Source organism: Dryobates pubescens, chromosome 12 (assembly GCF_014839835.1).
Source record: "Dryobates pubescens isolate bDryPub1 chromosome 12, bDryPub1.pri, whole genome shotgun sequence".
NCBI lineage: Eukaryota > Metazoa > Chordata > Aves > Piciformes > Picidae > Dryobates > Dryobates pubescens.
In genome coordinates, this window is record NC_071623.1 from 24697123 (window position 1) to 24841301 (window position 144179).

The 144179-nt window shown below is 42.5% G+C and overlaps 1 protein-coding gene across 1 annotated transcript; it reads left to right on the top strand.

Annotated features, from left to right (window-relative positions):
- Positions 1 to 40209: 40209 nt before the first annotated feature.
- On the top strand, positions 40210 to 96755 carry CYYR1 (cysteine and tyrosine rich 1). Its single transcript, XM_054165939.1, has 4 exons — positions 40210 to 40338; positions 42522 to 42627; positions 93411 to 93568; positions 96461 to 96755. Exons 1-4 carry the CDS (start codon positions 40251 to 40253, stop codon positions 96592 to 96594), a joined length of 486 nt encoding a protein of 161 aa, XP_054021914.1. The 5' UTR covers positions 40210 to 40250; the 3' UTR covers positions 96595 to 96755.
- The last annotated feature ends 47424 nt before the right edge of the window (positions 96756 to 144179 follow it).

Consider the following 144179-nt stretch of genomic DNA (forward strand, 5'->3'; position numbering starts at 1 on the left):
AATTAAGAGATTCAAGCAAATAGCATGCTGCTCTTAAGGAAATGAACAAATGCATCCAAGCTAAGGTACCCTTGTGGGTATCTTGCTTTCCATTGGCTCTGCTGGAGCTGGCCACAGATGTTACTTAGTTAAATTACTCCATGTTTTTTTTACAGTGCATTATGTATAACCTTCATTGTTTTGCAGACACCAATATTTCTAGAACAACATAAGGGCCCTTCTCTTTCCTTTCTCATGTTCTTGTAGACTTCCCTGTTGTCTCCCCAACTGTAACTACAACAAAATTGTCATTGATTGCAATGTGAACCTTAGTAAAATCCTCCACCTGTGGCTTTTATTACTTAGGGTTTAATCTGCGCTCTTAGAAATAAATACGTTCGTTTGCCCTTCACGCAATTAGCCTTACAGATTGCAAGTCATTTTGAACTTACTATAAGTAGACACATTTAACAGTATGATTACCAAGCTGTTAAATCTGAAATACTAGAACCTGGAATTTTATAACATATGCATGATTAATACCTTTGTCTACACCAGAAGAAAGGTGTTATTTCATACCAATATGACACCCAAAGGTGCTGCAGGTTTCTGGTGTCACAACTCTATGAAAAGTGCATTATCTGGCTGCTCATTTTCAAAACCACAACAAATTAATGCTGCATTTGATCACTTGCTATTTTATTGCTTGCTTCATCAATGAAGACATGTTAGGGGTGGGGGGTTTTGGTTAGGCATAACCATGCACTTAGATTAAAAAAAGCAGGATATGATGAAAATGTATAGCAAGTATACCAATTTGGAAGTGTTTCTGGCATCCTGATACGATCAGACCTGAGCTGTGTTTTCCAGTCCCACTCAAGAGTCCCATGCCCTAGGGATGCACTCCTAGCCTGAAGGAAAACAAAACAGGCCAGTTGCTCAATATAGCCTTTTCTCTTCTGCCAGCTGCACTCCAGTCCCAGACTCTCACCTAACGTGAGGTGACTGATACAGGAAAAGGTCCTCAGGTCTGATTCTGATTCTGATTCTGCAGGAATGTTGCAGATAAAGCAAGCAAACTTTATGAAGAGAGTTCACTTTACCAAAATGATGATTCTGAATGTCATTGTAAATATATCTGTGATCCTAGGATGAAAAACATGAAGCAGGCTACATAAAATGGCTAGAGTGCCACTAATGCTTCTGGCCTGTGCTCTGCCTCTGTCCTATTTGTTTTGAAATACTGAAAATCTTGCACACACACTAACATCTTGTTCAACACACAGTAAGGAAAGGATTAGTTTAATTTCTATTCAGAATATTGACTCTAGCACTACATTTCATATTTCCATATTTCTCAGTACACTTCATAGAATCATAGAATGCTAGGAGTTGAAAGGGACCTGCAGAGATCAAGTCCAACCAACCTACAAAGCAGGACCATTTAGAGCACACCATGGGAACACAGGCAGGTTTTGAAGATCTCTAGAGAATGAGACTCCACAACCTCTCTGGGCAGCTTGTTCCAGTGCTTTGTCACCCACACAGTAAAAAAGTTTTTCCTCATGTTAAAATGGAATTCCCTATGTTTGAATTTGCAACTATTGCACTTTGTCCTATTGCTGGGTATCACTGAAAAGAGACTGGCTTCATCCTCCTGACAGCCACCCTTCAGCTATTTGTAGACATTGATAAGGTCTCCTCTCAGCCTTCTCTTCTTCAGACTAAACAGCTTCAGGTCTCTCAGTCTTTCCTCATAAGACAGATGCTCCAGTCCCTTAATCATCCTCAAAGCTCTCTGTTGAGTTCTCTCCAGTAGCTCCCTGTCCCCCTTGAACTTAGCAGCCAAGAACTGCACACAGTATTCCAGATGTTGTCTACCTAGAGCTGAGTAGAGGGGGAGGAGAACCTCCCTGGACCTGTTGGGCACACTATTCTCAATGCACCTAAGTATGCTATTGGCCTTCTTGGTCACCAGGGCACATCACTGTCCCACGGATAACTTATCAACCAGGAGTCCAAGGTCCTTCTCTGAGGAGCTACTCCCCAGCAGGTCAACCCCTAACCTGTACTGGTGCCTGGTGTTATTCTTCCCCAGGTGCAGGACTCTATACTTATTCTTGCTGAACTTCATTAGATTTGTCTTTGCCCAGCTGTCCAAGCCTCAGTGAATTGCAGCACAACCTTTCAGTGTGTCAGCCACTCCTCCCAGTTTTGTATCATCAGCAAATTTGCTGAGGGTAGACTCTGTCTCTTCATCTAGGTTGTTGATGAATATGTTGAACAACGCTGTAGGGACTTTGCAGAGTGTGAAATTATGTTTTAGAAAAGATCAATTATGATGATATTTAGGTTCACTAGGTGGCATATGCCTTTGAGGTGTAGGAAAAAGTTAAACTGAGGAACTGTCTGCAATGGAAGCAGTAGAACAATTCCCTTAGGGTTCATTGCAATAAAGAGATGTCTGAATGCTTTATTCCTTCCTGTCATTATTCAGCAAAGCTAGTTGCTGTAGCAATTTCTATGTAAAGCTTGTAGGCCTGGTACAGGTTTGCACTCATAAAATAGAAAAGATCATGAAGGGCACTCTTTCTGCCATGGCTATTACAAAGCCTTCCCAGTCTCAGTCAGAGTCTTAAATTATAACCTAAAGAAACAAAAAATTCAGCTAAACTGATGCTTACAAGTGATGCCTGATCAGAGTGTCAGCAAATGTGCTCAGAGATGGTATCCAGACCAAGATGTCCACTGTCTCACTTGGATCACCCTTAGTCAGAGGCATCCTCTTCTGAGTCAGCCTGAGATCTCCAGCATCTGCCTATAAGCACAGGGAGAAGGTGGAGGTGTAAAAGGAGCAAGTGGCCCCTCTTGGGCAAGCAGCAGTTCTCTCTGATTACAGCAGAGTGGAATTTCCTTGTCTTTTTAATGCCTAAAGAATTAATAGGGCATGATCATACTGAAAAATAAAAGTAATTCCCAAAAGCTTTGATAATAGCAGTGTTTAAAAACATAATGCAAATAGGCAGAACACAGAGAAGCAAAATGAATGGGGCAGACAACTTAATACTTTTATTTTTAACTAGTCAGTCCTAGATGGTTATGTTACAAACAAGCCCAGGTTTCATCCTAGGATGGGCAGACCTATGTATTCATCTCCCAGGGTGCTGGTTGCAGATCACTTCCATTTGAACGCACCCAGAGGCACATTTTGTAGGAGCAAACCAGCAGAGCTCTGGCACTCTTCTTCACTGGCTGGGTTCTACACTCTTTACTTATCCCAGCAGTCTCAGTGATAGATCAGGGCTTTAAACATTTTGCTTCAGCTAAAGGTTCATTGGGTACCTAAAAGACACATTAAATGACTAATGTATGCCCTTCTCTTCAAGTGCTAAGGGTAGCGGTGCATAATGTCATCAAGGCCTCTTTAAGTGTATCTTATTAGCATGGGTTTGTAACATTAAGTATAGTTTTAACTTTGATGGACTTGCACCATTAATATTTAGTAGAATTTTACAAGCACTTTATCACCTCATATATAGGAGGGTGACAGGGCCTTTTTACACCCAGGTCAACATTTGTAACTCACCGTGTCCCATGTTTTTGTGTCATTCACTGCCCTTGTGAACACAAGTAATGTACAGAGTCCTCAGCTGTGAACAACAAGTAATGTGTCAACAGTTTCAGCAGGAGAGTGACATATTTGTTGAACAGTTTATTTGTTTCACTCCATAAAATATAAACTACTCAGCTTGGCAGATTTGGATTTGCAGTCACAAACAAAAGAGAAGGGATTAAAAAAGCTCAGGCATGGTGGTAGGCAATGTGTTTGGATTAAAAAGCAGGTGGGGGTGGCAGGAAGCCTTAGCTTTCTTTTATTTTATGTATTTTTTTTATTCTTTACTGCAGGGTTCAAGGCAAGAAGGGGATATCAAAACATGATTTATTTAGGTTTTTTTCCTTCTTGTAAATTTTAACAATAAGAATCTGGAGAGTGCCACAGAGCAACGTGTTGCTTCAGAATATCCTGTATTGAAGGTGGCCTCTGAAAAGAGGACTCACCTGCCAGCTGGAGTTATGAAAACAGAAAGGGAGGATTAGACCATTTCTAAGATGAGGCACAAAAAAATTTCACCTTTTAACCTTCTTCCTCCTTCCTCTTCCTTCAACGAAGAATAGGGAAGAAGATAGAAGGAGGCAGAAAAAGGAGATTAATAACAATTTTATTGTTCTTGGAACCAGATAGAAGACAGCGAGCACTCAAAGCACATACTTTCTGTGCTTTGCTATATTTGTTCCCTGGTTTTCAAGCAGAATGCACTGCACACAGTTTCTTTCATAATTCATGTGACAGGAATAAATACAGCTGTGACAATCAATGAGAAGGCCTATGCTGTACTGACATTCCTTCTGGGGTGGGCTGATCCTGGCTGGATGCCAGATGCCCACCAGAGCTGCTCCATCACTCCCCTCCTCAGCTGGACAGGGAAGAGAAAATATAACAAAGACTCATGGATTGAGATAAGGACAGGGAGATCACCTAGCAATTACTGTCACGGGTAAAACATATGTGCCTTGGGGAAATAGGTTTGATTTATTACCTTTCCCTTCTTCCCCATTTTCTCTGCCTTCTCCCTCTCAGCGGCAGGGGGGCATGAGGAATGGCAGCTGTGGTCAGTTCATCACATGTTGTCTCTGCCTCTCCTTCCTCCCCAGGGGGAGGACTCCTCACACTCCTCACCTGCTCCAGCACAGGGTTCCTCAAATTCCTCCAATGTGAGTCCTTCCCACGGGTTGCATTTCTGCATGAATTGCTACAGCATGGGTCCTTTCCACAGGGTACTAGTCCTTTATGAATTGACTGCTCCAATGCAGGCTTCCCTCAGAGTTACAGCCTTCTTCAGGTGCAGTCACCTACTTTGGCAAGGGGTCCTCTATGGGCTACAAGTGAATATCTGTTCCACCATTAACTTCCATGGGCTTCAGGGGCCAGCACACCTCACTGTGGTCTTCATCACAGGGGTGCTACAACTATCACTGATGGGCTTGGTGCTGGCCAGTGGCAGGTACATCTTTGAGCTGGCTGGCATTGGCTCTGTTGGGCATAGTGGAAGCTCCTGGCAGCTTCTCACAGAAGTGATCCCTGCAGTCCCCTCACTACCAAAACCTTACCACACAAACCCAATACACCTTCCGAAGTCCATACTTACCATTAGCTAGTCATTGCTTTTCACCAAAGCTTTTCTGTTTCTTGGTTCACCTGACTATGCAAAATGTACAGATTTCATTTTTTCTTTTCATCTATGCTTATAACACTTTGAGCCTCAGTCTTATAACTAATCACAGATTTTAAGAGGTGAGAGGAAGATGCCGCTTTTCTTTACCAGAAGAAACCTGATACCATCTTGTGTGACGACAAACCCAAGCCAAGATCTGTGTTGGTCTTGGTGGTTTGGCAGAGAAAGGTGTGGAGAGGTTGTAGAGGCCTGTTTCTCACTCTTCCACTGAAGAAGCTAGTGTGACTGAATCAACAGGAAGTGGTTATAGCTTCCTCCTGCCATAGGCACAAAGTAAATTACCTTTACTTAAGCAAATCAGAAAGCAAGGAAAGAAGTTTAGGATTAGCTCCAGGAAGACATTCGCCACCTTTCCTACGCAATTGCCACTGAGGAAAAAGTGCTGGTCTGTAGGACTCCAGGGTTCAGGTACAATCAGGAAGCTAAGAAGAAAAAGACCCAGTAGGTTGGCACATATTCTGAGTGAACTATAATGTCCTATCTCTCAAAAGAGTAATTTTTGTATGCTGGGTTTTGATCTATTTTTGAAGTTCAAGGCATTATGAAAGAACATTAATTGAACCAAGAATACTCAGCCTCTGCAGGACAGTATGTGAGTCATGTTTATTTCCAGCTAAGAGAAGCTCAGTCTCACTACAACCAAAGATCAAGTGGTCTCAAATGTAGACCACTTGATCTTTGGTTGTAGTGAGACTGAGCTTATTCTAAGATTTTTTGGATAGTTTAGATAAAAATTGTAGTATCCTGCACACTCCCAAAGACCACGAGAAATAGTCTTGCCTTTTGGTTTCCTTTATTCTGATTTCAAAAGAGACTGAACTCTAAGCAAAATGGATCTATCAAGGTTTGTGTTGGACTACTCAAATACTTTAGCCCCACATTTATGCCTTGTATTGCAATAATCAATGACTCAGCTAGCATTTAGCAGAGCAATTCTTTCCTTTAGATTTATTGCAGTTTGACAATTACAGTCCATCAGCCACTGACTGCTCATGTGCACCAGGCTGAATGTCCTGCTGATGTTAAGTGACAGACAATATCTTCAAACAGTAAAACATGATGACATCAACATTACTGTGATACAGTTAACTGAGCTAAGCACTTGAGCATCACAGGCTAGAATCAAGGGCACAGATTTTTCACTGGAGCAAGGTCAATTATCACTAATAATTTTTCATAGAGGTTTAGGTGTAATAAACTGTTTCATATGGATCCTATGGTTTGGGTTATAAAGATACAGCATGCTGAGGTATTATTTGTTTAAGGTGAGAAGCTAAGCTCAGTGTTTTGAGTACATTCTCTGCTGTGCTGTGTATAGATGTCACTATAAAACCAACAGTAGTGATACTGGCTGGAGTATCGGACCTGTACACTGTCCTCCACCATCTCTGGCAGTAAATCTCTAAAGGAGTATAACACTGCCCGTGCTCTGGGAGTACAACAGAGGGAAAGTTCCTCATAGCTCTAATGATTTATCTCCTGCTTTATGAGCTCTCAGGAATAAGCTGAAGACTTTTGTCCTTCTCAAGAATCTCTCCTGCATTCAAGCAAATCATTTGAATTCTTGCCCAAGAAGGAAAGAAATAGTACTTAGTTATTTTCCTTTGTGTCTGCAACACTGACTGGGTATAAGGTTATATAGGTTATATTCTATTTGTTTGGAGTGTTTTAATGTACATAGTAAGTTCTTCTAAATTCCCCAATTCTGCTTTACTTTATAGGCTAGAATGGTTCATTTTTTTCCCCTGCTGTGTTATTGCAGACCATATCTGAATGGATTCCTTTGAATTTTGAACATCATCATACTCAAAGTGTATGATTATTTTTTTTAATCATTTATTAAACCATTTTGCATGGAAATACAGAATCTTGAAGGCAAGTTTTCAGTGGAAGGAAGATTACAATATCCTATATTCACAGCACTAATACAGCAATAATACAAGTAGTTTTCAGTAAGGCAGGTGGAGGTTCTGGAAGCAGGCAACCACAGTAGCACAGAGGTCCATGTGTTTCAGTTTGGTTGATTTGGGTTTAAAAATAGCTAGCGTGCCTCAACATTGTTCTGCAGCTTGTGCAGACACTTCCTTGGACAGATAGAGTAAGTCTCTGTTTCCTTATGGCTTTTAAAATTTAGTTCTAATCATAAAAAATAGAAATTAATTCTAATCAAGGTTGCCATTTCAATACAAGATACAGGATGTGCTAACAGAACAGTTAATAGGATGTTTTGTTATACAACTTGAAGCAGAGTTTTGGTTGTTTGGTGTGTTCTTTTCTTCTCAATTGAATTTTGGAAGTCACAGGGTGAGAAACTGTGGAGATATATATATATAAAATTATATTTTTTTAAACAGGATGGTTTTAAAACCATCACCTCGAGTACTGTGTCGAGTTCTGGGCCCCTCAGTTTAGGAAGGATGTTGACTTGCTGGAACGAGTCCAGAGAAGGGCAACAAAGTTGGTGAGGGGTTTGGAACATAAGCCCTGTGAGGAGAGACTGAGGGAGCTGGGGTTGCTTAGCCTGGAGAAGAGGAGACTCAGGGGTGACCTTATTGCTGTCTACAACTACCTGAAGGGAGGTTGTAGACAGATGGATGTTGGTCTCTTCTCCCAAGTAGCCAGTACCAGAACAAGAGGACACAGTCTCAGGCTGCACCAGGGGAGGTTTAGGTTGGATAGTAGGAAGAAGTCCTACACAGAGAGAGTGATTGCCCATTGGAATGGGCTGCCTGGGGAGGTGGTGGAGTCGCCATCATTGAAAGTGTTCAGGAGGAGACTTGATGGGATGCTTGGTGCCATGGTTTAGTTGTTTAGGTGGGTTGGATTGGTTGATGGGTTGGATGAGATGATCTTGAAGGTCTCTTCCAACCTGGTTTATTCTATGTATGTATTCTGTGTATGTAAAAGAAGAATTACAGGGGGAAAGAGTGTTAAAAATAATTAATCTAGAACTATACTTCTTACATGTAATTCCTGGAGTTTCAGAGCTGAAACCAAGTGCTGCAAGTCCAAACTGCTCAATTTAATATGATGAATTCAAAATATCATTATTTTCTCTCTGAATTGCAGCTCTGTATTTCAGCAGATTAATAGGAAATACATAATTGAAATTAATCTCTATTAAAATATGGTCATGAACTTTTAGACCCAGTAAATTGTTAGGTTTCACATTCTAATCGGACTTGCATTTTGGTGAAAACCTGGATTCTTTTGCCATGTGCAAGGGATTTGGGGCAATAAATATGCAAGTAATATTTTGGACTCTTCACTTCCCTTTTTATGAGAATTAATAAATTCATTATATTTTTGTTTATACTACATGAGGGAATTTGATCATCCAATCTGTTTTCAACCAGTGAAGGAGAATGAATCAAAACTATTCAGAACCTCATAGCCTGCAGCAGTGACAGGTGCTCTATTCATAACAAGCCAGTAGCTATCAGCATATTTCTCCATGACAGCACACCTATGGCTGTTTTCACAGGACTGAGGCTTGCATGGTTCTGATTCTATGAAATAGGGCATTCTAGGCAAGGAAAAAAATTGAAACAGACCCCGAGCTTTTAACCCAGCACACGCAAAAATAAGAAGACAGGAAAGAAATTAAGTTCGCTGCTTTCCTATTGAAATTTCTGTAGCCTGTGCTGTGGAGAGTGTTTTTGAGACACTGAGCACTCTTCCTACCTCATTTGGCAGGCTGCTCATGCAGAGTATAAAACTTTACATTACTTTATACTATTTTATGGGAAACACCACTATTTTCTACCCAAGGTCCATATGTGACTGTTTATGTTCTCAGATTCAGAGGCCTCCTGGCCTCCTAGGGAGGAGTTACTTGGTTTCAAAATACTGGGCTAGTGTTTGATTTCCTCCAGAGCAGTCCACCATACAGCTTTTCTCATGTGCCTTTCAATATTTTCTCCTCATCTACATTTACTGTGAAAAACTCTTTCAGGATTATTGTGTGCCTCCTACCTCACCACCTGTGATGCCTACACAAAGCCCCTCCCAGTGATAAGAGCTATATAAAAGGCAAGCTGACACAGTGACTTCTGATGCTTACTGCAATACCTGCAATTAAAGCTAGTTAACATAACTTATGGCTGAAAAATAAAAAACATCTTACAAGCATTAAAAAAAAAATAAAATCATAATTCAATACTGAAATTCAATATTATGGTGGTGCTTAGAATAAAACATGGTCTGCAATGTTGGTCATTGGTAATACATCAAGTGGCTCCTGGTGCCAGGCACTAGCTTGCCAGATGAAAATTCTTTCTGAATAAAGATCATAGTTATGTACAGAATAAATGAACAAATTTACACATTGCTCTCAAAGTTTCAGATGAGACTGTTGTAACGTCTCATTTGCTTTCCTCTTTTACTCTTCTGCGTTGCTCACGAGGCAGGCTGTCTGTCCTTATGCCAGCTGCCTCAATGTTAGCTTGTGTCTCCCCCTCTGCCTTCAAACAAAACAATTTCCCATTGTCAATTCAATGTCAGCTTCCCTTTCATACCTGAATAGCGCTGTATGCTTCTGCTTATTCTCTCTTTTCCTGCAGATCTTCTATCCTTGGCCAACCTTGTTGATGTTTTTGCAACAACCTTTTGCAGACATAACAAAATGTGATTCTTTATCATGACTATGGGAATTTAGTTTGCTTCTTTTCTTTCTTTCTTCTTTTTATTTTTAATCAGTGAGGAATCGGTCCCTTGTTCCTTGAAACACAGTATGCTGTGAAAAGAGTAAGAAACTTCACAATCTGGAATGGAAAAGTTGCTATCCGTTTTCTTGCTGGGGCCACCCAAAAAGGTGCAGGGCATGATGAAGACTGGCAATATACGGATGTTTCTTGTCTAACAGAAGGAATCCACAATGGAGAACAGGGCACCATGTTAAGCTCTCAAAATAATAGGACAGCATATGTTTTTGTAATGTGGAAGCACTCTTAGGCATTTACCTCTCTGAAGTAGCAGGTCCCATACCATGCACACAATGAGTAAACAAAGAAAGCATGAGTGTGTATGCAATGTTCCCACAAGTGAATTTCCCTATGTTTATAGGACCAGCTTGTATGGGGAAATGTAGTGCTATGTAGTAAATGTTCTCTTTCCATTTACATATTTAGACTTTGCCTAATGATATTCTTCATTATATCATTAGTGCTTGCTTTTCTTATTCAGATATCTATGCTTCACTGTGTTTTCACCCAGCTGAAGTTACACATCATTGACCACAAGCTTATTATTAGGTCTTTTACTACATGGATGCTTGTCACTTCATTAATAAACCCATTGCAGTATCAGCTTTCAGACAATACTCTGCCCACACAAAGTCTTCCCTTTAAACCATTATGTGCTTACTTGATTCAAAAGAAGATTAATACATAAATTAAGAAATTGCTGAGCTATTGAAATGTGCCCTATGAAAACCTTTCCCGTCTCTCCAAGGAACTATAAATCTGTGGGGAAGGTTTAGCTCTCATGAAGATTAATATTCTAATAAGAGTCTGTTGTCTATATAATCACAATTGTTCTGCAGGAGGTTTTCCTTTCTTTACATGTCTTTGCCTTACTGTGAAAGAATTTATTGAAGAATATTTCTTGTTATTGGTTTTGCTTGGGGAAATGGTACCCCTCCTGCATTGCTCTGCAGCAGTGATTTCAGCCTCTGCTCTCCTGTCCCCAAACGTGTGTGAAGCACACACGTTGATGAAGCACAAACTTCTGTTTATGGGTTTCATAGATGAGACATGAGATTTCTCCTAACACTTGCAATATTTGTATGCTCTATGCAAAATAAGCATGCTTATTAAGACACTGAAAAACAGCCTAGCTAGTCCCTAGACAGTTTGAAGCCTTAGAGACACTACTTCCCAATTTATAGTTCCAACGGTTCAGTGGCAATGAAAGATTTTTGCATATCTTTCTTAACTTTGGAACCTCTCTGACCAAAACTTGCATTTACTAAAGAGCTCTTATTCAGAAAGTTGACCCTGGGCATACATTGTCAGGGCTCTGCCTGGGTCACTGGCTCCTGGTGACCATGGTATTCAGAATGCCAGGGGTTCCCCTGGGATGCCAAGGCCTGTCCCACCACCCCAGTCAGGAGCAGAACAGTCAAGAGGCTTGGGGCAGCCCTAGCCCACTGCCATTGGACACCTCCCTGGGGATGGACCAAGAGTGGTCAAAGGCATGGGCTTGTGGGGGCCCACCTTGGAGGACCCATGGCTGGGTACAGCAGGTCTGCGGGGAAGCTCCGCTGCTCACATCACCAGGTTAACAGCCCAGTGGGGCTGAATTGTGAATGGGATGACTAATGGCTTCTACCTGCAGCAGGCAACATTTTGGATCGTTAGGTAAAGTAGTCCAAAAGGCTGCTGTAACCAGCCTATATTAAACGAATAGACACGATCACAGCAGTGCCGGGTGCTTCTCAACTGTCATCAGAAGGAGCGATCTCTTTCTAATCATTGCAGTATGACTCAGTTTTCTGCATTTCATGTCCTTTAGAATCATTTTGAAGAGATTTTACTCCCACTGCAAATAGAATTACGGGACTTTTTCATTGTTGTTATTCTCATGATTCTCCTTTGACACATGCTGACACTGTATTTGATATGACAACAGCTCTGTGATAAAAGAACTTAATATAAGCCCTAAAATTGTATTTCTTCAGCAGCCTATTGCACAGCTCGGGAGCCATGAGAGAGCCATAGCGGGCAGACCTCTCAGCAGGAAGAAATTTTCATAGCTCCTATGACTGACAATTAACCCAAACTGAAAATTCAATTTTCAATGTGTTTAAAAATGGCATAAAAAAGTTCCATCCATTCTCTTCCTCTGTAGAAGATGTCCTGTTCATCTCTGCTGGTATTGACTTTATTGTCTTTTACAAATATAACACCTGTCCATCTTATTCTTAAAGAAAGGTGCTGAAAGTCTTTCATGTATGTCTGGAGGCAGGTGTTACAAATAAGATACCTTTGATGAGTGTTCTTAATTTGGTTGTTGGTACTACAACAAGCTCTTTCTGCTTATTACTCTACTAACAAGAGAGAGCAAATATTTTTACCTCACTTGCACAGCTGCGTTAACCAAGGCAAAGGAAGATTAGTGAGGTCCTCAAAGCATCCAGAGCTGGGGAAAACCAGGTAGGAAATCTGTATCCAAGGCTAGGTTCAAACACGCACAGGCAAAAGAACAACACACTGTTCTTCCCAAAACTCCTTTTCATGATTATGGGAGAATCAAATGAAGAAAATGATTGTGATGGCTTCTGAATTATCCCAGGGTGCCAAGCAGCAAAAAAAAAGGAGAAACTTGATGGTCCGATAACCTAGTTTAGACAGATGCAATGATTTGTGTCTGGCTGCCCTATGTTGTCAGCATGAGGGAAAGTTTTCATATATCCTAATCTGTGACCCATGAAATACAAAATGATCATACATTAGAAAATGGTAACAGCATGCTCTCAGAATCAAACTGGCAGTTGAAAGTAATTTTGAAATAAGCATTGCAAAATCTTCGTGATTAATAGAAATAAGGGGAAAAGAGATACTTTAAAATTACTTCTCTGGGATCATTAGAAATTCAGCTCCAATCCTGGGATCTGTGGAGGACTTGGAACAGCGAAAAGTGTGTTTAGCTGTGTGTGTTTTCACTGCTTTTAAGCAAATCAAAACACACTTAAACTCCATTAGTGGCATTATTCGCTTATTGCTTGGCATTTATCACTGTTTTGCACTACCCAGTGACTTCTTGAAAAATTAAATTCTTCCTTGAGTCTTGGAATAAGGCCTTCCTGTGCTGCAGAGGCTTGACTCTGCAATTTGCCAGATCCAGCATTCTCCTTCACCCTCCGCATCAGAGACCATACAACTGGATCCAAGCAACAAGATCAATTACATATATTTCTAAAAGCAAACCTGTTCATCTCGGTAAGAGAATTTACCAGAGCAGGGAGCTGAAGAACAAGTCTTTCTTGGGGCAGACATCTTTTCCAATGCATTTCTTACTGTTCTACTAAAATGACAACTTACCTCCTGGAAAATAAAAAGATCTGACTGCCGAAGAAAGCAGAAGCTAATGGGGAAATTCATGGTAAGGAGAGCAAACATCAGGAGCAAACTCATTTCATTGTTCATTGTGAAAGGCCCTCCCTTTAAAACTATAAAATCCAGTGTGTAGCTCTGGGAAAACAAAAGATCTATTTGTGTCTGCCTGTCAGCACTGTTAGCTATTAGAAACTGATTTTATTGTTACATTATCTCATAAGAGTTGTTTCTGCCACAGTGAGTGCTTTACTCCTGCCTTTGAAGATATTTTGATGCTGTAAAAGAAATCAAGCAGCATTAGGAAATTCACACTCTCACTGATTTTAAAGCACATGGTGTATAAGATTCATCAGCTAATTTCTGAAGTGTTTCTCAGTTATTTAAATTCAGAGATAGGGACAGAAAAACCCCAAGGGAAGCTTGATGGTTTCTTAAGAACTAACCCACTCTCAAGGAAAAACGTTATACCTGTGATAATGCTTATTGCTTTTACTTTTTGTTGGGCAGGTAATGAGTTATTGCTGTCATGCCCTTTCAAAACAATAGTTCAAATACCATAAACATTCATACACTTCTCCTGTTTTGAACCAGATCCTGATACTTTTTCTTCCATGGAGTGTGCTCTTAATCTGTGATATCCCCATGAATTCAAGCAAAAGCTTGAGGAACAACATCTGAGTACGACTGAAGATAGCCAAATTTGGATTATACTTTCTGCAAACCAAACCCAAAACATCCCAGGGCTTTCAGATAACTTCTCCATGCCTGGGGGCTTATTAGAGGTATATAACACAAAGTGATACCAGACAAAACAGAAATACAAGTTCCTCAGTGGGAAGAGTGTCTTTAACCCATACCAGAAAAATGTGGTGCATCCTTTATGTCCCTTTGAAATTGTGACATAGGGCACCAGACTCCAGACATCCATGTCTTTAAAAATATCTTTTAAAGATTTATAATATCTTACATAAGATATTGTAATATCTTCTAAATCTTAAAGATTTATAATATCTTAGTCTTTATAATATCTTTTAAAAAATCTGTTAAAGATATTATAAATACTGTTGATAAACCAGACATATGGAGGCAATGCATTTAAGCTTGTGCAGTTTGGCTGAGTGGACACTGTTCTGTGCTTTGGTCAAGGCATTAGAATGACTCAAAATCAACTTGATATTCACTAATGAAACCTATAGTGGCTTAAGTAACGTTATCTCAACATATAATTGTGAGAAATGACAAGCCGTGGAGGTTGCCGGCTCTCTTGGAAGACCTCTCTATTGCTGGCCTTGGATTTGTGCTGTTTAACATTTGAAATATGACCTGTAAGGCCCTATAAAATCATTGCTAACAAAGTTTGCAGTGAACATAAGTACTAGGACAGCAGCAAACAGAGGAAAGGATGAAGTCACTGTTTCAGTTACTCCTGGGTAACAGGAAACAACCTAGCGAACCACCTCCCTCTTAATACAGCATAGTGCAGCCACTGGTGTAAGTAGCAGTGGGATGTCACACTCCAGCAGCAGGTGATGGTAGCAGATGGTCAGATAAACAGGCACTCATGTGACTGATGAGCCAATGCAATCTTTGACTGCTTCATTGGACATAGAGAGGAGTAGGAGGTACACCTGATTTGGAGGGTTTGCTTTAATGCTCCATTTGGGTGTCAATGATGTTCTTGAATCTGTGATGCTTCTTATTGATAAAAAATTAAAAAGCCATGTGGGAAACTGTGATGAATCTGTGGACCCTTTGGTGGGCCAAGAAGAGATTGACCTCAAAAATATTGCTGTGTATCCATGAGAAAATATTGTTATGTACCCGTGAATGGATACATTGTCATGTACCCTTGAATGCCTGGAAAGTCCCTGGGCTGAATGTTTGAGGCAGAGAAACTGCAAGATTGAGATAGAAGAATAGCAGGAGAAGAAACCTGGACTTAGCTCAGCAAATAACTGTAGCAATGTATCACTAAGAAATAAGAATCTCCAGAAAAGTTTGTTAACCAATCAGCCACACTGCCATAACACACACAAATATGTGCTGTTTGCAGAAATAGACTTTACTCTCTTTGTACTCTGCTTACCACAAGTGTTTGTGTTTGTTGCTTTTGCCCATCACCTAAACAGCGACAAAACCAGGCTTTACAGTCAGAGCCAAACCCCAAGGGGATTTTTTAGGTTTAAAGAAGAAAAAACAATTGGTAACTTAAATACCTTCAGTCAGTTCCTGCAGGGGGAAGAGCTGGGGATGCAGTACCATCAGGAGAGTGTGATTCCCTCCTCTAGCCAGATCCTGTCTCACAGATTCCATCAGGGAAAGCCCAGAGCAGATTAGACAGCAGTGTCCCCATGGGCAGAATTGTCAAACACTGGCAGCACACAAAGATGTGTATTTTCTACTGTGGGCCATTGGCAACGGGTAGCAACATTCCCCACTTTCTTTTTAAAGCATATGGTGTGGCACCATAGGGGATCCTCGCTCAGGATCGGACCTATAGTAAAGTGAATAGAATAGAATAGAATTAACCAGGTTGGAAGAGACCTTCGAGATCATCGTGTCCAACCTATCATCCAACACCACCCAATCAACTAAACCATACAACCAAGCATCCTGTCAAGCCTCGCCCTGAACACCCCCAGCGACGGCGACCCCACCACCTCCTCAGGCAGCCCATTCCAGTGGGCAATCACTCTCTCTGTGTAAAACTTCCTCCTAACCTCCAGCCTAAACCTCCCCTGACGCAGCCTGAGACTGTGTCCTCTTGTTCTGGTACTGGTTGCCTGGGAGAAGAGACCAACCTCCGCCTCACTACAACCCCCCTTCAGGTAGTTGTAGAGAGCAATAAGGTCACCCCTGAGTCTCCTCTTCTCCAGACTAAGCACAAAGTGAAGTTAGATGTCACATACATAAACCACATAAGGAACAAAACTGTGCTTCAGGGAAGCCATGGTCTTTCTGCAGTCCCATCTTACACTGACTTCTGACAGCAGCCTTTATGGAAGTTGTGATTTCTTGCTCCCTGCTCACTACATAAAACTTGGCTGATGACATAAGCTTCCTTTTGAAGAAGAATAGTGTTACCTGGACATTTGCAGTGTCATTGATAACAGACTACTTGGACACTGGGATACTAATATACCTTCCATGCAGCAATGGCAGGCACTAACTCTTGCTTCCCTCTTCTGTTCAGTTTCTGTGAGCCAGAAATAACACTGAATGAATTATACCAGATAATAACCTCTGTGCCCCAAATTGAGCTCACTGCCTGCAATGTTGGGACAACAAATGCTGTTAATAACCTTCTTGTCTAACATGTGACAAGAAAATCTGCTTCTATTGACAACATTTTTCTGTAAGTGAAAATGAAAATTTAAAACTCTTGTCAGTAAATTACCCTCAGATAGGGAAGTCTATCCTATCTCATATTCCATATGGATCATTGTAACTTTTCTCACTGGAGGTGGCAGGCACTCCATGTCTGGCTCTGGTTGCTTACCGGATCATTTTGTAATGCATTTTAAGAGAATTCTGCAAATTAAGACAGAAGGAGCCTTGGAAATGAAGCCAAAGGTGAAATGAGAATACAGGGCACACACCTTTTCTCTGAGAGCTGGTTTATGAGGTGGACAGGTTCCAGAAATTTGAATCTGATATTTTAAGTTTCTTAAAGGTTATACCAGAAAAGCATAAAAGCAGACACAGGCTGCACGCCTGGTGTCAAATAGTGCTCACCTTAACAACGCTCTGGGCACAGAGACACAGTAAAGGATACAGAGACATTCTCCCTCTTCTATTCTGTCTTGCTTACCACCAAATGGAGAATGAAGAATTCTTACATGGAGAATGTAGCTAATTAGTGTCCAATGCACCTAATATGGTCCTGTATGGAGATGTCTCACAGCTTACACCTCCCAGAAAGGTTTCTTTCCAGCCTTTCTGTGCTCTTCTCTTTCCATTGATACAACCAATGGTTTGTTCCACTCAGATGGCACAAGGAACCCCTTTGGGGCCATCTGGCTCACAAAACTGCAATGAAGACAAGGAGCAGTGTGCCAGCCATATCATCTGTGGGCATTTCTCAGCCACTAATTTACCTATTACACAAGAGCAGGTTTTCAGCTAAATAAGGTGTTCTACAAGGTACAGGATTACTCTTCAGTCCTAACAGACTGAATGAGCAAGAGGCTGAAAGGAGGATGATGAGAACAGACTTGCTAATGGACAATTGTGCTGGGTTACACCCATCCGGGGGGGAAGGCTGCAAGAGTCCTGCTTCCTGCGGGGCACAAAAGAAACCTGATCGAGGTGAACAGAGTGGAACTTGGTTTCCCCCTCCGAGGAGGTGGGGTCCCCAAGGACAAAGGTGGTCTATTCCACTCCCCCTTCCTGTCCAGCAAGTCTATAAAAAGGAGGACACTGATGCTTTTTGCCTTCTTTCCTCCGCTTTGCCTGCTTGAGAGGGCCAACAGCTACAGCCAGTCTCCTGATTCTTCCATGTGTTCAGGCCTGGCCTCTCCCTGCTGCATCCATGCTTCTCTAAAGGACTGAAAATCCATGTACATCCAGGGAAATATAAGGCCATCCAGGCTTGGGTTTATGTATTTTTTATATATCCTTATTCCTTACCCTTGTAAACCCTCCCTATTACTGATATATATATATATATATATATCTTGTTGAAAAATTTACTTGTCCTACTTCCAAACCAACTCCAGATAATTTTTGGTAGATTTACCTCCTTCTCTTTTCCCCTACCTTTTTCTTTTTCTTCTTTCTCTCCTTTTTCCTTATCAGGGAGAAGGGGGGGGGAGGGGGGGTGGTGGTGCAGGGGAGACATTCTTGGTTTGCTACCATCTGAGCTCTTAAACTCTAGTTAACGCTGAAACCACTACAAGAGAGAACTCAGCCCAGTGTCTTCAAGATCTTTGGGCACTTCTGTTCACTGGGTGTCAGGTCCTTGAAAGCTCTTCAAGTACATGGCCCCAAAAAAGCTTGTGAAATAATCAGAAATTGAGATCACATCCTCAAAAGGCTTCTGGGTAAGGACCAGTTGTTGCATGGAGCAGAAGTGCTATGTCCCATGACTCTGCTTTTACCAACAGCCCGCTGATTGTGCTCTGCCCACTGCAGGGCTGAGGTCCAGCCTCTCCTACCTATATGCCAGAAGCAATTGCTGCTCCTGAAGACTGTTTTAAGTCTCCTTGACAACTTCATTGTAGATTTAAAACTGGACTATGTGTTGAAGGGATAAGGTGAGGTTTGCTTACTTCAATTAAACACACACAAATAAATTTACAAGCACTGACGTGCACAGCTTTTATCAGCAGGTATTTCTCCTTTACTTCAAAAATAGCAGAGAGGATGGAAGTATACAGGTGAAAAGAAGATCTTGTGACTGCTAGAAGCTCTACTGCGTATCAGATGGAACATCAAAGAGTTTGAAAGATTATGTTTTGTATGTTTTTTTACAGTTGTCCTTAAAGCCTGCTCGATTTGTACCTTAGTAAACTATGTCTCCCTGAGGAAAAACAAAGACCATTAAGTAAATTCAGTACAAAAAATTATCTTTCAGCATTTGAGCTGAGTTAATTAACATGAATTCAGAACATATATTACTTTCTACTGACAGCATACCATGGAATATATAAACCCAGAAATAACGTGGGGGGTTTGTTGAGAGACAGTCTAATGGTTGTTTTATTCTTAAATTAAATGCTAAGAGTGCAGAACTTTTAATAGAAGCTTGCTGATGTATATAGAACATGATATGCTGAAATTAAATAGCTGTTAACAAAAGTAAAACAAACATTACTTTTAAAAAAAAGTATTGAAACTATTTTGTTGTAATAGCCTATTTTCTTGTCTCTCATGCAGTCATGGGTTTATGTTTTGCATTAGAATAGAATAGAATAGAATAGATTAGAATAGAATAGAACTAACCAGGTTGGAAGAGACCTTTGAGATCATCAAGTCCAACCTATCATCCAACACTATCTAATCAACTAAACCATGACACCAAGTGCCCCATCCAGTCTCTTCCTAAACACCTCCAGTGATGGTGACTCCACCACCACCCTGGGCAGCACATTCCAATGGCAAACCACTCCTTCCATGTAGATCTTCTTCCTAACATCTAGCCTAAACCTCCCCTGGCACAGCATGAGACTGTGTCCTCTTGTTCTGTCACAGGTTGCCTGGGAGAAGAGACCAACCCCACCTGGCTACAACATTCCTTCAGGTAGTTGTAGAGAGCAATAAGGTCTGCCCTGAGCCTCCTCTTCTCCAGGCTAAGCAACCCCAGCTCCCTCAGCCTCTCCTCACAGGGCTTGTGCTCCAAACCCCTCCCCAGCTTTGTTGCCCTTCTCTGGACACGCTCCAGCAACTCAACATCTTTCCTAAACTAAGGGGCCCAGAACTGGACACAGTACTCAAGGCGTGGCCTAACCAGTGCTGAGTACAGAGGCATTGAAAAGAATCATCAAGTTCAGGCAGGATCTGAATCCCTAATGACAGACAAGACAGAAGGGAAAAAACAAGTGGACTTAATAAATAAGGCAGACTAACTCTGGTCCAGCCTTGGAAAGCATCATGAATGCAAATAAACAATTACACAGAGTTGCAAGAGAATATTTCCTCTGACTTAAAGCCAATATCCCCTTCCTCATCCACAAGCTCTTCAACATGCAGCTTCATTTTTTTCCAAAGCATCACATTGTCAATGCAATGTGTTGCTTTTGGTGATAATCTCCAAACACCACCACATTTACTTCCACTCTGTCAGTTTACCTTTATGGAAATTTTTCAAATCAGATTGTTGTCTGTTGGGTGATTACTAAGATATCAATGAATTAATTAAAGAGACATTTCCATATTATATGTGACAAATTATTGCTTGCACTACAAGCAAGAGAAGTGTCAGAGGGGGGCTGCCATTTTGTGATTCATCATGTTTCCAGCTTTCCTGCTGCTTTGTATGCATCCTACTGCAAGTAGCTGCGATTGTGTTGCTACTGATGCATTTTCCACACAGGCTGTAATCTCAGTCATTGCTTACAGCAGTAAATATTGTATTTCTGTATTTTCTGCATTGTTTCAGAGGACAGGAGACTGCAGATCTACGTGGCTTGCTGTGTTACACTAAGCATGCATTTTCACTAGGAAAAAGAACCTAAAGTTGACAGAAAAGAAGAGGCAGTCTTGCAACTCTCAGGCAGATAAACAGACCCAAATTCTTCTACATTGATTACACCGATATTCAAGGATAAGAAGTCTCCATGGCAACCTTATTGTCATATGGCATGCACAAAGCTCCAACTATCCTATGAAACTACTATTTAACTTTTGAAACTACTGAAGGATGGGGGGAAAAGACATATTAAGGTGTGCTTCAGCAACCATCAATACCTAGCTGCATCCATAAATAACCAGAACAAATCTGAGGTATTTACTGGAGGGATGTTTTTAACCAGTCTTTGCACATGCAAAACATTTATTCATGACAGCGATGTTTAGGATCTTCATGAGGACTCCAAGGTCAGTCAAATTTGTTGATTCTTCTTTTTATACTCTCAAATGAAGACCTGAAGTCCTGTCTCAGTGTAGCACAAATTGACAGAACCAAGTGCCTAAATGCACACACAAATAGGACACTGGGGAAGATCAGATTAATTTTTTTGTAGAGACAGGTCGTGCCTCACAAAACCACAGGAGCCCTCTGAAGTGTATTGTCAGGACTGAGCACACGGACAAGCATCACAGACTCATGGTCTACTTCATCTTCAGAATGCTGTCAGCAAGATCTCCTACTCCTCCCCAAGCAGAAAGCTCTCAGCTGCTATAGGCTAGAGGGAGAAAGTCCTCTCATGGATTAATACTTTACTAAAAGGCAGGAAACAAGTGGTGAGAACAAATGACATTTCTGCAAAAGTGGAGAGGTTGCAGAAATTTGTGCTAAGGCTATGAAGCCTAACATCCCTAAATGATCCAGAAATGAGCCAGTGCAGTCTCAATGTGCAGATGCTGCTAAATTTTACAGGGCAATGGTCAGAAGAAAAGAAAAAAGTCAGCTGTGACAATCTGCAGCAGGCTCTTAGAAGAACGATGGGCGAATAAAATGGCATATGAATTTCACTGTTTGTGAGGCAATTCACAAGAGGAAAAACAACCCTCACTTTGCATATAGAATGATGGGCTCTCAACTAGCAATTATGATTCAGAAAAGAGATCTTGGGATTATAATAAATAGTTCTGTGGAAATGTCAGCTCAAAGCCTGGCAACGGTCAAAAAAGCAAATAGAACAGAGAACAAAAGAATAAACATCACTAGCTGCTGTATAGATCTAAATGGTAGCTGCATCCTCAGTAGGACACATAACCTTCATCACTCTGTCTCAAGAGAATGCAGTGCTAGTAGAAAAGGTGCAGCATAAGGTAACAACGAAGGAAATTCCAGCTGTAAGGTAAAAAGGTCACAATAATGGTGTTTTACAACACTGGCTCCGGTAGAACAATTAATTTTTAGAGCCTACATGCTCTGAAATATTCAAAACATGACTGACCAAAGACATGCCAACCTAATCTGACTTTGAAGTTAGTCCTGCTTGGAGCAGGGTGTTGAATAGAAGTATAGTACCTCATTATCCTGAGATGCAAAGGGGTGCTGGGCATTTCTCTATCATATCCAAACAGAACTGGGTGCACCTGTGCATGTGTCCTGAGCAGATTAGTGCAGATCTGCTCATGCAGCTGCTCAGAGCATCTGGAAGGACTATCTTCAAGGTCTCTCTTGATGTCTAGCAAGCCCCACAGAACATAAATACCTCTCAGGTGGCAGGCCCATGTATTCTTTATAGCACCATTTGTCCTGCAAGGAGTGAAATGAATATATAGATGTTGACATTTTAAAGATGTAAGAGGAGTTTTCTTCTCACCTGTGGATATTTATAGCTGGAATATGAACTGGGAAGAGAGTAGAAAAGTCTCTCTCTTTATCTTACCTTTATGATCCATTTACCTGTGAAATCTTTTTCGTGTATTTATTTTTTTGTAGTTATTCTACCAGGTAAAAACATTTTGCCCTCTTTCTGTTTGGGGGTTTCTTTTAATTGTTATTCTTTTATGTTTGGGTAGAAACCAACAATGCTTACCTTCCATTCAGGAGACTGGGAAGCCTCCATCTTGGGTAAAAGAACATTTATTCATACCTAACAGAGCAAAATGACACATACCAGAGCTATTTGTCTATCAGCTAAGTATGTAATTAAGCTTTTTTAAGGCATACTATGTACTCAGCAGACCATGATGACAACACAGAAGTTACTCTAGTCTATCTGGGACACAGGCAATTATACCTTTTATTCAAACTTTTATTTACCATCTAAGAGTCATTCACGTTCATTCACTTTTCTACAGACAGTACTCACTTGTCTTTGTATGCAACATTTCTGTTATTCAGCTGAATTGGACACATATTTTGAGTTATTAGTAGGGTGTGCGGGAAGAAATATGTTATCCAGCCTGACATGAAAATCTTAGTCATATGAAAAAGATGCATCTAGGGTGCATCACTTACTTTCTGCCTGTTGCTACCTCTCTTGGGTCTTCTCCAAGTTTCTTAAATCCCTACCATGAAGCATATCTCAGTGTTTCAAGAGTTACAAAAATCTTCCACAAAAATAGTTTGCCTTAGCATGTGAATCATGTATATAAATACATGGTATTCTTCTTCCAACTAACGACAGGATAAATATGGCTGGCAATACAGCCAGCAGTAACTGAATGTGAAAGCCTTACAGTATAGGAAAAGGAAAATTCCAGTTTTCCCCCTGAGCTTTTCCCCTTGCTTTCAGAACCATTTCATGGAAGCTTTTATGATTTAAGCTCATCCTTCTTTAGCAAACACACACATTTTCTTCCTTTGAAGTGAACCAGCATTAAGGATGCATTTGAGTGCCCTGTTTGAGCAGGCTCTTTCAGGGAGGTGATTTTTCCCCCTGTACACTGCACTGGTTAGGCCACACCTTGAGTACTGTGTCCAGTTCTGGGCCCCTCAGTTTAGGAAGGAGGTTGACTTGCTGGAGCGTGTCCAGAGAAGGGCAACAAAGTTGGTGAGGGGTTTGGAACACAAGCCCTGTGAGGAGAGGCTGAGGAGCTGGGGCTGCTTAGCCTGGAGAGGAGGAGGCTCAGAGGAGACCTTATTGCTCTCTAGAACTACCTGAAGGGAAGTTGTAGACAGGCGGAGGTTGGTCTCTTCTCCCAGGCAGCCAGCACCAGAACAAGAGGACACAGTCTCAGGCTGCGCCAGGGGAGGTTTAGGCTGGATGTTAGGAAGAAGTTCTATACAGAGAGAGTGATTGCCCATTGGAATGGGCTGCCCAGGAACGTGGTGGAGTCACCATCATTGGAGGCTGGTGGTGGTGGTCTTTGTTGAGGAATTTGAGGAAGAGCAGGAATGTTGGGCTTAAAGCAAAGTTTCTTTTTACTTTACTCAACACAGGGAGAATGGCACTAAAAAGACATCTCTTCAGTCCTTTAAAATCCAAGCCTATTCCAATCCTGTTCTGGAAAATGTGGATGATGATGCTTCTCTTTCTTCCTTTAAATGACAAATGGCCTTGGATATATTCAGCTACATTCCAGCCTTCAGATGTGTATGCCACCATGAACTATGAATTCACTTGCACAACATATTAGTAAAGGCTGCTTTTATCCTGATATAATAATGGAACAAACACTAAGCAAACATTTTAAACCCTCATTTTTACATTCTTTGACGACAAGCAATTGAGATTTTTCTTCTCTGAATTTTAGTTGTGATGTTTCTTACTACAGCACAAGTTCATCAATGTTCTTTGTGCTATCAAAAAAATCCTTCTTTCATTTGCATTGTGATGCTCACAATGCAAAAAATGTTACACATTTAAACTTGTTACTTAGTGATTTACTATACCTGTAGCATTTGGATCATAAGATATGACTTCCCTTCTGGTAAAGAGTCTGTTGATGGTTTTCACCATACACAAAGCAATAGTGAACTAAGCTCTCTGTGGGTAGCTGTTATCCTCCAATTTAATTCAAGGTTTGATAAACAAGGGATACAAAGTTCAGGGGCAGCTCACGAAGGAAATCCTTGACACTTCTGAGGTTTTTGTGTTGTTTGGGTTCTTTTGCTTCCATTTCTCTGTTCCTGCAATTTTTTCTGTTTCTCATTGTGGCTTCCAAAAGGCAACTGGGATTTGATCCTGTGGTTCAATATCTTCCCAGTTTGTGAGCTTGCATTCAGATTTTCCTGCAGTTTGCACCTTCTACAAGCTTTGAGCATACACCTGATAAGACACATCCTTATTTGTGCTAACTGCTTGGATTTCATTGGCTCTACAGTGGTTTGCAACATCAGAGGCTCTAGTCACAAATCCCAAACATAAATGGCATGTTTCAAATATCTTTCATGACTTTAGTGTTGCCTTTTTTTCAGTTGGAATGCCACAGAAGGATTAACCTTATGGGTATTTTCCTTCTCCCCCTCCCCCATTATTGTCCCAGCTTCCATCATGTGCTATGAGGATATCTCTGTCTAACAGGAGTTAGAACATCAATGTTTCCTGAAGAGGTCACTCCTTGACAGCTAGTCATAGGGTCGCAGAAATCATTGACCAATAGCATTGCCGTTAAGAAGTCAAAACAGTATTTCTTTTGATGCTCCTGGCTATGATCTGGTCTGGAAAAGAGAAGACTTAAAGGAGATTTAATAAATGTTTATAAATATCTGCGGGCTGGGTGTCAGGAGGGAGGGAACAGGCTTCTCACTTGCTCCCTGTGATAGGGCAAGGAGCAATGGATGTAAGCTGCAGCACAGGAGGTTCCACCTCAACACAAGGGGGAACTTCTTTACTGTAAGGGTCACAGACCACTGGAACAGGCTCCCCAGAGAGGTTGTGTAGTCTCCTTCTCTGGAGTCTCCTTCTCTGCAGACTGTCAAGGCCCATCTGGATGCATTCCTCTGTGACCTGAGCTGGATTGCATGGTCCTGCTCTGGCAGGGTGGTGGGACTCGATGATCTCTTTGGGTCCCTTCCAACCCCTGACATCCTTTGATCCTGTGAACACATAGGTATTACACATGCCAACTTCTTTTTTAAATCTTTTAGTAAAACTATATGTGGCCAGATGGTGTAATACAGTGGTAACAATTTAGACAGCAACTTTTTGTAGAGGTAGAAACATTTTCTATTCTGACTAGAGAAAAATATCAATTATTGTGGGATAACTGTCTGCAAATCCTAATTTTCATTGACCATCACTTTATTGGAATAAATGACATGCAAACTGATGCATAGGTTGGGAAAGGTAGTTGAGATTACAGGCATTCATTGCTACTTTTTTACTATTATTATTGTTTTAAACAGTGTTGCATTACTAGCTGAGTACACAATCAAATGGAGGAGACCTTTGGAAATGATTTTCAGAAAAGGAATTGATTTGAAACCATCTTTCATAGCTTCAGATTTCCAGTTGATTTCTCTGAAGTGACCTCCACTGGTCATCAACCAGTTATAATAATTCTCTCTGATAACTGTAAGCAGGTGAATGGAATTTTAAACTTGTGCTTTATCACAGGAATGTCTGATAGGAAAAGAAAGAATGAGTGCAAAGTAGAAGGTTGGTATCTTACATAGACAGGGACTCCATAGAATCTTAGAATGGTAGGGGTTTGAAGGGACCTCTGGACAACATCTAGTCCAATGCCCCTGCTAATGCAAGTACACCTAGACCAGGTTGAACAGGATTGCATCCAGGTGGGTTTTGAAAGTCTTCAGAGAAGGAGAAGGATTCTACTACCTCTCTGGGCAGCTTGTTCCAGTGCTCCATCACCCTCAAAGTTTCTCCTCATGTTGAGGTTGAACCTCTTTTGTTCTAGTTTGTACCTGGTGCCCTGTGTCCTGTTACTGGCCACCACTCTCACAGCCCCATCCTCATGCCCTCCACTCTTACATTCATATTTATATGACTTTATAAGACCTTATATGACTTTATAAGATAAGATATTTATATGACTTTATAAGACCTCTTCTCATTCTTCTTTTTTTCCCCAGGCTAAACAGCCCCAGGTCTCTCAGCCTCTCCTCTCCTCCTCTAGTCCTCTAAACATCTTTGTGGCCCTCCATTGGACATTCTCTCCAGCAGTCCCCTGTCCCTCTTGAAAAAGGGAGTCCAGAACTGGACACAATACAGGACAGAATAGAGAGAGAGGAAACCTAACTCAGCCTGCTGGCCACACTCTTCTTTAATGCACCCCAGAATACTCTTGACCTTCTCAGCCTTGAGGGCACAATGATGACTCATGGTGAACTTGTTCACCAGCACTCCCAAGTACTTCTCCACAGAGCTGCTTTCCAGCAGCTCAGCCCTCCAAATAGAAAAAAGGAAATGAAAAGGATATGTTCTGCTCTCTACAGCTACCTGAAGGGAGGTTGTAGACAGGTGGGGGCTGGTCTCTTCTCCCAGGCAACCAGCACCAGAACAAGAGGACACAGTCTCAAGCTGCGCCAGGGGAGGTTTAGACTGAATGTTAGGAAGAAATTCTTCATACAGAGAGTGATTGCCCATTGGAATGGGCTGCCTGGGGAGGTGGGGGAGTCACCATCATTAGTGGTGTTTAGGAGGAGACTTGATGGGGTGCTTGGTGCCACGGTTTAATTGATTAGATAGCATTGGATGATGGGTTGGACGTGATGATCTTGAAGGTCTCTTCCAACTTGGTCTATTCTATTCTATTCTATTCATTATATGTATTATGCCTTGCATAGACATCTGGCCCAATTCTGCTCTCAGAAAACCACCCAACCAGGAAATTTTTTTTAAAAAAAGGAAGCAAGGCTCAACTCAGAGCCACCTTCCAGGTCCTGCTCATCAGGCTACCCTGCTGATTTCCAAGCCAGAACAAGAGAAGCATGGGTGCATAATGAAGTGGCTTCTCTTGGTGTAAATTTTTGCAGGACTGAGCTCATTTACAGTTGCCATATTGACATAATGCCATTGCTTTTCATGGGAATTGATCTGAGCTGGCAAGAGAATCTAGGTAGCTGTCCTGTAAGTAAATTACATGATTGCATTGGTGTGTTCTTAGTAAAACCCCATACCAATCAAATTTGACACACGGGGAAGTGAGGTCCTGAAGAGCCATAGAGACACCCTTTTCCAACAGAACAGATTTTTAGCCACTCTGCATCAATGTTTGGATAAAGATTTTCCCTATGTCCCTTCCTCATCCATCATCCACCTTCCTGGCACCCTAAATAAGTCTGCACAGACTGTTGCTTTCATAACATAGTGAGGACAAAGTCCTGCGCTGCAACACTTTTCCACAAGCTGACCCATTCTGGTATCTAAACAGGAGCTTCAGAAAGAATGTCCTTAAAGGTGAGGGCTGAAGTCTTTGATAAAATGTTGCCCTTACTGCATCCAGTGCACGTAGATTAATACAGGAGGGAAGAGCTTGCTTTATAAAAAATAGTTACTAATTGTATACTGGGTAATCCATTGTAAAGGGATAAATCTGGATAGATGCAATTAAATCTGAAAGTACACAGAGATGTGTTCTCTTCTGATTAAGTTAGTAATCTCTTGGCATAATTCCTACAATCCATTTTAGCAAGTCTTTCATCACTCTGAAAAGATCATTTTTTCAGTTCCAAACGGGAATGTATATGCCTTGATTATAACACACGCCTCTGCCTTGTGATTATATGCCTGTGCTGTTCCAGTCCTTTGCTTTTCAGTTCCACATCTTGTGTCACCACACGATGAACTCTGCGGAATACAATTAACAGCTGTTGTGCTGTTGGCAAGGGTGACATGGCATGCAAGCTGCCTCCCAATTCAAAAGAGAAAAAAAAAAAATGTGAAGAGATTGAGAACCTTCTACCCTCAAAGTTAAGCTGCATCGTGAAAATTGGACCACTGCTTGAAAAAGGACCAGCTGGACTGTTATGGTGGCAAGCCAGGAAGTCTCTAGAAAATGTATTCTTCTACAAAATGCATTTCTTAAATAGAAAGCTCTGAGCCTTGATCTCTGTAGGAGAGAGTGAGACCTCCAAACACTGAAATGTCTGAGAAGAATAAAGAAGATGTATTTGTCACTTGTTGGACACATCATTATTAATAGCATTTTTCATTTGTGTTAACAGCTCCTCAATTCCAGTATGTCCATTTTATGGCAAGAAGGCATTGTGAGATGTCTGTAAGGCATTTCTTAGAAGGGTGAGCTTTAATCTTCCATTTATTAGTCCTTGGCACTTGCTTCTTGTAATGGGTTGGGGCAGACCCCCTCCCCACCATGCGCAGAAATAACGACTCAGACAAACTGATTGCAAAAGTAGTGGAGAGTTTAAATAGAGAACAGTGAGTGTGCACAAAAGGAAACATAGTGACAAGAAAGGCACCAAAGTAAACCCAGAAAGACCCCAAACCCCACCTGAGGGTGCATCCAAAACCCCCAGGGCTCCTCCTTCCCCCCCCCACCGCTATTAGGCTGGTCTCAGCTGGCCAGACCTGAGCCTGCCCATCCCCCAGTGGCCTTGGGCCCAATCAGGCCCATGGCCGGGAGATCTCTCCCCCAGTTACCAAGTCTCGGAGAGGGAAGGAAAGAGGAAGTGCCAGACCCCACCACAAACTTTATAGTGGTGCAAGGGATTATGGTAGAAATACCTAATTTCCTGCGTCCACCCACTGGGATGGACTTCTGGACACAGGAAACACCCCTGTAGCAGAGGGCACCCACCCAAACTACGACACTTCTGAATCCCTGTGCTTTTCTCTGTATCTAGCCCCTGTACTTGAAGACTGTAAGATCTCAGGGCTTAAGAAGAAAGCTTCTCTCTGTGTGTGTATGCCTGTAAAAAATACTTATATATGCACACACACACACACAAATATATGCATGTATGTGTGCATTTTGTGTATTACTAGGAAGAAAAACATGTGTATAGTTTTCATATGGGCATACACAATCTCTGCATTTTGAACCAGAGTAAAGCCATACTTCTTGAAGCACCTTTTCATTTATATGTGTGGCCAGAGTGTGCAAGGTATGGCCGGTTTTGCCAGCTTTCTCACCAGAACCTGTTGAGTTGAAACCAGTCTGCTTCATAGTTGTACTGCTATATTCAGGGTAATACTCATGGCTGCACTTGAACGGGAGCTCAGGATCATTTAGATGCAAATCTTCATTCTGTCACTGAGTTAGAGTGATTAGAAAAGCCATTTAGTCTCTCTACCTTATTTCCTTACAGACCAGGAAATGGAACACCACTCCGAGGATACTGACAATATTTTTGTTCTAGAATCCTCTGCTTCATGAGGATTGATACAAAGATGCTTGTGCACAGCATTGAAAACAGGAGACACAATTTGTTCAGCTGAACTTTTCTGGGAAGCTGAAAAACATTTAGCAATTGTGAGGATGCAGGGTTTTTTTCTCCCCCCTCAGTTTATTAATACAAATCACTCGTTTCTATTGCCAGTTCTAGTAAGCTAACAAGGTTCCAAGGTGCTAATGAGAATAACAGTCTGAATAGTAATTCCAGTGCCACTGGCCATGATGATTAGGAATATTGCTGAATATAAATGGGGTTGTCTTGACCCTTCTCTCTGCCTGCAACCTGAATGAGTTCTACCCTGCTCCATTACATTTGTCATCTTCTTTAACTGAAAAATTTAGAACATTTTGTTTTGTCTTTTTAATGAAAGCCTACTGCTGCTCCTGAAAGCATCCATATGTAAGGCAGAGAAAAATGCAAAGATTTGCTTCCACATCCTGAAGTTACTCGAGGAAGAGCATTTTGACCAGCGCTGTTCTAATACTGAAGGCCGGACAAGTGGCCACCTTCAGACATGTGGCTTTGAGCTCTTTCATAGTTGTAGAATTGTGATTATGGTATTTGGGTTTCTTTCTCTTCCCCATCTCATCAACTCCTCACCTACTACTGCTGTTTCTCATATCAATTTATGTAAGAGTTTGAGGTGTAGCCATGAAAGCCAAAAGAATTTTGAAAGGCAAGGCACTGAGTTCAGCTAACAGGGAAGGGGTTCCTGCTTGTGTGACAATTTAATGAAATAATGTTGTCACATACCACTCTCCTGTTTCACTCCATGAAACAGGATACTGAAAGGGAATGACAAGGGGCAATTACTATAGGGTATCCACTGATCTAGTGACATTCCACCAGCATTTCCATGAGGACCATGTTGGACTGATGCCCTTTCAGATCAGCCATGCCTACAGTCCCTTAGACTTCAAGAGGAAAACTTAAGCTTTTCCCATTGCAATGGTTCCTGTCAAGTTGCAAAATCTTGAGAAACACTGAGAGAAACACTGTTGCAACTATGCAGATTAAAAGGATGCAATACAAAAGATGGACTTTTAAAAGTCTTGGGCATCTTGGGCAAATAGCTATCTTTGCCCAAGAAAATATGTAAGAACACAGCATTACAGAAGACTAACTGCTTTAGTTCCACCCTGGTTTTAACTCAGCCGGCAGCTAAGCCCTGGCAGTCTGCTCACAACAGAGGGGTTTCTCCTTTCCTACAGCCTCCTCCTCTCCTCTGGGTTAGCAAGGAGGACCCAGGAGCCAGAGATGTTAGTTGAGATAAGGACAATTTACTCCTTTATTTCAGGGATATCAGATTACACAAAAGAAAACAGAAATAGCAGCATATGCAGCAGAAGGGGAACAGACAAAACATGAACCACCTGCACCTGTGAAACCAAAAGGACTGGAGAAATGGACATACCCCTGCGTGGATGCTAGGGACAGGAAAACAAACAAGCACACAAACCAAAACCAAACAAAAAAAACCCCACAAACAAAACAAAACAAAACCAACCAACCACAACCACAAACAGGAAACTTTGCAAGTTATAGACTATACTTCAAGTTTTGTAAATCTTGGTCAACCCCTTCCTGTCATACAGTGATCATGATGTTAGCACGGAGCAAAGTAACAATCCAGCTTGCACTGCGCCACTGCAGCAGGGTAGACCGGTGCCTCATCCCTTCTAGTGGGGACAGTCAGCTTAAACTAATACAAACCCTTATAACTGAAGGCCAGGGCCTAAAGGGTCATAAGAATAACTATTTCCTCCCTCCTAAATACAACAACATACAATTCCTACCCAATGTGCTCCTTTTCATTTGCCACCAGTCTCAGCTGGTTTCTGCTACTTGCTATTTCATTTTTGTTCAAGTGAATAAATGTAGTCACTGGTAATCCAGTCTATCAGCAGGCTGAAATGAATGCTCTCTAGTCCAGTGTTTGTTTCTGTAAAATATTTTCTTAAATAGATCTGTTTAGCAAAGAAGAAAAGAAAATTTATCTGTATTTTTCACAAAGTTCTCTGAAGGTCACAAATACCAGCCAAGCACCAGTAACTACAGTGGACACTGATGGGGTAACTAGAGGCTACTCACCCTCTATGCTGTGGGAAAGTGTAACATTTGGCTCTTTGCACTCTTCATTTCTTAGGAAAAATAATTTCAGTAGCTTCACTATATGAAGGGGGAAGAAATTTCCAAAACAAGAAACCTTCCTACCATCCCTTCCTTCTGCCCTTATCATAAGTGCTAAAGAACAGAGATAATATATGATGTGTGGGAAAGCATAAGACAGAGCAGACTTTGTAAGAGAAAACATACCATACCAGACAGAGGTGTTCCTTGGACTCTAATGCATCCTTCACTGCTGATCCAAGGAAACCTCCATCCACCTACCCACAACACAAGCTTTTAAAATCCCACTCATCATTGAACAGAGGAGGCACTGGGACTGTGCTCTCTATGATTCTCTTTAAAAATTCAAAGGCACTCTAATTGGAGCAGAAACTTGGGAGATCACCCTCTTCATTGTTTCTTAAGTGGGGGGTATTCATCTGCTTCTCATAAACACTTCCTTAATCTTATCCTTGGCCATGTTTTCAGAGGTCTTGCTTTGTTTTCATTGAATCTGACAGAGGATAACATTTCCTATGAATGTTACAGGACAGTAATATTCACTCGTAAACACTCAACCTTATTAATGATAATATTTAGTATTTTCTATTTACAAATTCCAGGTCAGATTCTTAGGTGTGAGGCGGAGGTTGGTCTCTTCTCCCAGGCAACCAGTACCAGAACAAGAGGACACAGTCTCAGGCTGCGTCAGGGGAGGTTTAGGCTGGAGGTTAGGAGGAAGTTTTACACAGAGAGAGTGATTGCCCACTGGAATGGGCTGCCTGAGGAGGTGGTGGGGTCGCCGTCGCTGGGGGTGTTCAGGGCGAGGCTTGACAGGATGCTTGGTTGTATGGTTTAGTTGATTAGGTGGTGTCGGATGATAGGTTGGACATGATGATCTTGAAGGTCTCCTGGTTAATTCTATTCTATTCTATTCTATCCCTGAACCAACATGAGAGAGCGCTTAAGCAATATCCATGGTTCCCTCACTCCTGGGCTGCTCATTTTTTTCCTAAGACACAAAACTAAGTATGAGAAAAATGTTAAATCTTGACTGCTGGTAATAGCCCCTGATGAACTGTGGGGATTTGTGGTTTTCTGGGGTACTCACTTTTCCTGGCACTGAGATAATTTGGTACAGAGCACTGCATATTATTTCAATGCTTTCTAACATAATTGAAGGGTTGGCTGATCTTTTAAAATGCTCTATAGAATGAATGCGAAAAATAACAGCGATGAGGACATTGATACAACATTTTAGCTTGGTAATCTTCACCACGTTCCTCTTCCCGCTGCATTCTTTCCTCACTGACTGTTCCAAAAGAGGATGCTCTTCACAAAATCTTACCATTTTCCCTTGAAACTATGTGCAGGGTAAAATTTTCCAGTAAAATCCCTGAAATATTAAAGGGAAAAAAAAAATTAAGAGGATTATTAATTAGACAATAAGCATGGTTAGTGGATTTTCTCCAGGTCTTGTTACTGTTTGCTAAGCTTCCCAAGTTCCTCTGATTAGTTTATTATATAAATGTTTAATTAAGGAAACCAAGTGCCTGGATTTTTACATATCTGAATGAAAATCAGCCTTTCAGCAGATGCCTATTGTCAGCACAGGCTTATAAATCACTGTCTGGTGCTCCACTAGAAAGGATTCAGCATTTTTTAGACATTCTTTGCTCTTAATAGCAATAATGCCAAAGGTCTTCTACTCTTTCCCTTCCTGATAGCAAATGCATGAAGATGATACCAAAAAGAAAATGTCTACCTTGGAAGTAGTTTTAAAAACATTCACCTGTCCTCTCTGTGGCCTTCATCTTGTCTAGAGGCAAATGGTAGCTAAAGATTTCACCAGCTTTTATGCAAGTTTACAAAAATAATGTCTCTACCTGCAGTATCAGAAAAAATCTGCAGAATATAACCATTACAACTCCAGAGATTACATCTATCTTAACACAGTAGATGTAACTGAAAGGGCCATAGGGGGATGTTGTTTGCTGCCTAGGAATAGCAGCACTCATGCATTATGCTTTTTGCAAGCTTTAGCAGCACAGAGCAACAGGCAGGAGTGTTGAATACATTTCTCATGTGACAGAGACTGACTGTCTGCACAGAGAAGAACAAGACTGTCTCATAGCCTTCTAGGAGCTCTGTGATAAATTCTCCTGTGTCAAAGACACTGGTAGAAATCAGAAATCCCAGAGGCAATAATAAGGTGGCTTGTGTGGAGGTATGTAGCAATGTAATCACAGAATCACAGAATCATCAAGGTTGGAAGAGACCTCAAAGATCAAGTCCAACCCATCACCACAGACCTCATGGCACCAAAGTGCCATGTCCAATGCCCTCTTGAACACCTCCAGGGATGGTGACTCCACCACCTCCCTGGGCAGCCCATTCCAATGGCTGATGACTCTCTCAGTGAAGAACTTTCTCCTCACCTCAAGTCTAAACTTCCCCTGGTGCAGCTTGAGACTGTGTCCTCTTGTTCTGGTGCTGGTTGCCTGGGAGAAGAGATCAACCCCCTCCTGGCTACAACCCCCCTTCAGGTAGTTGTAGACAGCAATAATGTCTCCCCTGAGCCTCCTCTTCTCCAGGCTAAGCAATCTCAGCTGCCTCAGCCTCTCCTCGTAGGGCTTGTGCTCGAGGCCTCTCACCAGCCCCGTTGCCCTTCTCTGGACACGTTCAAGTATGCCAATGTCTTTCTTAAACTGAGGGGCCCAGAACTGGACACAGTACTCAAGGTGTGGCCTAAGCAGTGCTGAGTACAGGGGCACATTGACTTCCCTGCTCCTGCTGGCCACACTACTCTTGATGCATGCCAGGAAGCCATTGGCCTTCTTGGCCACCTGGGCACACTGCTGGCTCAGATACAACATTTTTGAAAAAGCAAGCAAGCAAGCATGTATTTTTTGTGTTATAGTTATTAAATAGTGCATGTGCAACTATATGCCAATACCACAATAAACTTAATATGTGCTAATGGAGCAGTGAGGGAAAGACATGACACTCTGTCAAAAGAGGATAGACTTCGATATTGAAAATCCATTTTAAATATTGCATTTAGTATTCAGGCTATCCTCAAAAAAACCCCAAAACACATTAGCAGAAAGAACATCCCAAAGTGGCTATGAAACTGATCTGAAGTGTGAAAAAATTTCCATTTAAAGGAGAAGAAAAGATTAAGTCTTTTTGACTAGTGGTGAGGTAGGTAAAGGGAGACAGAAGAGGATCAGAAAAATTGAAAGCCCAGGCCAGCTAAGAGCGGAATCATTGGGAAGCCTTTCATCAAGTTCAGCAGAGGTAGGAGTATGTCCTCTGTCAGCTGATTCTGGCTGTTATTTCATGGTGTAGGAAAAGAGAAGATACAAAGTGAAATATGAAATGAAATGATGCTCGCTATCCAAAGTGCAGTGTATCATTGTATTCCCTACTGCTAGACACTGATGCAAGGCACCTACAGGAAAACAAGGGCAATATTTACATTTCTCCCAGCTATTAGGGCAGATACAGACACTGTTCCTGATTGAGAACCCAAATCTTACAAAGCCAGGGAGGGAAGATGGTGCTCTGAGGTGCATAACGTTCAGAAGATGAGACTACCTCTCCATGCCATTACCTGATAACATGAGGCAGAGTTGAACAGACATTTTTCTCACTGCTCCTTTTTATAGAACCAAGGGTTTGCTCAACTAAGCAGCTCCCCTGCTGCTGCAAAACCTGTACCCTGACTCCTTTGGAGATGCTCAGAAGTTGGTTGCCTTGTTACATACTGGAAAACATGTAGAAAACTTACCGTTTCTCATGTTGAGCCAGTTAGCAACTTAAGCTAAACAAGAGATGTCTTTAGCACATATATAAGATATCCTGTTAATTGTTTTGAAGTGATTTCTCCAGAGGTAGTCTAGAGGTAAGGAAGTTTAAATGCTTGTCCTAAGCACATGCCTGTTTCTCTATTAAGATTTCTCTAGTGCTCCACGTGTGATAATTACTGTTTCTAAACTGCTAATTAAGCTTCTGGAGAAAGAGATGCCTGATTATAGTGAGTTTCAAAACAGTAGTGCACTGGGAGTAAGATTTTCTCCTTGAACTGTGCCTGAAGATTAGCACTTCAGAGATTGTACACTTAACATAATGTTATCAATCTTCCATGCTTTTCAAAACCATCTCTCAAAAGCCATTTCTGATATGAGGTGATTTTCCCATCATGTGGTGCTGATAGGGAGTTTTACAAAGAGTATTGTCATGGCTAGGATTTTAGCTCTAATCTATTGTTGTTATTTGCTATGAATTAGACTTCCTTTACAATCTGAGAACATAAAGCAGTTTTTGGTCCCAGAAGGGCCTCACCTCAACCCAGCACAATGAAATTATACCACCCTGATTTTTTTCCCCCTACTGCTCAGCCTTCTACGAATGTCCTCCGCAATGCTGAAAGCAGTGGAGAGGACAGAGTAGAAGACAAATTGAGCATGCTCTCTTTCAGAAGCTGTCTTTATTTGCAGAGCAGATGGTACAGCTGCAGTGACAAGCAGGTCTTTCTTTAGTGCTTTGCTCCTTTCTGTGGAGGCTCTTCTTACCTGGGCTGCCCACTGAACAACCACTGGAGATGCCCAGACATCTCCAGGACAGGGAGGTGACTCAAGACAGCCAGTGTGCCTTTACCAGGGGCAAATCCTGCCTGACCAACCTAGTGGCTTTCTATCAGAAAGTATGTCAGTAGATAAGGGACAACCTATGGGTGTGATATGTCTGGACTTCTGTGAGGCCTTTGACATGGTCCTCCACAACATCCTACTCACCAAGCTGGAGAGGTACAGACTTGATGGGTGGACTGCTCAGTGGATAAGGAATTGGCTGGATGGTTGCATCCAGAGGGTAGTGCTCAATGACTTGAAGTCTAGATAGAGAGCAGTGACAACTGGTGTCCTTCAGGGGTCTGTGCTGGGACCTGTGCTGTTTAATATTTTTATCAATGAAATAGAGCACCATCAGCAAGTTTGCAGATGATACCAAGCTGAATGGTGCTGTCAATACACCAGAGGGACAGGATGTCATCCGGAGGGACCTGGACAAGCTGGAGAAGTGGGCACAGGTGAATCTCAAGAAGGTCAACAAGAGCAAGTGCAAGGTTCTGCACCTGGGCTGGAGCATTCCTTGTTATCAATACAGACTGGGGAATGAGGTGTTAGAAAGCATCCCTGTGGAAAAGGACTTGGGGGTGCTGATGGACGAGAAGCTGGACCTGAGCAGACAGTGTGCAATTGCAATGCAGAAGGCCAATCACATCTTAGGCTGCATCAAAAGATGCATTGCCAGCAGATCAAGTGAGGTGATTCCGCCACTTTGCTCTGGTGAGACCTCACCTGGAGTGCTCCATCCAGGTCTGGAGCCCTCAATATAATAAGGACATAGACCTCATGGAGTGGGTCCAGATGAGGCCCACAAAAATGATCAGAGGGTTGGAGCACCTCTGCTATAAAGACAGGCTGAGGGAGCTGGGGTTGTTCAGCCTGGAGGAGGCTCCATGGAGACCTGATAGCAGCCTTCCGGTACCTGAAAGGAACCTACAAGACAGATGGAGAGGGACTGTTTACAAAGGCCTGCAGTGATAGGACAAGGGGCAATGGCTTCAAACTAGAGAAGAGCAGACTTAGATTGGGTGTTAGGAACAAGTTCCGCACCATGAGGGTGGTGAAACACTGGAACAGGTTGCCCAGGAAGGCAGCTGAGGCCTCATCCCTGGAAATATTGAAAGTGAGTCTTGACAGAGCTCTGGGCAACCTGATCTAGTTGAGGATGTGCCTGCTTACTGCAGAGGGGGCTGGACTAAATGACCTTTGGAGGTCCCTTCCAACCCAGACCATTCTATGATTCTATGACCACTTATATCAGGAGCAGCATCACACCACAGGCTCTCTTACCTTTCTTGAGGGGGTAGCATAAAGGCAAATAACAATGCCAGAGGATGAATTTTGTGCTTTTTCCCCATGCTCCCTCCTCTCTTCCAGGAAAAAAACAAAACAAAACAAAACAAAACCAAACAAGAAAACACAAAATGACAACAACAAAACCAAACAAACAAAACCATAGGAGGAAGTAAATAAAACCTTGGATTGGAAGTTTCTCATGGATTATTTTCAACACTAATTTGAAGATATATTTCACTTTGTCAGAAAGACTTTTCAATCATTTGTTCAAAGGACAGTACTTGGGAAGTAATAATTATGGCTGGGGAACGTTAGAGAGGTTCAAAGGACTTGCCCTCACCTATCAGAAAAAAGTAACTCTGGTCCATAAAGTTGTTATGGGCAAATTAGCACTGAAATCAAGCACACGGAATCACAGAATGTTAGGAGGTGGAAGGGACCTCTAGAGATCATTGAGTCAAATGCCCATGCCAGAGCAGGAACACCTACGGCACATCCTAGGAACACATCCAGGTGGGTTTTAAAAGTCTCCAGAGAAGGAGACACAACCTCTCTGGGCAGCCTCCTCAAATGCTCCATCACCCTCACTGTAAAGAAGTGTCTCCTTGCATTGAGGTAAAACCTCCTGTGTTTTAGTTTGTACCTGTTGTTCCTTGTCCTATTACTGGGCACCACAGAAAAGAGGCTAACATCCTGAGACCCATCCCTCACACATTTACAGACATTGCTTTCAACTACCAGGCAGTTTTACACAACATTTTTGTGTAACGCTGAAATATGACTTGATGAGAGAGCTATGGAGGGGACTGCAAGGGAAGAAACCAACAACAAAAATGGAGAAGCAGAAAACAAATACCAACAAAACAATTTTCTAGGATAGCATGGTGATCAAAGATGATTAATTACAACCAAAACCTGGAGATTGTCGGAGTTTCTGGGAGTTACCTACCAGATCTGAGACTCCTTTACCTGATGAATTCTTTTCCTTTACTACCATTGCTATCTATTGGCAAAACCAGATTATTTTTTCACGCTTTTGTTCAGGGATGAACTGTAGCCTGTGGGCAGACAAAGATATAGGAAGCATAGAATCAATAAGGTTGGAAAAGACCTCAAAGATCATCAGGTCCAACCTGTCGCAATTTCTTTACTCACCTGATCTCAGTTTTACTCTCAGCAGCTTTCATGTAACAGAAATTTTCTTTTACACATTAAATTCAGACTGTTGCATAAACTAAGGGATACATACTGCAGGGTAGTTAAAAACGCATGCAAAGCTGTTTTTCTTTGTTGACAGTTAGGTTCTGCCATACATTTAAGAAATGTTTTGTCTGCATTGATAAGCAAAGCAACCAGCTTTCAAGTGATTCAGCTTGCTAGTTCGGAGGTTTGTTGTCATCAGCGTAGAACAGCTAAATTCTTTTAAAACAATTCATTATACGTTCCTGTGTGAGCCTTCCCCTCTAAGCTGCCAGCAGCAGGAAGCTCTTTATGAGCAGAAACACCTGTGGATGTTTCTCATTTTTGCGTGCATACTTCAAACATTCAAAGCGCATTCCTCAGCTTGCAGCTCTTCGTGCAAAGTCAGAGCTAACCCTTTTGTTTTGTGAGACTACGCTGTGAGTGATTTTGGCCCGAGGGCCCTGCCTGTGGAAATTCTCACAAGACGTTAATTATGGCATCATTTACACCGTTATCAAAACTGACTCTTGAAAAATACTTCAGACCCAGTATGCTTCTGGCCTGGTCATGGAAAATCCTCAATCCTGATGGCCATGCACAAGCATGTTTGGGTTTTTTAGTCAGCAGAATGGTCACATTGCGGTTCCCGGTGGCAGCAGACTGCCGCGAGACGGCTTCAGGGCGAGCGCGACAGGCAGCGCAGCCGCACCGGCAGCGCTCCGGCTCGGCTCTCTCTTCAGCCGCCACCCCAAGCCTTACCACAGCGCACCACATCCCGCACACGGATTCCGCTCTTGCCTTTACAAACAAATCACGACTTTAATCCTAGTTTACAGACAATCACCATTTTAATCCCATTAAAACAAACAAACAAAAAAAACCAAACCCAACAAACCAAACAAAACCAACCAACCAAACAACCAAAAACACCAAACAAAAAAACCCCAACACCAAAACAAAACCGCTCGAATACAGCGTCCGACCGAGGCAGTGGGAGGACGGCTGTCGAAGCCTTTCACACCCCTTCAGGGCTCCCCCCGCGGGCCTAGGCCCTGCCAGGCGAAGGACCGAGCTGGACAATAGGCGGCGAGAGGCGGGGAAGCGTGAAGGGCCGCGCCGCGACGGGGCAGCCCCGCTGCAGCCACCCGCGGACTCGCCGGGCCAGCCTGGGGGCGGCAGCGGCGCGGCGGGCTCGGCCCGGCCTCGACGGCGCCGCCCGCCACCGCCACTCTCCCCACCCCGGGTCCGCCACCGCCCCCGGCCCGCCTCCGCCTCCACGCCGCACCGCGACGGAGCGGTCGGCGGCTCTGCGCCCGCCGCCGGCATGGAGGCAGCGAGGCGGCGCGGCCGGTCGGAGGGGTGCCCCCCCTGGGGGGTGCTGCTCCCCCCTTTCCTCCTTCTCTTCCTAGCAGGTCAGCGGGGCCGGGCGAGTGCATGGGGCAGGGGGGAGCCGCGAATTCGCAGGCAGCGGATGCGAGCGGGACTGGGCGGGCGGCGAGGGCCGGGTTCGTCGGTGGCCCTCGCTCTGCCCCCCGCCGGCAGTCGCTGCGAGTAGTTGGGACCGGTGGTTCAAGGCAGTCGTAGGGGCTTTCCCTTGCTGGTGGTGATTGCGCGCTAGCGCGAGTTGGGAGAGGCTCTCCAGAGTGCCTCAGAAGACCGCTCTCGCATGAGATGTGCTGTGTGCGAGTCCCTCTTGTGCTGCAGGGAGTTTGAATTGTGAACCCTCCGAGAGAGGTGCTCTGAGGTGTCCTGGTTCCACGGCCCTGGGCAGGGCGAGGGCATCCTTTGGCAGCGCCGGCCTTGGAGAGCACGCAGGAGCGGGTGCCACAGGCGGCTGCTGTGCTCCTTCAAGTAGCTGTGCTTGCCAGGCGCATTAGGGGTATGGCACAGGCGCTTGTGCCAAAAATGGGTAATAATGCCAAAGCCAGAAGCTGCTGGCATGTGGAGTTCTGCAGGGATAGCATCACGAAAGTCTTGGCATGAGGAATCACGCACTGCAGTCACTCCCTGTTGTGGCTCCTTTGCAACAGGGCCCATGCCAGGTACTGGCCTCTCCTCTCCTTACAGAGATTGCAGTCCCTCTGACTTACCTGGTTCACTCATTGGGAGGGCTGTTCTTCAGACCAGTGGGTCAGCTGTACCCCTTTTTTCTGGATGCTCAGTTCTGTGGTGCAAGGGTAATGACACAGAGTTAGGGTGCAGCTGCGTGAGCTGGCCTGCATTGCTGTTTTACAGACCTCTGTGGTCGTCACCCTCGCTTGATGCTTGTTTTCAAGCAAAGACCAAGCATGAGCAGTGCCCTTGCTAAAATCTAATTGGCAAGATTAAGCTTTTGGGGTGGATCAACAGGACAAGCTGTTAGCTGTGCTGTCAATGTGCAAAGGAGCCGTGGTGTGAGGTGAGAACTTGCAGTAAGAAATGAGGTGGGAACAGGAGTGTGGCAGCAGCTTAGATGAGGTGGATGAGGTCCAGGCAAATCAAACGTTGGGCCAGCAGAGATGGAAGGCAGTAATGGGAATAGGAGAGTGTGGAGCTCTTACCATGATCAGCTAGCTGCCCGGGGAACAGAGGCCACAGCATACTGGTACTGCAGAAACATAGTTTGTCATCTCTAGGTCTCTGCCATGGCAATGTGTATGTTGGCAAAGAGGTCAGCAAGGGTGACAGTGTGCAGGGCAAGGAGTCTGTTTGGATTCATCCAGGCTGCAACGGAGGCCCTGGCAGTAAGGAAGGAGAGCCCCGGATGAGATTCAGGAAGCAGGGGAATCCGTGAGGACATGTTTACAGTGCAGTAGCAGTACCCAGAGACCGTATGATGTTATTTATTTGGGAGGACATGATTTAGGGCTTTGAAAACACTGAGCTGCAACAGCACAAAAGGCCAATAGCTTTAAAATAACTTCTCCTGGCAGTAAAAGGGTATGTGTTCTTTCATGCTGCTTAATTATAAAGAGCCCTCTTACTGCTGTGGAACAATTTCCATTTTTCCTCAGTCCTGCAGAGAAGAGTTTGCTGCTTGAACTGTTAGTGGCCCTGGGCAGGACAGTCTTTGGAAGTGGGGCAGAGAAGGCACCGCTGACCCCTATGCCACATGCTGGTGTGCCACATTGGCCATGGGCCTGGAGCTGGATCAGAGTGTGGGGAGCTGCTTCCAGATATCAGGAGCTGAGGGCTGATTTACACCTGGGGCTGGGTAGGGACTGGGGGAGGTAGTCATTTCCCAGTTTGCTTCTCCTCTTTTGCAGCTCAGCATGATGGGCAGTCTGGCTTCAGGTTTCACATTGGACTTCTTGCTGGAATAGAAGAAGTGCCTTGATGTTTGAAAGTGGTCTTTTTCATTTTAAATTATTAAATGTGAGAAGGAACTGATACAGGCACTTACAAAATACCAATACACAAAGTACCTAACCCTGGACTTCCTACTGAAATGCAGAATAGTGGGAATGGACTGCTGTTAGGATTACAGGGTCAGGTCATCCCTTGAGTGAAGTCCTGTGATTGTATAAAACTGTTAGAGTGCATTTTCTTTAAAGTTGTGCTGTACAGCATTTTGTTGGTGCTGTCGTTTGACTGTGGGAATGCTGTTTTTATTCAGCAGAAGATTGTCTGGCTCAGTGTGCTAATGACTGCAAAGCGTACTGCTGTGATGGGACTACTCCCTACTGCTGTTCATATTATGCCTACATTGGGAATGTCCTTTCGTAAGTATGTTTGCACTTCTGAAAAAAACCTGATGTGCTTTGTTCCTGGGCTTAATATAAACTTGGATTGCAGGAGACTGTTTTGGCAGTAAACAGTCGGTAGAGTTTGGAGTGGATTTGGGTTTTGGTTCTTTTTTCCTTACTGCTAACAAACATTGGTATTTCTTTAAAGCCTCACCTTGGGTATATTTTTGAAGCATACAAGAAGGCTTGCTAAAATTGAGGGTTATGTCTTTGTGTGCAATAATAGAATATGTGGAAGTAAGCTTTAAAGGTGGTGAGAACTTTGTTTCAGGCTCTTCAGACAAAACAGAAACCTCCTGGGTTTTGTGGAAATGCTTTGTTACAATTCTGGAGTCAAAGCGCTATTGAAATGACGTAGACTTGAGATGTTTTTTGCTTTGAGTACTTCTTTAATCTCCTTTTCTTTTCTGTTGACTTGTTTGTTTTTGTTAATTGATGTTTTGGCTTTTGGTGGAATGTATTGAACAGATTCTAGGTGAGAGTAATCTGACCCTTTAACACTGCAGTATGGAAGGCATGTTCCACGGTGCTTAAAAAAGCTCACAACACAGCAGGTGAAGTGGGGTGCCTGTGAATATTTCCTATCTAAAAAAATGGCATAAACTGGTGATGGAAAATCATAGATTCCAGTGCAGCTATTTATCTCTCTGCATGGGTGTAGAAGAAGCTTGTGTGCTAGCAGACATAGGCTCTGGACTTCATTTAAACGACAACCCATAAGTATTAAATTCATGTGCGAGGACAAACGTGAATGAAGCATAAAATGTTATTCTTCAAGATAGGACATCTTCTCTTTTATCAGCCACACCTGTAATTTCCTGAACCTTTAGCAAGCAGTCTGTGGCATGTTTTGGTTTATATTCTTGACTAAAACCAGGAAAGGAAAAAGAGGTACGTCATACAGACTGCTCAGTGCTTGGGGAGGAGTGAGTGGGAAGGTGGTAGTTGCTTTTTCTAAAGAGACTCCTCTGTTGCAGGTTTTGTATGAGCCGTGGTACCTGGGGAGCATGCCAGTGTTCCCTTCAGTGTATTTTTATAGCACTTTGTAGGAGTAGGCAGAATGATGGTATTTTAATAAAAAAATTGATCCCCCATTTTTAAGGCAGATCAGACACTTCCTGGGCTAAAGTAAATAAAATGATGATAGAGCACCAGAATCTTTCATTCCTCTGGAAAGAAAAAACCTGTACTTAAGATTGCTTACTGTTGGAGAATGACAAGTGATTTTTTTCCTGCTCCCCTGGGGAATGTCTGCTTCTTCTTCTTTTTATTTTATTTTATTTTTTTTCTCATTTCAAAGTTGCTTTCCCATTTACATGCATGGAAGTAGGTTCTGGTTTTTAATACTTCATTGCAGTTCGCAGGTGGCTAGGAGTGATGGACACAATAGCATAGGATATCCCATCATAAGAAGGAGACTTCCCATAGAGCATGTGGATCGCTTACATGTGTGCATCACTGGTGTTTGTCTAACCAGTCAGAGCTGTGCTTTGGGAAGGAATGACCTGGGGATTCTTTGGAGTGACTGCTGAAATATTCAAACCATGCCTTTGGTGCCAGGGTGACAGCTAGTCTTTTGTATGTTTATTTAACGAATGTAAACAGTTATTGAATTAGAGCCCAGTGCAAGTGGCTTTGACACATCGGAAGGGTTTGTGTGTTTCTGAGTGGTTTTGATGGCTGGAGGGGCTCTTACAAGTGCTGTTTGCCACAACATGTCTCAGAGGAAATGTTTGATTCTTGTATTTTGTTTTTTATGGGTAAGTACTCCAGTTCACAGACTTGAAGACCAGCCAGGAGTCATTAAACTTCTCTGACCTGACATTTCGCAGGATTCGGCCATAGATTTATTTTTTTTCCCCCTAAAAGCTGTTTTGGGTGTGTCTTCTGTAAAAATGTGTAATCACATTTTGAAAACCCCAGGCATTAATGAATTGACCATCTGTCCTGTAAACTGTTCTGTAGTTCATTTACTATGGCTGTAAAATTTTGCTGTGAAATGAAGGTTGAAATTCCTACTGTCAGCTCTTAACTTATCTACGGGTTTGAAATGTGGCCCTAAATAGTCATCATGACAGCTTTCAACCTTATCACTGAGCTGGGTGAACTCTTTCAGCCTCACATGTAAGATTTGCTTTGTTTTGTTTTTCCCTGCCCAGGGGTCAGTTCTTTGCCCTTCCTTTGAGTTCCTTCTAGTAGTTTAACATCCTACATGAAGTGTGGCTAGAAGGGCTGAGTGCAGGCTACTGACAGAAGCTTTGCTGGAGTTATTTTTTCCCTGTGCCTTTCTTTGACTGCCTGTTTGGTAGCTGCTATCAGTGGTGATCACAAAAGACATAAATGAATTTAGCAATCTGTTCCATCTCCAAGTCCTTAAGTTACAGTCTTCAAAGCATGGCTGCTACTTTAAGCCAGCAAACTGTTCTTTGCTAGGGTTACTACCTTAGTTACATTGCAAAAGATATTATTGTGGCTTAATCCTCCGTAGGAATAACCTTTCCTTTTAACTGTTTTTTTTTCTTTTGCAAGATATTGGAGGTCTTTTTTGTTGGCTTTGGGTTTTTTTTTTAATGTTCAAGCTTTTCCTGCTGAAGTGTCGTGTTGTCTCACTGCTAAATGACAAATCAATGACATTGCTTTAGAAGAAGACACAACCTCTGGAATCTGAAAATAGCCACTAGTGACCTACCTGCTTATGTCAGTCTGTTAATGTAATGACTGTGGATAGAAGTCTTCTAAAGAACAGAGTTAAATCCAACAAACTATGTGTATAAAGCCGTGCCTCTTGTCCTACATCATAATTTGGTGCTGTCTGCACCAAACAATGGACTTGATCTGCGTGAGTGCTTTCAGAAGTGCCTTTTTTACTGTCTTAAATACCATTAGGAGTCCTCAGTATTGTATAGGCTCCTCTGCTTCTTTAGTGCTTGCGTATGCTCCTTTATTTGTTTGCCACTGATTTCTCTGCTCTCTCCATACTTTGTAATTCTGCATGCCTTTCTGAAGTTACTGTTCTCTGTTTTATCTGTTGGTTGGGTTTGGTTTTGGTTTTTTTTTTTTCCACAAACATAACTGTCTCTTGCACTTCTGGGAAAAGCCTTTTGAATGCAGTAGGTTCTTTTTAAACAGTTCTGTGTTTTGTTTCATGCTTCTCAATCGTCTCTTTCTAGAGCCATATGCCAGCAATTGTGCAGATTAACAGTCAGTGTGACTAACTGATACTTGAGGTGCTTGTAGCTTTTAGATGATGAATGAACTCTCTTCAGTTGTTAAAATTGTATTCAACATTGAGATATTCCATGTAGGGTTTTAGAATTTGCTATTTTGAGAAGTTGCTATCTTTTTAGGACACTGGGGAATTTTTTTTCTTCACTCAGATGAAGTTTTCAGCAAACAACCTCCAGGCTGTGTGCATCTGTGATTAGCTTGTTTTTATTTCCACACATGAGGAACAGATGTAGAATTATCAGCTCATGCTAGTGTTAGGATTTGTAAGAGATGTTGCAGTAACTCCAGTTTTAGTTGGACTGCAGGTATGATCTGTGAGCCTTCAAGGTCCCATGAGCATCTCTAATGTAAAGTAACACGTCCTTAGTCCTCCTCTTCCCTCTGTTTCATGATACCCTTTTAGAGAGAGCTGTTACAGCATTAATGTTGGAGCTGTATTTCCCTTCCTACTAATTTTCAATAGCTACATCTTGTCATTTCCTCTGATGCATATGCATTTCCTCCTGTTCATTTGCTTGGCATCTACTGCTTAATAGTTAGTGCTTCTAAAAATGGTTTTTTTTCTTGGACAAATTACAGATTTATATTTGGACTTGTGCAACATAATGGAGCTGTGTCTGTGGGATGAAGGAAGAAGTGCAAAGGATGCTTGAGTGCTCAGGCTGTTCCTCCTGCCTACCTTTTCACTCCCCACCAGAAGAAGGCTTGGAGGCACCCTTCCCAGCCTTCAGCATCATTTCAGCTCTTTGAGTCAAGAAACTCAAACTACCTTCATCCTCAGAAGCTAGTTTCTAAGCATCTGAATCATATGTGACTGAGAAATAGTTTCCCTGTGCTGCATCTGCTTCTACAGCTTTCTACCAGTCTATGACCTGTGAGGACTGCAGTGTGTTTTCTCCATATCAGATGCTTCACTTTTGACCACAGTAAGAGTATCTCCCTAACTAACTAACCAACCCACAGCATTTTTCTTTCTGTCACTCAGAGGAGCTGGAGACATCTGGTTATTGCTTTCAATTCCAGCCTTAAACTACAGAGCTCCTCAGAGGCAGGAGCTGGTATGAAAGAGGTTTATTCTGCAGAACACAAATTTTTATGTGTGTTTCTGACAAAGCTCTCTGGATTTTCTTCTGAGAGATCCCAAATTTTCTGGCTCTCACGCTTATCCTAGTGGCTGATGGATTTTGTATGGGCTAATTTCCAGTTTAGTCTTTGCCACCATGTTGTGCCTTGTGTTTATCATTGCCCATGGGAGACTTTTGAGCCACGGGGAGCTCCGTGGGTGTAGATGTCAGTAGTTGCATGCTGCTGCTGGTGGTTCTGGCAGCAGCCTTTGCTCTTTCACTGCACTTCATGTCTTGCAGCCGTGGGTAGATGTAAAATAATCCCAGATTCTAGGTAAATAGTGGAGCAAAGAGGACAAGTGGTCCAGTTGTTGTTTCAAATAAGTACTATTGGGCCACTTGAGTATTCAGTGGAAATGAATGGACTTACACCCAGGTTTGGCCCATGGTATTTAGAAAACCTATTCATAAAATATCCAACTTGGGTGATTGATCTATATTTTCCTGGGTTAGTCTTTAACAGTAATAAACTGCAATACTGTCTTAAGCAGTAGAAGAAAGCTAAGATCCAGTGATGCTACATTACGTTGCCAAGGGTATGAAGTTGCTCGGTCAAATCCTCGGCATTACTTACTGTGAGGCACCTGATTCTGAAGACTTCAAGTCTAAGTGGAGGAAAAAATAAAATCATCAAAGAACTGTGATCTCATTACAGGTAGTAAATGATGATTTGCAAGAGAGTAGATGGAAAAATCTTACCAGAAATAATGAGGAAGCAGCAGCCTGTTCTGTGACAGCTAAAATATACATGAACTTAATCTGTATTGCAGGGGGTGAGGTTTTTGGATGGGCTTTTTGTTTTGTTTTCAGTATAGAGGTTGCACAATGTGGCCAGGAAGGAAGGAAGGCAGACAGAATGGGAGGAAAAGAGGCGGAGAAGACATTTAGCATAAAAATTGTGTACATAGCTCAGCCTGCAAAACTGAAGGGAAAACAGTGTGTAGTGTATCTAAGTGTGGCATTTGACATGAAGTACTTTATATCTGGTAGTGCTTTTGAGAGAAGCAGCCGACCTCAGAGAATGCCATTTTTGTCCATGATGGAAAGAATGTCCCTTAAGATGATTCACTTGATATGGGAATATGGGCTGGAGAGTGGGTATGGAGGAGTGTACCAAAGAAGGGAGTTAGAGTTAGGAATGTAGAGATATAGCCTCTGAAGTTCATAGTGAAAATCAAAACAACCAACCAGACAGGAAGCTTGTTGTTTGCTGTAGATTCCAAATAATTAAAATTAGACACTCTCAGGCATCCCACAGTAAATATGTGAAGCAGCATATGGATTTAGAAGGGTTCTGTGTCTGCACTACAGTTTTATGAACCTCTGCTTAAAATAAAATTGTATTCCTTTTCCTCAATGTAATGTTCAAATTTTCCCCATGACTGAAGCACTTCGGGACAATATGTAAAGCTGCAATTTACCCAGGAGTTGCCATTTCATGCTTCAGGCTGTGTGACTTCTGATGCAGTGCCAGAGGTGTGCCAAGGACTCATTCAATATTTTTTCCATTTGGCTTGAGTTGCATCTTCTGAGAAGAGTCTTCCTGAGGGGACACAGTCTCAAGCTGCGCCAGGGGAGGTTTAGACTCCAGGTGAGGAGAAGGTTCTTCACTGAGCGAGTCATTCGTCATTGGAATGGGCTGCCCAGGGAGGTGGTGGAGTCACCGTCCCTGGAGGTGTTCAAGAGGAGATTGGACGTGGCACTTGGTGCCATGGTCTAGTCGTAGGGTCTGTTGAGACAGGTTGGACTTGATGATCCTTGGGGTCTCTTCCAACCTTGGTTATACTGTGATACTGTGAATGAGCACATAGAGCAGAGCCTGAGGATGCTTGTGCTGAGTTCTGGAGGCAGGCTATAAACGTGTCATCGGTAAAGGCAAGGCTCTGATGATTAAACTACAGCCATTTCCCCTTCATTCTGTCTAAGAGGTGAAGAGCAGTTCAGCCTTCTAATCCTTGATCTTCAACATTTGGAGTATCTGTGGAAGCACACTATTCATGCCTCAGCTTGGGAGAACCTCCACAAGAGGCATCCAACACCTCCTGTGCAGGGAGTTGATGAATCACAGCTTAGAGGAAGATTGACTACCATGTTTCCTTTGTAAGATCTGCTGGAGAGAAATCTGGTATTCAAAATATGACCTTTCTGAAGTGTTTGAACTTCCAGTTGTTTTTTATTCCATGCCTATTGTCCCAGTTCGTATCCTTTAGCGGAGAATGTGCGATCAGATTTACGACCAGAGTAGTATCTGCCCTTGATGATGGCTGCAGAGGAAGCTCTTGTCAGCACCAGAATTAAAACACAGGGCTCCTCTTCTTTAGTCCTTTGTGTTTTCATTTCTGACCCTGTGTTGTGACAAGCAGCTCAAAATGGGAAAATACTGTTTGCTTGCCAAACAGCAGCTCTCAAAAGATAGCTCCCACTTAGTCTCCCACCTCTTTTTTTCTGCAGGGTGTCTGACTAATTATTTTGAAATGTTTGGGACTAATGGAATCACGTTCCTTTGTTTGCTCATTTTTGTAAGTTTAGGGGGGTTTTATTTTAGTAAGTAGCTGTAAGAACTGGAATAGTTTTTTTTAGTAAAAACTGGAAGTCTTTGTAAACATGCAAGTTCAATTGTTCATAAGAAAAAAAGCACAGTTTTGTGCTAAAGCTTGAGTCGTTGGCATCACTGTGGATCATCTGGTTTTCATCATTTGGAAGATTGTTAGAATTTGGCCTGAAAATGGAGGCATTAAGGTATAAATCACTGAAATGCTCTCTGTGGCTTCCAGAAAACTCTTAAGGGGGAAAAGTAAACATTCATGAGGAATTTGGTGACATTAGCTTGCATATACTGCACTGGTTTATTTTTAAAGGATTTTTCAATGAAAAAGTTAATTTTGTGTTTATCACTTGAAGTGATCTGTTCTGGAAGCCTGCAGGGTTTTCCCATAAGGTTCAGTCATGTAAGAGAGAAATGTTTTCTTAACACTTAGTAAGACTGATGTAAAGACTGAGCCTGGGGATTATGTTGATCACAAGAGTACTGTCCTTTGTTTGTAAGATCTTTGCCTTCTGTCCGTTAATTTTATGCCCACTCACACACCTTTCCCTTTTTCAAGTTGGAGTCCACCTCTGAATTTGGCAAGAATCCGTAACTTTGTTCAGTCATGTGTACATCCAAAGTTTTTGGAAGAGTTCAGACAGTCTGCTAGGCACCAGTTCAGCAGAGGGGTTAAATGCATTTGTAAGCTCAAGATGGTGAGTGGATGTAATGGATAGAGTCTTCTCCCTACTGAAATCAATAAGCTAATTACCTTAGTGAGGAGTTCATGCCCTTGGCTCTAGTGGGACAAGTTGTGAGCTGAAGTAAGTTGTTGTATCCATGTGTTAGAAATAAACTTCTTTTTTCCTTTGTTTTTAATCATGATGGTACCTTCCATGTTCACTGCCACTTCATGCTGCCTTGCTTCCAGTTCAGGTGCTGCTTAATAAGCTGTGTCACTCCTGGCGAGTCAGGAGAGAGAAAGTACAAGCCCTGGCTGGTCTGGCTCATCCACTCTCTGCACATTCAATGCATATGTGTCTCCCCTGCTCCTAAATGGAGACTTTCTGTTAGATTGGCTAATTTCACTGAGCTTACAGAATTCTTGGGGAATTTGTTTGTTGTATTTTGTTGTATATTGTTGTAGTTTGTTGACAGGCAGAAAGGGACCTGGGGATACTGTTTGACAGGTGGCTGAACATGAGCCAGCACTGTGCCCAGGTGACCAAGAAGGCCAATGGCATCCTGGCCAGGAATAGTGTGGCCGGCAGGAGCAGGGAGGTCATTGTGCCCTGTACTCAGCACTGGTTAGGCCACACCTTGAGTCCTGTGTCCAGTTCTGGGTCCCTGAGTTTAGGAAAGATGCTGAGTTGCTGGAGCGTGTCCAGAGAAGGGCAACAAAGCTGGGGAGGGGTTTGGAGCACAAGCCCTATGAGGAGAGGCTCAGGGAGCTGGGGTTGCTTAGGCTGGAGAAGAGGAGGCTCAGGGGAGACCTTATTGCCCTCTACAACTACCTGAAGGGTGGTTGTAGCCAGATGGGGGTTGATTTCTTCTTCCAGACAACCAGTGACAGAACAAGAGGACACAGCCTCAAGCTGCACCAGGGAAGGTTTAGGCTGGATGTTAGGAAGAAATTCTTCACAGAAAGAGTGATTGACTGTTGGAATGGGCTGCCCAGGGCCATGGTGGAGTCACCATCACTGGAGGTGTTTAAAATAAGACCAGATAAGGAACTTAGTGCCATGGTTTAGTTGATTAGATGATGTTGGGTGATATGTTGGACTTGATGATCTCAAAGGTCTTTTCCAACCTGGTTAATTCTGTGATTCTGTGATTTTGTATTGGCCCAGACAGCCAATTGTGTCCTGGGCTTCATTGAGTAAGCATGTTCAGCAGATCAAGAGAAGTGATTCTGCCACTTTGCTCTTTTGAGACCCCACCTGGAGTACAGTGTCCAGCTCTGGGGCCCTCAACACAAAAAAGACTTGGACCTGATAGAGAGGGTCCAGAGAAGGTCCACAAAAGCGATCACAGGGCTGGAGCACTTTTCCTGTGAAGACAGGATGAGCAAATTGGGGTTGTTGAGCCTGGAGAAGAGAAGGTTCTGGGGAGACCTTATAGTGGCCTTCCAATATTTGACGGGCCCACAGGAGAGCTGCAGAGGGACTGTTTACAAGGGAATGTGGCAATAAAACAAGGGGCAGTGGTTTTAAACCAGAGCAGGGCAGATTCAGATTGGACATTAGGAAGAAGTTCTTTACTATGACGGTGGTGGAATGCTTGAACAGGTTTCCCAGGGAGGTGGTTGAGGCCCCTTCCCTGGAGACATTCAAGGTCAGGCTTGATAGGGCTCAGAACAACCTGATCTGGATAGGGATGTCCCTTTTTACTGTAGAGGGAGGGGTTGGACTAGATGACCTTCAGAGGCTACTTCCAGCCTATTGCATTCTATGATTCTGTGGTTCTATCCTATGGTAGTAATATTACACCAATTCAGCAGGACTGTTAATGAAGATACTTTTGGGTCAAAAGCTGTGCAGGAGGGCTGTTTGATGCTGTGCACAGTGTAGTTGCAGCCAGTTGAAATAAAACCTGTAGCACTAATTCAATATTTGAATGATACTGTCCTAGAAAGATAAACTCATTCTAATCTTAATGTGCCTCTTTAAGAGAGAGAAACAAAGTTTGGTGTATATAAGTAAGTTATTAAAAATTAAAGGAAATTAATTATTAATTCACAGGAGAGTTACAAGTTCCTTTGAGATTTATAACCACAACTTGCTGGAAATTTCACAGTTAGCATCATCTTTAGGAATTCAATGAAGTTTTCTCAATGATTTTTCTCTTATTTCAAAAAGAAGAAAGTTGTGATGTTTAAGAATCACATCCACTATCATAAAAAGCTTCTTTTCCCCTCTGTAATTATTTGGTGTAAAACACAAGATCTCTCCTGGGACTTACTTCACATGTAAGTATTTAGTATGGGATGGAGAGGCACTGATACTGCAAACTGGGCAGGCATGTTTCGTCATCATGTCTCCCTCTGTTGGCTCATCCACACAGATAAGAGATTTTTACTGCTATCATTAAATGGAGTTACTCCTTCTGCTCACAAGGGAGGCTCAGTTTAATGCTGAATGTTCCACCTTCTCTCTCTTTATTGAGGCCTGTGGTACAGTTTGGCACAAGCACAAGAGGTACTAAGGATCTACAGCTATTGTTGAAACATCTGTTCATCAGCCAAGATGCAATCAACCTGATTTTTAGGTGCCTTGTGGACTTGCTATGCCACTATCGAAGTGTAAAGGGACTGTGCAAACTGTCTCTACTCCAATCCTTCAAATAGTCCATGGCCAAGATGGTGCAATGAAGATATAATTAGGGTACTGCTGCTCTGTAGCTGTTTCCAGCTGCTGAGCAGCCCAGAAGGCACCAATGTTTGTAAACTAGGAATAACATATAAAATGCAGCCCCCAATGTGTGTGCTTGTGCTATCACATTAGCTGCAGTTTTCATCTCTGTTACTAGGTACTGCTTATTCCTGTTGTACTCTTGCATTTGACTTTTTCCTTCCAACAGCAGGGTAAGAAAGGGTATGGACGTGAGCAGTGCCTCTTTCTTTTCCTCCCTCCTCTCATCCCAGTAAATTGAACAGAATAAAAATAAATGTTTGGGACAGAAGGGAAGCAGTCAGCCTTGGAGAGTAGCATGATGGAATGGAGGGCATCAGGTTCACCAGTGGATGCCTTGCACTTCAGAGCCAGGGTAACAAAACAGAGCAGGAGGGTTGTCAGGGAGAGAGCAGGGAACTGCAGCTGCTGCCTATGATCCTTCCTACATGACACATGTATGTATTATACAGATTTATATGTGTGTATGTGTATGCAAACAATTGCTATCTTATATTTTCTTCTGAAAGTCTATTTTCCCATTTCCTGCAACATTAAAGCTATCTAGAGTACTGGCTGGCATTAAGATTCTGTTTATTGGTGTGGTTCTTCAACATTTGGAGTTCAAGGCACTGTGGAGCCTGTGAGACCCTCTTGCCAGGAGTGCTTCAGGCCAGCCAGCCTCTGAGACTTTACCTGGGATGGGAAACAGGGAACAGAGAGCAGGGAGGAACAAGATGCAGGGTGCTTGTTCTGGTATCACAATACTTCTGGAACAGACCTCAAGGGAAAAAGAGAAGCAGAAATACTCTGATAGCAGCCTGAGGACAATTCAGAAATGGAGACAAACAATGAAGAGACTCAAAATTAATTAGTTATGTGTAAGTAGCACTTATAATAGGATGTTGTTCAAATGGTACATGACAGCAGCTCTTAATTCTTTTGTTTGGATCAAATCCTTCATGTCCCTGAGCTTTTTTGGGCCTCCTCTTCTGCTGCTTTGGAAATGTAAACCAAAAGGAGAAAAAATGATCAGCCAGCATAAATGTAACACTTAACTTTTCATTGTTGGGAGTAAAGCAAATGCAATAGTATTTTGTACAAGACCTTGAAATACATTTCTTGGAATCTTTGAGGTTTTCCTGGAAGAGTAACAAGTATTTTCTTACTGCTCTATTTTGCATAGAGAACATCAAAATTATCCTTGCTTTCCACTCATGTGGCATATTTACTTCCAAAGGTTTGGAAACACCTATCAGTGACCATTGTTTCATTCTTGTGCTCACAATAACCTGTCAGACAAGGCAACGGTGTCTGGGCATCGTTGCCTGTCTGCCACCCACATAACATGTACTCCTGCTGGTGATGATTTCGAAAAGCAGTATGAACTGCCACAAAGAGACATTAATTATTTGGGTTATGTTCAGAATTTTGGCTACTTGGAGCTAGAGTTTGTGTCTGAATATAGACATCGAATATGTCATGGATAGGCATAATCAGATGAACTGCCCTTGGATGGAGAATGGACTTGTGTGTGAGGAGTCCTTTTCTGCTGTGTCGAGTGCAAAAGTGCTCTCAGCTGTCCGTGAGAAGCTATGTATTTAGTATCTTCCCTACAAAACTCTTTTGTCAGAGCATCTCATGTACAAATATTGCATTCTTTTGAAGCAGCAGTTATTTTTTTCTGTCTCTTCTCTGGGGCACCTCTTCTCCTGCACTGCAGTGTTCCAACCATTCGCTATGCTGTGTGGTCCTAGTCCCCAAAGACCTTTGTAAGTCTTTGTCCAATGATAGCTAATATATTTACATGGCTGAAAGTTAATATTGTTTGTTCAGTCTGCAGCAGTAACCCTGTGTTTGTTTTGGCAATGGATGGCCTATTTACATAAACTAAAGTTATGAAAATGGATGACAGGATCACCAGTCTGCTTGCCTTGCATTGCTTTCCTCCAGTGGCTTCTTGCAGGAATAATTTGATAGTAAATTCCAATGGAGAGCTGTCCTGGGTTAACATAGCCCACTCTCACAAGCTCCTCTCCTCCCACATAGATGGGAGGGAAAGTAACAGGCAAAATAGAATCCTGGATTGAGATAAGGAATTTACTGAGATAATACAGCACACAATTTCCTTAGCCTGTTTGCAGGAAACGTGCAGCAAAATGCATCAGCATCATTGTAAGCCAGCAATGAATCAGTATCCCCCCCCACAAGCATGCAGCAGCCAACCTAGTGGAAAAGACCTACACCCCAAACCCAGAAGCCAGAAGCCACAACTGGAAAAGGAGGCCTCTCATGTTACAAAATGAACTTCAAGCCCCATGATACTTTGCTCCAGCCAGCACTTTAATTTTAAAGCTGGCATGATATCAGCATAGTATTGAATATCATCAGCAGATTCCACTCAATCCATGACAAGAGCCAAAGAATAGAGCTACAAGGGGGTGGAGGATGGACGAAAAGTTATGGCTCTCATTCTCCATTCTCAGTAACATTTTTAATTGTCTGAAGCAGAGCACAATGCATCTTTGTTCCTGGGCCTTCATGATTGTTGAATGAAGCCTAATGATTGAATGATATTTCCAGAAATGTAATAAAATGTCAGGTTGACAATAATGCTTTCCAAACTGCCATGTGATAGGGGTGCTGTAAGCAGAGTGGCATATCTGCTGGATGTCTTGAATCAGGGACTACATTAAGATAACATGCTGAGATTAAGAGGGAAGTGATGGTATTTCAGCTTCTGCATTTGGTAAACTTACACTGTTGCTGCCTTCGAACTTGATTTCTGTTTTGCTTAAGTTGTGCCAGGAGAGGTTTAGATTGGGTATTAGGAAAAAATTCTTCACTGAAAGAGTGGTGAGGTATTGAACGGGCTGCCCAGAGAGGTGGTGGAGTCGCCATCCATGGCGACACAGAATTGTGTAGATGTGGTGCTCCAGGATATAATTTTGTGGTCACGGTATTTGGGTTAAGGTTGGCCTCAATGATCTTGAAAGTTTCTTCCAACCTTAATGATTCTATGATTCTTTTGCATTAAAATTCCATAGCATGGCTGCCTGTGAGGGTGGATTTGATGACCAAGGAAGTTCTTTTCACATTAGCCTGATGTGGGTTTGCTTGCACCCCAGCCAATTGGAAATTTACCCTCTTTACCCACAGGGGCAAATTTACCACACTTTACTTAGAATTTTGGAAGTAAAATGTAATTAAATTTACAAATTCAGATTAAATACAAATTTATAAAATGTAATAAACATGTAAAAAGGATATTTACATATATTTGCAATTAAATTACAGCACAATACCCCCTTGTACAGTAATTCAGCTCTCTCTCCCCCCAGCTCTGAACACAAAGCCCAGAGAGGCTGTACACAGCCAACCTGCTGTCCCTACCCCCCTGTACCTCAGCAGCCAAAACAAGAAGATCATCATGCAAGGTCACAGGAGATAGAATAGCCAGAAGTGAAGCAGGAGATAGCAGAGAGAGACCCAAAACAAGTTTGTGCTGCAGAATGTAAGTTATTCAGCCAGCCAATGGGATGAGATAAACTAATCTTGCATTATTCTGTGTCTAGCCTCTAAAGCCTGTCCATCTCTAGACTTTGAAATCTCTGGAAATAAAAAATTCAGGCATAGCCTTAAACTGCAACAGCCACAGAAGTAAGAATTTGTTCTGTTTGGGGTCTGGGCTAATAAAACATTTTGAAGCTCTCAGCAAGCTGGTTGGTACAGGGTCTCTCTTTTGTATTCCTCTGCAGCAGGCTGACAGCAGCTGCCTACAAGCTGACCTCCAGGCTGGCATTTGCACAGCAGACAGGGATCTGATCTTTTTTTTCATCCAGCAGGGACGGTCACCTCTGCGTGTGAACCAGCCTGCACACTGCTAAGGAAACAGCCCTGGTTTACATCACTCAAATTTAGCAAGTTACAAAGCAACTTTGTTTCGGTTTTTGAGCCCTGAGTCCTTGTGTAAAGGAGGGAGGGTCTGGTTTTCCCTCCTACAAAGGAAGCTTTGTTCTGCATATCTGTGAGTACATACCCAGAAGGATGCCCAGTGGGCACCTAAAGAGACCTGTGATGCCCTCTGAATGGCTGGGAAGCTCTGCCAAGGGATCCTGCTTGGGCAGATGGGCAGTGGGAGGCTGCAGGGAGGCTGTTGTGATTGCCAGCCAGGGCTTCTCCCTGGGCTCTGAGTGTCCACTAGATTGTCAGGTATTTTTAGGAGTCCAGAAAGAAAACACCTGTAGTTTATCTCCATGTCACATGAAAGGTAACTCTCAGACAGCATCAATTAAGTTTCTTTATACTTCTTTTATATTTTCACTCTAGAGATTTGTTGTTATCACAGAGCTACTTGCAATCCCAAATAACCTCAGGAACTTGCAGTTTCTAGATCAGACAGACTCTCATGAAAGGTTGACTCATCTTTTCTGTGAAGAAGTTGCATTACTTGGAAGTTCTTGTTGCTTAAAACATGGGGAGGTTGCTCCCCAGTGGGGAGGCTTGCTGGGCCGTTCAGAAAAGCAGGATTCTTTCTGCAGAGCTTCCACCTGCCTGGACTGTATGGGGAAGAGCAGGGCTGTGTTGAAGAAGGAGAACTGCTGCTTGGTGCTCTCCTGCTATGCCTTGTCGTGTACTGGGATTGAAAGGAGAATTGTTCACAGCGTTTGTGCTCCATAGTTGAAGGAAGAGGGCAGACTGTTATCTTGGTACTTAGAAGCTCTTCTCCCAGGCATGCTCATTTGATCGGTGTTTGACCTCAGTGCTTGTCCCTGTCCTGCCCATGGTGCTGTGCTCTAGGAGGGGCACAGTTTTGAGTGTGTTGTTCTAGCCTGGTGCTCAGCCTTCATGTAGCAAGTAAGGGGTGGACAGAGGGGCTCCCTGGGAGATGCTGAGACCTCAGTTGGGAGGATGCAGAGGTGGTGTGGCTGGTGAGAATGTTTTCTTGTTGCATGAGTGCCCTCTTGCAACTTCCTGGCAGGCTCTCAAACACCCCCATTGGGATGCAGCCCTTGCACTGAGGGGAAAACGCAGTACTTCTTTTAGCTAACATAAGAGGAATTACTGCTCTATGAGACCAGTAACTGGAAAGCAAGATACCAGGAGCTATGACTCAAGTCAGGGTTCGCTCTTTGGCTTTGTTTTGTGTCAAATAATGTATGTTTTGTGTCAGTAATGTATGTTGCAGTTGCTGATAGGGCTTTGTAATGAGATGTTGTTTTTCCAGACTGAATACTTGCTGTGCTCACACAAAACACTGAATGTGTGGATATGTGAAGCCAGTCAGCTGATTTATTATTCTTATCTGTCACTTGCACTGAATGCCAGAACTAACAGTTCCTTCATAATGACCAGTAGCACCACTGTAGTTGCTGTACTTTTATTGCTCTCATTTTTCCCAGCTTGTGTCAGAAGATACAAACTGTCAACTGGGCAAAGCCCTCAGGTCACTTGATTTACACTGACATGCACTGACTCAAAATACAGTAAAGCAAGAGATGGTGTTTTCCTCCAAAACTGACAAACAAAGTGTTTTGGGCTGTCTTCTAGCCCATCCAGAAGAGTATTGCAGCAGCTCTGCCACCATGAGGGTTCCCAGCGCTCCACTGGCCACACTCAGGTGTGAGAAGAACCTTCTTCCTTGGTTTCGTCAGTGAATTCCTCATATTTGCTTCATAAGAGCAACACAAATCTTTCTGTCCAGATGCCTGTGCCATAAAAGAGGGATTGGAGGTTTCTGCCTCTGTGAACTCAAATCTTCAACTTGTGGGTTTGTGCTCTGACCTACTTAAGAAGTTGCTTGAGGCTGAGCTTCAAACTGGCCCCTCTTTTGTAGCCAGATATTTCCAGTTCTGGTTTAGTCTTCCATTTTTTAGCTGCTGCTTCTTCAGGAAATAGCCAACTGGTTTTACTCGTCTGTGCCCCACCTGCCTGGCCTGCCAGTGAACTTGGAAAGTCCTGGTGATGACTGCAGTACAACAAAAGCCTCAGCTGTGAGCAAGTGGTTTGGAAGAGCTCTCCTCACCAGGCATTTACTCTACCACTGTGGCAGCTCCAAACAGGCCCAGGAGACAAAATGAAGATAGTTTGGACTAGACAGTGTAGCTTGTCCCCCACAGGACCATAATGTTTCAAAGGGAAAAGCTTTCCTTTCTGTTTTTGCATAGGCTGAGCATCATTGCTGCTGTTCCTGTGGGGGGATGATTCTGTGCCTCTCACGTTGTAGGGGATGCATGGAGGCACAGGCCAGACAGCTTGAAGCAAATCATGCTGCAGCCACTGGGTGGAAACTGTGAATGCTCCAGCCAGGGAGCCAAGCTGCAAGCAGGACATCTCTTTGGAGGAGGTTGTGTATTGCAGCAGTGTTACTCCTTAGCCTGCTGCTTCTTTTCCCAGGTTGAGAGCCCCATCCTCTTAGAAGGTGTTTGTCCCAGAGCTGTCCATCCCTGTGAGCGGGATCCAAGCCCTTTTCTCCCTGGTGCGTGCCCAGTGAGCGTTGTCAAGGGACAGGTTGGTGACCTTCCACGGGAGGATGCCGTTACATAACTGCTCCTTCATTAAGAAGTTAAAAGGATTAAGAAGTAGCTGACACGTCAAAGTGGAGACAGCAAAGAATTATTGTGTAATGTGAGGGTTGTTTGCAGTGAGGTTCTTCAGGGATTAGTAATAGCACTGAAAATTTTCCAGTGCCAATCAGGACCTAGGATGTAAATGCAAAATCCCCAGACGTAACTGTGTGTGTGTGTGACAAAGACACATTTTAAATGAATGAACTTTGGAAGTTCTCAGATGATAGATTTAGGGGGGTTCTGTAACCTTAATTTCTTCCTCTTTTGTGTAGTTTGTGGTGCAACCTTCAGTTACATGGTTTTCACAGAGCAGTGGGGTTATAACACTTGTATGTCTTCCACAGTGATGTTTTCAATGTGTAAGGGCATACACATCTCTGTAGAGATTTAAACTTGCCCCCTTAGTGCGTATTGCATGTAGAAGTGGAAAAGCCCCTCTCTGTTCTTTATGTGGGAGATATCAGACCTGAAAGTGACCAGGCTTTTTATGGCTGAAATCTTTACCAGCTCATATGAAATGTGTTGCTGGCCTCATTCCAGCTTTTACTGAATACAACCAACATTCATCACAGCTGGTGCCAGGCGAAGTATTAGTTGGATAGCTCAAACCAGAAGCCCAAGTGCCAGAGAACTGTGTGCAAAGGACAAACAACAACTTGCGAGGCAGTGCAGGGTTGTTTGTTTTTTCCATGCACACAAGCAAGATGTGTTCTTTTGTGAGGTCAGCAAGTTAAGAAAAGACAACAAAGATTTCAGTATAGTTGTCAGTGTAATTGTAATTTTTCTTGTGGTGTTTCAGAAATTCAGTGACAATACAGTGAGAAGTTATCCATGCAACCTAATTAAAAATTCAATGAAGTGCTTTCCATCCCCTACATTCAAAAGTGCTTAGGGATCCCAAATTCCATTTTCATGTATCCAAGAGGCATACTTCCAGAGGAAAGGTTCTGGGAGGCCTATGAGGAGAGGCTGAGGGAGCTGGGGTTGCTCAGCCTGGACAAGAGGAGACTCAAGGGTGACCTTATTGCTCTCTACAACCACCTTAAGGGGGGGTTGTAGACAGGCAGAGGTTAGTCTCTTCTCCCAGGCTACCAGTACCAGAACAAGAGGACACAGTCTTAGACTGTGCCAGGGGAGGTTTAGGCTGGAGGTTAGGAGCAAGTTTTACACAGAGAGAGTGATTGGCCATTGGAATGGGCTGCCTGAGGAGGTGGTAGAGTCACCATCACTGGACGTGTTCAGGAGGAGACTTGATGGGGTGCTTGGTGCCATGGGTTAGTTGTTCAGGTGGTGTTGGATTGGTTGATGGGTTGGATGCGATGATCTTGAAGGTCTCTTCCAACCTGGTCTATTCTATTCTATTCTATGCTATTCTGTGCTATTCTATAAGACTCAGACTTTCTGCAGGTGGTCTCTTGTGGAGTCACCCCTGGTTTTTTGGGACACTTGCTTTCTGTGAACTAAATTTTACCCCCTGTATTGCATGTCTTTGTGTCCACTGATACCAGTGCACTTACTTCCAGACTTTTTAGTCTTGGCATCATGATTCTTTTCTGTTCCTTTTAAAAAAAGAAACAGCCCACACATACACACCTCAAGAAGCCCTTGCATTTTCTGCTTGCTCAATTACTCTGGTTCTTGATCCTTCCTTACTTTCCACTAGTGTATTTGCATTATTTCTGCTAAGCCATTCGATGTAATAAATAAACTCTTAATCAGATGTGACCGTGTTCCTATTTTTGAAAGCTGTCCAAGATGGTGAATTAAATGAGAGGGGGAGGGTTTGGATTGCACTGTGATCTCTGATAGTTGAATGCAGGTTGAAAACTCCTTTGAATTGGTGCCATCAGATGTAGTGTCTGGAGATTCAGGGCATTTTCTCAACTAAAGGTCAAGAAGAGAGTGAAAATAAGCTCTATCCTGTTTGAAATAGATTTCAGTGACAATACACTTATTCTCTTCAGATACTTAGCATGTTTTTTGTAGCAGTGTTATATTTAATCTGTGAAATAGGATTTTTTTTTTAGTTGTATTTTTAGCAAGATATTTTCAAGGCTGACTTGAAAAAAATATAAAGTCAGCCTTTCTATATCTGTTTCAGTCTTAATTTCTACAGATTGCCCATGCTCACGAAAATGACAGCTCAACTGAACTTGAAATCAACAGGAATCTTCTTGAGGATGGAGAACTGAACTGGTGATTAATGTCTGTGGTCCATGTACACAGTGATGGTTGATGCATGGTTCATGTGTACCATTTGAATCTGTGAGATGAAATAGATGGAGGTGATTTTTTGAGTCAGCTCATCGTAGCAATGCATTATCGCTGTGGAGCCTTTGTGGCATTCTTCCATCTCTTCATGAACCAGGATGTCACACCATCCAAGTTCATCCAGTAAATGGGCTCTAGAAATTTGTCTGGAGACTGTGTTTGCTGAAGGGAGCTACCTTCACTGTCTTTTACTGCATGGGTCTAATCAACTTCAACGTTGCCTTGATTTAAAGCATCTCCCACCCACACACAGAGTGAATTTGCCATCTTAGTTCTTTTTAAGTTCTCGAAGTGCTTGATTATTCCTTGGCAAATCAGTTGTTGCCTGCATCTTGCCATTTAATAGATCTGTTTGATTTACTTCACCTATCTGTGTCAGTTCATGGTAAGTCACCTGTCCAGAGGAGCTCACAGAGGTGGCAGCAAGGCTCAGCAGGCAGGTAGGAGAAATGAGGGGTGAAGGTGGACTGTATCTGGTCCCTTCAGGGATGCTTCTTGTTCAAGGATAGGCAGACAAGGAGTGACAGGGGTTGTCATTCTCTCTATATATGAAGTGCTGGTTCCCAGGGACGTTTCTTCTTGTTTACCAAGCAACCTGCAGAGTGTGGGAGCTGAGAGGTGTTGTAGAGGAACATCATCTACCTAACCCCACTCCCTCTGGGAGCCTGGCTTCTTTTCAGAGTGTGAGAAACTGGCCAAGGCCATTTCATAAATCACCTTCTTTTTCTGCTAGGTTGCTGGCACGCTGACTGCATGAGCAGCGTGTGGAAAGGCAGCTCCTCTGCATGCCCAGATCACCCATGCCTCTCTGGGGGTGACTATCTATCCCCTAGGTCTCCTATCCCACTTCATGAGGGCAGCAAGGAGAAGAAGGCATTTTATTCTAGTGGGGTCAGCAAGGCAGGAAGAGAATGTGCTTTCAGATAGCCCACTGGGCTGATTCTTACAAGAAAAGGGGAATAAGAAGCAAGCATCTATTGTGAAATATACGATGTCTGAATCTAAGTGACCTTTCCAACTCTTGTACAAGTTTCTGAAAGCCTTCATATTTAGTGGGAACCAGAGTGGTCTTATGCTAGGGTATAGGGTAACATTTCTTGGATCATTTTACAAGGGACAAAGTGTTATTTAAAATACTGTTTCTTTTGAAAGGACAAGTGATTGTCCTGGGACAAATCCTGTATGGATATCACTGTAACCTATGTAGATAGTTTATTTTTTGTTTGTTTCCTTGTTTCATTGGTAATGAACTAAATCTGCTTGGTTAGTACCTGGGTCCCAGTTCTGTTCCCAGGAAATGGGCAGAGTTTCACACTGTGTTTCATGGGATGTGGAGGAAATGTGGTTCCTAGCAGTAATGCTATCCTCTCCTCCTCCTCCATCTGTGCAGAAATTGCATTGCTTCTCAGTCCTACTTCTGAGTTGAGCAGTCATGACTGATACCAGTTACGGTGGCTTTAATAGTCTCTTATGGGTATTGGGAGATGGATCCCTTTCTGCTCAAAAAGCAGAGTGAAGCTATCAAATAATTTCTCTGCTGATCTTACAGCAGTATTTCTGAACTGATACATGGATGTTTCAAGCTCACAAGCAACACATTTAAAGATCAGTGTAATATTCATTTAGAACCTGAAGCAAAGTTATATACTAAACACAGATTTTGGCTCCAAGGGAAGTACTTTGATGTAAAGTGGTGAATCTCTTCCCTTAATGCCAGGAAGCAGGATGGAGAATATTGCAATATATAGTCCATGTCTGGCAGTTGGCAGTGATTTAGCTATAATGCCATGCAGAAAGTGTGTAACAGAGACAACACCTGCAAAAATAGCTTGTGTGCTGTCGCCTTCAGGGCTCCATTTAAAAAGCAGGTGGTAATGGAAGCACATAATGTTGCTCAGACATGAATATGTGCTGCCATGGTCTGCAGGTCATGCTGTAGCTGCTCTCTATGTTTAAACAGGTACTTACTGTATGCATCTTCACCAGATGGCATAGGTTTAGCTTGTGCTGCACTGAGTGAAGTAGAGCCTTTTTAGTTGGTGATGGTAAGAGTATGTCCAGCAAGACAGAAATAGATTAAGTACATCATTTTATTGCCCACATAGTACCTTTCACTGCAGTGTCTACCAGTGAAGATGATGCTCTGTGGAAAATGAATGACCAAAGGGGAGAGTTATGACCTCAGCAGAGAAAACGGTTATCAACTTCAGCAAGTGGTTGATTTCCTGGAAGATTCCTTGTACTGAGATAAGTGAGTAAAGCCACCCTTAATGAAATGAAAGTGTAATCTTTTTAGCAACTCACTTTGGTACTCTCCTATTACCACTTCAGTAAGGAGCTGGAAAAGTCTCAGAGTTTCAAAGGATTTGCATCTGCCAGTTCAGCCGTGGTACAGAAGTCCTCATGTTTAACCACTGCAGTTTCTAAACCAGAAATTTAAGATTCCAGGGATAAAGTTACAGCTATTTTTTAGTGTTCTGTCATGAGGTTTCAGCTTATTTTTTTTTTTTTGGTGGTCTGTTTAAACTAGGGTGTTTAGGAATTGCCCATTCCCTCTGAAATCTGTGCTCCCCTTAGCTGGCAGAGGCTTCCTGGCATGTTTGGACAATCGACTCCATGCACATCCTTTGACTGCCTTGGCTGGATTCGCAGTGGTCCTGGCATTTATAAGGATCTCTGCACATCCACTACCTCCATAGAAGTCTATTTATAGTGCAGACTTGAGGGAAATATGAGGTAAGGCATACACTGGCAGGTAACAGATACCTGTTTTAGGTCTGAGCAGAAAGGCAGGTGAGTTAACTTTTGTTTTGCCAGATAGGAATTACTATATATATCTAGACACACATATATGTATATATATGTAAGCATATATATATATGAAATCACTCCATGTTTAATGAAAAACAAAAGTAACTGGTTATTCTGTCATCAAATTGCTTTAGATATGCTAGGCAGTAACAACTGCTGTATTCCTGCTTGTGAGGTCCTATGCATCTGGAATTGTTTTCCTGATGTTTCAAAGGAAGTAAAATTGGGTTTGTTCTCATGAGGGTCAATTAGTTGTCTGCTAGTAAATATTTCTAAATCTGTACATAAAAACAGTGTAATGTTTCATCAGTGCTACAGAGAACAGGTCAACTGTGTTACTGCTTCTGCAGAATTCATTAGCAGAGTAGCACATCAAAGCAGAAGGTTAATTTGCAAACATCTGTGGTGTTCAGCCCCAAGTCCTCCAAGCTACAAGGCTACTACACTTGCTGAGGACCCTGGTGCCCACAGGGGACCAGTTTGCCTGCAGGTTTTTTTGAGTCCCATCTTCTGGTTTCTGACTAAAATAGGAGTTATGTTTTACAAGTGTAATCTGGTAGAGTGGCTTCTTCCACCACCTGCTTTGTATTCAGAGAATACTGATTTGCCCCTTAAATTGTCAGATTTGCCACCATCAATCCTCTGCGGCTTTCCAAGGATCAGTTTTGTGACTGTGTGTCACTGTAGGCTGTGACTATGATTTTGATTTGAGAATACAAACTACTGGCAGGGACAAGATAACTTCTCAGGATATCAGGTAGTGATAGGACTAGGGGGAATGGAATGAAACTGGAGGTGGGGAGATTTGGGCTGGACGTGAGGAGGAAGTTCTTCCCCATGAGAGTGGTGAAGCCCTGGAATGGGTTGTCCAGGGAGGTGGTTGAGGCTCCATCCCTGGAGGTGGGGACCAGGCTGGATGAGGCTCTGGCCAGGCTGATCTAGAGTGAGGTGTCCCTGCCCATGGCAGGGGGGTTGGAACTAGATGATCCTTGTGGTCCCTTCCAACCCTGACTGATTCTATGATTCTATGATAATGCAAATGCTATTTTTAAAAAATTTCCTATTAAAAAAAATATGTAGGTGTGGTGTTGAGAGCTAATACAAAGGAAAGCAAAATTATCTCTGCAATATTAAAATGCCTACTTAGTCTGAGTTCAGTTTTTTAAGGAGAAATTGGTTACAAGGCAAGATCTCCTCTCCTTTTCTGTGGACGGGCTGTTAGACCCAGGGTGTCAGACAAGTTGCAGGCTCTCACAAGCTGCACTCATACATTATAAAGAAATTCATTATACTTTTTAAAGAAGGAGCCGGCCCCTGCTCTCCAATTTATAAATATTTCATGCTGAAATAATGCACGAGGTAGCAAACCTCACACCGCGCTGCAGGGCTGGAATTGCTCTTTCGAGATTCTGCTTGAAGTGGATCGCTGGGGAACTGCATGTACGCTGAAGCCGCCGTACCCAAGTCTGCCACCGCCAGGTTCGCCTCTCAGCAGAAGTCTTACAACAGGCGCTGGGTGTGGTCCGTGTTGCTTGCGAGTCTAGGTTGATGCAGGAATTGAGCTTGAAGAAAACAGGGGAAACAAAGTAATGTGTCTAATGCCATTGTGTAATACAGCTGCATTGCCCTTCTCACCAGGTAGTGGATAAGTGATATCAGTGTATGACTCACTGAGGAAACAGCTGCCTTCCCCCCCTTCTGTTCCAGAGGTTCAGATTTTGAGCTGCTGGTGGTTAAGTAGGGTAATTAAAGATCTAGTCTCAGGGGACAGTTATGGGAAAGAAAGGGAAACCTCCCTTTGCTTTTTGTGGCTTTGAGGTGGAAGGGTAGATTTCCCTGCCTATGAAGTCACACTTCATGGAAATGGGGTTTGGCTGCAGCAGCAGCAGCAGCATGTGGTGGTGTAAACCATGGGTGGGTGAGCTGCCCCCTCCCTGGGCACTGACAGCCATGTGGGGAAAGGCAAAATGAAGTTCTGGGAATGCTGTGCAAGGAATGCATGAATGCCCATTACAGCTCGTCATTTATCATGGAAATTAGGTGTACAGGGCAGAATATATAGTGTAATTTAGTACTATTTGTATTCCCCAAGTCAGCTCATTTCATCTACATAAAACACTTCATTTCCTGTGTTCCATCTCTCCTAATACTCAATTTTGTCATGAGCCCCACGGAATATGGGGATTCCTAGAGGTCATCTGTTTCTAGTTACGTGAGGGGGGAGATGTAGAAGAGCTGGAGCTGAAATAAACTTTCTGTCAATTAAAGTATTATATGCTTCCCTTTCTGAATCACCAGTAATTTGCATGATCTGGTCAGAGCTACTGGGAAAAAGCCCTTGGAGAAATGCTGCAAAATGCCCAGATGATTTGCATATTTAAACAATTCATTCAGCAATCTGTTAAATGATCTGTTGAAACTGAAAGTATAAATCACCCAATATTTCAGTGCAAATGAGGTTTCCATGTCCAAGGATTAAACTTAATTGTACATTGTGATGTTCTGTTAGGAGGAAATTTTATCCTGTTAAACCTTTATAAGGTCAGTAATTAATTGTTTTACCAAGCCAGTGGTTTGCTGAGGATCGCCCCTGTTTCTGATGTGTGGGAGAAAAATATGTTCCAGCCAGACTTAGTTTTTGTGATTCATCAGAATTACCTCAGCTAATACTAGAATTTCCTCCCTCTTCATTTGGTTTTTGAAAGCCTCAAGGAGAGAACTTGGGCTGAAGTGAAAGTCACAGGTATATTCTTGGCTCTGGCACCGATACCCTGGGCAGCCTTGGGCAAGCTGTCATCATCTCAGCCTATAAACACATGGAAAGAATGAGGTGTTCCCAGACCTGTGAGTGTGTATGTATAGTCGGGTTTGTTTTGTTTTTCCTAACTGAGTAGGTTCATAGCCTTGGTTGAAACCCTGTGGTACTCTTAGTTATAATAAACACTATTCCCTGCTTACTGGATGCACTTTGACAGAATTTAAGAGTGAAATTAAACCAGAATTACCTCCACATTTTATACTGACTGCAATCCCAAAGCTGGTAGGAACCACAGACTGCTTTACAGCTCCTTTGGAAGTAGCAGAAAATAATTTGGTCCCTGTTTCCCCCCATATTTGTAGTGTGGCACCATGGGATGAAGTGAGTTGTCTAACCATTTTAAATGAGCAAGGGCTGGAATTATTTCACCACTCACAACCATTTCTCATGATGTCTCATCCCTTGCTCCGATAACCGCGTGTCTGCGTCAGTCTTTATGGTATAGCTAATGAACTCAGTCCTTGCAGACAGCTAGTTGGCCCTAATGTTGGCATTTGGTTTCTTTAGAAGTCATTCATTGTTTGAAAACAAACAGGGTGTTCTGGCCACTGGCATGAGAGACAGAAATACTGACTGGCAAATTCGAATGCAGAAAACAGAGTGTTTAACTTCCAAGTACATGCGTGATACTAGTAGTTTTTAAAGTTACTGTAACCAACTAATTTTGTGGAGATAGTTAAGTACTTGAAATTCTTTTATCTTACATTAGCTATTTCAGGCACTGGGAACAGGATGGTTGCTGTTTCTCTTTAAAACATAAACTCATAACTGGTTTAATAAGTAAAAATACTGGCAGACTGGCAAGGAAAAGTTACAAAATGCGAAACTTCAGTTATGAGAGGATAGATCCAGTACTGCTACCTTATCAGCCTGAGTTGTACTAATATCTGTGTCTCTGTAGTAGGTTGGCTTTGGCCAATTTCCAGATGTCCACTCAGCTGCTCTCTCACTCCTGATCTTCAACAGGTAAACAGGTAGGAGAAAATAAAATGGAAAAACCCATGGGTTGACATGAGGACAGGAAGATCACTTACTGGTCACTGTCATAGGTGAAACAGACTTGACCTGGGGGAAGTTAATTTTGTAGATTGGTTTGGGTTGGAAGGGACCTTAAAAATCATCTAGTTCTATCCCCCTACTATGGGCAGGGGCATCTTCCTCTAGATCAGGTTGCTTAAAGCCCCATCCAACCTGGCCTTGACCAGTTTCAGGGAGAGTGCATTCACAACTTCTCTGGGAATCCTGTTCCAGTGCCTCATCAGCCTCACAGTGAAGAATCTCTACACTCACTACACTCCCTAATAGAGTCCCTCCTTTAAGTACTGGTAGGCTGTTATAAAATCTCCCCAAAGCCTTCTCTTCTCTAGTCTCAGCAACCTCAACTCTTTCAATTTGGCCTTGGGGAGGTGCTCCAGCACCCTAATAATCTTTGTGATGTTTTAATTTGTTGCCAGTCAGAATAGTGATAATGCAGCACACTTTCTTCAGCTGGGGAAGGCTGGAGTTCCAAGGATTAATAGTGCCTGGATCTTGATTTCTCAGGTAGCAGTAAGCTTGATTGCAGCATCCTTACTGAAGTACAAGCATCTCTGTCATGAAGAGGTACTGGTGTAAACCAGCGCTGTCAATTCTGTGAACTGAACTCACTCTGAAGGTTTGAAGGTGCTCTAACCCAGACAGGGATGGGCACAGAAGAAAGGTCCACCAAAGTGTCATGAGGCGGTGTTGGGTTCACAGCCTGGAGACAGCCATTGTCCAAGGACAGTTGCCCCAAACTGTGATTTGATCACCCACCACATCCTTTCTTTTCTTTATATCTGCTGTCCTGGATGATCTGGGAGAGAGGTCACAGCTGGATGCAAAGGAGGAAATGGTCTCCTGTCAGCCTCTCTGGGCTTAAAGCCTTTGCTGTTTCCCTGCTGTGACTTAGGAGAGGTGGTGATGAGCAAGCAAAGAAGGTATTGAGAAAAGGCTGAAGACCTCTGTGCTATCAGTATTCCTTCTGTTTCAGCACCCGTGTGGCTGGAAGCTGTGCTCTTGTCTCCCCTGTCTCTGTGGTAATCTCCTGAGGCTTTTCCAGACAGCCTTTGCTCAGTGTCAGGTCATCCCTTACTATTCCAGTGACTGTCACTGATGAGGATGTGACAGTTGGAAATGTAAGGGGCAGGGTTGCCTGATTTTTAATCATGCCATTAAAATTACATTAATTGGATTTACCACACAAAAATCCTCAAAAGCTTTTTGTAAGTGAGAAATGAGTTTTACAAATCCTTCCATGCCTTTACAGTACAAATCCTGCCAATAAATCCTAAATATGCTTTCAAATATAAATCCTTTCTTTATCCTTGGGATGGAAATCACCGATTTATGAATCAGAACAGCAAAGATCCTGAGGGTCTACCAGGTTTACAAATCCTGGCATAATTTTTAAATGGAAAATTCTGGCCTCACATTTCTGGGTTTTGTGTCACTATCTCTGGAAGAGCATTGCATGGTTGGCATCTGCTTCTACTTCTACATGCACTGGCATAGGTCCTGGAATTTTATTTCAGCCTGATTTATCAGTAAGAAACATCCTGCTGGACATGGTAGGAAGGACAGGTGTGTTTCTTCATCTGGAGACTTTAAACAATTATATATGAGAGGCTTAGTAGTGTGATTTGTTGCTGATCCTTCTTGGCTGTGGCATGGCTCCCTTTGGCTGCTGCATTTAGATGTCATCTTCTCTCAGGACTGATAGTCCAGGCCACCCTCTTGCTTCTCTCCGCAAAATGAGAGGCAATGATGGCAGTGAAGAAGATTGACAAGTTTTGGAGCTCAGTAGCAGCTGTAGGCAGGTCAGCCTGGCAAAATTCAGGAACTAGCAGCACAAAAATAATCCTGAAAGGTTCTCAGAAGGACATGTCACCTTTGCCAAGACCATAGGGAATGATACTGTTAGGTACTTGAAGTGATTTCTGCTACAAGACTGAATTTACTTCCAAATACAATGGAAAATGACTTCTGCATATAAGGGAAGTTCTTTTCTGCTCTTTGTGTTTGTGTCTTCCTGCACACTGCCCATCTTCTCTACTGTTTGTCTTCATCCCTGCTCCCCAGGGCAGGCTGTTTAGGTTCTGACAAAGAGAAGAAAACATAACTGCAGGATAGCTACAACTGTGCATTCACTCTGCACAGATGCAAGCTGTTGCTCAGGGCTGAACGGGTGGCCTTCTCCACACATCCATCACACTTGACTGTATTTCTGTGAAGAGTTTGCTACTGCTGCAGCTTGGGTAGCACAACTGAGTGTGGAGGCTTGGCAGTAGGTAACTTGGCAGTAGCAGCACTCACCTTGTTTCTTTGCACTTCGAGTAACTTTCTGGAACAGCACCAGAGTCTCTCTGCATGAAACTGCATTTTCAGAGGTGTTGCGGAGGTGCAGGTGCCTCAGGCAGCAGTGGTTTTATTGCAGCACATCCCTGTATGGGAACACATACTTTCAGATGCTGAGTCTCTTCTTGTCCTCTTTAACACCTCTACCCCAGGACCCTCACAAAACCGATCACTGGAGTTTCCAGGGCATGCAGCACTGCTGCAACATGCAAACTCACTTAAGACGTGCTGCTGCTCTATGCAAACAGCCCTCCACAGCTGTGATGTGCAGCCCTAAGATTGTTGTCACTGATAGCTCCCATGAAATAGCCATATCATCTTTCTGTCTTAGGCTTTAACTGAGCAAACTCATATGCACAGGCAGATAAACCAGGAGGAAGGAGGTGTAGACAAGGAAAGAAAGAACAACATAAACAAAGCAGCAAGGAAATCTTTGACCCCTATTGTTTGAGATTCTGAAGTGAAAGCAGACCTGATTTTAACAATTAACTCTGTTTTCAAAATCACAGTGGTGAGATGGGAAAAGCAAATACTTCCCTCCATCAGTAGATGCATTGTCACTGATGGAAAGCTACCCTAAAGACCTCTTGGCTCTATTTTGAAACTGCCAAGAAATTGTCACGTGGTATTCTGCATAATTTTCTAGTACAAATGTTGTCATTGTACTCCTTGTACTATCATTGTATTCCACATAAGCCTTTAAAGAAGTACTGACTCAGATACAATTAACAGTGAGGGGAGAACCTGATACACCAGGGTCACCAGCTTGAATGTTTGGCAGGTCCATACTGGCAGCCATTGTCAGCTTGACTTATGCACCACAACTTCTGTATATTTATCATGCTCACTGTGCTATTATCTAGTACACAGCCAAGTGTATATTAAATCATACTGCCTTCCTCAAAAACACCCTCTTGGAAACACCTTTAAAATAACTTTCATCAGGTGCATAGTTGCCAGTGGGACAATTTAGAAGAACATGTTTGCAGGCTGTCTTTTATTATCTCAGAGGCTTAGTGTTTTCTCCATTTGAACCACTGCTAGCTTCTGGAAATTATTCAAACAGTTTTAAAACAGAAGAGGGTAGATTCAGACTAGATAGAAGAAATTTATTTAATTTTTTTTCTTAAGGATGAGGATGGTAAAACATCAGAACAGGTTGCCCAAAGATACAGTAGACACTGCATGCCTTGAAACATTGATGGCCAGGTTGGACGTGGCAGCCTGATCCAGTTGAAGATGCTCCTCCTCACTGCAGAGAGGTTGAACTAGATGACCTGTAAAAGTGTCATCCAACTCAAACCATTTGATGATTCTATGATCTGTCAAATCCATCTTTGGCTGGTTTTCTGTCATGCACACAGTAAGGACAAAATTTCCATGGTCTCCACACCTCATGAGCAGACATTATACCATTGACACAGAGACAGTTGGCATGCTTTGAAGGTGTCCTTTTCCTGAATACCTGCAGCCTTGCTGCGTCCAGGATGTGCTACCCTTAACCACGTGTCTGCAACACAGTATGTATGCACATTTTTTTTCCTGGCAACAAATACTTGTTTTCAAGGTAATGAGAAGCTTAGGTTCAAAAAGATGGCAAAGTGAAGCTCAAATGTGTCCATTTTGCCATATTAAAGTGTGAAGAGTATTAGCAGAATGTAGACTTGAGTGCTTCAGAGGAAAATTGCTAGCTCGCCTTGGAGTTGCTTCATTTTTTATTCTGTTGCAGCTAGAGTTTACCCCAAGAATGCCTGATACATACCTTTTTTATAACACATGGTGTTCCTTGTAATGTTTCTGTTCATGTTGTAAAGCATTCTCTCTCTCTTAATGTCATTTTGAAGGTAGAATATGAGCAATACAAACTAATTCAAAACTTTATGAAAAGGAAGAACAGGAGTAATGCACACTGGTGCCAAGCTTTGAGTCAGTGCTCAGAAATGGTAAATAAAAAAAGTAGTTGAGAAGTCTTTCTTTATGAGAGGTGAAAGATTTTATTTTTTTCCCCTTCTGTTTACCAGGAATGTAGAGCTTCCACAACAAAGGAAACAGGGAGTAACATAATGTCAGTAATCCTGTGTCCCACTCCAAGATATATATTATGCATGAATAGTTTTGCCTGGCAGGCAATGCATTTCAGAAAAGGTTGGATTTACACCACATAGATAACATTGAAAGAATTATGTTGCCAATGCCATCGTGGCTTCCAAAGCATTTTATGTTCATGCAGACTCAATGCTGAGGCAAAATAACTCTTTCAAATCGTCAAGTCCGGAGCCAAGAGCCTGCCTGGTTCCTGAAATGCATTAATAGTTCCTGGTTTATTTGAAGCATGGGGAAGTTGATGGAAGGATTAAAAGCACTGAAGTATTGAAAAGGGGGAAACATATTGGCAGGGATTTTCATCATCCTTGTTCTACAAAAGCTCACTTATATTTTATTGCATACCTTCTTGACTTTTCTGCATGGTTCAGAAGTGCACAGCAGTGCCATTAAATTTCACAGGGCAGCAGGGATATTTGCGCCACCATTTTACTCCTGGTTTTTAAGTTCTGGGCATGTAATAATCAACTGAGAAATGCATGTTGCTTGTCAAATAACTCACCCTCTGATACAGCACCAGTTGCATGAAAGAAGGAGCATCACACAGATTGACAGGATCTTAGGGCTATGTGTATCCCATAGGGTATGAACAGGGTCCCATCATAGCAAAGTCTCAGTATTGTGCTTAAAAGACTCTTATACAGTCTGCCAGGAGGTTTTAATGGAAGCATTACAATCTCCTTTTTGGTGCTACTTCTACCATGAATGTCTGATTATCTTTTTCTCCTCCACTGCTTTTCATCTTGCGTGTTTATATAGGAACAAAGTGTCTGTAAACACCTACCCTTCTAATTTGCAGACTCCTTACTTTCATTTCACATGGCACTAAAGTACAAAACACTGTGAGGAACGAGATGTATTACCAGATTTTTCCCCTTGTTTATTAACAGATAGGTGTGTTTTCTTACATTCCTCCTAGTTTATTTGCTCCATGACTAAGTGCTAAGTAGAAGTATTATGTATTTACCCAGACCTCAGGAAGGTTGGAGGCCTTTTCTCCCCTTTTGCATAACAAACAAACCTACAGCATAACTCCTGCCTTGGATTCACTTGTTCCATTCATTCTCTGTTTAAAGGAGGAGGAAAAAATCTGAGGATTACTGTACAGAGAATAAATGCCTGTAGTGTACTACATCCAGAAGCTACAGCAGCTTATCTGTAGCCCTCAATGCTTATGTATTGAGCATATTATGGGTTAGTGTTTCAGTAAGCATCCTGTTCTCACAGAGTCTGTGGCAGGAGAAGCACCCAATAAAACTAAAGTCTGGTTTTGAATAGAGATTGAAACTACCTGCAGTCCATTCTGAGGCTACATTCTTTTTCTGTTTATTGCCAGCCTTGCATATACATCAGGGCTCTAACCCATAACTTCTGTAGTTTCAGTCTGTATTTATCCCTGATCCAAAGCAACTGATTGTAGTAATATGGGTGTAGGTGTTCAATCACCCTAGAGTCACTACAAGCACAGCTTAGCAGGCAAAGCTGTTTATTACGTTGCACTCTTTTAGAAAGCATACCTGTCACATCTTAATTGGTTATTTTCTACTGGTGTGTGTGTAACTAAGGCCTACAATAGGTTAAAATAACACAACAATATTTCAACACATCCAACCAAATTCTGGCAAGTCTTTCCCCTCAGTTACAAGATGCTTACATTCTTTTCTAAGTCAAAGATTAAATATGGCCTTCTCTAACTCAAGGAAGGGCAAATCTTCCCCTGCATTTCCCTCTTTCTTTCAGTTTCTGCTAAGTTGTGCTTTCCTAACTCAAGGGCAAAACATAGCTGTTCCAAAGCTATCCGAAAACAACCCTTCTCCTACAATGGGTCATGGAAATTTGCTGATAGCCACAGACTGCTGTACATTTATTTATGACTGCCAGCCTTTTGGGGTGAGAGCTACTTGAGAATAGTGAAGGAAATCCAAGCTTAAAGCCAAGCTGAACCACTGGCAGCCTGGACCATTTTTTTTGAGCATGTGTTGGACCCTTTGAATGCATATGCTAAGGGAAGGAAAAGATCTACAGCCTGCCTCACGCTGTATTTCTGTACAGATCTTTATGCTCTCTGTGTTGAGGAAGCCTCTAGCGCTGCTTTTCAGTATCTCCACATCAGTGCAATATAACACTTGGAAATTACAAAGCTCTATTTTACAACAAGGAGATGGATGCCTGTGGGAAGCAGCTAATATGTAAAGGATTGCAAATCCTGGGTCTTTTTCAGGAACTGCTGCAGTTCAACCTCTTGTGCCTCCTTTCTCTTTCCTAAAATGGGGTTGTTGTTTGCTTACTTTACATGCATACTTCCATAAAGGTAATTTGCTGTCCTAAACAAGATTTGTAAAACCTAGTTAGGGACACCAGCATCAACTTCCATAAGTTAAAAAAATGTGATTTCTAGTATTTATCTTGGCAAACCAAACCGAGGAGTGAATGCATAAATCCATTTGTCTTCACATACCAAAGAGAAGACAGGTACTGGAGGCAAGACCCAGCTTGTGACCTCTTGTTTGTCCAGCCGTTCCATCACTCCATTTTATTTGATTGCTTCAGTCAAACTTACTCAGGTCCTGTCCCCAGAACTAGAAGATAGTAGAATGGGAGAGGACTAAATATTATCCACTTCTCTCTGTTAGCCCCAGGACAGCAGCAAATCTTACTGCTGCCACTGCAGCTTCTAGGCTATGATTTTCTTGGCTGCATTTCCCAACTTCGCCTTTCCAGCACCGATTAATTTCTTTACAGCTCCACAATACAGAATGCTGCACACATACTTAACAAAGCTCCTAAGATGTCCCTGTGGAAGGTTAGTCGGGTGGGTATGGTCTTTGTGACAAGTGTGATCTAGCTTTATCTTCATAAATTTGGATGATATGCAGTTGTTTGCAGAGTTCAGGCTTAAAGAGACAACGTGTTCCCTTTTCTTTTGTAGCGTTGGAGTGGTGTTTATTTTTCTCTCTACACATTAAATCATGGACGTTTGGGGTTTTTTTCTGGAAGTGATGGTTAGCCAGCTACTGTCATGTCTTTTTAAATGGTATTGAACTGCTAAATATGGGATTTGTTTTGCTCCTCATACTACTTTTGCTTTCAGTTTAAACTGTTGTCACTTATCTCTTTTTCAGTATGACATTTTAATGAATGGCCTGTTCCCTCTGCTCAGCTCACAAAAGCTGTTCTACCTCTGATTTTAGGTTATGTCAGCTTGAGACCAGAATAGGTGAGCTTAACCTCTGAGCACCTGTGTGTTACCTTTTTTTAAATATAATGTATTCTTTGCTGGTTTGTGCCAGTTCTGATATCTCTGTAGTGAATTGCTTTTTATTCGCCCTCACCAAGCAGAAAATTTTGGAAGAGGCAGGACTTTCTACTGCCGTGATTCAGAGGTCACATCAACATTACCAAAACAGCACAAAAGAAAGCCCAGACATTCAATGAAAAATATGCCTCAGGTCTTAAAATTATAGTCAAGCTTCATGCAGTTAAGGTACACTCATTCCATTGTTGTGTTGTCTTAGTAAATCACAATGTCATTTGTGGCAGCTGAGTAAGTAATTGGCAGAAACCTCAATGTGGATGGGAGAAGGTGGTGTGAGCAGCTAGGGATTATCCTGGGAGTTTCGAAGATCATCTCTTTATTCAGTTAAATGACTCCTCCTGGCATGGGTGCTGGGTACTTAGGTATTTTGAAACATCTCTCTCTGAGTGCCTGAGTCATTAAAGAATATTAGAGTTAGGGCCCTAGATTATTCATTGCTTGTGGTGGTTTGACCTTGAATGGCTGCCAGATGTCTACCCAGCTACTCTCTCTCCCCTACTTCTCTCTGTAACAGGAAAGAAAATAAGATGGCAAACCCTGTGGGTTGCCATGAGGATAGGAGGATCACTTGCCAGTTACCATCATGGGCAAACCAGACTCGACTAGGGAAAATGAATTTCATTTACTGCCAATTAAATACAGAGTTGGATAGTGGCAAACAAAGAGAAAATTAAAACATCTTCCCCATACCTCCTTCTATCCCTTAGGCTATATCTCAGGCTCAGATTTACTCTTTCATCTCCAAATCCTCTGCCTTCCCACCCTGAGAGGGACAGGGTGGATGGGGAATGGAAGATGTGGCCATAATAGCTTGTCTCCTCTGCTCCTTCCTTCTCATTTTTCCCTTGCCTCAGCATGCATTCTTTAATGGTCTGCAGTGTGGGTATCTGCTCAGTACAGTGCTGCAGGAGTTGGAAAAATTATTTCTTCTCTCATTGACTGTAGTTCTACACAGAAGAAGTACAGTAAGGGTCAGCTGAATGCTACTGAGGAGAAATTATTTTAAAACCCTCTGAGCTAAGTCCTTGGCTGGTGAATATCCACATTAATATTTGTCACCTTTCATAGACCTACATTCTTTCAAGCCAGATGGGGATCTGAGGCAGCTTTTTTGTCCTTTGGAGAGAAAGGAGAAGCTATTTTCCATATTGTGAATATTGTCACATGTGCATGGTGTTGATTAATTAAAAAGCTCTGTAGGAAGCTAGGAAAGAGATGTCTCTTCCTCCCTCATGCTTTCCCTCTCTCTGAGATGGTTTGTTCACCTGAGGCTGAAGGTTGAGTAGTAGGACCACAAGTGCCAGTCAAAGACAGGCAAAGCTCCTATTCTGGTGTGCATCTTTGGAATTCAGCACAGCTGTAAGGCTAGGAAAAGCTGAATATTTGATGATGGCTTATGTATTGGATATGTATTTAAACTCTCACTTCAAGTAAGACCTAACTGCTTCCTGGTAGTCTAAACTGTCAATGATTGAGCATCATCTACATTTTGGTTTTGTAGATTTTAATTTTATGAGGAGCTAAATAAGGTAAATGAAACAGCTTTCTATACAGTTAATAAATGAGGAAAAGGCAAAATTAAAACATGACAGTTCCCTTTGACAGTAGAATAGGAAGAAAAGAACACTATGGTTGAAATCATACAAGCTTTCAGCTAAGCCTCTCATTAGGAGTGAAAACCTCTTGCTCTGAAATCTCCTGAGTCCAGTTCTTGAAAGGGGAGGGGGGGAACAGGGAAAAGCACTTTGTCAAATTGCTGGTTTGAAATGGGAGGATTTAATTTATCTGTTTCTCTGTTTCCCACAAGTTAGTGTTTACAACAGGGTCTCCAGACCACCCATAATCTGATAATGGGCCTAGCACAACCATCAGTCTCTAAACAGGTGTTTAGCTGTGCATTATGTGATACCCTTGGGGTGGGAGGGTCTGTTAATCCCCAAACCCATTAAAGAAATGAAGAGGTTATAAAAATATTTTTAAATAGATGAAACACCTTTCAAGAGAAGTTGCTGATCAAGGAAAGCTAAAGCACCATGGGACTGAACTGATTTCTTGGATACTTCATGTTACTTCTCTGGCAGCTGCAATATCTGTATCTGATTGTGGTGACTGTACTGTGAGGCATGTACTCAGCAGTACTTCCAAAGCATCTCAGATGTTAGAAACACAGACAGACTACTTTTTATTTCACTTTCTTATATTAACTTTTATAAAAAATGAAGTTGCTTCTTAAAAATAATAGTGGGTTTGTCATTGATGCAGTCCTGTTAGAAACTGTTGTCTTTGGCGAGTGCAGGAAACAAAGGGTGAAATTCAAGTGCTATCCTGACGTTTGCAGTCAAGACCTTATAAAACATGCAAGCATGTATTCTGCTTTGTCCACATGGGTTCTCTGATCAGAAAAAAAAAGAAGCCATAGATGTCTGTCTTTGTAATTCCCTATAATAATAAAGAAGGTTAGGGGGAAAAAAAGCAGGGTGGGGGAAAAAATCATTAAATAATTCCATAAGGAAACTAGAGAAACATTACAATAATTAAGCAGCTAGAAAATTGCATACTTCATTACTCATTACCTAGCAGACCATAAGAAAGCCCCAAGTGCATTTATGTGGAAGGAAATATGTCCATTGAATTATACCATAAAGTCACATACACCAGTCATTGTAATTCTCTTTCTTTATGGGGTTTGTATTGACTTTACCTTCCATTCAGTGCTGTAGACATGAGGGTAGCATTAAAGACAGGCAGATAACAATGTATTTACCTGATTGTTATGTCATGTTCTTTGTTCAGGCAGACATGCACAGTTGAGTATGAAATAGTGAGACTACAAGAGAAGCACTACAATGTGAGCTATCCACTGCAAAAGCCTGAAAGTAAAATTACATGATAGATCACCTTCATATTTTTGCCTGTTTTCTCTAGTTTCTTCATTATACACAGTGATTTTGCTTTCCTTCATTGTTTTTTAAGCCTTATATTTTTTTTCTTTACTGCTCCTTATTTCTTTGTGCAGGGATTACATTTCCTCAAATACAAAAGTGGCTAACTGATAATTAATGCAGCTGACACCTTGCTAAACTGCTGTTTCTCATTCTGCATCACCCCTTTTGCAATTTGTGCCTGGATCTGTCTTTATCATGTGGCCAAAACATGTTGGATTCCTATGACAGGATCCCATTCTGTGATGTGGGAGCATGCATATGCCAGGTGATACAGCCACGGGTTTCTAGTGCATTTGTCATACTTGTCAGTGCTCTTGTGTCGAGTAGCTGGAATATGGACACTTCCATCACCCTCACCTTGTTCCCTCCCACAGTGTGTGTGCCATTGCTGTCCTGTTCTTAAAGCATGCTTCTCCCAGACCTTCAGTCTGGTTGAAAAGTTCATGATTCAGATAAAGGGTGAGAAGCATCAGGGCCATTGTTTGAAAAGTGATGCACAATCCACAAGTAGAGCAGCACTGCTCCTAACACTCTGTGTTAGACAAATCCATGTGCCTCATTAGCTGCATTTAACTTCAGGACTCAGCTCTTATGTAATCTAGGCTGCTGGTACATAAACCCCTGTTAATTCTTAACTCTCTTCCCAGCCTTCTTCCGTTTCAGCGCACATCATGTGTTAGATGCAGTGCATTCTGCTACTGCTGTCAAGTCCAACATACTGCCACTTTTTTTTTGTTTCTGCTTTCCTCATTCCCTTTAAGTTCCAGAGTCCCAGTGCCACAAAGCATTTAAGCATCTGTCCAACTACGAGTGATGAAGTGTTTTGCTGAGTCAGGACTTTGCATTCAGCTTGATCTGTTTGTGAGTAGCCTGTGAAGTTTGAAAGGCACAAGGAGAGATCTTGAGTGGCACAGAGAGGACCAACTGATTCTTTCTTTTATTGGTCTCTTTGGTTCTAATGTAGTTGCTTTTAGATTCCCATTTTTAATTTTCTTTGCCTTGTACCTTCTGCCTTTTTGCTTCACTTCACTCTGTTCTTCTTTCATTCACCACTTATCTTCCCCAGAGCTGGCAAGCATAATTCTGCTTTGTACCTCCAGAAATTTGCTGCACAGTGCCATTAGTTTAATTGAGGTGGCAGTTCAGATTGACTGTCTCTGACATGCTTCTGGTTCCATCAGACAGGAGACCAAAAGTGCCATCCCATGCCATGTGAACTGTCCAAGGGTAATATCTCACTTCTGTTTGTGCTGACAGGATAAAAATATCTGTGCTGGAGTGAACGTTTGCTCAATACAAGAGTGTTCTTGTGTTTTGTATGGGAACAGTTGATGCATGCAGCTGCTTCAGAAAGAAAAGAGTGGAAAATTTAGATAAGTTTGGAATGGAGGCTGCTAATTAGATCCCCCTCTCAATCTTTGAGCCCAGAGCTTGCCCGGAGCTTTGGTGACTTAGCGGTGACTCAGACACATGAGCAGTTTTGAGGCCTTTGTGCATTTGTCTTTCTTTATACCTACTGCAGCCTAGCTCTTAATCCAGAACTTTTGCTCACAATGCACTCCTGGGTCACTGCCACTGGGCTTTTGCTATCGCAGGCAACCTCTCATGTGATGGCTTTCCTAAGTGTGCCAAGCTCAATATTCACTCCTCTCAAGCAGCTGACCCCTGCTGCATTAGCTAGAAAGCTGTTCCAGAGCCATCCTCTTCTGATAGTTTCAAATCTTTTCTTCCACAAGCTTCCTCTATGAATATGTTAATCCCAGTAATACATCTCTGACTGACCCTGCATATGGCATTTTGATAGACAACTGTGAAACAGCTTATTTGATCCTTTCTCAAGTGATGGTTTTTCCAGACTGGAGTTGTTTTGGGGAGCTGCTGTGTGGCAGAGCACATGTCCTTGTATGTGTCACAGTGTTCCTCTTTGTTATATTAGTTAACTCTGTGGGCTAAAGTACATTTCTTGATTCAGGACTGTAATTCTTGTTTAATCAGTGGGGTACACAGCTTGCTTATGCCAAGGGACAGAATGTGGTCTGTTTTCCTGGGGAAACATTTTTCCATGTTCCCTAGCCATGCTGTTGACTGACTCGTCAGCTCTTTCCAGCAGTTACACTTATGTCTGAAATAACTGTTAGAAACTGTGAGGCTTTGAAAAAAACCCATATGCTCCCATGAGCATGTATCTTAATGGAAACTGTATTAATACGTGGTTTAGTGGTTGTGGATGCTTATGATGCTGAGCATTTCGCAAGCCATATAACAGCATTTAGTCACTCCCTTCGCTGCATTGCAAAATGGTGTAAAGTTTAGATTAGTAGCAGGTTGTAGCACAACAACAGTTCTTAAAGCCTCAAGGAACACTTACAAAATGTTATGTTTACAGATTGTTCTCTCAAAATAGCTCAGATTATCACTGCATCTCTATTTTTGCTACCAGAGATACTTACATGGATATGGTGCCTTCTGGCTTGTGGGTACTCTTGTTTCACAGAGCCATGATGAGCCCTCAGCCCTGTCAAGGACCATGAACTTACTAGAGCATGCAGTATGGCAAAGGACACCTGAAGGTTGGCTGGGCTTTGGTGTTCCCAGTTGTGTTAAACTACTGTCAAATGAGATAATCACAGCATGAGAGAGCCTTCTGCCAGGCTTCCCCACGTTTCCAAGAGGAGGGAGCACAGCACTGCTTTTCAAATAGTCAAGCGAATGTCAGAGCTGTTACCTTAGGCAAAACTAAAATGGAAGGCTAACATTTTAATTGTTTGACAGACAGTGGAATTAGGCTTTTATTCAGCAAAGCACATGAAGTCTGTTGACTTCATTGGGAGTGTGATATTTAAATCTAAGCATATGTTCAAGTTCATTGCTGAGGTTTCCAAATGAGGCCCTTGGGGAGAGTGCTTCTAACCTTACCTGCGTGAGAGGGGAAAAGGCATTGGGCTCTGTGCCGAAAGAAATCAGGGCACTTTGTTTGCTGCATCTCATTAGCGTAAAAGGCAAGGTAAAGTGACACCAAAACTGTGAGGAAGGGAACAAGGTGTGCGGGTGTCTTCACAGCTCGACAGGAATAAGCATTGTCCCATCTCCTGGGAAAGGGGAGGAAGACACTGGGTCCTTAGTCTGGCCTCCCTTGGTGCTTGATAGGATTTTCCTGTCCCTCATCTGGGCTGCTTAGAGAGATGAGCAAGGATTTCATGCACTTGCAAGGGAAGTTACTGCTGATTCATAAGTAGCTGGCTCTTCTCCATCCCCAAAACAGCTCCTAAGGTGGAAGAGGTCAAATCTAGCTCAAAGTTATTTAATGTAGCGTGTGCACACGTTTTTATAGTGCAGTGACTTCTGCATCCTCAGCATAGGTACATTCAGATAAGTGACTTTCATCATTTTATGGACCCTGTAAGAGCCACAGCATGCTTCTGTACCTACAGTTTAATTTACAGGTTTTTTTAGTTTTCTGACTCACAGTCCTTTTCTCCAGAAACACAAAGTGATTCACATATCCAAGCACTTAACTCCTTTTACATTTGTAAATGGCACTTCATGCATGCTTAATGAGGGTATTCCAAACCACTAAACCCATAATTTGCTTGTGCTGCATAACAAGGTTTGAATCCTGCAATGACTTATGTAAATACTTCATTGTAAATAGTTCACTGTGGGTTTTTGCAAATGGTGACTTAGAGCTAGACTGTCCGCTGGCTTAGGGTGAGCCTTCGTGGTCCTCTTAAACTCTTGACACAGCATCTGGGAAGAAAGAATGAGAAGGAAAATTGTAATTTGTGCTGGAAATCTGATGAAGAAAAGAATGCAGAAGGGACTCTTTTGTTGCTTTCACAGGGGTTAGAGTTGAATATTAAAGTCCATTAGAGAAGGGACACGGGAAGGGAAGATGAAAAACATGCCTTTTTTTTCTTTCACTCTGCTCCAGAACTTCTAAAATTGAAGTCTCAGTGTCGTATTATTTTTATTGGAAGATATGAGGGAAAAATCCATATGCTGGATAATTCAAAGACCAGATAGATTTATTCTGATTCAAAACACACTGCACTAGCTAGGGCTGCCTTTTTAAAAAGCTATTGCGCTGTTACTCAGGCAATGTAAGTAATTTATGATTTTCTTCTTTGAATGGTATAAAATAGCTTGTGATGCTGCGGTTTTAATCTCTTAATGCAGACTTTTTCTCCCAGGTCTTCCAGGAACCATTTAAGATTTTTTTTCAGTGACCAAAAAAATTCCTGCACCTTTCTTTATTTGTCTAACAGGCGGAATTCTAAAAGCAGTAAAATACTCCCAGTTTGAGTTGAAATGTAATAAATCATGCATGCATTTTGGGGCCATGCTTTGTGTTTTGAGAGTCAGATTTCTGGAAAAGTCAAAAATCTTCTTTTCAGGGCCAAAAAGTAGTGTTGCTTGCAGGCCTCGAGCACAAGCCCTACGAGGAGAGGCTGAGGGAGCTGGGATTGTTTAGCCTGGAGAAGAGGAGGCTCAGGGGAGACCTTATTGCTGTCTACAACTACCTGAAGGGAGGTTGTAGCTGGAAGGGGGTTGGTCTCTTCTCCCAGGCAACCAGCACCAGAACAAGAGGACACAGTCTCAAGCTGCACCAGGGGAAGTTTAGGCTGGAGGTGAGGAGAAAGTTCTTCACTGAGAGTTATTAGCCATTGGAATGGGCTGCCCAGGGAGGTGGTGGACTCACCATCCCTGGAGGTGTTCAAGAGGGCATTGGACATGGCAGTTGGTGCCATGGTTTAGTAGTCATGAGGTGCTGGGTGACAGGTTGAACTTGATAATCTTTGAGGTCTCTTCCAACCTTATTGATTCTATGAGTCTATGATTTTCAGATAATCTATTACTTTGTTTTATTCTATGCTATCTTCACTTTGTTGTTGTTGTTGTAGAAAAGGATTTTTGGTTACAATCTTCTTCATTGCATAAAAAAGCAAAATTCTCTCCATCTTCCTCCCTCAGTCTCCAAGAATTTAATAAATAAATAAAGGAAATCAGAAAGAAAATGAAGAGTTAATAAGTTTCTGTTCCAGGAATAATGTGTAGCCCATTTATGTCACTGAAGGAGTACATCTGAAATAATACTGTTAGTTAGGAAGGGGCTATGAGTTGCACGTCACGTGCATTGAGCTTTGCAGCTTTTCACATCAAAGCTGTTTTCCAGTTGCAGATGTAGTCATTGGATAACTGGCACTTGCCCTGACATGGCTTCAACAAGTGGGTTTGTGTGCTCCCTCCCTCATGCTGCTGGTGTCCATGAAACATTCCATTAAAAGGAGCAGGAGTGTTGCTGGTCTTTCCAGAAGGTAGAGTGAGAGCCAAAGCCTCCAATTCGTTTGTACTCCTCAGATGTTTTTCCAGTGATGTTGTGGATAAATATGGTTTGCATTCTTGGCATTGCTGTGTTCAGGTGTCTACTGTTGTCTCCCAAGACAGTGCTTATTTCAGAGAGACACAATTGATGAAAAAATGCTGTCTTCCTGAAAAGAAGTTACTCTAAATGATTCAATGACCCTAAATGTTCTTTAGTTTTAGAAATTTTAGTCCCATACAACTTTTAAGGTGATGAGCATATATCCTAGGATTCCAGAGGAAGATCTGTGATCTTCCTTGAGGGAGCATGATGGGCTCATGAAAAATGGGTGAATGAGCAGGGTGCATTTCAAGGGTGAAGGTCTCTATGATGCTCTTGCAGTTCAGTTTGCACAAGAAAGAACTGCAAGTGGCTTTGTAAGATCTATGGCATTAGCTGGTGGCTTCTCCCTCTGCATTCTGGTCTTCACTCCTCTGAAAGTTCATATCTGGCTTTTGCTGTCTTTGTCAGGAGCTGATAGTGATCTTCTTTGCAGTGACTCACCAAGTATTTATTTTGGGGCTATGCTGCATCTAGGCAGAAATCTTTCAGTATTAAAATATGTTTTACTCTGCAGTTTGCATCCGCTGCTCTATTGACATACAGGTTACTTTTGTCTTCAAAGCTGACCACCAGTAACGAAAAAGTATTTCTGTTGGCCTCATCTTTTCCATAATTGGGAAGGAATCCTGAGTCAGCAACATGCACTTTTATGCAAAGCATGAACTGAATGCAAGATACCAACTTTGGGCTTTCTCTCTGTTGGAGTGTCTGAAGACTGAATGCCTAGCCTTCCTTGGGAGCCTCTCGGGGAAACCTAGAAGGTCCGAGGTCAAAGCCTAAAAGCGCCACATTTGCATAGTGCCAACAAGTTTCTCATTAGCAACCCAAATACTAACATTGCTTTAGAATGATATTCAGTGGCATTTAGCTTCTCAAAGACAACTCTGTCATGGGAAGCATTTGACTGGCAGGGAAGTTATGGGGTTTTACCTCAGTTCACTCAGTCACTGAATTTCAGTCAGAAATACACAGGTCAGCTGAGTTTGATATGTTTGTGCTGCCACCAGGAATGGACAGGGGAAGTCTTTTCCGGTGCTGCTCTCCTGAGCCACCCAGCCCTTGTCTCTTGTGTGCCAGTGTGAGCACTTGTATGAAATGCCTGGAGGATGCCTTGTCCAGGAATCAGATCCCAGCTCTTAAGAGCCCAGGAAAGCCATCCTTATGTCTGTCCTCTTTCACCCTAACACCCAAATGAAACACAGAGGAGAGTGCTACTACTATTTTTATTGTTCTTTTTGTTGTTTTTCAGAAGCTGAAATAAAAAGGTGTGATTGTCATGTTTCCCTGACCAAAAGCCAATTAGCCCTATGCAGGATGTTCACTGGCATTCCTCATACAGACCTTTATCCTGGTTTATATTAGGAATAGTGTAGCCAGCAGGAGTAGGAAAGTGACCATGCCCCTGTACTTGGCACTGGTGAGGCTGCATCTTGAATATTGTGTTCTTTTGGGTCCCTCACTGCACAAAGAACATTGAGGTGCTGGAGTGTGTCCAAAAAAAAGTAAGGAAGCTGGTGAAGGGTCTTGAGAAAAGTCTTATGAGATGCAGCAGAGGGAGCTGGGATTGTGTAGTCTGGAGAAGAGGAGGCAGAGCAGAGACCTCATTGCTCTCTACAACAGCCTGAAAGGAGGTGGTAGTGAGGTGTGGGTCAGTCTCTTCTCTCTAGTATCCCTAGAACCTGAAATTGTGCCAGGGGAGGTTTAGATTGGATAGCAGGAAAAATTCTTTTCTGAAAGGATGGTCAGACATTGGAGTAGGTTGCCCAGGGAGGTAGTGGAGTCAGTGACCTGGGAGGTGGTCAAAAAACATGTGGACCTGTCACTTTGGGACACGTTTTAATGGCCATGGCAGTATTAGGCTGACAGTTGGACTCAGTGGTCTTGAAGGTCTTTTCCAACCAAAACTATTCAGTGATTCTGTATCAAAATCACATCACATGTGGATGGCTTGGGGGTTTGTTGCAGGTGCAAAGCAAGGCAGTTTTGACTGTCAGTAGCTCCCAGATTGCAGGATCTGACAGGCAAGATGTCCAGTTGTCACAATAAGTCAGGCTTCTACAGCAAGAGTTTCCTGGGAGGGGAACTGCAGGATTCTCCTGTGTTGAGCTCATGGATAGTGCAGAGTCAACCGTTTGCAAAAGCTGGTATAAATAAACACAATCAGAAAGACTCTGTCAAGAATTACCAGGAAGAGAATATTCCTGGGATTCCTCTAAGTGTTCTTCTGTTCAGTAACCCAGCTGCCAAAAGTGAGGTGTTAGTGGGGGTTACTAACTTTGTGGTCTTCTTGGAAGCCTACCATATTGTCCTGACCTTTTGTGCTTTGATGCTCAAAGAGCTGGAAGTCGAGCAGCAATTTCAGTCTCTTCTATTGCTGTTGATTCAGAAAGTGTTTCAAATGGCAGGCTCAGCCAGCAATGCAGGCTGCAGGCATAAAAAAGAGTAAAATATCCCTAAATTAAGCAAAGGTTACCTTAGGTACAATTGAGCCATAATTTTCTACTTAACTCAATGTGAAGTTGGGCCTTGGATTTGTGAGCACAATGAGTAACGTTTTGGAAACTGGAAATTGCATTATGGCCTCTGTTTCCTTTCCAGGGAAGCATGTGAAGCACAGCACAGAGCAAGGGAGGGTCATGATTGCAGGGAACAGCACAGGATGTCTGAGAGGGAAAGGTGGGGCGAGAGGAGCTGCTGCAAAACGAGGACAGAGAAGCCGCAGGAGAGTATGAGGGTGAAAAGTGGTAACTGGAAACCTTGCAATATCTTAAGCAAAATTCTTTCACATTAAAGATAAAAAAAAAAGAACTTCCTTTCCCGTTCTTTCTGTATTTCTGACTTTTTGTAATCTCTTGTTTTAATTTAAATATGCATTGCTTGTTGTTTTGTGGGGCTTTCCTTGTTTTCTCCCCCACATTCTGGCAATGTTCTGGAATTTTCGAACTGCCAGACAGATTGAGTGCTTCAAAACCAGCATCTGCATGTGTGCATGGATTAGTCTGATGAGAATGCTGGACAGGCTGGAACTGATCAGAGTGTATTTCCCTAGCCATCATCAGTTAATAACACTGCTTTGTGTCAAGCATTGTGCTTGCTATATTTGTGGCATACACCTCTCAGATACATTTCATGCATCGTTCCCTCTGTCCGTAGATTAGTTCTGAGCCAGCCCTGTACTGAGTCTTAAGCAAGGTGGAACTGATGCCGTTACTCTGTCCACCTCCACTGTCTAGGGCAGCAGGAGGATCTCAGACCTGTTGTACACGGGGAAGCAGTTTGGAAACCAGCTAGAGTAAGAACTCATTTTCTCTACTCTGCTTTTCCAGCTAAGTTGGCCTTTTGAGAGTAGCTTATTTAAAGCATTTTGCAGCACTACAGGCCAAGCAGCGTGCATGTCCAGCAGTGTGGTGGGGAGAAAAGCATATGGTTTTGCATAAAGGAAGTAAGCATAAAATGCCTATGTATTTCCCAAAAGGCAAATTGTCTGCAAAGTGTGTCTGATGATAGCCCAAACCATAATAAGGTGTAAATTACATATCCTTTTGGTTTGCAGTTTGTATGATTTTTCTCTCTGGTTTTGCAAGTGTGCCGTAGCTATGCTTTAGTGGCTCAGCAGCCTTTTAACAATCTGTAGAAGGTACTCTGTTGCTCAGGCACTGGCAATGCTAAAAGACAGAACAGAGTATTCTTTAACCCTTTGTAATATTATGTAGCTTAACAATATGGAGCAGTCCCAAAGTAATGACCTGTCCACAAGTAGCAAGGAGAAAGGTCAGAAGTGGGATGATTACCCTCAGTGTTTCAATTGCACAGCTTCTGCTCAGAATATTTTGATGCTTGAGTTAATAATCATCCAAATATAACAAGGTAGACAGGGAATAGCGCAGAGGAAACTATCTGGAAGGATTAACCATTAACAACACACCTTAAATACAACTGACTAGGAGTAAAAGAAGAGAAATACTGGCCAAGTCCAGTCTGTGCCAGTTTCAATAGGTAGATTTGTTTATGGAAGCAGACAACCATCTCTTTCCTCTCTGCAGTAAAACATGTATTTAAAGGAAGTACTAGTTGGAATTTTGTCTAAGTATAGCTTGCAAAGTAAAGCCTCAAAGCAAGCCTGGTCCATTTGAGTTGCTCCTCTGTAAAATAATGATTTAATTTAAAACCAGAGGCAGCAGCTAACTGACTAATTACCTGATTACCGAGTTCAATGGCTTTTCAGTCCCTGCTACTCCAGTGTCTGCATTCAAGGGCTGTAAAACTCAGTGTTGAGAAGGGCACCCTGGCTGATTCACTCGCTTCTCCATCAGCTTTTGCTGTGGGATTGACCAGGTACCCCAGCCATAAAGCCAAAATGCCCTGGTCAGCAAAGCCAACCACTTAGAGGATCACTCACTACATGGGTTTGTCCTTATGAAAAGAAAGGGATGATGGTGCAGTGGGACAAACCACCCAGAATGAGTCTGCCTGCCACCCAGGGAAGGGCATGAACTCCTGCACAGGATTCTGCTCAGCCACAAGTGTTTTGCTGTGAATGCTTCTTTTTGAATATCTAATTGTTCAGCCAACAATATCACTTGACATTTCCACAGCTTTAAAACTACCATTCCCCTCTCTATATTTACTTTTCTGTGTGGTTTTTCTATGATACTCTTTTTCTCTTCAGTGTCATTGCATCTGTAAAGGACTTAACACAATGTTTTCCTTCCTATTGTTCCAAGTCACCCTCACTGGAGGTGTTTAAGAAGAGACTGGATGGGGCGCTTGGTGCCATGGTTTAGTTGATTAGATAGTGTTGGATGATAGGTTGGACTCTATGATCTCGAAGCTCTTTTCCAACCTGTTTTATTCTATTCTATTCTATTCTATTCTATTCTATTCTATTCTATTCTATTCTATTCTATTCTATTCTATTCTATTCCAAAGTTTCCCCTTTATTTCAAACCTTCTATTTGCTGTGTTGCTCTGGTGTGCAGTTTGTAAGTCTTCTTTTGCTTTACAGTGGCCATTTTCTCTCCTCTTGAACAGCTCTGCAGAGATGCTAGCATGAAAAATTGCTGTATCCCTCTATGTCTCTATACAGAAGTCTAAAGTATCAGTGAGGATTTTTTTACTATAAAATAAAGGATCTTTACTTACAGGATATTTATTTTCAAATATTCCCTAATTGCATGGAGAGAAGCTTTGCCATTTCATAAAAAACATGCTTATTTTTCTTCATACATTCTAGTCATACCATAGTCATTCCACAAAAAGAGCAAGCCTTCATTTTTGTGCAGTACATTCACAACAGCTACTGCACTACCATCATCCTGCCAGGATTTGGTGTTGAGAAAGGGATGATTAAGAGTGCTCCTAGCTTTGCTAGCGGCCTTTGTGAGTGGCAGGGACTGCAGGTCTCTGAATCAAGATAGATTTACTTTGACTCACCATCAGAGAGTTGCATAGTATTATGCATATTCTGTTGTACATATCTGCAAGAGTACATGTCTTGAAGTCCTCTCAAACAGGTCTTTTTCCAGTCAAGCACTAGATTCCTGGAACAGTTTCAGGTGCATGGCACTGGGTTTGATCTGAGGCTCACCAAGACCAGCAAATGCTTTTGTGCTGCTGCTCACTCAGACTTTAACTGGATTTATAAAGTGACCTACATCTTTTTCTCTGTATCTCAGGCTCTCTTTTCATAACTGTCCATAGGTGGTCTAAATTTACCACCACACTGTGAAAACCTGAATCCACAAGCAACCATGGGTCTTGCTATTTAAACTGCTTTTTGTCCTGGTTTCAGAACCATGAGCAAGACTTGCACTTACCAGTTTTGTCAGCAAAGAAAGCTAAGATGGTGAATATTTTCTTTGGTGACTTTTGTTTCTGGTTCATGGCTATACCAGCAGGACCAGCAGACTATACCAGATGGAGACCAGCAAAAGAATGCTTTAGCAGATGTTCCTTATTTTGCTTACTGACCTGGCTTCACTAGCCCGGCAGAAGTGTTTCTTACTTTCCAGTACAGTTGTGTTTTGACTTCAACTCAGAATTTTTGCCAGTGAACTTCAGCCCTTTTTACATTTCAGATGCAGGCAGACATGGAAGGGCTTCTTACAGCTCTATCTTGCCCTGCTGCTTTTTCTTTTTTGCAAAGGCATGGTATTGAAAATCAGACACTACCACTAAAGGGTTACTAGGAAAAGCTATGGGATTGCAGGTGAATCCTTGGATCTCAGCTCTGTCACCTGAAGCAAGGTGGCAGGTGTATAAGTGTCTGGTAATATCTCAGGAAAGGTAGAAACTCTTCTTGAAGATGGTATCAACCCTTTTGTCATCTTTTTTTCTTTCTTCATGAATACCTCAATAAAGTCTCATGGATTGGCCATTTAAGTTAGTGGAGTAATATTGCTTTGGAACAGTTGCTGTTCATGGAGAAGGGGAGAGTGGGCTTTGGGTGTGAGGCCAAGGTCTCTCATAGGCACTGGCACTTGAACAGTGCACCCCATTGCTTAGGGCAGGTGACTGAATGGCATCTGTCTGACCACTTCTGGAATGGATGGGGCACCTTTGCCTTTGGAGATGGCTGAGGCAAACACTATTTAAACTGTGTTTAAAATAAACTTTATTAATACAGGACTTCTAACTAGTACCGGGAAGGTGATGTGCTGTTTGTTACCCACTTCTGTCTGCCTTTAGGATGGAGGTTTGTTTTTCCACAGGGTACAGCTAGTTTGAAGTGCAAAACACTGTTGTGGCTTCTGGAGTTTGAGCAGATCATCTAGGCAGAGTGTACTTAGGATGCAGGAGCTGGGCAGCAGCAGACCAAGCAGAAATACAGTGTAGGACCCAAGGCCAGTGGCTGGTTCTGCTTGTTTCATTTGGGAGAGAGATTATTTAGGTCTGCATATCAGAGTTCTCTGTGACTCTGTTCCCAGCAAAGGGCACAGCCATTCATCTGCTGAGTGGATGTAGCCAAAGCAGCAGCGATTCACGGTTGTTACAATAGGGACACCATGCGCTATGCCTGGTTTTTCAGTTGTGATATTGTAAGAAAACTCTCTGGAATGAAGAGAGTATTGTGTTAAATTGTTTCCTGAAACTGTTTTCTCATGTGGCAGTTTCTCTCAAGGTAGTGATGGTGTCCCAGAGAGACCAGGATGGGGAAACTGGAGGTCTCTTGCTTGCATCTCTCAAGAGCATCAGGCTTTCGTTTTGTTAGATGCAAACGTATCAGGGATGAAGAGGGAGTGGGGAGGTGCTCCTCAGTTACTCATGGTGGTTAATAACAGAGCACTTGATCACATCAGTGTTTTGAGCTACTGTTTTTATGGCCAGGTATTTTCTGCCATGAGTTAGGGTTTTGTAAATTAGGTCTCTATATATTCTGCAAAATATTAACAGCTTTACTCTTCCTGCACACTCTCTGTTCATTGCTACAGAACAGCCGAGAGCAATTTAGCTCCCTGGCAGTATATTTTAGTAAGACAGCAAATTGTCTGTGTTTACTTAGGCTACACAGTTCAGTAGTTGTACTGCAAATCTTGGTCAGGTTTCTGAATAGCTGTGGGCTAAAATAAAGTGCTTAAATTCATATTTGGGTTCCGAAATAGAAGGTCTGATTTGTCAAATATTCAATTTGTCCTAACTCTTGATGGCTTTTTGGAAGCCAGCAGGCTGTCAGCGTGTTGAAAATGAGGCCTGCCATGTGTTCCCATGCTTGTATGGGGAAGCTAAACTATGGTTGAGAGTCCTTTAAATATTTCTTGTTGTGGTATTGCAGTGCCTATTTTACTCTGTATGTTGCAATAATTCCTGGTGGAGCTGATTTACACTGACAAACTATCAATTTGGATTGATTAAAATGTCCAGTAAGAAGTTACCAGCAAGGTTGCTACTTGAAATCTTTACTGGAAGATGAAGAGATGCACAGAGTAAGATTATTTCTGACTAGTCACTGTTGGTCATTTTTTCCATGAAAGGGTAGGCTATAAATACCACCTTTCTTATAACATCTGCTTCGCTGCCTGTGCCTGACGACAAACCTGAGTGAACTAAGGCTCATCAGAAAGGCTGATTTTCCCCTTGGTATTATTGGGAGTTCTTCAGTCCTTCATGGAGTGGTTTTTCTCTCATGTGTCGGTGTAATAAGGCTTCCTTTCCTTTCTCTATATAAGTCAAGGAAAATCTGATTCATTACTTCGGGGGTTGAGCTAAATTCTTTCCTCTGGACTGTCTTAAAAGAAATCTTTTAAGTCTCAAATACTTGTGTTGGCTGCAGCTGCAGCTGTCTGAAAGAGTGGGCATTCTCTTTGCTTCTTGCTGCTCATCCACAAGAAAAGGAAGTTCTCCTTGATCTGTGGGCTCAGAAGCACAGCAGAAGGACTTCTTGACCTAAGATAAAACAATGACAAAACTATTTTTGTGGAAGCACAGCATGAAGGCGCTTTGGGAAGCTTCTGGAATATATTACTGGGGATAAGTTACTCTTTATTTTCACAAAATTGCACTGATGCCTTTAGGAAAAAAAAAGTTGTGTAAAATGAGGGGGAAGGGAAGAAATTATTCCTTTTAATATTTAAGAGTCGTTAGGTTAAAGAGGCTCTGGAATGGGGGGATTTAATGTGCGTTAAATCAGCAGAGTGATCTGGGCTATGATTGCAAAGGTAACTTTGAAAGAGTTTCTCATTTTGGTCTTTGAGATCTTTCATTTCTTTTATTCAGACACCTTGATGGACTAAAGTTTGCAGCATTTTCAGTAACAAAGAGGTACTTTTTTTCCTCAAACAGAGGTCACTCCCGAGAGAAGAATTTTGTTTTCTAAACGCTATTTGGCTGAGACTGACTGCATGTTTCCATTTCCTTTGCAGAGGCACAGCAATAGCTGGAATTGTTTTTGGTATAGTATTTATAATGGGAGTGATTGCTGGGATTGCCATCTGTATCTGCATGTGCATGAAGAACAGCCGTGGGACTCGAGTAGGGGTCATCAGAACTACACACATTAACACTATCAGCACGTACCCAGGTAAGGAAGCGAAATGACACTCCTGCAAGAGTGCGTGTCTCCATGATAGGAGTGTATCTGTGGATAGTTATGGCTCCACAGGAAACAGGGGATGTGAATACAGCAGGAGGCCATTCTCATTCTGAGGGGAAACGGCATGATGCCCTGCTGAGAAACTCAAGACAGCTCAGCATGCACACCGTTCATCAGTGCACCACTCTGCCTGGGCTAATTTATTCAGCTACTCAGTGGGGTAATGAGATCTGGACAGGTGCCATATTCACACAGCTGTATGGCTTGTGGTGCCCACAGCAGCATGTTGACACCTCACTCAGAGCAGTGCTGCATTCTTACGGACAGACCTTCTCCCTGTGCCAGAGGCTTTCTGGCAATGGATCAGTTGTTTTGTGTCCTGCTTCTTGTATTTGCTCTTTTTCACATGCAGTCATCTCACGTTCATCGTCTAATATAATGGGGGCCCAGCTTATCACAGGGGGGAAAACCTGGACAATAAAATCTGTGGATCATAGTGCAAAGACTTCAAATGCTGCCATGTGGAGTCTAATGCAGCCTGAGCTAGCTGATACTCAGCCAGAGCTCACAAGTCCTGCTGAGTGCTGTATGATCCCAGAAAACTTCTACAAAGGCACACAGATGTCTTTGCAGGGTGCTTTCTGCTATGAATCCCAGGAGGGACTTCTAGCTGGCGTGCAGTGCTGAGTCTGAGCTAGTTCTGCATCCACCTGGCACTATGCCTGAACTGATTGGAACTTGGAGCACAGTGCAGAGATACCCATTATGCCTTGATCAAAGTTAGCTGAGTGTGGGATGTGCTTGTCTTTGGGCTAACATTGTTTTGGTGTAATGTTTTTTTAGGTGCAGGGAAGCACCAGAGGATGAACAGTGCCTAAGTCAGATCTGTCACTGAGCTAATAAGCTGTCACAGGTTCTGGGGCACCCCTGGGAACAGTAGGGCCCCCACATAGGTCTGTTCCAGTGCAGTTGTGCCCATACTGAGTACATCAGTTAGGTTTGTGCAGAGCCACTCTCTGCACCACACTAGTAACTCACATCAGTCTAGAATTGGGGTACAGGAGTACTGCAAGGTTCATTTGTCTGGACTTCTCACCAAATGAAAGTGGCCACATTGTTGAGGAGCAAAGCTGCCCCTGGAAACAGCCTAACAGTGGTTATGCAATGCAGCTATGTCTTTGCTTCAGTGGCATTGTTAATTACAAATCCAGGAGCAATTGCCTTGGGATAGCTTAAGACCTCACTGTAATAAAAAGCAGTGGTGCCTCATGGATGAATTCCCCTCATCCCACTCTTAGAGATCCTCTGCCTTTGTGTTCCCTCCTATTGCAAAGATTCCTGCAAACCCCAGGTGCATTGTGTATATGCAAGTGATATAATATTTATTGTGTATTTCTTTATCACATTTACTGCTCTCAGTGTCTGTTTTTTTCCCTCATGCTCTTACATTCCAATTATGCTAAAACCATCTATGATCACCCTTATTGTTTCAACAACATTTTGCATAGATAGACAAGTAATGAAAGAAACCTGCAGTATTCTCAACCATAAACTGCTGGAGAGCTACTTCAGAATCTAATAGTCACTGCAAGCTGTAAAAACAAGAGCAAAATGAAGACTCCAGGGCTGTAGCCTTTCTCTTCCCAACTCCGCTCCTGCAGTGACTCACCCCTATCGCTCCACCTCCAGGCAGTTTGACTCTGCATGCTCCTGGCTCCTGGTGCAAACATTAGTTTGAACAGTTCTTCTTCTCAGCAGCAGCAGGTTTTGGAGGATGGGGAAGCTCTAAAATTATTTCTGCGTTTCCCACTGTCATAAACACTTCTGGAGTAATGATTGACCTGGCTTTGTCAGCAGGGTTTGTGACCAACACTCCCTGCTGCCCTTACCTGTTTTGGACAGGAACAAAGGGATGCCCTTCCTTTGGCCTCAGCCACAGCAACAGCTGGGTTCTCAGAAAGCAGGGAATGCTTTTCATAGCACACTGGGATTTGAGTCTCTTCCACCTATCACAAAAATTCTAGGTTTCTGTTTCCTCTCTATTCAAGCACTATTTCACTGCCAGTTTGCTTGAGTCATCTAGGGAGGAGGGGATAGGAAAGCATCCATGGTGGCATAAGCAGAGACATGAGCAGACTCTGGACCTTAAAATCTGTAGAGTCTACTCAAATGGGGTCTTGTTACAGAACCTTCAGTTCTTATTGTGCTGCCATTCTGCAGCATTTCCTGTATTTTCTATCACTGCATTAATTCTTCTTCTCTCAGGTTAGTAGAAGTCATTGCAAAAATGTTTTCAGCTGCTTGTGAATATTTTTGTTGTTTCCTAGATGCCTAGTTTCCTAAATGTCCAGTTGTGGTGGACAATGCAAAAGCTTTGGTCTTACTCAGCCCAAGCCCTGGGAACGTCCTGGGAAGCTGTCTGGTATTTGCTCTGGGAGGTTTGATGCTGCTGTGTTTGGCATGGCATGTCACACAGCTCCTGGGGATCCAGAGGGTGTTGGAGAGGTCTGTAGGCATAAATCCATGTTGCTGAAGAAAGTGGAATGGAACTGATCAAATGAAAACCCAATCTTCCTTCCCTGGAAAGGTTTTGCTCTGCCACATCATCCTGGTATCATCTGCCACACGTCCACTCAGACACTGTTACCAGCACAACATGTGGGTGGGCACACAGCTAAACAGTGAAGGAAAGAGCAATAAGCAAGGACTTGCACTGACATAAAGTGATTGTGTGATGACTGGAAAAAAAAAAAGTGAGCACATTGACAGAAGACTTGACATCTGTTATATGGAAGTCTGAATGTCAGCTAGAGAACACTTGGGGGCCTGCATCTGAACAAAAAGATGTTTAACTGCGTCTTCTCTTTTCTCACATTTCAGTGGCTCCACCACCATACAGTTACGAATACGAAATGGAGTACCCAGCTGACCTACCTCCACCTTATACTCCTACCCCACAGACTTCCATACAGTATCCCCCACCCCCTCCATACCCTGGATATTCAGGGAAATAATTACATGGCTTCACATGGATATTAACTGCCTGTTCAAACTGCCAACACCGGTGGGATGGATATTATTGTCTCAGGGACAAAGAGCATCCCATGACAGGGTCTGCATCAACACATACAACCAGGTGTTGAGATAACCTGGGAGGGTTGCCATGGCTCAGGACAAAGAAGAACACTGTCTACTCCAGACCATCATGTTTCCTGATTAAACAGAGTGTGACCAAAGAAACAGTTCCTGGAAGTTAGTGCCTGATGGGCAGTGCTTAACTCCAGTGCTTGGCTTCAGCTGGGGCCTGTTACAGCACGTGTGAGTCGGGGTCTTCCCATGTAAGAGGGTGCAAGTGCTGCACATGGTTCATCAAGCTTGTTTTGAAAACACAAGAGGCATCTGCTGGGGATGAACTCTGGGGTAAAACTCCAGGTGCTGTCTTCAAGTATCTGTTACACCTTTCCTTGAAACGAGAAGAATAAGGAAGAGCAAGGAAGACTGAAGCTATTTTCAGTTTCTACTTCAGGCTGATAATACCCAATGATCAGCTGGACATACTGGTCTGAGAAGCATATTACAATAAAAAGGGCTGTTGGAGTTATTCAGTAGCCAAAAAAAGGATGAGTATTTTTGTCCAAGTGCAGGTTGTTCTAAGTGCCTTTTTTAAAGCAATTTAAGAGTATTTTTGTGACCTAAAATGTAAACTTAAAGAGCATTTTTGTATGTGAAATGCACTAATTTATAGCTCATTTACTTTTACCTGGACTTAAATACTGTATCCATTGGAAACATGCTGTAATGCCTTTTTTACCACCAAGTGAAAACTTTAGTATTTATTTTTCAACATTGAATCAGGAGAACTCAAAAATGGGAGAAGAAACACAAACAAAATATTAAAGCACCACAGATTTATCTTCAGCTGGTTTGCATAAAGACTTTAAAAACAAAAAAAAACCCTATTGTTTACCAGTAATAATGATCATCAGCCTAACCAAAGAGATGAGCATAGAGACTGTAAACATCAGATTACTTTTGAATATTATCTTGGGCATTTTAGAACTGTAAGTCACCAAATAATACTTCATGCATCTGTTCACTATATAAAGTGCAGACCTTTATGATTTAAAATGTTCTATGTAGTTAAGGGGCTGCCTGTAATTCAGCAGCAGATAAGTGACTTCAGAGCAGAGTATCCCTTTACCTAAAGCATCATCCCTCAGTGGTAAAAGTATTTTTCTCAGTTTCATGGGCAAACCACAATGGCAGTGGTTCTCTTCAGGAGTGTACAAGCGCTGAATGCCCTTAGTTAGAGCTGGGTGGCTGGGCTGTTTGAGAATGCTGCAGCCAAAACAGTGGAAGGTGACAAAAATAGGGCGCCTAGAGATCAGGACAGCTGTGGTCCATTTGAGAGGGAGAGACTGCAGTTTACTGCTGAGTCCCAGAGATCAGAACAATTACAAATGTTTTCCAGTGAAGCTCTCATCTTCTTTTCAGGTTTATCAGTGAACATATTAAAGAATAAAAAAGCAGGTTGCAAGAGATGGTAAAATATCCCAGAGATGTCAACTGACAACCACTCATCATGCTCTGCAGTCTAATATTTTTGGCATTCTGTCCTGATTCAAGGAAGAACTCAAGAAACCAAACCTTTTGTCCTTGAACACAAAAGTTATTCAGAAGCTTTCTTGTAAACAAGACCTTATTGACCGTTCTTGCTCAGATTTTGTAGTTGTTTCCAGGCTGACTGAGTTTATCCTCTTGAAAGTCCACTTGAAAGTGCACGTGGCCCCAGATCTTGCCAGTGTAAGCTCAGAAAAATCTGTGCTGTGGCAAACTGAGCAATGAGTCACAGGCCCATTAGTTACTTAGGCATTTGTCACCCAGTCAGAGGAAAACTGAGTAGTGTCACAGGTTTTGGTTGCTGCTGGTTCCTTCCAAGTCTTCTCCAGGAAAGGAAAGTCACATTCTCATTCCTCTTTTGCTGTTCAGAAGTGACAAATGCTGAACTAGGTTATCTTTACAATTACGTTGACTCTGGGCTGTGTACTGAAACATTTCTGCTGGTAGCCTGACCTCTCAGGAGATAGGTGTTCCTCAGCTGAAATCCTCCCATGAAGTGCAAACTTTTTCTGCATGTGGTGTTTTGGCAGTCCATACTCAAACCCACCTGCTGGTGTATCGATGTGCCTGCCAGCATAGTGGCCAGCATGTAGAACAGAACAAACATAGTTTGCTCTACATGAAATCCTGTTCCTGCCGCATCATTCTATGCTTGTACCTCACCACTTTCCAACTGATCACACCAGATGATACTTCTGTGCCAAAAAATTACCTATAGACAAAGAGCATTGGCATTTTTCCCCATTCTTCTATCTGATTTCTTCGTGGTGAATGTGCAGGCACACAAATCAAAGAGCAGTTTGTATTTGATGGATCCAGTCTTATGAAATACACAGCTATCCTATGGACCACAAATCTTCCCATAGAGGAAGAATTTCTCCAGCAGTGGCATTTGTCAGAACCAAGTCATAAAGCAAACTTCTTAAATGAGAAGGCATTTCTGGAAAATAAAAGTCTTTGATCGCAGAGTCCTCTGTTTTTCAGCTTTGTGATTATGGGTCGCCTCCAAGGACAACTGCACGAAGGTCATAGTAACCAAAGCACCTCCAATGTATGCATAACTTCTTCCAGGGGAAAATTATGGAAATAGGAAATGGAAAAATTAGTGATGGAGAGTAATCTCTTTGCTATGAAAATGCTAGTGAAGATGTTGGTTTTAGTATGTTATTTCACGTTCTGCAGAGCCACATGTGTTGGACCCTAACAGACCATCATTTTCATCTCAAAGGACACCACGTCTCTTGTCCTTGCTAAGAGGTTGCCCTTTGCACAAACCAGGTTCTGAGTAGCCTGTTTTCAGAAAGAGGTGATGATTGCATTGGAAAGAAGTAAAACTGAGAGAGCCAGAGAGGAGGTGGGAGTCTGAAAAGATTTATAAGAGTAAAAGAATAGAACAAAGTTGCTGCATAAACAAATGGAAGCATTTGCTAACGATGAAGTGATATTAGTTGAATTTAGTTGAAAAAGTTGAAGTGTTCTTATGTCTTAAGTGTTATTTTCTTTGTGTGGAAACATGTAATTTCCCCAACACTTCCACATTCAAAGTTCCTGTGGTGCAGATACTGCTGGCCAGTAGTCAGTGACTGTTTCACATGAATAGCTTGCAGATGAGTGGGTTAGTGCAAAGAGTTTTTACTTAGTCATGCTGCTGTGTTTCTCTCTCATGCCCTACATCATATTGTAAAGCAAGGGGGGAAAAAAAAGAAGAAAATCTAATCTATGACTAAGAAAGGCCAAATCATCTTTTGCTTTTCTTACCTGGCAGTCGACATGATCACTGATTGGGTTGGTGACTGCAGCATTGCCTTGGGCGGTTTGCATACTTCGACCAAATGCTTCTAATCTTCTTGCGGTCTGGGATTGCTCTGCCTCTGGTTGATGATTTCTAGGCTCAGTGGGGGAGTGCAGAGAGGGAAGGTCACCATGTCAGGAGTACAGAACCTGATCCCATGAGCCTTTCTCCTTGGTTTCCTAGTTTAGCACATTAGATGGTTGCTTGGTTGCACAATTGCTGTTATGGATTGGAAGCAGCAGGAGTTGCAGGCACTTACTAAAGCACATATGCTTGCATATGCTCTGATGCCAGTCCTCCTTTGTGGAGGAAAAAAATTCTGTGTGATGTCTTAGTTAATCATGTACCTGGGATATTTCAAGCTATGATTAACTTCTTTAACTTCATCAGGCATTTCTTTAACTTTTTCTTTTTCTTTTCACCAAGAAGAGCTGCTTCAAACCCAGTTATCTCCCCGACAGCCTACTGTTCCTCGAGTATATACCAAACAGCAGGAGAAACCTATTTAAGAGCTAATGATCCATTTGGGAGACTTTACAAATTAGGTAATAATCAGTTGGAGGAGTTAAAAGGCCAAGGCAAAACCAAGGGAAGTTAATATGCTAGGCTGCCATTACCTAAATGACACACTCCAATGAAAGGCTCATTAATGCTATTATGAGCCTTTTGTAATTAATGAAAAATGTAACCATTTGCTTTTTTAGTGTTGGTAACTTTGAAAAATGCAGTTGTACCAGTGTGCAAGGCCAGACTCTCAGTAGTGCCACGATGAAAGGATTAGATTGCTCCACAGAGTGCCTGGATCAATATTAAGTGCTCTTGGTATAGTAGGAATAGAGTCTTTCAGTTTAAAGCAAATGTTTTCAAGACTCTTTGTGAAATCACAATGATATTTTGGGGATGTAATGGGGTAGTTTATAAAGCACTGATGGCTGTCTATTAGAGTATTAAATATTTGGCATTTCTCTATTTGCTTTCATTCCAGAAGCTCTCCAAATACTTTAGCAACTGGAGAAATAATATTTTAGTCACCTTGAGTAAAATGCAGCAGGTGTTTAACAGCGCACAGTAATATTATGTAACACTCTGAGGCAGAAATGGCACAAAAGAATTAAGGGAAATTGAATAAATTCCTTCAGGTTTACTAAAACATCACTGCTTAGACAAAACACCTTGAGAAGATAATGATCAGGTCCTTTTATCAGGTGGCCCCTATTACTGCTTTCCAGTGAGTAACCACCAGTCTGGTGGTGGTTTAATATTGCAGCAGCATCTGAGGTCTGGAAAGCAGAGCCTGGACTGTAGTGCACTCAATGTAAAAAACATCCCTCCCCCTCTGTCATGGTTTTGGGTGCAGCTGAAAGAGATGAACAAACAGGGGACTAAAGAAATGAGAGGCGGTGGTCCCTCACTTTGCTACAGGGAAAGAGAAATTGGGAAAACCAAAAGGGTCAGAACTTCTTGATTTTGTATGACCTACAGAGGACAGCTCACTGGTGCTGCTGCCAGTGACTCTCAGTGTAGGAAGAGTGAAAGCAATAAGCACAGATTGTGCTGAAGAGCTGCCACACAATCAGAGCAGGCCAGAGAAGGATCCAGGGAGCTCCAGCTCAGGGAGCATGTAACTCAAGGTGCTGGAGGCAAAAAGTAGAGCAGAAGTGTTTGTCCACTTTGCTTTATTAGGTGGTCAATATTTATATAGCACTGGAAATGGCAAATGTTAATTATTTTTGTTATCCTATCCACCATTAGTATTTTTCATCCTTAGTGGAGAAATGGTGGGCTTTGGATGCCATTGCTGCCATAGTGATGACTAAGAATGGACTAAAGCCAACAGAAATAAAAGGAAAGCCAAACACTTAGGTGTTTCTGAAGAAAGTGGGGTTTTGTCAGCCTAGCATATGGAGCCAGTTCCTTCATGGAGGCGAGCTGGCCTGCCACCAGCAAAGGCAGCTGATTTTAAACAGCTGAAGCCTGCAGGAGGGAGGCTGAAGTGGGAACTGCATAATGCTGGTTTTCCCCAGGCCTGGAAGTTCTTGTGACCCCTCTGCTCACTCACAGGCAACCTGCTCAGGCAGAGAGTTCAAGGCAGTCCTGTTTCTGCATTGGTGCCAAGATGGCCATCTGAGCCCAGAACCTTTGCAGCACAGCCATGATGAGTTTGTTTTCAGGAACACAGGCAAAACTGTTTTCTCATGGCCTGTAAGCAGCCCCGAAATTTCTCTCAATAGATCCCAGGTTGTATTGATGGGAAGTCCTCCGTTACAGGAACTAATCCAACGACTGGTGCTATCATTTGTCAGTTTATCCAAATTGCCCCATCTTTTTTATGTTACAGCCTATTTACTCATCTCACTGCCCTTATCTTACGTGCTCACTCAAGACCCCTCAGGGCTGTGTCCTTATTTTACTGCTGCTTGCCAAAGAGCTTTTCCGAAGAGTGCTGATCACAGGAAAACATTTTCCAAGCAGACTCCTTTCCCTGCCACCCTACATCACCACTGCCAGGAGCTGCCAGGGGAGGCTGGGCTCTGCGGGAGTCATCCATGTCTTGGTTTTAAATATCACCTCCTCTGCAGGAGAGGAAGGCCAGATGTTTGGCAGCTGTCCTGAGATCGCCCTCAGCCCAAGCTTTGCTTGTGATTAAATTCTCACTCTCTCTGTCTCTCTCTTTCCAAAAATCCAAATGTGCTCACTAAGTTTAGAAAGAGGAAAATGGAAGAAAGTCTTGCCCACATCTGCTTTCTGGTTTAGCTCACCTCTGAGAGATGTCTTTTTCCCTGTGTCTTGCCAGCTATCTCAGTGTTTATGTTTTTCTTCGTTGTAGAGCATCTTTCACTGGAGGTAAGTGTATGCTATGCACAGCCATGCAACTGCAAATTCCAAATGTTCCCTGGAGCTGCCTTGTGATTTCAGTACCTGTAGCCCTCTGCTTTGGATCTGGACCTCTATGAACAATCACCCAACTGGGAAATTGTTTTTACCCTTTTTGTTGGAGTATAATCATAGAATCACCCAGCTTGGAAGGGACCTCTAAAAGTCATCTAGTCCAACCCCCATGCAGTGAGCAGGATCATCCTCAGCTAGATCAGGTCACCCAGAGCCCCATCAAGCCTCACTTTGAAGATCTCTGGGGATGGAGTCTCAACCACCTCTCTGGGCAACCTGTTCCAGTGCTCAACCACCCTTATTATAAAGAACTTCTCCCTAACATCCACTCTAAATCTGTTCTTCTCTAATTAACATCTAGATATCTGATATCCCTTGGTCTTACACAGGCAGTAACTTGTTGACTGGGCTGTGCTTAATTAAACAAAATGTTAATCTGTGGCTGGGAATCCAGTGAAACCATGTAGTGGGACTCAAACTCTTTTATTATAATCTTGAAGCCTGACTAATTGGCAACTACATCTTACATAGATTATACAGCAGCATATGTGGAACATACATATAAGAATAACTCTACGTACTTGCAAGTAGCCCTTACCTGAGGCTAAGTGTCATAGCAGTGAACTACATTGTAATGCACTTGGGCTGGTTGATTACTTGCCAAGGTGTAAAGGGATACCAGGCTACCTGCTGTTTATTGACAGCTAAGAGTCAAGGTTGCTTCTGTACCTAATACCTCATGTGACAAGAATTTATGTAATCATCTGGTTGGGCTGCTGTTGTCAGTTACCATCATCATTATTTCTTTGTTTCAAAAACAAAGTAGAGTTATTGTGGGCATTCAGCAAAGAAGTACTGTGGTAGGGCAGTCTCCACTACTATGCCTTGAGAGTTAGGAATGAAAATAAATACATACATCCTGCATTGCTGTTCCTCATTTGGTGGTGCTCTTCCTCTGATGTGGACAGTGAGAGATCAGACACCTGATTCAGGACTTGAAAATCAGCTGATATATGTGTGTGAACATAGTGATTAACTTGGAGATAAACCATCACAGCTGGGTAATAGATTTGGACTCCTTAACAACAAAGTCTGAACCTATGTTTAAGAGGTCTGCCACAGCTACACCATCACTGTATATCCATCTTCATCATCTACAAGAGGCTACAGCAAGGTGCAAATGGTCCCTTACATATATGAGACACTTTTAGAGTAAAATGAAGTTTCCACCAGCTCCACTGTATTATATGATCAAACTAGGGCAGATTGATAAGCCTTGTCTCCTGGGGAGGGCTCCCTTTCCCCAGCCTGAGTCCTTGCACCCCACTGTACAAGCAGCTCTGTAGTGTACAACCTCTCTTCTGCAGGGGTTGGTGTGTGGCACCCACAGAATGGCAAAATGAATAGGTGACACAACAGTAAGTCATCTCAGCAACAGCCAATAGTTACTTTCTTTGAAAGATGTATTAAAATTCACCTTTTGTTTAGGTTTCTGGTGTTTATTGCTGATTATAATTTCTGGTCAGCTTCTGTGAGTGAAACTGAGGACAAGCTGTGACTAGTGATGTGGTGCAGAGAGGGGATGCTGCATGTGTTAAGAATTGGAGTCCTGCAGAAAGGTAAGACTGACCTGGTAAGAAACCTGGGAAAAGTCAGCAAAAATGTGCAGGTTCACTGTTTATCATTAAAGTGAGAAGAGTAGCATCCTGATGTCCCTATCCTTCCCACACCTGTCCTACTGTTTTAAAAAAGATCAGCATCCTAACATAAGTTTTCTCTCTAGCCTTTGAGTACAGAGAAGTTCCTTTTAAAGCCAAATCTACTCAGTGGTAAGCTTGGACAATGAGCTTTCTGATGTGAACAAGGATAATAAAAGGGACTGATTCAGATCTTAGATCTTGGCCATGGGAAGTGAGGGAAAACTAGTTGGAGATCAAGACTCACTGAATTTTTAAAACACACCTCCATCCCTGGAGAACAGACTTGGTTGGAGCATGATAGACAAGGGACCTGATGAGAGTTTTCATAAATGAAACAGAGCTACAATGATCAGTTGTCTATGATGGAAGAACACTCCTGGTCTAGGCAGAGCAAGTGTACCCTGTTCCCTGTGACTCATGTAAGACTTGCAGGAGTGATGAAGTTGGACTGAGCAAAGTGGGGCCTACCTTTAGTTATTTTGTATCAGTTTGATGAGCTAGTATTTTCAATCTTTGCAAGTGAAAAGGGCAATTAAGTCTCTGCCATTTGCTTCTTTCATACTGCAGGAGTAAGAAAGGGAAGTACAGGCTGCCCTTAGCTGTGGCAGTAGCTCTGCCCACCCTTACCCTCCTGTAGAGCCCAGTGATGGTGTGAACAGATGGAATGGACACAGATCTGAGCATCTGCATCCAGCCTTGAGAATGTTCAAGCAATTATACGGCCAGCCCTGTAATCTCTAGATCGTTAGAATTTGAGACAATGTGGTTACTTTGTATGAGTTGTCCAAGAGTTGAGAATATTTTGTTTGACTTCCCATCCTCCTTCCTGTATGAGTGATACATTGATATAAAAGGCAGTGGATCTAAGAGCTAAACAAACAAAATTATCAATCTTCCTTGGATTTCACCTGAAGACTTCCTCAGTTTAGGTCATTAGCTCTAGTCCAGCCTGGGTACAAGGGCTGGAAAATGACAGGTAAGGATTTCTGCTAAAGGGAAATTCTCATGCTGGGCAGTGGGAGTGCCTTCGGTGCTGCTGCTTTAAAATATATATAATGCAGTGTGTAGTTGGGAAATATTTCATTCTTGCTGGTTACAAAAAGGAAACAGAACAGGAGGTAGGGGAAATTCTCAAGTGCAAATAAATCTTTCTCCATACCTTGGAGCTCAGTGTTTAAAAGTAAGAAGCTACAGATAAACATCTTCAGCAATTTCCAGTCTGCTCTTGCCTATATATTTCCCAAGTGGTTGTCAAGTATTATATCTTCCTGGTTTTGGCAGCTTCTATTGCCTGGTGCATGATATATATTTTAATTGATAACCATTCCAATCACAGTGAAAATGGTATTTTATAGCCAGTGTGGATGGAAGTCATCACTTGAGGACATGTCAGTTACTTGTTGGAAACAGGAATAATTGATACTGTACACAGTACCTTTCCACAGTCTCTATTTATTAGAGACAATGCAATCACAAAATAGTTTGTTGGGCTTTTTTTAAAGTGTTTTCCTTTATATATAATTTGCTAGTCTGTGTACTTCTGCATGAAAATTAGTCAGCATCTAGTTAGGGTCTGAGTGGAGATTTGAACTTCCCAATGTAATTTGGCATGACAAAATATTCCGGTTTGCCCATGTAAATACAGAATAGAGGGTTGGCAAAGTGCCTTGCTAATGTTGTTCATTGAAATGTGCTGACAAGGCTTCAGGTTAGGCCTGCATGGCAACATGGAAGTGTCATTTTCACACATCCTTCCCCTGGGAGGGCAACAGACAGGACACAATAGTCAGACTCACAGTGGTGAGGTACACAGAAGCTCTCAAAGAGACTGCACCACACTCCAAGACCACTCTTAGAAGCCCCTTGTGCCCATGACTTTGCTAGTGCCATTACTCTTGTGGTTGCTGGTAAATTTGAGTTGGGTTGAGTAAGATCTGATCTCACCAAAGGCAGCATGAGAACAGGGTACAGCAGGAGAGGTGATGCCTTTTAAAGGAACCTTTTGGCCTGAGCATCCATTCTTATGGAAGATGAAACTTCAGTGGTGTGTTTGGCTTCACTGGTGCTGACCATGTTCTCTAATACCTGTGTGGTATTTCTGAGCTAGGCTAAGGCTCACCATCATCTCTGTTACTGATAGTGTGATTTATTTTTTTCATGGGCTGTAGTGTGATACAGAGATTTACCTGTCTAAACCTTTTGCTGTGACATCAGTTGTTGTGATGACTGCAGGCCACCACACCTGTCCTAAGCCCCTTGGTGGAAGGATGCATGTTTACCCTTGTGCACACTGCAGGGGTGATGTCAAGATGAGAAGGAATTTAAACCACCTAAGTGGGTTGAGAGGAATCCCTTGGGTTTTTGTACCTGAAATTGTAGGTTATACAATAGAGAGCCCATAAGGAGGTTGTCTTTTGATAAATGAAGGGTGAATACTAGTTGGATAGGACAATTTTCTTTAGTTTATCCTGAAATAAGCAGCTGGCCTGTGGCTTTGGGAAAAGAAGGAATTTTTGTTTTCCAGTGATTGTTGAATGCTGAATAGAACTCCAAGAGCTGGAGACAAAAGTTATGAGTGTAATACAGGAAACCTTTCCACCCACTCTGGGTTGGTAGCCTGCTTGGGCTAAAATGATCTTTTCTTCAAGTTTTCATGGCTTTCTTGTCACGTGTTTTCCTTACTCACCCAGAGGGATTTTCTTGGCAGACTATGAAGACTTTCCAGAGTTTTGCTGAGAATATGCAGCAGACCCCCTGAAGCCACTATGCAAGAGCCATAAGATGAAAGGCTGTTGCCTGCTGCATGGGCCTGGTGGGTCTAGGAAGGGGCAGAGAGGTCTTAAGCTCAGATGATGCCAATTGTCTTTTCCCTGTGGTAAATTAATTTTATCTTCGAATGAGATTTGCTGCATTTTTGCTGAGCTTTCCAGAAAATTCAGATTTATTGCTCATGCATTCATATTTCTGGCCAGGAAATCTCCAGCCTTGTGTAAAAGTTCCTGGGGAAAAAAAGGGGGGGAAAAAGTTACTTTACCACAACTAATAACCAGTCCTAGTTATATTACTGCAAAATCAAGTGGAAATAAAAATCAGAGTTGCTTGATTTAATATTGACAGCAACTTTCCTCAGCCACACACTGGAAATAACAGGCATCACTCCCCCACTCCATTTTCCAGTGAAATAATTAGCTAGCTAACAGGTTTAAAAAAAAAAAGAAAAAGGCAAATACACATCTTCCACATAGGGAAGATACATTCTCTCAAGTATCTCATCTGAGCTGAAGAGCTCCCTTCCCTGAATGGAAGCTGCAAGTTCAGTTTTTATACACCAAACAGGATGGATCCTGACAGCTGCCCTGTTGCAACAAGGCACCGCTCCACAGAGCCTCACTTTCTCAGACAGTGCCAGTGGCAGCTGCATTTGGTGTGGACCCTGTGCAGTGAGGGAGGCAGGGGGAGATGGTGGAGCTGATCTGCACTGCCATCTGTCTCGATCTGAAGGTTGGGAAGGAGACACAGTTCTTCTTTGAATATCCCTGTGAGTGAAACTATGGCACAAATGAGGCCATACAACAAGACAAAACTATTTATTAAAGAGAGAGAGAGAACAAACGGAACAGAGAAAGGAAGGAAAGGGAGAGAGAGGGAGAGGGAAAATAGAGCAGAAGAGAGAGCTACCACCCTATCATCCTTCTTGCTGGGGTTGGGAGGGAGAAACATTTCTAGGCTGCTGCTTCCAGGATGAGATGTCCATGGTGATGTTCCCCCGGGTAAGCTGGTGCAGCTCAGGGCTTTTATACTGTTCATTTTAGCTCTGCCTGGTCCACACCCTGTTACATTACAGTGCATATGTGACTGCCAGATGTGCTGTCTCAGTGGGCAGAGCTGACACGTCAGGCAAGTCATTTGCAATGATCTTTGTTGAGACACTTCAGTTCTTAATGTAATCACTACCATCACAAGGTGACTTGCGTGTTGAGAGACGCCTCTCTCACCATCACATAGCCATAGAGTGGGCTGGGTGCCTCCACCAGTCCCTGTCCTTAGAGTGCCTCAATCACTGGTTGGTGGCACCTCATATCCAGCTGGGATATGCCAGTTTCTTCACAAAACATTGCCATAAACATAAGCTTAATGAGACTGAAGTCAGCAGGTAGCTTGACAAATTATCTTTTTATGATTGTAATTTATTTTCACACATCAGTTCACTCTCCCTTTCCTCAGCTGCTGTTGGGCAAAACTATGAGGAGAGGCTGAGGGAGCTGGGGTTGCTTAGCCTAGAGAAGAGGAGGCTCAGAGGAGACCTTATTGCTGTCTCCAACTACCTGAAGGGAGGTTGTAGCCAGGTGGAGGTTGGTCTCTTCTCCCAGGAACAAGAGGACACAGTCTCAAGTTGTACCAGGGGAGGTTTAGGCTGGATGTTAGGAAAAAGTTCTTCACAGAAAGAGTTACTGGCCATTGGAATGGGCTGCCCAGGGAGGTGGTGGAGTCACCATCACTAGAGGTATTTAAGAAGAGACTAGATGAGGCACTTGGTGCCATGGTTTAGTTGATTAGATGGTGTTGGGTGATGAGTTGGACTCGATGATCTTGAAGGTCTTTTCCAACCTGGTTAATTCTATTCAATTCTATTCTATTCTATTCTATTCTACTCTATTCTATTCTAAAAGTCCCTTGACCCCAGCTCTTCTGATCTGAGTGTAATTCCTCTCAGCAGGGTGAGCTGCTTTGAGCTTTTTGTTTCTCTTTTTTGTCAGTGAATACACTGACAAGTAAAATCTCAACACAAAATGGCTGAATCTTCCACAGATATGGTCCTTCATTGTGTCACATCAAAGCAAGGACAAGAAAATAACCAAAACCCTCTCACAAATAGAAATATTTTACACTGAGACCTGTGCTCATTTGCTCTCACCAGGCAGTCTTCTTATGAATGCCCAAGACCAACTCATGACAATCCCCAGAAGAAATGACAGCCAACATGTATGCTCTGGAAAAGACCCCTCCTCTTTTACAGAGCAGGGACCACTGGTCTATGACTGGGGGAGAGGGCATCCAATTCTCCATCCCCATAAATATCTTCTTTCTGACTTTGTGCTTTATCTTGAGCTGAAATTGTTGTATTTTATTGGAATAACTGCCTTAGTAACTGAGGTAATTTTCCCCTTTCCTCCATTTCCCAACATATAATCAGGATTTCTATTGGCATGAGGGCGCCTCATTTGGCTACCTTGCACTGTTCTTCCTGAGGGAGAGTAACTGTAACTTAAAAAAAAAACAACAAACCACAAAACAAACAAACAACCCAACAAACCAGTTCTTACCCATTTTAAAACGAATGGATGGATTCTTTTCCGGTGGCATTTCCCAAAGGGCAAGAAACAGCCAGATGCTGTTTCTCTGTTGTGACCTTGTTGTGCCTTGAAGAAAGGGACAGTGCTGGAACACTCTGGCTGACTATTTTGAAAAACAAAGATAGGTCTAAAAGAATTTCATTGGTAGATTGGTAGAATGCAACCTTAAGTTTTAGTTCAGTGGGAATCTTTCTCAGTTCCACTGTGTTCTCCTTTTCCAGCCTGTCTGCTTCTGAGCAACTAGCCGGAATGACCTTGAATGCCAGATAAGCATTAATCCTGCATGCGCTTGGAGGCCTAATAAGAATTCTCTTCCTTAATAACTGCCTTTTCTCTCTCTAACCCTTTTTGGGGAAAAAGGGAGGTAGGGAGAGAGAGAGGGGTACAGGGGGGGAACCCTCCTCTGTCCGGAGGAGGGAATTTTGTTGTGTTATTTTTCTTTGCTGTGTATTTCTGTATATATATTGTAAATATACAACCTGCATTCCATATTGCTTGTAAATACAGCATTCCTTTGCTTCTCCGACTGAGCTAGCTGTGGTTTCTTTCTCTGTGGGGGAGGGAGAGCTGGGCCTTCTCTCAACCCACCACATCTGTTCTGTGAGGTGTAGGAGAAACTCCTGGTTTAGGAGTTCTTAACAGAAACACTGTGACCTAAAAGGGCATGGGTGAACCTTGCCCGCCACAAGGGCGCAGAAGGGCCTTTTGCAAGGCAGAGAACAGGCAGTGTACAGCATACCCACCGGCTCTGACTAAGAACCTACAGTACATTTATTTTAGTCATCCTTTTGGGATGGATGGTTAAATCCATGACTTAAGAAAAAGCATCTCTAAAGTTTAGTGGATGAAGAGCTTCTCTCATTTTTGACCCTGTTCTCATCACCAGATAATAACAGTGCATTTCAGGATCTCTGCAGAGCTCAGCAAAGCAAAGAGTTTTTCCGCTGACAAAAGGGAATGCCACATAGGTGTAACCTTGTACAACCTCACCGTATTTTCAGGAGATAGCATTTCAGAAGCAACCTTTTTTTTTCATTTTTTCTCCTTTTTTCCCCTTCTTTTTTCAATTTTTTAAAAAATTCTTTTTAATACAGATTCCCTACAGGGATTCTAGGATAGGAAGGATTTTTACAAGCAAACCACTCATGCCAGCCTTCCTTGACTAGGCACATGTGTGCAAGAGGTTTTGGCTCCAGGGTAGACTGGTGGTGTGGTACTCATCTCCCCAGCCCTAAAACATCATAGCTCTGAGGGCAGTATTTCTGCTCCCTCCCACCAAGCTGGCCTTACAACTGGGGCTGCCTGCCTGCTGGTGCTCCTGCTCACCCTCTGGCACTCCATCCTTCAAGAGCATCCTCCCCATTGCTGAGCCAGTGCTCTAATACTAGGTGCTCTAGCATACGTAGAATGTGTCTCAGCAGCTTGTACTGTCTGAGTATTTCTGATCTGTTCCTCACTCTCCCCAACAAGCTAGAGAAGGGTAAGTCAAGGTTGAGGCATTCAAAGGCATGGGGAACTTCTGGGTTAGTAGTGATTTTGGGAGGAGCTTGGGAAGACAGGTGCAGACTGGCACACTCTGGGACTGTGGACATTATTAGTTTTCTTTCCCCTTGACAGAATAAAGAGCTTTCTTCAGTGGCCACCCACCTCCAGAGCCCAGAGTCTTCATAAAGCTTGTTTCCATTAGGGATGAAATGTGTTTACATTAATTAAAGAACTGGCTCATGAAAGGCAGCGTTAGTCTGAGCAGGAGAAGGGCCCAGCCCCTCTGGCTTGTGCTGCCTCAGGGGTGCTGCACTGTTAAGGGCCATGTCCTGGTTTGCATAGGGAGAATAGCTGAGTCCACCAAAATCAGTGGAAATATTCTCACTGCAACATGTAAAGCGCCTGCCTTGGTCTTTTATATATGAGAACCTGTGGCTGTGATACTCCTTTCTCGATGGCAATCTTCTTTTACATCAATTATTTGAAATGTATCATTCTTCCAGCATAGTCCTTTCTCCTGTGTGCCATTTCTCATGGTTTCAGATCAAGAAGGCCTTGTGATAAGCAGGTATTTGTTGCACGTACTTTGCACGCTGGTGGGAAGCCTAATTTCTCCGCAGTGTAGAGAAGAGGTGGAATGGTTAATATCCCCTCGCTCTGAGAAAGGCTGCAGAATAATAACATGGGAGGCTGAAATAATCATTCTGCCATCAGTTGTTCTCCCTTGGGCCTGCCCACAAGAAGTCATCTGAAGAACTGTTAGAGGCAAGCATGGCTGAAGATTGCCTGCTAATTTTACTCTCGGTAACATAATCTGTTCATTCAGAAGAAGAGCTCCATCTTCTCTGCTGCGATTCGGAGGAATCTTAATCTGACATGATTTCTTTCATTCTCTCTCCCTAGTAATTAATATTGCTGCATGAAATCTTCAGGCTTACTCTTTATTGCAAGCAATATATTATGAAGTGATTCTTCTTGCTGGAGAAAACATAATATATTCTTTATTATTAACTCTCTAAATCTGCTTTTCTTTTATAATAATAGTGTTGTCTTTTGAGATGGTAGTTAAGTGTCTAGATTTGGGGGTTTATTGCAAAAAAAAATGATGAAAATGGGAGCAGGAATAGTCTAGAAAAAAAAAAATGTCTTTGAGTTTCAGCTTTCCAAAGGTGGGTATCTGTTGACAACCCTATTTCTGAGATACCCAAGGGACTGTGGCTCTGGTTTGTTTTGCAGCGTGGCTGGGTTTCCTTTTTTACTTATTGTGCTCCAATTGAGTTTGGCCTGAGTTTCTGGAGCTTGGGTAAGAAATAACTGAGACTCCCCCAGTGAAAAACTGAGTTGAGCTTGCAGCCTAAGGAAACCCAGCACCAGGAAGCTTGATTCATGTGTCAGTTCCCTTGGCCAGGTAAGTCTCTGCCACGGTGAGTTCTCCATGATCAACTTGAGATAGGTAGAGTCAGGTGCCTCCTCAAGAAACTTTTTTCTCCTCTACACTTGGACACACATAACTGCACAAGCAATTGTTCTTCTGCATTTTCAGTATGTTCTGCCAAAGCATCATAGTGGCAACATCTGAGACTTAATATTTCAGCCAATCCAGGAATCAGTTACTGTTCAGGACTCTAAAAGGGGCAAAGATAGGTGGTTTAACAATAAATGGTACAGCTCTGCAGGCCTTTTGGGAGAATCACTCAGAGGGTGATGAGAGATATCCTTGTTTTGCTTCACCTTAAGGGTCCTATTGGGGCCTTTGTTTTCCTCCTCCCATTAGCAATATGTTATTATTTTAATGTTCTTATTAATTTTGCTTCAGAACCGAAGCACTCTGCATAAATGATGGCCAGACAAATAATAACATCATTTTTCTGTGGGACATACACTCTAGTGAGTTGAGGATTGCTCTGTATGTTAGCACTGTAAAATAGTTTGCCACGTGACTGTGTTGGCTTAAATCACCCAATGAGTCCTAGGAAGCAGGCAGGATGGGAAGAAAAGGGCCACTAGATTCTGGTTTGGTTTCCCTTTGAACCTGCAGGAATTCATTCCTTGATAGTCCATTCAGAGAACAGAAATGGGGAAGACTGAATGTTTCTTCAAGAGCTGTTTCAAAGAGAGTGGTGTGTCACCTGATTATGAGCTTCTAAATATAAGACAGCAGTTCATGTGCATGGTTCATGTGCATGCAGGTTCATTCTCTGTACATCAGAATGGGTTGATTCTGCTTTTCAAAACAGTGTTTTGAGTTATACCACACTGTACAGGGATTAGTGAAGGAAGACCAGGACACGCCTGAACTCAAGCAGGTCTGTTGGATCAGCACAGTTAATACACACCACACTTGTGTCAAGAGCACAACCAAAGTGGTAACAAGTGTGAGGTTGCTCCAGGAGCAGATCTCAGCAGTTTGCTGAAGGGGAGAGATCAGAGTCAGCACTGCAGCAGTGGAGTTACACCCACAGCCATGCCACATGGGTCACTAGTCTCTGCAGGTTGGCGTATCTCCTATGGAACCTCATTTCCAAGATAAATGTTCTCAACAAGAAATCTGAAATTCCTGTAGGCCAGGCAGAACTGGTATAGCCAGCTGAAGTCTTAGAAAATATGAATGAATATTCATGCAAAAAAAAGTGTTTTCTGCTCAGCCAAAAACCTTGCTCTGACTTTGTGGTACTCTTTGATGAAAAACATGGGTTGCACTAAGCACAGCTTTTCAGACTACAGTTTCCTACATATGTGTCATTCTTTGGACTTGTAATAAAATACTGAGGAGACAAAGGAGACTTGGCAGGCTGTCATACAGCAGTCTAATGTCAGACAGCTTCTCTGAAAGAAAGATGTTCTGAAACAGATGAGATAAAAGTACTTAACTTTGGGAGGCGGGGAAACAACTAAGCATTCACTGGACAAATACTCCCATAATATTTTATCATCAGTACAAGAAAAACACTACTTCTAAAACATCTGACTGTGGCAATGGCAGTTGAAGGTCCATGTTAACATTAAAACAGATTTGTGCAATGGAAGTTTGAGTTTTCAAGGGCTGATATTTTTCTGTTTCTCTCCAACCAAATTAGGCTCAAAACAGTGGGAAGCCAGCTTGCAGACATCTCTTGAGCAGTGGATTCCTTTTAAGCAGTGATAAGTAAGAGTTTCTTCAGGGTCTCCTAGCTTTTGGTGAAAGGCCATCTTTTCTTCTCCTTCCTATTATGATTTTCAAAAGACTCTCCAATAAAAGTCTAGCTATAGAACTACAAATAATTATATCTGCCTCAGTAAAAATAAAGGGTTGCTGTCTGCCTGTCTCAGAAAAAGAGATAAACCTGGTGCTTTCCTAGAAGCTTTTGATAATTACTCATCCATGTATCCCTGACCTCTCCCATTTGCCTTCCACTGAAGATTGTTGAGTCTGAAAGAATGAATAAATAAATGTGGATTTTTAAAAGGTTTACAACTACTTGAAATGTTCCTGCCACAAACAGCCCCTAGATAAAACACCTCCAGGGATGGTGACTCCACCACCTCCCTGGGCAGCCCATTCCAATGGCAAATGACTCTCTCAGTGAAGAACTTTCTCCTCACCTCAAGCCTAAACTTCCCCTGGTGCAGCTTGAGACTGTGTCCTCTTGTTCTGCTGCTGGTTGCTTGGGAGAAGAAACCAACTCCCTCCTGGCTATAACCACCCTTCAGGTAGTTGTAGACAGCAATAAGGTCTCCCCTGAGCCTCCTCTTCTCCAGCTCACTCAGAGGGGATTGGATGTGGCACTTGGTGCCATGGTTTAGTCATGAGGTCTGTGGTGACAGGTTGGACTTGATGATCTTTGAGGTCTCTTCCAACCTTGGTGATTCGGTGATTCTGTGAACTTTCAGTCCATTCCCTCTAACTCCTTAATTCTTCACACAGCTTAATTAGGTAGCTAAAAATTCCAGAATCTTAATTCTCAGCAAAACACAGGTTAAATTTACATGAAGCTTCCTACCCTGGGATTCAGCAGGTTTGTGCTCTTGCTAGTTTTCTGCCTTTTCTCAGAAATGGTTTCCTTCAGAAGAAAATAATTTAAGATGTGCTTCCTGACTTCTGCAGTCAGAAACCAGACTCTGACCTGCACAACCGCTTACAGCTAAGCTGTTGTCCCTCCAGCTAAATGCCTTCCAAGCACAAATTTTCACCATGCTTTCCATGCTAAAGGCTACCTTCCAGGTAACACTAGGGAGGAAGCCAACTGCCTCCTCTTTTAGATCCTCACTAACCTGAACCAGCAGTGGATGGCTTATTTGCATGGTTGTGCTGTGTGAAAGTTAAACCACTAAAACCTCAGTTAAATAGGACAATGCTTACACTGAAGCCACTTTTGCAACTTTTTAGTGACTATAAGATCAATTGCTTGGTTTGGCAACATTAGGTAAGACCACTGGTGCCAATGGAAGTGGCTGTAGTTCATAATGGTCCTCCTGGATTTTTCTGATTATCAGACCTAAAAGCCTTTTCTTTTTTCTTTACATTACAGAAATTTCTTGTCTAGACTCTCTGCAATTGCATCAAGCTTAATTCTCTACTGCAGCTAGTCACTGTTTTCATAAAGAGAAGGTTGCTTCCTTGGGAAAACAGGGAGAGTTGTGGCTCTTGTTCACTCCACAGAAAGGCAGGCAGTTAACAGGATCCTAGTTCATTCTAAACCAGAGACAAAATTCAGGTCTCAGGTTTATCTCTGTGACCCAGAGAACATGGGTCTTGTTAGAACAACTCAAGAACCTTGACTCTGACAGCTTTCCATCCCTGTATGATGCCTCTGGTAGAGCTGATGTACTCTGTGAATTATTTTCTCATAAATCAAATCTAAATTTGAGCTTCTTATACCCTATCACTTAAACTGTCATCTGAAGACAGTGTTTGTGTGACTTCTGTTCTGCTCTATGAAGTAAAGCAAGACAAAAGTCAGATCCTCATAGTCAAAATGACAGGCAGTATTTATAGTACTCAGCAATAAGGAAAACTCTATTTCCTTATTTTCTGCCATCTTCTCTGATTCAGTAAATTCCATTTTTGAGGCTAATCATATTAAGTAGCTTAACATGTTATAGGCACGATGACAGGCAAGCACACATAAGTCTAATACCCACATTATTCTCAGGGAGACAATCCATTGTGTCAGTTACTGATCCAAGTGGCCATTTATATTTACAATGCTGGACAAAACCCAAATGATTTCATTTCAACATCTGATTTCTTTTAGCCATAAATGATTATGTGATAAACAAGTGATTTGGAACCTGAAAGAGTGGTATCGTTGTCAATGTCTCTCTGTTTCTCAGCTTAGTGAATAAGGGATGTGAAAAATCTGACCTGAAAGTATGACCTAAAATGGTTCCTTCAGCTGCTTGAGGATGTTACAGGATGTTTTTACTGCATGTCCAGAGGCATGTATAAAGAGGTAATACTGGATAGTGTCATATTATGATATGGTTACTCTAATAGCTACTTGGTTTAGATGTAACCTCACACAGCTGATGGGCCATGTCATCTCCAGAGTGATGCAGATCTTTCCCAAGAATACCACTTGGAGATTGGCCCCAAGGCTAGATGATTATGAGTGGCAGGGTGTGTGGGAGAGTATGGGCAAGTGTCAAGGACACTGGTCTCCTCTGGTGGGTTGGAATTTCACCCCTGAGCAAGTGCAAAATCCTGACAAGCTGGTGCAATGTTTAGAAAAATTCTGCTCTTAGCCTGGAAGTTCCACATAGACAAAAATCATTGCAATGTGCTGGGGCCTGGCCCATGCCTATCAAGCCTTTTTCATCACTGTTCAGAGTGCTCAGGGGCAAGGACCTGCAGGCAGACCAGCAGGCACTATGGCTACTCATATCCCAATAGCAGGCATGGGAGCTGCACCAGAGAACCAGCCTGTGCCAGTATCAGTGCCCCTGAATAGAAAAAGAAATATGCAACGAAGGCAGTTCATTTGGCAAAGGATGAGGAGGAATCAGGGCCATCATGGGAACAAGCCAGAGGTGGTCACTCAGTCTGTGTCTGTGGCCTTGACACTGGGTTTATTGCACAAAAGTATAAAGCTTTAGTAGATACAAGTGCAGTGTACTCTGATGTCATCAAATTAGGAGGGGTGGAACCTACCAGTATATTTTGGTGTAATAGGGGAATCCCAACAGCTGGATGTGTTGGAAGCTGAGCACTAGAATGAAAGCCACAGTTCGCTTCCACTTGGAGGTGTGGAAGGAGTCACTGGAGTGGAAACACAGTCCCACCATTTGGACTGATCCAAACTATACTGGAACAGGGTGGAGCTCCAGAGCTTGAGGGAGTAATTTTTGGCTGGCTTCTCCTGCTGCTTTTGCTGTGCTTTTCTGCAAAACAGGCTAAGGTAAATTGTACACCACGTGTACACTCCTTATATCAACCACAGGCCTTCTGGTGTTACGTTCCCTTCGAGTTGGGAGGAGAGGGCTTGCCTGTGAAAGCAGGCTGTCTTACATCAGTACAAACAGCATTTGCCCCCCAGATCCCAGTGTCAGTAAGAAGCTTGGTCAGTACAGCTCACACGTGAAAATCTTCTGTGGGCTGTGGTCAGCATCTTCACCTATAGGAAGAGTTGAACATCCTTGGGATTATTAGTCTTAAACAGGAGAAGCAACTGCAGAAAACCTCATGAAAATGCTTAAAACAGCACCAAGTGTTCTTGAGATGCTAGCATTTCTAGAAAACACGAAAGAGAAATGTGGATCCTTCTTAATCTCAGTCACAGATGTAATTAAAAACTTCATTTGCTTTGTCTCACATGTCATCTCTAAGCACAGGCAGGATCTCCTTCAGTTGTAGCAAACACTGAATGTCTGAATACTGATGCAAATTTTGGGTAGCAACCAGCTGAGTAAAGGATCTCCTGTTCCTTCAGCATACAGCTCTCTACCTTTTGCACAACTGGATCCTCATCTTTCTCAGCAAAATCTCGCTGCTCTATGTCCAGATGCTTCTGCAATAGCTCCCTTGCTCCTATTGTGGATGCCTGGTTCTTGTGTGGAGCAGAGCTGCAAGCACCAGGGCGCCACACCAGCAGTTTGCGTCCTCTTCATCTCTGCAGTCTTTCCTTTAGTATGTGGGCCAAAGAGGCACCAAGCCTGACACCAGCCTGAATGAAGAGTTCCTAGATACAACTAAGGGAGTTAGTATAGATTAGGGAGCCCATCAACAGCCTGCCCAGAGCTAGGCTACACAGGGTTCAGGGTACTTGATGGGTTCAGGATGCTAGATGGCTTCTGGTCCTAGGGGCAAGCAACAGCCATGATTTTATTTCCTAGTACACCTCCTTCCTACACATATTGGCTTTGATTTCAAAAATTGCCATATAATTCGGGTCTGTGGCACATCCTTTCTCCAGTATATGGATGTACTGAGCAAACAAGGATTTTGCTTTTCTCCACAAAATTTGAGGTTTATATGTCCAGAGGTGCATGATAATAAAAGTATAATTTCATAATTGGGTACAAAATAATTGGTTCCTGAGTTTTGTTCAGGCCACTGTCAATTTGCCACCTGGGGGTTTCTTTTTATAGGCCAATGAAATGGCCTTCATGCAGGCTGCAAGTCAAACTGGTGCCATTAAAGTAAACAAGAAAACAAATAAAAGCTTCATCTGTCATGTTGCCTCAACTGTATTGATGAGAAGGGAAACCAGACCATAGAAGTGATTATGTGTATCAGATATCTGGCAGCCTATGCTGCCGTTATGGAATTTATTTCATTTATAACTGATCTTGCAAATGGATATCAATAAAAATATTAATAACTTTTATTAATATGGGAAGTTGCCAAAAATGTATTAAATAGGTTCCATGTATGGTTAGAATATATATTTACAGAGGGAATGCACAGTATTTAGGCAACTAGAACAATTTGAACAATTCCATGCAAACCAGGAGGAAATAACAGAAAGGGAGAACCCCGGGAGCGAAATGGTGCTCGACCACAGCGGGGGGAGACTTGACAAGAACCATTAAGCCAAAGAGGCAATGCATTAAGTATTCACAGCTGGTTCCACCCAAGTGGGGGGTGCTGTTGCTGTGTATAGCTGTTGAGGCTTCTGGGGTGCTCTCATGCGGTGCTGGCATGGCTGGTTGCTGGCAGGAAGGCCACGCGGTCTCGAGGCTGGTCTGGCTCCAGCAGTACAGCGGGCAGTTTCAACGTGTTCTTCACAATGGGCACTTGCTTTGTCCTGGGGAAACTGAGGCACAGCAAAATTCTAGTTGCAAAGGGAAGGAAGGCTTGGCTTAGGCTCCAAGGTTTGTGGCTTCTCTAGCTTGCAGCGTGTAGGCTTGTGGCTTTATCCCCAGCTCTCGACCAGGCACTCAAGGCAGGGCAGGGTGGGGTAGGGCAACTCGACGCAGCTTCAATCCAGACAGGTTCAAGCAAGGCAAGGCTTAAGCAAGGCAAGGAAGACTAGAGATCAGCCTGTATATAAATCTTGCCCGAGATTCAATTGGGCCAATAGGGCAACTGAAGCCAGCACACAGTTACCCAATTAAACAGGGTTCTGCCAGGCTGTGTCCATAAAAGGCAGAAACATAGGCCTGGTCAGGCAGGAGCAGTGGTCAGCATATGTGCCCTTACACCAGAGAGTTGTTTACCAGACACACATGGTCCTGTCCCCCTTGTTCCATTTCCCACGTTACCCCAACTTTCTGCAGGAAGGATGTGGGGAGAGGGGGACCATGTCTCGACACATCAGGGTCTGTCTGGGTTTGTGCTGGGGCTGTTTGGCCGTACCATGACAGCTGTCACTCTTCTCTGACTTAAATACTTCCCCAGAAAGATACCAATACTGTCCAAAATAAAGATCATCTGCAAAGGAAGTGTGCCCTGGTTTTTGAGGGTCTGGACTTCTGGACTTTTTCCCTTCTTATTCATTTTTTGCTTTCTTTCTGTTTTGTTTGTTTGTTTTCCTTCCTACTATCTTTAAGGTAGATAAATTTGAAATCTACTGACCTTCATAATAATAGCAAGTATTAGCACATCTCTTAAAATATGCCTTGTTTAGGCTATCTGACACTGAGCTCCTGAGGGAAAAATATGCCTGTTACAGGATAGCTGTTAAGTTAGATGAATCACCTGCAGAAATCACCTTGTTCTCATCATTGCCTGCAGGTAGATTCTAGATAAAATGTGTAGTCTAAACACCTGGGCTTGGATTCAGTTGCTTAAATACCAGTCCTCATGTGATTTCAGTTTGTTTATGTTCTTTGGGAGAGCAGTTTGGGGTTGCCAGAGATGACCTTGTACTGGTGGATCTATGTATCTTCTGAAGCAGCAGGTAGATTAGGCTGAGGGTACACAAATGATACTGTATGCTTGTGGCTTTCTTGTTGGTTTCTACCTAGAATGCCATAGTTACCAGGGGAAAGTATTTGCTACTCTGTGTGTTTGTTTTGAATATGGCTGAGCTGGAGTTAGTCCTCCCCAGAGCATCTCCTGTAGTGCCCTGCTTTGCAGTGCTGTAGCTGGGTGTTGATAACACAGCAGCATTTTGTCTGCTGCTGAGACAATCATTGAGGCTATGCCTTTCCAACATTTTCTCCCTAATAGTAGGCTGATGGATGGGCAAGATCTTGGCAGGGGACACAGCCAGGCCAGCTGACCCCAACTGACCAAAGGGGTATTCCATGCTGTATGACATATGCTCAGATGAAAAAAAAAATCAGTGAAAGAAGAAAGTGTGGGGACATTTGTTGATGGAGTCTCTCCTCCAGAGCAACTGCTATGTGTATTGAAGCTCTGCTTCCCAGGAAGTGACCCAACATTGCTTGCTAATGGGAAGCAGAGAATGACACCTTTGCTTACCCTTGCTTCTGTGTGCAGCCTTTGCTTTTGCTTTCTGTCCTACTGAATTGCTTCTAAATTGACTCATGGGCCTTTGGTTCTGTTTTCTCTCCCCCTGACCCATCTAAGAAAGGAAGTGATAGAGCAGCTTTGGTGGACATCTGGCTCCCAGCCATGTGACAGCAATGAAAGTGGCAAGGTAGGGGGGGGAAGGTGTATGTGTCTATAAACTGTGGTCATTCTTTGTCACCATTGTAATTGCAAGATCTGCAGACTAGTGAAGTTCTTGAGATTCCAGTTTCTGTTCAAAGAAACAAAGCATCTGAATTTCTTGCTGGAGACTCCTTCTCTGGAGATGTTCAAAACCCACCTGGACACATTCCTGTGTGACCTACTCTGGGTGATCCTGCTCTGGCAGGGGGTTGGACTAGATGATCTTTCAAGGTCTCTTCCAACCCCTAACAATCTGCAAGTCTGCAAGCAGTGACACTAGTAGTATCCTGCTGATCAATTATTTTTCTAGAGTTCCTTAACCCTATACACTCTGGCTGTGGTATCATAGAACTATAGAACTGTGGAGGTTGGAAGAGACCTTTGAGGTCATCAAGTTCAGCCACTCACCCAGAGCTCACAATCACAGCACTGCAGCTAAGCCACTGCCACTGAACCATGTCCCTCAGTACCACATCCACACCTCTTTGAAATCCCTCCAGGGACAGGGACTCATTAAGACTTCTTATTTACACACCAGTGTAGCGAGTCATTAATTTAGCTTAGACCTCCAATTACTTGCCAGGTTTTGTTTTCTGATAAGTAACAATCTTTTTGCTGTAGTGCCACAGAAACAAGACCTGCTTTGTATGTAAGTATGTATTTACACATGCATGTGAACAAGCATGTACCTCTCTGTATGGGTGTGTAAAAATTCTGCAGGGAGAGGAAGACACAGAAAGAATTCCCCATCACAGTAGTTCAAAGGGACAGGAAGATGCCTACAGCTGGGAACTGAATCATTTGCCAGCACATAACCTTCTGGGTCTCACATGCTCAGGAATGTGTAGTCTGCTCCCTCCCCAGCATGCAAGGGGAGAAAAAGTTTAAGGAATAGGAAAAGTAACAGTTTTGTTGCTGTCAGTACCATTTTCTGTAAGTTATTTTTCATGCTTCTGCATTTCTGATGGAAATAATGCTAGTGGTAAAAATGAAAGCAAACAAAACCAGAGGGAGGGATAACTGTGGAACAAATCCAGTAGGATCTCACAAAACACATCAGGAAGATGTATGCTGTGAAAGTCTTTCTCCCTCTTTTTTCTTCATCTGCCTAGTGTTGTTTCTGAATATCCTGAATGCACTCACAGGTGGTTGGGGTTTTTTGTTTGCTTGGGTTTTTTGTAAGCAAACATCTACCATGTGGCAAAACTCCAACAACCTCCACAGAGCTTCAGTGCTGTACCCTGTTGTAGACAGCTTCATGGGCTGAGACTGGGAGCTGTGCACCTAAATAGGGCCAAGTCCTCACCCATCACAGAATGCACTGGGTTGCAAGGGACCCTCAAAGGCCATCTTGTCTAACCTGACTGCAGTGAGCAGGGACATCACCAACTACATCATGTTGCTCAGGGTTGCATTAAATTTGACCAGGAATGTCTCCAGGGATGGTGCTTCCACCACTTCTCCAAGCAACCTGTTCCAGTATTTCACTACCCTCATTGTGAAGAGCTTCATAATGTTCAAAGCTTCTGCCTTATAGATCTCTGAAGTGCTGGGTAATTCAGCTCCCTGTCTGATAATCATGTTTTGTTTGATATAACTTCTTAATTATACCAGGAACATGTGAGGAAACTGCTCATCTCTTTGGAGTGTGAAGATTAAAATTAAAACCATCTCATTTTTCTGTTATCTTCTGGATGTCAGTTCAACAAACTAATATGGAGCAGGCAACTATCAGCTGAGACGTCAGGAAAGGCAGTCATTGCAGCAGCTGGCAAGGCTGCAACTGACTTTATTGCTGAAGGAAATGTTTGCTTAGTCTGTGTCTGTGGATAACAATGAATCTATTAAAATAAACTCTGGATTAATTTCCTGGCACTTTGCATTTCTTGAATGCCTACTCTTTATAGTAAATGGAAATGTTTGGGTTTCAAGGATGAAATGTGAACAGGTCTCCTAAGTCTTTTTTTAATACTGTGTTTATTAACAGTAGCTGTGAGGGAACCCTTGCCTCTTATATTTATTGTTCTTCTAGTCAGCCAGGAGCTGCTGTAAACATTTTGGATCTGCTGTGTTTCAGGAATCCAGTTACTGTGTGATCACCACTGCTCTGGTGTTCTTGGTGTGTATTAAACTAAGAGGAACGTCCACTGTTTGGGGTTTAATCATTCGGTCTTATTGTTCTGGAGGCAACAGTGTGCTAATTCAAGTAGAAAAGGAGCAGAGGATAATTTTACTCACCTGCTCTCTGGAGGTAAAAGTGCTGTTCCACAATGAAAGAAAAGGGAAATACAAGAACTGTCAGTGTATTTTGGGACATGGCTTGGAAGGCAAACAAGGCATATCTTTGTGTCACCTGCATTCAGCGGAACTGATTTAATTCATGTTTGCTGGTTAGTCATTTGACTTTTATTTATGTAAGAATGAAATCTAATTCTGAGATCTCTGGCATTAGAGATGCCAGGTGTTCTCAATATAATTTGTCTTATAACTAGCCAATCTTCTCACTGCAAAAACACTGCAAAAGAACCAGACAGTATTTGCTACATTAAGTGTATGACTTGGTGTGGCCCTGGGCAGCCTGATCAAGTTGAAGGTGTCCCTGCTTGCTGCAGAGTGGTTGGACAAGATGACCTTTAAGGGTCTGTTCCAACCCAATTCAATCTGTGAATCTGTATCTTCCCTCTGATTCTTGCCAACCAGCTGTTTGGCCAGGGAGTTCTTCTAAATGACTACTGGAATACCCGAGTTGAATGTAGTTTGGATTGTTAAAAGACGAATCTTCCAGAGAAGTGAAATTCCTTCTTACTGAATTTTCTCTACTGGTCAGGAATGAGCAGCTATTCCCAAAAATGTGTGAGCTGCCTAGAGTACCTATTTAATTACTGTCAAAGTGCTGCTAACACCTCAAAGCGCAGAGGTGCAAGGTCACAGTCCTCCGGAGTGTGGAGGAGGCACCCTGACCCACTAGAACTCTGGTATGAGTCATCCCTGAGGCTTACTGGAGAAGCAGAAAGAAGTATAACTTGGGCTCTGCAGGTGTTTTCCTTTGGCTGCCTCTGGAGCACTGGGAACAAGATGCCCAGAGAAGTTGTGGAGTCTCTTTTTCTGAAGGCTTTCAAAACCCATCTGGATGTGTTCCTGTGTGGCCTGCCCTAGGTGATCCTGCTGTGGCATGGGGGTTGGACTTAGAATTACAGAATCATAAAGGGCCTCTGGAAACCATGTCTGGTTATAAGTGGCCTTTTTCTTCCATGCCCCTGTGTTTAGCATTTCACTGTTTCAGCCCTTGATGATGACTTATGTGGGTACTAAATTGACAGTGAAAGACTGGATAAGTCCAAATGTATTTCTTTCTAGTCACAAATCATCTTGAAGTGGAATCTGGTGCACAGACCATTAACCACTTTTAATCAAATGAGGCCCAGTCCAGCCCCTTAATTGCTGGGGGATGTCTTTTGTACATGTCATGGTTCAACCCCAGCCAGTAACTAAGCCTTATTCAGCTGTTTGCTCAATCCTTGCAGAGAGATGGGGGAGAGGTTTGCAAGGGTAAAAGTGAGAAAACCCTTGGGCTGAGATAAAGCTAGTTCAGTAGGCAAAGCAGAAGCTGTGTGCACAAGCAAAACAAGACAAGGAATTTGTTCACCACTTCCCATTGGCAGGCAGGCATTCGACCATCTCCAGGAAAGCAGGGCTCCATCACATGTAACGGTTACTTGGAAATGCAAACACCATCACTCCAAGTGTATTCCACTTCCTCCTTCTTCCATCAGCTTTACATACTAAGCACAATCCATATGCTAGGGAATACCCCTTTGGACATTTGGGGTCAGCTATCCCAGCCATGTACCTTCCCAACTTGTGCACCCCCAGCCTACTTGCTGATGGGGTAGTGTGAGAAGCATAGAAGGCCTTGACCCTGTGCAAGCACTGCTCAGCAATGACAAAAACATCCCTGTGCTATCAACACTGTTTTCAGCATGAATCCAAAACACAGCCCCATCCTAGCTGCTGTGAAGAAAACTGACTCCATCCCAGCCAAAACCTTCACAGTACAGAAGCATAACATGCAGAAGTACAGAGTTCACTTGTAACGTTTGTACATCAAAATATTATGTGACTTAATGAAAGAGACAAAAAAAAATCTCAAACTACTGCAATGCAAACAACTATTGGAGTGCTTCAATAAATGGGAATAAGAACTCTAAATACTGCCTCTACACAGTGCTGGTAATCATGGCTAGATTAAAAAAGCTGTGTATTGTGAATCTCAAGACTATCCTAAAACACAAACTAAAGAGTCTTCTGTGTAGATGGAGGGAAAAATCTGTTCTTCTCTAAAAACAAACTTCCAGATTTACATTTTTGATTGAACAAATGTGTAGCATCAGAAGTTTGGGGGGAAGAGGGTGTGTGTGAGTATGTGGGTGGCTCTTTTCCCAGACACTAGGTAAGGAATTGTTGTCACATGATTTTGGTTCTCACAGTGCATGAAAAGAATGGTTTTGAGAAGACTTTCTAAATGCAAAGCTGTTATGATGTGTTGTTCAAACATACTTCCTGACATGTTGTCTTTGAAGCAGAAGCAGCCAGTATGCTGCTTTGAGAGACTTAACTAGGAAATATTCTGAGCCATTTCCTGTACATAGAGAAACTGAACTTAATGAGACTTAAACATCTACTCCAAGTAAGTGCTTTGATGTAGACATGGCACTGTAGAAGGATTCTCTGGTTTGGTTTTGTGTTTGGTTTTTTTCTCTCTCCAACCATCAAGACTTTGAATATGAACTTAAAGTTTACCTACTCAATGCAAACAAAGCTTTGGAAAAAGAGGAAATACTGGATGAAGCTGAAAGCACCATTAAATATTGAAGAAAGCTTGAAATTGCAAAAGCCTGGAGGAAAGACCCACACCTTAGTAGGACAGTTATTAATGAAAATGTCATGTTACATTCAAGATAAGAAATTACTCAATAATCTTAGAGCCTGGATCCTCTAGAAGCAGGTTAAAACCCAAAGTTTAGATAATCTGAGTCCATCTCAGAGGAAAGATACATTTCAGCTGGCTGTCATTTTCTCTAGAATATGAGTCAGCAGTGTGCTTAGTTGGCCAAGAATACCAACAGCATCCTGGCCTGTATCAGGAATAGTGCAGCCAGCAGGAGAAGGGAAGTGATTGTGCTCCTGTACTCGGCACTGATGAGTCTGCACCACGAATACTGGAGTCAGTTTTGGGCCCCGCACTACAAGAAGGACATTAAGGTGCTGGAGAGTGTCCAGAGAAGAGCAGCAAAGCTGGTGAAGGTTCTAGAGAACAAATTTTACAAGTAGCAGCTAAGGGAACTGGAATTATTTAGCCTGGAGAAGAGAAGGCTCAGGGGAGACCTTACTGCTCTCTACAGCTACCTGAAAGAAGGTTGTAGTGAGGTGAGGGTTGTATCTTCTCTCTAGCATCAGGCGATAGGATGAGAGGAAAGGGCCTGGAATTGTGCCAGGGGAGATTTAGATTGGATATTAAGAAAAATTTGTTCACTAAAGAGATGGTCAGGCATTGGAGTAGGTTACATAGGCAGGCTGAGTCACTGTCCCGGGAGATGTTCAAGAAACATAGGGACATAGCTCTTCAGGACATGGTTTAACAGCTGTGGTTGTGTTAGGTCAGTGGCTGAACTCCATGTTCTTTGAGGTCATTTCTAAACTAAACAGTTCTATGATTCTATGATAAAAGTTTGCCCTTGAATAGTCCCAATACCAAGCTTTGGCAATATTGTGATTGTACCCCCTTAACCTTGGTATAACTCTTTACTCAGGAATGAATGCTACTGTTTTGTTTGCTGCCAAGATTCCAGTTGCTGGGAAGGATGTGGTGATGTTTGCTGTTCTAACATCTGGAGCCTGAGCTGAAGCATTTGGCAAATGGGGCAGAATTTGAGCATGGCATAGGCGATGCATATTTGATATGCCATTGAGCCATTACTCCAGACTTTAACTGATGCTAGAGGTTGTCTTCAGAAATGATATAAGGTGGCTGATTTGCTTTCTCTTTCATTATGTGTACAACAGTGCTACATCAAATGTACTTCTATTTCTGGTTAACCCACTTGGGATATTCTTATTGTATGCAAAATTTGCTTCTGTCTCTCCAGCACTATGACCTTTTCTGATTTTATTTTGATCACCTTATTTTTTTCTCAGGAGAGGTGATAGGAGGAGGAGATTTTGTGACTTTGATGTGTTAATATATTTTTAACCAGAGGCAGATTAAAAATGTGTTGATATGGTGCTATAGCTGTGCTCTGCAGTGCACCCTCAAGCTTTATTCCCCAAGCAAAATGGGGGCTTGGGAAGAGATGAAAGAGAATAGAGGGGTTATTCTCCTTGTTCTCTTGAACACACTAGACTCTTCTCAGTGATCTGCAGTGAAGTCTAACACATGATGAACATCAGATGCAAATGGGGTGTGCATTCAAACCAAGAGCTCAGCAGATGCTCCTAGTCCCTTCAACTTGGACATAGGTCCAGTCAGTAGGGACTGTATCTTGATGGTTTCAGGGTTGGGTCCATATGCATGTAAGTGGATTTAACACTGTTTTGAGACACTCTTCTCTCAACATGCAGGATTATCTCTTCCCCAGTGCTGAGCTGGTGTTAGATGGTATCCCACATGGATTGTGTGGGTGATGGTAAAAGGCACAAAATAGACTTGGTGTTCTGTCAAACACTGAATAGCCCAGTATGTCCTGGAGACAGACTAAAAGATCATTTAAGGCTAGAATAAACAACTTGTTCATAATTACCAGTTTGACTTTACAAAGTGAATTGGTCATTCCTTGCTATTGTGGGTTTAAGGCACTGGGGTGTCTTAACCATAGAGTACAGACCCACAAAGGGCTAGACAGGACCCAGGAAATTGTCAATTGTTATTCTATTCCATAATTCTGCTACCTCTTTACAAGCTGGCTGTGTGGCCAGCTCTTTCTCTTTCCTTCCTTCTCTCTCCTCCTGGGAACACATGAGGGCTTCTCTCTGGTACAGGGGAGGATTTCAGCCCTGTCTGCAGCCTGGAGTGGCCTGGCTAATTTTTCCCATGCAATTCTGTCCTGATTGGGCCTAATGTAGGGAGGTACTGGGGAGGGAGAAAAGAGCACTGAAGCCTGGGTATTAAGATAGGATTGTGTGAGGGAAGGTTTTTCTTGATATGCAGCATGTATTATGGATTTGTGTATTTTAAATGCTTTGTACTGTTATATGTAGGTATTGTTGCAGCCACTCTTCTGAGGGCAGCTGCTGGATGCATGCAGAGTGCATGATTCCTTAGCTGACCAACTCCTTAGCACACTGCATAAAGCAAAACAATAACATTCCATGTGTGCCAAGAACAACAGCCTCACGTTGGCACCCTTGGATTGGAACATGCTGCAGAAGCCACCTCCTTGATGTGCTGGCACCTCTCACTGGGAAAAGATTTTAGCTTATGTATGTGGTTGTAATTTACTGGTGAAGGGATTGATAACAGCCAATCTGAGCAGTAGTTATCTTGGATTAGGGACTTAGATAGGAAAGGCTTCCATTAGGATTGCTAGGGACTTCTGCTTCTGTTAGTTAGCTACTTCTGGGTAGGACTTCAGTGTAGGTTTGCTGCTAGGGATATGCTTGGGACTTCCATTAGCTGCTTCATCTGTTGAGGGCTTCTGAGACTTCTTCTGTAAGTGGGACTCTGAGACTCTGTAGTGCTGGGGATTCTACAACACAGCAATAAAGGACTTTTGGGAGGACTTTTAAGATTCTCTGCTTTCTGCATTTCTGGAATCTCGTTGCTATACGGCAACAGAGTTTGTGCCTTCATTCATCACCCAATGGCAGCCTGAACTGGAAGGAAAAACAACAGTTATGAATAATCCTTCCATTTAAACTTCTAATTCTTTCCAATGTGGTGTGGAGTGGTTTTCTTCTTTAACTCCTTTGAGAAGGGCTAATGAGCATCTGTCTCACTCCTTAAAATGAAGACGCTTGCTTTTTACCCTAGGTGTGTTTTTAGCCTCTCTACAAGCTCAGAGGAATTATCACATCTGTTTATACCCTTCCTTTTCAAGTTCATCTCACGCCGTGTAGACAAGAAATGTAACTTCAAATTAAAACCAGCTTATATACTTAAATGCATTCCTTTGCCAAGAAGCAAAATTGATTTTGTGGTAAACTTTACAAGCAGGAAGTCTCATGATAGGGCAATGAAGCTGGTGAAGGTTCTGGAGAACAAGTTTTATGAGGAGCTGCTGAGGGAACTGGTGTTATTTAGTCTGGAGGATGAGGATGAGGGAAGTCCTCTTTGCTCTCTACAGATACCTAAAAGGAGGTTGGAGTAAGGTGGTGGTTGGTCTCTTTCTCCCTAGCATCAAGTAACAGAACAAGAGGAAATGGCATGAAATTGTGCCAGGGGAGGTTTGGATTGGATATTAGGGGGGAAAAAAAACTTGTCTGAAGGGTGGTGAGGCATTGGAGTAGGTTGCTCAGGGAGGCGGTGGAGTCAGTGTCCCTGGAGATCTTCAAAAAATATGTAGCCATGGCACTTCAGGACATGGTTTAATGGTCATGGTTAGGTTGTTAGGTTGACAGTTGGACTCCATGATCTTAGAGACCTTTTACAACTGAAAGATGTTTTTATGATAACAGAAGCCGAATCTAGTGTCACCCTAGACCTGGTGACAGCAGTGTCTTGATGGAGAATGGAAAGGATATGACATGCAAACCTCAGAAGATAAAAACACAACTATATATGTGGGTATGTTTTACAGGCAGGGAAAGTTATGGAGCTCATGGTTTTAAGAACCACTCCAGCTCTTAGCAATTTTTGCCACACACTGAAATGATTTTCTCTTTGTGCATCCAAGTACTTCCAAGTGAAAATGCAGGGTTGGTAGTAGCAACCTGTAAAGCTTCTCAGTGCCTCTCTTTCATGGGCCACTTGAGATTTTGTCCTACGTGCTTGCTGTGGTCCCTTTGGCTAGTGCCGGGAGGAGCAGCATATGCATCTGCAAATTGACTTTAAAGTGGTTGTCAGACACCTAGAAAACACCTAGAAACCCATGGCTTCTGTTTCATGGAAACACAAAGCCGACTGGGAGAAACCCTAAAGGCAGCCAGAGTTACAAATGTGACTGATGCAGCTATTGCAGTGAGATACAAACCCACTGTGTTCAGAGCCAGGCCCTGCCATCAAACTCACAGAAGAGCTCAGTGTATCTGCATTATAATTCAGAGGATTTCATCTTTCTGTAGGAATATTTGTATGACTGCAGAGAAGGGAATCTCTTACCTTCATTATAAGATGTTATAAATAGCTCTCCAGGAAAAAAGAAACTTTGCTACATCCAGAAATCTAATAAATGTAATATTTTAGTCTTTTTGACACAGCATGACTTCAGCCACTGATTAGATCTGTGCCCTGCATATGCATGCACAGAATGCAGTGACAGAGATGAATATGCTTTCTCAACTGAAATAATATAAAATTTTCCTGATGCTAAATTATTTTAAGCATGTAGTGCAATAAGCTTTTATTTGGTTTATCTTAATTGTTGAAGCAAACAGACAGAAAATGTGTGCCAATATTTTGCCTTATTCCTTTTCCTGGAACATTAATCTTCCCACTGACCGTGTCTGCAGCTCTCTTTCTGAGCTCAGCAGGAAAGTGAGATGCCTGCTGAAGGCCTTGTTGGACCCAAAACTCTGTGTTTTGAAAATGTTAGGTCTACCAAGGGCTTTCTCTCATGAATTCTTATTGCAAATAAAATGATCCTGGGGGAAAGGGGAAACACTGAGGGGCTGGAAAATAACAAAATCACAGTCCAGTGTTTCTAGCAGTGCTCATAAAGCCAAAGAGAAGGAGGCCTATAAAACAGTACCTAAAAGAAGTATTTCATCACTGTGTTAACCATTCTTACACACTTAAATTAGTCTAAAGGATTTTTTTTTCAAAAAGACCATAATGTAAAGAAAAAAAGGCTAAAAATCCCAGTCCTGCACAAGCTGATGTGATTTTTATAGACCACTTTGCACCTACAGTGTTGCAAAGAAAACCTACTGTGTTAATTGAAGAAAATATTTTGGTGTTAGCATTGTGGCCTTCCAGTATCTGAAGGGGACCTACAAGAAGGCTGGGGAGGGACTTCCCAGGATGTCAGGTAGTGATAGGACTAGGGGGAATGGAATGAAGCTGGAGGTGGGGAGATTCAGGCTGGACGTGAGGAGGAAGTTCTTCACCATGAGAGTGGTGAAGCCCTGGAATGGGTTGTCCAGGGAGGGAGTTGAGGCCCCGTCCCTGGAGGTGTTTAAGACCAGGCTGGACGAGGCTCTGGCCAGCCTGATCTAGTGTGGGGTGTCCCTGCCCATGGCAGTGGGGTTGGAACTAGATGATCCTTGTGGTCCCTTCCAACCCTAACTGATTCTGATTCTATGATTTCTGATTTGTTGGTACCTCCTTGCTAAGGAGGAAAGGCTTCAACCTATTATGCTGTTAAAGAAAAAAAAGGAAAGAATCCACTTGAATTCAGAATGAGGGTGAATATATAGCCTTGTCACTGGCCTAAGTGAATTGGTTTCAAATCCTTCTTTAACTTGATCCATAGCAGCTTTTTCTCATAGACTCAGATACCAGCTATTTCTAGCAGCAATTAGGCAAAGTTTCTTTTTCTTTGGGAAGGCATTGTACTTAATGTACTTAGGTTCAAGGTGAGGAGAAAGTTCTTCACTGGAAGAGTTGTTAGGCACTGGGATGTGCTGCCCAGGGAGGTGGTGGAGTCACCATCCCTGGAGGTGTTCAAGAGGGCATTGGACATGGCATTTGGTGCCATGGTTTAGTCATGAGGTCTGTGGTGACAGGTTGGACTTGGTGATCTTTGAGGTCTCTTCCAACCTTGGTGATTCTGTGATTTTGTAATGGTGTGAAAATTATTCCTTCGAATGTGTATGTTCAGCCTCCTGAAAGCGTATGTTAAAGGATGTAATGTAGCCATTTCTCTTGGTATGACTGTTAACTCTTCAAAAGCTGCAAAGGAAAATCTGATCTACGTGGAATTAAGGCTGGCACATAGTGAGTACAGTTGCTGGGTACTTTTAAGGGAGGAAATATTCATGTTATGTATTTTCAGCTTGCATGAACTAATGCTCCACTCTTGTATACCTTCTGCTCTGTGAGCAGTGCATACATGAAAAAAATCAGTCTAGTTTCTCAGTCCACTTGTGAGGTGGGGGTTCTTGACAGCTTGAATTGAGGAAAACCAAGAGAATGTGACTTAATATTCCTGGAAATCTGTACCAGTCGGCCATCGAAAGGAGAATTTCCAGATTTGTAATCCTGTACCTAAAGAGAAACCTGACTGAACTGTTGTGAGTGCATGCCAAGGACCTTGTGGCACTTCAGTACCATATTTTTTCATTCTGTCCAGTTCTATGGAATGTTCCTACTTGTGTGTTGCTTTCATAAGACAGCCCTGTGTTAATATATATGAGTATGTCTGGCTTTGCCCTGTGTTAATATACATGAGTATGGCTGGCTTTGATGTTGCCCTAGTCTGTACTAATGAGAGTACGAAATGAGGTGAAATCTTGGCTGTCCACAACCTTCCTACTCCATTCCAAAACTTTCACTGAGTTTGCTGGAGTCAGGTGTTTCACACATAAATTCTCTAGTTAATCTTACTATGAGGGGTGGGGTGGGGTGGGGGGGGCTACTTATTTCTTGTCAGTAGCATTAATGATTAGATAATATTGATTTACTATATTGTAAATCAGTATGAAATAGATAGTCTTCTGTAACATAAATTTTCAGCCTATGTGGTGTTTCTGTCACCATTACAGCCAAGGAAACATGACATTTCCCTCGAATTCTGTCATTTCTCCCATGCCTAAGAAACAGCAGTCATTAAAATCTTAGGTCCAAAACATCTATAACTTTGAAAGAAAAGCTGATGCAGCAGCAGACCACAGCCAAATTGTGAGACACAGAGCTCTCTTGCAAGGTGGAGCTCTTTGGAGCTAGTGGAAGATCTATCCAAATAAAATCCAAAGTCTAATGGATTATTGAGGAATGCTACTTTCTGCTGATAAACAAGATTGTTTCAACATGGGGTAGAATAGAAGAAATGAGGATAGAATCATGATAGCTTCAGAGAAGGAATCTCAGTTTGGGTTTTGGAGTGAAGGCTGGGATGGAGAGCATGAAGAGCTGACCTAGAATAGAAGTGTATTATAGCAGTGTGTAATCTTTACTCTGTTCATATCCTATATTCTTTTGCTTGTAAATTATGCCACTTGTCCTGAATGACAAGAACATGGACAATGTCCCTGAAGTGCAGTCAGGGACAGTTAGAAGCTTCAGTCATTCCCTTGCCCTTACAGAGCCGTGACTTCCTCTAACACCCAGAGGTCTGTGAACTGATGGGAATAATTGTGTTGGTGATCCTTCATGACTGTCTCCTGCTGCTCAGGTGGACCTGCTGCTAGGCCATCAATGTGTTCATAGAAGATTTACAGCATTTTATGCTGCTGTGCTGAGCTTTACTGTAACTCCCAAAGATGCTGAGGCCAGAAGAATGCTGGTAGCTTGTCAAAATCAAGAGAAGATGGTCTCAGAATTGTTCAAGGCAGAGCTCCTGGCTGCCGGGACGTATATTGCTGATGGAAACTTTGTCACAAGCTTGATCTGATCTTCCTGGGAAATGCTCAGGTTGCACTTGCCCTGGGATATCACTCTGAAATGTTGCTGGCTGTTGATGTCTGGTCTGCCACCACCCTGCAGCAACCACAGCTTGATGCTGGGGCTCACTGGAGCTCACAAATACAGAGAACTTGCATGATCAGCCCCTCTATATTGGCTTTGTGAGCCTGTTGGATTTTTTTGGGGGTTGTTTTGGGTTGTTTGTTTTTTTCAGTGTGGTGAGATAGCAGCTGATCTTTGACAGGTGTATCCTTGAAATGGAAGTATGATTAAGGAGACAGGATATAGCAAGAGATGATGAAGGGCTTTATTTACTTCTCAGTGGGTCCTATTTAATGAATATTTTAATATTCTTTTAAAGTAGATGTATAAAAATAGAGAGAACCACCTTACCTTCAGCCTACAACTTTAAAAGTGCTATGAGGACTAGTATGTTTTTTTCAGTGCTTTCCCTTGCTACCCTCCAGTTCCTGATGCACTGCTCACTTCTCTTAGGCTAAAATCTAGGAGAAAATTTCTAGGCTAAGTTGATGATCATATTTCCTTGAGTGCCCTTTGCTAATCAAAGGTAATTGCAAAGTTAGAAGGGTTTCACTGATAATCAGTTAAATGCTTCTTCAGTCCCTTGGTGTTCTGCTGGCTCGTTCTCATGAGGCTGGGGAAAGCCAACTGAAATGGAAATACCAGATGTTTTGCAAAGGGTTTTTGTTTTGTTTTGTTCTGCTTTGCTTTGTTTTTCTAAAAACAATTTACCCTCATCCCAGTGCAGAAAACCTAACTTAATGCAGCAGGAAGGTAATTTATGTTAAACCTTTGATGTTCAGTAATCAGACCGTTAATACTGGATGATGGAGTTATGTGCCAAGGGTATTTTCAAGCTAGAGAAGGAACATTTTGACTGATAAATTTCATTTTCTTCCTTCAGCCAACACTTTTGTCATAGAAATTACTTCCAGTATATCTGACTGCACAAAGGAACTAGGACTGTTCCACAACTATTTCACCCAATTATTTAAGCTATATAAGAAGCCTTTTTATTCGGTGTTTACTGAAATAAACCAAAGAATTGAGAAGCTATGATGTTTGTACATATTCTTGGCTTAACATAGGTAGCTTTGAGAGACCTGATTGTAATTTCCCAATTTTTAATTAAAACTACTGCTTCACTCATTTTCAAATAAAAATAAAATGGTAGGAAAAAAAGTTAAAAGGTTGTGTTTTCTTCCTGCATAAAGACCTATTTTACAGTTTGAGGCAGAGCCTCCCTTGCCTCCCACCAGGGCAGAAAAAATGAGACTCAGACAAATGGACTGCAGAAGTGATAGAATAGAATAGAATAGAATAGAATAGAGTAGAATAGAGTAGAATAGAATAGAATAGAGTAGAATAGAATAGAATAGACCAAGTTGGAAGACACCTTCAAGATCATCATGTCCAACCTATCATCCAACACCACCTAATCAACTAAACCATGCAACCAAGCACCCTATCAAGTCTCCTCCTGAACACCTCCAGTGATGGTGACTCCACCACCTCCTCGGGCAGCCCATTCCAAGGAAAGTCTGAATGGAAAAGCAGTGAGTGTTTTACAGAGAACCACAAGCACAGTGACAAAAGATCCCAAAGCATACCCAGAAACCTCCCAGCACTCCCCTTCTCCCCACCTGAGGGTACACCCAAAGTCCCCAGGGCTCTTTCTTCCCCCCCCTCCACTGTTAGGCTAATCTCAGCTGGCCAGATCTGAGATTGCCCTTCCTCCTTATCCTTGTGGCATTAGGCCTAGCCAGGCCCAAGAGGTCTTGAGATAACTCCCCTTCGATTACCAGATAGGGAGCATCTCCCACGGGGACAGCGAGGGAAGAAAGAGGAAGTGTAAGACCTTGCTGGTGGTTTTATAGGGAGCAGGACATAATGGGATGAAGTACGCAGCTTCCTGTGTTCACCCACTGGGCTGGACCTTCGGGACACTGGGGGAGTGTCTTATATGGCAGCAGCAGGGGGCACCCAGCCCAAACTGCTACAACCTAACCTATGTTTTTAACTTTTATAAAGTAATTAGGAAAAAAAAAATTTTGCAGCTCTCCTTTAAAACACCAAGCTGCTAAGGTTCTTACTGGGATCAGTGTTTCTGGGACAGCAGTGGTGATGCTGGCCTAAGGGAATATTTGACATCAAAGCCTACCTGTGAAGATACAGCACAGTTGGCCTTGCAATATGAAAATCACACTTATTTCATAAGTGAAATTTATTAAATTATTTTTCCTCCTTTCCACCCCACCCCACCTCCCCCCAACCCCCCCCCCCCCAAAAAAAAAGCATAAGCACTACATCTGTATATAAAAAACCCCAAACAAACCCTGCTTGCTTCAATGAATTCAAGCGCACTGGTTTTCAGGTTTTAAAATTCTCTTCAGTGCCTGCAGACCTCCAGCTGCAGGGGCTTGTTACTCAGTGCTTTAAACTTGAGCTGTGGAGGAGGTTAGCTGGGATTGATCTCAAAAGATCAGCCTTGTTTCCTGACTGACCAGACAATGCCATTTTGTTTCTTTTGCCAGCTGCATGAGGAGTATCCTGTAATCACAATGAGGGTGCTGCTGCGTTTCTGCGGAGGAGAGCGTCAGCTGATTGGGAGTAGTTTTGAAATCAAAAGTCTCTTCCTTTGAACTCCCACAGGTCTTGCTTCTGTGCAGGTTAGGCTAATTTAAGACTACTTGCTTCAGGTACAAATTTAAAATGTAAGGAGGGGGTCTCATCACGTTCAGATAAGTCTCTTGGTACAAGCACATAGGCGCACGGAGAAAACGCTGATTGTTGTAGGGAGCTGCTGTTAGGTTTTGGCAGAAGGCCTGGGCTGAGTGGCCCCCACCAGAGCCACAGTCCTTTCCCTGCTGAGAAACCCTGGCTGCTCAAGTTTGGCTTTTTTGGTTTTTTAAGTAAGTGTTACAGGCAATTTATTCATAACAAAACTACCCATTTTGCACTGCTTAGAAGAGCTGTTTGGAGGGAAGAAACTGCAAAAAGTCACCTGTGTGCAGATTTCCAGACTTGTCTAACTTCTCAGAAGTTGAAGGCCACCGGAAAAAGTTGACAAACTTAAGTACCTGCAGCGATCCCTGATATTGAGATTATACTGGCTAGATTAAATGCACCCTCAGTCACTTATTCTTACACAATGCAGTGAGGTGAAGACAGAATTGAGCACAGGGATTTACCATTACAGCACAGTCATGAGTCTGCAACTGCAGAAACTACCAGGCATGAATGTGATCCTCCATCTCTGGAACAGAGGATACCAAGTGCTGAAGTCACAACAGCGTAACAAGGACTATGAAAGCCTAGCTTCCACTGTCATGTTTATATTCTGAAACTTAATAACTTATTTCTGTCTTCTAAAAGCAGTCTTTTCTCCTTCAGAAGCTTTGATTTAAATGTTGAAAAACTGATACTATGCTCTTCTAACTGGTAAAGCACAAAGCACGGTATATTCTATGCGTCAGCGAGCTTTACTCTGAGTACTTTTGCTTAGCACAGAAAATAGTTGTCTCAACTTCAGCTGATCTTGGTGATCTTTGCTACTATTTCTTCAAGTTTTTGTTTTTGGGAAACTGTTTTGTGAGGCAGCACTACCAAGATTGCCTGCAAGTGTTTTTCACATTGATGTGTTTTTTAAGTCTTTATTGTGATTTCATTACAGCTTTACTGTTTTAGGCTGCATTGATTGTCTCGTGTTCTTTTAAAGGAAGCACTCAATGGAACTGAAGCAAATAAAAAATAAGTATCATGCATCAGGCATTCTCATAAAACCACCCAAAATTTATTCTGGCTGCTAATCAAACAAAGAAATATCTCAGTTACTTCCTCTTAATGCCCTTCTCGTGGGCCTTGCCTGTCGTATTCTGCCCTCACACAGACATGGATTATCAAGATTTATACCAAGCTATATTGGTTTGCAAAGCAAAGCAGTGGCCCATCCGTATTTGAACTGTCATTTGAAAAAGTGCTGTATCTGATAGAATAGTGTCAGTGTTATATACTGGTGAGAAATTGAGAGAGGAAGAAAACATCCATGTGAGCAAAGCCTTACAAACGTATACAGTTACAGCTCGCAGTCTCATTGTTAGAAGTTGCTGACCGCCTTATAGTTACCAGCTCTTCAGCTGAGGAAGCTAGGCCTGCACATCAGCACAGCTGAGGTCAGATTGTAGACTAAGGTTGATGCAACCTCACTGACTTCACTAGATATGGCCAAGAACAGCATGTGACCAGCTAGATCATGGGATGACTTAGAGGATAGGCCAGGCCCATTCTTTCAGCAGGTAACCGTAGACCTCTCCCCTAGGAAGCTGCTTGTGGGTTATAAACACAAAACAGAGGGAAACCTCTGTGTAGCCACAATTCAGGACAGTGACATCCACAGGAAGACAGAACTTGGATCACAGTATCACAGTATAACTAAGGTTGGAAGAGACCCCAAGGATCATCAAGTCCAACCTGTCTCCACAGACCTCACGACTAGACCATGGCACCAAGTGCCACGTCCAATCTCCTCTTGAACACCTCCAGGGACGGTGACTCCACCACCTCCCTGGGCAGAATGCACAGGTATTTTCTGTTCTGACCTTTAGACCACCTTTGAAGCTTCTGAATTGCAAGCAAATAAACTTATATTGGGTCAGCAGATGATCCATCTACCTTCACTTCATGGAGGCCGTGCAGTCCTGAAGCAGTTTGTGTGAGGTTTTATTTGAACACATCATGTTGCCATCTGCAGTAGACAAAGCTCAGAGGCTTCACTAGCAACTCATCCTTCCCTGCAGGAAGAAAAAGTGAAAATTTATAAGGGTGTTGTGGGCAGTGAAGGGCACCCAAATCACTTGCCATTGCAACATGAAATAGTCCCTAGTCACAAGGCAGAGCTGTCTCTTGGTAGATTTGGTGCTTAGCTCTGGACCCTCTTCTGGATAATAAGTCCCTAAAACCTGTGGGTGTGAACATAGATGCTGGGTTGGATCAGTGGTAGATTATTTTTTATTAAATAATGATAAAAAGGCAATGTAGTCCAGTAGTCTGTTAGAGAGTTCTGCTCCTATACCTGGCATGACTTGTGCAATAATCCAGAACTACCATCTGCATATTAGAGTCCAGTGAAGCTGGTGTCGGGTTAGAGTAAAAACCCCACAATGATGAAATGCAGACATCTTTATACAGAAGCTACAGGTATGGAAGGGAGTATGCAAAGTCTGTATGGGAAAATTTGTTTGCAGCACTCTGCTGTTCGTACACTTGCTTGGGTTCTCGGCTTAAGATCTCAAAGCTAAATATGCCAGAGTGATTGTAAAAGACATGCTGTGTTTTGTATCATCATTTATGGCTGTGGATTTCCTTCCACCTCTAAACTGCAATTAAATGTTCCTATCATCCTGTAAATTAGCCTTTCTCTTTTAAACATCACATTTGCAACTCCATGTTCATATAATCCTGTAATTATGTAACTATTTTCATTTCAGCACTGATTCAGCAATGTACTTGCGCATATGAATAATCTCTCTGAACCCAATGGGACTCCTCACATGCTTAAAATTAGGCATGGCTTAATTACTTCGCTAAATCAGCAGCTATACTGACATACAGGAATGGGGATGAAGGAGGTAGCTTGCATCTACTCTGTAAACACCATTATTTAACTGGACACTTTAAAACTCTAATTCTGCCTTCCCAATTTACTTTTTTTTTCAGCTGCATTGTCGTACTGGAGAGATCGTACGTGAGGTATTCAGATTGGATCACATCTTTTAAAACTATATTTTCTCTAAAGGCAAAGCAGTTTTAAGAGGCTTAAAGCCCTCCTTTGCCCTGTGTGCTCTCTTGAAGCTGACTGCCCTTTCAGGCCTCCCATTACAGCTGATTGCAGATCAGTACCAGAGAGGGCTGCTTTTCCCCTAAGTGCTTATCAGAATTACAAGAGGGTCTCCTGTTGCATAGGTATATCTGAGAACGTGAGAAACCTTGATCAGTGCACAGGAACTAGTAGTGGAGTTGGGAGGACTTGAGACTGCACCAGACCACCACACTGTTCAAGAAAATATACAAAAATATCTACAACCTGACAAATTTCCACCATAGTCTTTTACCCTAAAATTGTGTATGGTCCAGGACCTACAGCATTAACAGTTTAAGCTAAAACACATGCCCATGCATTTACCTTGTGTGAATTTGGCAACTTGAGGCATAGCCACTGAGTTGGAAGTACAGTTCAACTATATTCAGAAAGAACTAGGACAGCATGAAGTACTCTTGAAGAAAGTGTGCTATAAAGAATGAAATGAAACATTGAAGGCTGCCTTTTGTAACACAATATGAAAGTCTATCAGGTATCTCTGGTTTTTACATTAGGAAACAGAGGCAAACAGGCTTAGTTCCTCAGAGCTAAGTAGAAATGACTGAATTCTCTGAAGCTGAATGTTGTGATAATTTTAAAGCATTTTTCATACTGTCTAAATGTCTCATCCTAGCATAGAAGAGCTTTCAGAGAGCAATGGCCTTACCCTGAATCGAACCAAGACTGGTAGATTTGCTACCTTTGAAACTCAAACTATTATTATTTTACAAAAATAATGAAGACAAAATCAAAATTCACCACAACTGAGGAGGCAAGGTCAGAATTCTGTCCCAAAGTCAGAATTTAATCTTATTGCACAAAGAACACACACACAAAATTCAACAAAAGATGCTTAAAGACTATTTTAGAGAAACAGAATCCATATAACAGCTATTAAAGTACCTGCTTGCAGCTTAATATTCATTCCTGGACTTCAGTGAGGCTGTAAATAATGAGAGACTACCCAGAAAAATATTTGTGGAACAAGGTGTCCGTCTGTAGGGAGCCTGGGTCTTAATTAAAAAGCCAGAGCACAGCCCCATAAAAAAAAAAAGATGACAAAAAGAGTGGAGGACAGACAGGATGCTTGGTTGTATGGTTTAGTTGATTGGGTAGTGTTGGATGATAGGTTGGACATGATGATCTCGAAGGTCTCTTCCAACCTGGTTAATTCAATTCTATTCTATTCTATTCTATTCTATTCTATTCTATTCTATTCTATTCTATTCTATTCTATTCTATTCTATTCTATATTTGTACTCCTTGGCTAGGAGATCTATTTGGAGATGTTCACAGAATGAGTGGGAATAGACCCCTTATGAGGAAAAAGGCTTGAGAAAGGATCAAACAAGAAGGGATTTGATTTATTTCTTTCCAAGATTAGGTTGTGGAAAATACATCAGTCTGTAAAGAAAAGATGTAATTACTGATTTATAGCTAAAGTTCTGTTTCATGCAGATTTTTATGGCAGTGGTCTGGTGGTGGCAACGCTGCTGCTAGCAAAATGAATAATGCCCTGGAAGGCATTACTGAAATAATTTGCTTACAGAGCTCAGTCCATAACTAAACATGTTTTTGCAACAAACCCTTACCTTCTGCTTGAAGCTTCGACATTGATTTACAGGTCTGCTTGGATAGAGAAGCACATCTCCCTTCATCCAGGGAGATGTGCTTTTTTGCCTTAATTTCTCTAGCTTCAGCTACCAGACATCATACAAGACAGTTAAAGATGTCTTTTTATATCTCATTCCACCAAAAAAAAAATCACTGTGGTACAATATATTATATAGAAGAACTGATATACTTTCTGATGTTCTATCACCGGTCAGCTCTGACTCCTGAAGCTAGGCTACTGTAGTAAAGAGATTCCAACAGCCCCTGCATAAGAAAAGCATAGCAATGTTTAGCCCATTTGCTTGAAGTAAACATGCCAATGAGGCCCTAGCTAAATGGGATTTCTGATATAAAACAGGGTAGTAGCACCCTCCATTTTCTCTACCGAGCTTGCAGCCACTACTGCGGTGTCTTAATGCATCCAGATCTGCTAGTGGTTGTCAGGCACCTTTTGAGAGTGTCTGCTGGAGTATGGATTTCAGGATGTACAATTAAGAATTGACTTTAGGGTTGTTTTAATGGCAGTATATGAAATACCTTCTAGTGATATTTAACTGAGTGGGTTCGTTTACAAACATGTATTTCAAACACAGTTCTCTGGAATGCACTCTACCCTTGTTAGTCGTCTTCTCCCATTTCAGCTCCTTGATGTTCTTCTCAAAACATCCTTCAAAAATTGTACTCAAGTTACATTTTTGGCAAAATGCTTTGTCAAAATTAAAGGACAAAAGGTTCATTAATATTAATGAACAATGAATCATAGGATGTTGCCCTTAGATAAACCAGCCATAAACATTAATCCAAGTGACCATTTAATGTAAACACAAGTATGATGTTCTAATCTATTTTCTGTTTCCTTATGTTTGCTAATTCATTGATGTATTAAATTGCCTAACTGGAAAAAAAGACTTTGCAAATAACAATTTCATTTGTTACACACTTCTAAATGTTTAATATTAATAGTTTAGGAATCAAGGAGTGGAAGTCTGTTGGAATGATGCTACTCCCGTACAACATTGTTTTCCCAACTTGCCCTTATCTTCTCAAGATTTGGATCAGTGCAGGGCTTATGATAATCTCTAACTCATGTGTACTCTGTGCAGGACAGGGATGAAACATCTTAGAAGAGCCTCCTACCTACCATGTGTCCTACCATCTATGTGAGTAACTAGTGTACTGAAGGGCTGTATACATCAGAATTTGTTTGTTCTGTTGAATTGTTTGCTGTGTAAGGCACATAAATTTTATGCTTGGTACAGCTGTTGTATTCTTTCTAGTATTCCTCTGATTTGTCACTGCTTAGTAAGGAATTACTCACACTTGTGATGAGCATCATACAATGATGAGTCATATAATAACTTTTTTTATGCTACATCTTTCCAGTATTTATGAAGCTGTTTGGTTTTGCTTTATGAAAGGAAAGTGAGTCTGAGTAGCTGCTCAGCTCCTGCCTCTTCCACTTTACTTCTACTTAATTTTCTCATGACCTAAGTTTTCAGATGTTGGCTATAGAACTATTATGATGTAACTCATGACCACATTACTGGAATGATTCATTATGAATTACAACCTTTTACAACGGGAGGGTGTTTTTCAGCTGACAAGCTTCAGTGCAGCCAGACTCCAAGCAGTTACCTCCATTTCGCTTTGCTCATGGAAAACACTTGGAGTGGAGAAGCTACCTGATGAAAGCTCATCAGTGACACAGGGTTTGTGAAGTGTAAGCAAGCAGGTATCATGACCAGCTCTCAGAATTAATCTGTTTTCCTGTTCATTCAACACATAAGAAGGAGCAAGCTTTGCCCTTTCTTAAACTTTGCTTAGGATAGCCCTTTTCCTCCTTTTGTTTAAAAAAAAAACCCAGACACCTAACTTTTTCTCATTTCTGTTTAATTATCACTCCATGTTATGACTCATTTGATCTTCATCAAGTTGTATCAGTAATTCATTTGATCCAGTCAATTTAAAAAGCAATAGACTGTTCCTTGTTTCATTAATACTTTTTTTCTTCACAACTTGCAAGCTGGTAACAGTCTTATCTTGTACTATGAATACATGGATGTTTATCTTCACATGCTTGAGGATCATTCATTTACCACATCCTAATAACTGCCCTGATTATCAGAAGGCCTTGATTATAACCCATAGGCAGTACTTTGTCTTCACCCTTCTGTGTAAGAATATCCTTAACATTTCACAATGTTATTCATAAATAGCAAATTTTACCTTTTTGTCTGTGTTTTACCTTGTTAGGAGTCATTGTCCCTGCCCTATGGCCAGCATAGTTTGACTCAAGGCATTTAAAATATGGTTAAATCTGTTTTAACCATTAGAGCCCAAAACTGCCTCAACATCTTTTGTGAAAATACTTTCCAGGGGCCAAATTAATCTTTGGAAGTGTTCAAAGGCAGGTTGGATGGAGCTTTGAGCAAGATGGTCTTGTGGAGGATGTCCTCACCCATGGCAGGGTAGTTGAAACTAGATGATCTTTACAGGTCTCTTCCAATCCAAAC

Excerpts from the sequence above, each read along its gene's own strand:
- CYYR1 (XM_054165939.1), top strand. The coding sequence starts at position 40,251 with ATGGAGGCAGCGAGGCGGCGCGGCCGGTCGGAGGGGTGCCCCCCCTGG. Across the intron at positions 42,628-93,410 it reads TACATTGGGAATGTCCTTTC|AGGCACAGCAATAGCTGGAA; the intron begins GTAAGTATGTTT and ends TTTCCTTTGCAG. Across the intron at positions 93,569-96,460 it reads CACTATCAGCACGTACCCAG|TGGCTCCACCACCATACAGT; the intron begins GTAAGGAAGCGA and ends CTCACATTTCAG.